We start from the raw sequence: 144,179 nt of genomic DNA, 5'->3' as shown, positions 1-144,179 counted from the left end.
TTTTCCTTCACCGTAAGAACGTCGGATAAATGTACAAATGCAAATCGGAAATCACATTAGAACATGGCGGATTAGAACCCTGGACCTGCAGATTGCAAGTCAATTGCTTGACCCCTGAGCCATCGACGCTCTTTCTTAAAAGAAGATAAATAATATCATATTGGATGGTTCCTAATTTACAACAAAGTCATACTTTGTTGAGAAGTTTATATGTAGCTTAAACTAATCAAGCCTTTTATTACATACGCTGCCCAGATTAATGGACTTTGAAACCTGACAATGTTGCATCTATGCTTTCTAAAAGTAAATAATTTTATTTAAATTATTAACAAAACATATCACTAAAGTTTAATGATAAGTTGGTTTAGTTTTTTGGCTAATTCGGATCACTGAATTTTATGTCATTCCTTAATTGTAATTTATTGTTTATGAAAGTTAAATTCATTTTTTGCTTTAAAAACCGATGAGACAAGACAAGACAATATCAGAAAGTTCGTAACTGACTTGAAGTAATACGAAAAAATAAAGTTATACTTTGCAGTACAAGTCCCAATAGGAGTTAACTTTGTTACATAACTTGAATGGGAACTAGTAGACGATTCTATTTTGTAGAATGCAATATTTTAATTTTGTATTGATACTTAAATCTTACAAATATATAAATAGTAAAGTTTGGATGGATGGATGTTTGTTAGGAGGTATCACCACAATAGCTCAACGAACCTCGATGAAATTTGGCATAGTTGTATAGCATAATCAGGAAGAACACGTAGACGACTAATTAAGTATTAATAGTAATTACATAAGCCGGGTGGAGTCGCGGGCGAAAGGTAGTGTTTCAATAAAATTACCATTTTATATGTTCGATTTCCCGTAATTGTATTTTGCAGGATTGAACTATAGGGCTACAGAATAGTTGTGGTCAGTAGTAACAGATTTGGGTGAGAAACGTGGGGTCACGCCTATGCTTTTTAGTAGGTGTAAATTGTGACAACGATATAAAGAAAGAAGTATCAAAATGAATAAAGAGATGGACGATCAAAATACACGCAAATAAATGTTCGTCAAACATCAAAATAACATTAAATTATGTTCGAAATTATAAACCGATCACTTTTCAGTGGCTGCGGTCGCCAGATGGCGCTCCTAAATCCACAGTAATCCCCAATTTATTATCAGGTTTCGTACTATATGCTTTGTGCTGCAAACTAGACGGCTTCCAGCGGCTAAATAAATGTATGCTAATTCACATACGACGTGCAGGATAAAGTATTCAATGTGAAATAGTTACTTAATACAATATTTTTGGTGCAATATATTTGCTACATTTATGTAACAAATTCATTTAAAACAAATTTAATTAATCAAATTCAATTTGTTCTTTACAATTTGCTAACACGTCATATCCATCTATATTTGGCCAAACAAAAACAAATTGCCGTATAAAATATATCGTCATGTCTGTCATTACCTTTGACAAAATTGGGGATTTGGTCTCGGAAACCCACGCTAACTGAGCCAATAAATAGCTTGCACATTTGTTCACAGAGTATAAGTATGAAGAGAACAAACTTATAACATTTAAAACGTAGATACAAACTCTGTAGACAGTTGTGTACGGAATTGTAAATATAATATTCAAAACTTGTTAAAGTTTGTCTTCTAACAACGGAGGTATAATTTATTATCATCAGTGACAACCAATTGGGAAGCGAAATGCCAGAAGCGCGACATATATTCAAAACTTCCGAAGCGAAGTTCTTCGAAGTAAACTGGGCTATCGGCACTGCAGCTTGATCCAACTAGGAGCCTCTACAAAGGAACGCTTGCAAACTTGTCTAATGAGATGAATAATTAAACAGCTCGGAGGAAAGTATGCCCTTCATAATAGCTTTGTATCAGTGTTATATTGTACTTTATTATTTAATACTACTTACTATTTAGAAAATGTAATTCTAGACGGATGTGAGAAGATTTAAATATCATTTTGATATAATTAAATTTCAAAGCGTCCAGTCTACTGGTTAAGGGTACGGATTTCCGATCACGAGATTGGGGGTACGAATCCTGCCATACGACAATCTTAAACCATATCCTAGCACAAGCATAGAGCTTAGTTGGAATGGTACCAAAAATGTTAGTTAAAGAAATTTTATATTAAATTAATAAATAAAAAAAATCAACACAAAACAAAATAAAATGTTTGTCACTAGTTGAAATATAACTTATAAGGGTTAAAAAAATTGAATTACTTTCCAGAAAAGCTTGTGATGTTTGCGGGAAAAAAAGTGGATGCATTAGCCACCCCGTATAGGGCGTTTCTCATAAGCAGGAGTGAAAGAATCTTGGCCTCTTGCACACTCATGAATATTTGAGTAACTTTCTTACGATACTGAAGATAGGAAATGTGTTCCATAGCTTCACTTTATATCTTTCTTAAAGAATCACTAAAATATTTCGGACCGAATCCTCTTTGTTTTACGAGAAATGAAATTACGTATTCATTCGAGGATTACCAATAAAAAATGGCTACGGAGATCAAAGGATACTTGATGCTATCAGTTTTGTTACGACTTTTATAAATAAGATTGTTCTCGTGCCCTAGTTTGAAATTGTGAAAGAATTTATTTTGAAATAAATAACATCTATAAATTAGAATCACTCTTTGTAAGTTTGTCTCCTATTCGTTCTCAAGTCACTAGACATAAAACTTTTTATGAAACTTTATTTCACAGTGTTCTATTTTTTTTCGTATTCTATTGCAACGGCGTCGCGTGCACGTGGCCAGCTCAACCTCCTTGGCAGCGAATAACCTTTTTCGTGCCACCAAAAAGGTTCAATGAGCAAATTATGTAGTTATGGAAAGACCCGAATTCCTCACTAACATAGCCGTGGATACAATAAATGTAACTGTTATTCTTTGATAATTTAGGTAGAGTGTCGCATGAATGTATTCATTATTATAAAATTTGTTATTATTATGCAGTGCATAATATTTTGGCTACGAATTTTGTATCGGATTATGAAAATTTCCTGTTCAACTCCATTGTGTATTAACATTGAGGTGATTTAATTCATGTGGTGGCTGAAACCACAGTTTAGCCGATATCTGGTGCAGTCCGGCGAGCGTTCCGTTTCACTTTATAATGTCCCCAGCCTGTAATAACACAAATTGAAAGCATGAGCTTTTATTATTGTATAGCTTCTGCTTTACGGATTTTAGACTGCACTCTTGCTTTTGGTCATATAAACACTGCGGTATTTTAATATACATTAGACAAAGACCGTAATAATATTTGTAGACAGTACTGAGATAACAGTATGTTTTTTTTTAATAATAAGGTGGCAAATGAGTAAGTGGTCACCTAAAAATGCGTAATGGCAATACGATTGCTGCCCATAGACAGACGCAATGACTGATGTGTTTACTTTTACTTTGAAACTCGACGTTGTAAATTCTAATTTTGAATTTCGAATAGGCATGCGTCAATTACGTGAAGCGGGATAAAATAAAACAAATAAATGTCATAGACCTATAAATCTATTAAACATGCGGGGCTTCATGCAGCACTGGAAACTAGTGCATGTGTCTGACACGGTTACAACATGTTGACGAATCTGTATTATTTTTTATACTACAGCAAATTGACATAACAAATATACTTTCGATTAGTCATTAGTACTAAAAACTGATAGGGTTTAATTACATATCGATTGTTCTAATGTAAACTTTAGTTATTGAAAAAGCCAAATTTTACAAGAGACTCCGATATTCTATCATGCGTATTATTGAAATACAGAATATTGAAGAAAATTTTTAGAGCATACAATTATAGCCGAATAAACTCTATTACCAACATAGGAATTTTTTCTATAAAATTATGAACCAATAAATCGAGCCAGAAAAAGAATGAATCCAGAGTTTACCATAGTCTGTACTATGAAGAATTCCATTCAAGCATCCTTAATTTAAAGTGGAAAACGCTTTCAATTAATACCAAACTATAACTAAAGCCACTTGATAGTCCGGAGATTCAAAAAATGTCCACAATTTAAACAACTTTTTTCAATTAAAAAAATTCAACAATCAATAGTCTCGTCCTTTGTTGCTGAAAAACGTTCCGGACTCGTGCTGGCAACTTGAAATAAAATTAAAATACGAATAAGCATTACATTCGAAATGTTTGGTAAAATCTCCTCGACGGTTGCGGAACTTGTGTTCGCTTCCAACCAATGTTTAACGGTTGTTGGAAGTTTTTGTTTACTGTAAAGAGCGACGCAATTAAACTTACCAAATGAATGCCGAAGAGGAAAATAACACAGACCGTATACCGTTTTAAACACAAGTAAAGGATTTATTAGATGAGTTTTTTTAATTTATATCAAACCCCAATTTACTTAATTTCAATTCAATTAAATTTAAGGTTTAAAAAGTAGTTCACATCTGTTAAAAGTCTATATTTACATTACCTTATTTACAAAAATATACAATATTTTATACGACATATTTTTAACAATATATCTCCTAAAAATAAACACTGTAATATTTTTCATTCCACTCGATTTTTATTAACAAAAACATGTTTTTAGCGCAATAATTTTTTTTATAACTTTTTATTGTGCTAAAAAATAACATGAAAAAAGTCACTGGCAACTTCATCCAATCACGCATCAAAGCCTGAAGTGAGCGCAGTTGCTACTAACATTCAATTTACATAGAAACTACCACTTCCATTAATTCATTGTACAAGTAAAAACTACCCACGACTGAGGGTATGCGGCGAAAGAAGTTATTTAATGAATCAATTACTATGCGTTCCAATTTACGTCGCAAAAAGGATACAGTTGTCCGGAAACGTACGACTTGACTTGTCTTTGCTTCACAAATTAGTTTGTGTATAACTTTTTCTATGCAATAAAAAGTAAATAGTGTAATCGTAAGTATTATGTTCCTTTTTTTTATATATTCGTAATACGTATGTTATTTCATTAATGAAATATTAATTAGGTTAATTAAAAACCTTAAAATATATTTTTCATCAAAAATATCTATAGACCGGTATATTTCATGCTAGCTTATTTCATACAGTTCTAAATTCAAAAAGCAAGCACAATTTGCTATCGGAACGTAAATTCCGAAATAGCGATAAGCTTGACACAGTGACACAGTCGCCAGAGGGCGCTGTGACAAACGATGTGCGAGCGCCGCGACTCCAAACGTCAAGCGCCTTATCTCATTGAGATGAAGGAAAGACGCGAATTATTCTTGAGGCTATGTTGTTTAATTTGGCAGACGTAAAGTTGTAGAAATTATTGCGATAAAGTCTTTTAGCCAGGAGGGACAAGTCTTTCGTGATAAGTAAAAATAAAATCTAATTACTTGAGTACTTAAAGCATATATAATATGAAGGTAAGTTTAAATCTAATTGAATTCGTTACTTATGTGCTTAGTATATAAAATAATGAAATTACAATCTTAAGTTTCTTAAGCTTGATTTAAATTGCAGTGAGAGAGGGACTGCGATGGCGAAGTACCGGTCCTAATCACCCTGAAGAATAGGCCTCGATAGGCTTGAAGCGAGTCGGGACCTACACCGGGCGGAGTGCAGGTAAGTGTAACCGTCTTTATTTAATTAAATAATATCCTTCCATTCATAGATCCAAATTTTCACATTTATAATATTAGTAAAATTAGTTAGATAATTTTTGACGTAATTTCAGAATTTATCTGCGCAGATTTCAACTTTGCAAACACTATTTTCAAGGTTTACGATGAAACAAAGTCTAAATTCATCCTATGGCTACAATTTACGATAAATATTTTTTACCGCACTTACTTAAACAAAGGGTGGTTTGTTTTATACGAAATTTAGTTAAGAATGTATGTAAAAATAACTTGAATGTAACTTAAAAGAAATTAAGAGTTACCACTTTTTATATCTTTCTTTAGTTTGTTTTTTTTACTTTTCTTTAGAATGTATTTAGCTTTTAAGCAATTCGATATTATCAACATTTTTCCGCAGACATTATTTTAGTCTCTTAATTTAGTTTATCATGAACTGCAAAATGCAATTCCGTGATTGCGTTTTAAGTAACGACTTTCTGATGGAACTCGTTATTTCTATATTTTTCTGCTTTAATTAAACTTTACAGTATACGTTGAAATAAAAAAATATACATATAAGTTTTCTAATTGTTTCCTCAAAATATACTGAATATAAAATCTTACTAATATTATAAATGCGAATGTTTATATAGACAGATGTTACTTTGAGTATCTCCAGAACCGGGTCTGGATCGCATAGGCTAAAAATTGGATTTTTTTAATTCCGCGCGGACGGTGTCGCTGGCGACAGCTAGCTTCTTATAAATTCAGTCATTGGACAGTAATCAAACTTTGAACATTCTACAATTTCCTCCGAGCTATATCTGTACTGGTCATCAGGTCGTTGTAAGCATTTTACTGTCAAGACGATACTGTCGCCCTCCAGTATCGTGAGCCAAGGATTTGAGTCACTATGTCGACGGAGTAAATAACTTTACAATTACACTATAGTTTTATTAAGATAGTTGTGATAAGGATACAATTTACGCATTAGACGACTTTTTATTTCCAAATAAACTACTATCATCAAGATGATTTTAATGATTTTCGTAGTTCCATCGTGATGAACGTTGATCGGAATTTTCATTGGCAATTTTGTGAAAAAATTTCCCTCGAAAAACCGTCACATCGTGAATATTTATTGGACTGTGCAAAAGTAATTAACGCAGTGGAAACTTGTATATGTGGGCATTATTTAATGGTCGATAATCGTTGAATTGCGGTTGACAACTGTCATCCCGGCTTCTACTTCGTGCTTCAATAATTTTTTCCAATGACGCGTTAAAACGCAATCAATTACGAGATAAATAACATCGTTAATTTACAATTTTAAACACAGTGTTTAATATTAGTTACTACTTAAAAAGAAGCGATATAATTCTTTAAACAATGTGTGATAGATTTTTTTTTATTTACTAAGCATAAGGTAGTACTTTGAAAACTCTCGCCGGTGCACAGGGATTGAAAGGGGATGGAAGTGCATATAAATTTGTCGTATATAGTAAGATCTTCTTACTCGACATTAAAAATAAGCTTTTGTTACCAATTGAAACGTATCTGCTATCTAAAGGTCTTTCCTAATATTAACCCAATTTGTAATCAACTTTACAAATGCGATTGCCATACTTCTAGCATTTTCCATAGTAAACACACAAAGTGCGCTAACGTAGACTTACTTTAATAGAAAATGTCCCAAATATAATGAAAGTGCAAACAGCAATATAGCCGGTGAAAGAATATAGGAGCTAATTCGGGCGCGCGTTGTATTCCTCTCACGTAGTACGTAAGTAACGGCGTCTTCGCTCCGCGCATGTGACACCTAACGTTAGGCGTCGTGAAAAATGTTCCATTTCCCGGCCAGGGGATGAATTTATCTTTCCGGGCTGCGACGGGACTAGACGAGACGCTACGCGCTATTCCACTGTTAATATTCATTGTGGAACAATACTCTGACATTTCGGTTCTTAATCGTTTTTGCTTTTGTTGCTTTGTCAATTTTCGAATTTAGCAATTACGACTTTTGGATTATCTTTCTCATTACTTTAATTAATTTTTATTGTGTTGTTTTCTTTTTGACGCCTTTACAGTTTTAAAGAAAGTACTGTTAAATATAGTTAAAGTGCTTGTAGCATTTGTTGCGTTATATTTGGCTTGTTCACGTACCGACACGTGTTGCCGGTCCAAAAGTCTGACATCAACTGACGTCCCCTCTCTCTGGCATGTACTTATGGCGTGTACGTTCGAGACAAACAAAACTACGTTTATGCATACACTACTACAGTTACTAAAGTCGTCATAATTGATTTTATTAACAAATCCGTGGCTAATGCTGGATTGCTGAAGTTTCCAGGTATACTGTTAATTACGAGTATAACTACAACTCTCGTGATGTACTTGCACCAAACGAATTTCAATCACGTAGGCTAATCACTTAATATTATTAAATTTTATAACGAAACATATCAAACCCACAAAATACTCGCACAAACTTCACACACTCCAATACAAACCTTAATTTTTTTGTATTTTTATTTCACTAGTTAATGGATTAGAAAACTTTTGCGAAATGTAAAACATTTTTATGCGAGAAATGCAAATATTATAAATAGAAATTATGATTTATGCCTTCTAAACATAATGCTTTGTATAAGTATTAACTTATTCATAGGAAACACAGAGTTAAACATATTGATTGTGTGTTCAAAGCCTATTATAGATTACGAGGGTAGCTTGCATTCTGTTGCAATGACCTGGAAATAAACTATTTTTATCAAACAACTGCTACGTTATATCAGTTATCATCGTGAATACGTAATCATGACGTATAAAAATTACGTACTCGTATAATAAATGGAGAGAAAAATACGAAATCATTGTAAAAAGAAAATGGAACTTTTTCACGATACAAAGCTGGTCCAGTTGTTTATTCAACGCTTTAACGTTTTTTTATTAAACAAAAAAAAATCGAATGGCGGATATTTAAAAGCGTTGACAAAGGCAATGCACTGAAAATGTTACATGACCGCAACGCCAAACCAATTAAGCGTATCTCTGGCAATAATTTCATCCACACAACGGGCGGGACAATGTACGGCGACGGGAAAATATGACAAAAATGCAGGCAACCAGACGACAGTAATTCAATTGTGTCCGATCAGAATTGATCAGTGTTAGGCAGATTAACGTGAAATCTGATATTTGGTGGGGACAAGGGATGTCCAATATACTTATACCACTAATGGACGACGAGGGGTGGTCAGACCAGTTATATTAGCTGTGTGAATTACATATATATTTATTAACTTATATTCACATATTAAGAATAGAACAGTCTAAATTTACAAGTATGATGTGAGGGTCTTCAAGAGTAGAGCTAATAGGCATTTAATAAGACTACCCTTTAATACTTAACATCAGGCAGGACCGTGGTCAAGCGCTAGCTTATTAAAAAAAATATGACAAGATGTACATACGACATACGGTATAAATAAAAATATTGTTACAATTTGAAACTCGTAGTGTCAGAAATTAAAAATGTTTAATAGTTTTTACTACAAATGATTCTAAACTGACTATAAGTTTTCATTTCAAGAGTCTCATCATCAGCTCAATATACATCCCCACCGAGGGGCTCGGAGCCTATCCTAAGTTAAGGGTGACTAGGCCATAGTCAACCACGCTGGCCAAGTGCAGGTTGGTTGACTTCACACATATCTTTGAATTTCATCTCAGATATGTCCAGGTTGCATCACGATGTTTTCCTTCACCGTAAGAACGTCGGATAAATGTACATATGTAAATCGGAAATCGAAAAACACATTGGTACATAGCGGGATCCGAACCCAGACCTGCAGATTGCAAGTCAAGTGCTTAACCCCTGAGCCACCGACGCTCCTTTCAAGAGTCTAAGGATAAGCAATTGTTTGATAACTAATAAATCTTGATTGAATTCGATTCGATTACAAGAAATTTAAATGTCTTCTTATTCAATTACCATTTTATGTATGATTGCGGTTTCCATGAAAAGTATGAATACAATTAGAATGAAAAGTTTTACAAGTTGCCAACACCGCACCAATAGTTCCATATTCAATTGCTTCGAAGAAAATTTATTCATTAATTTTATAGCAAATCTTAATTCATTTATAGTATTTAATTGAATAAGTTAAAATACTAAGAAAACACTTCTAGATGTTATTTGAATTGGAATGCATTTAAAGTTTAAGACTTACTTTCACTTTAAAAAAACGGAATTTATGTATTATGCCAGTATTGTTAGATATTTGATCCAAAAGTTTCTTTTAAAAACTAAGAGCAAAACAACAAACTTAACGCTTCGAAGTATTTTCAACAAAAATGTCATATGTTTCGCAATGATGAACCGAAAAGGACTGAGCCCAAGCAACAACGCGTGCTCAGAACCTACCCCCGACAGTACTTCCGTTCCTAATAATAAACTAACTTGTTTTTTCATCACCGTCGACTTATCACTTTTATGTGAAAGAATAATTAACATTCCATAGAATTCCATTCTAGTAAAGCTATATCTAAAAGAACTCACAGAGTCAGTTCAAAAAGTAAAGAGATATGATTTCAACGATTCTTCATGTCCGTCGAATCTGATTACTGTATCCATCGGAGCATCATCTGTCAGCTGCATAGTGTCGCGACAATTCGAATCCCGTCCGGACAGAACGTGTAAGTGCTGGTGACGTCACTGCGTTGCTGATACATGTCGCATGTCCCCCGACGCGTGCAAATTGAGTACTCCGTTACCGCACATCGCATTGATTTTCGACAAGTGAACAATCCCCCTACAATGGTGGTACTATTATATTTAATTAAAGAGATATTTTTATTCGTAATCCCTTTAAAAAGCGTGAATAAGGGAGAGTGTACAAATGATTTTAATATTCACTTTTGCCTATGATACGTTAGCTTTCTATCAATATACATCGTTTAAACTAGTTTTATTTAGGTAGTTATTAAAGTCGCTATTATTAAGGGGTCATATGATTGCAGAAAACGCACATCTTTTTTTTTATTTGATAAAACATACTCACGCCCAAATAAAAATGTTGTATTACTTTATCTTAATATTTAAGAAAATTAAAACATAAAATTCAATAGATCGTTACAAATACATTTTACAATAGAACAATAATATTGTTACACGTTGGAAACCTCGTGCTATAATAAAATATATTTCCTATAAAGTCCATTATTCTCCGTAAGCCCGGGGCGATATCTGCGCCGTTGTTTACTTCACCGTCGTGGACAAACAGGCTCCGCTTTGTATATCCGCTCGCCTTCCTAACCATATTGGCACAGATTTCTACGAAGCAACGTTTCCTGTAATAAACTCACTAACCTATGTTTGAACCTCGAGTGTCGTCTAGTGAATTTCAAAGCTTGATACTAGAAGGTACCATGTTTCCAACAAATTTCAAAGAGACTCCGGTTTAAAATAGTTTAGCTGTAAGTAGTAAATTTTAATACTAATTTCTTTTAATGTTTTTATTTAAGTATACTTATAATACAAATATGTTATAAATATTACGTAAAATAATTTGTTTATGAAGCATAGCAGCAAGAAGATAATTCGAAAAAACTCAGATGTCCATACATCGATCTCATTACTGAAATGGAAATTCAAAATTTTCGGTTTGGATATGTTGATGACGTTTGGCTAATGAGTGGCTTGTTAACGTAGGCTGCCAATCGTGAGGTAAGTTTGACCGAGTTCTAGTGCAAGTCCCCACTACACCCCCCCCCCACTACTACGTGAACTTTGATGGCATTGCTCTGATCAAATTATTACGTAGCGCTTCGCCAGAATTTTGATCATTAGCGTTCCCGAGTTCCGAGCACTGTTTATTTACTGTTGGAGACAACACGGTCGAGTCTTGAACGTTGTTTTACCTACAGGAGAGATGTTTCGCAACTAAACTTATAATTGCCAAAGTTTTTAAACTGATTCTCATTAGATTAATTCGAAGCGAACAAACTTATATTTTTATTATCTAAATAAATAATTTTTATTCTCGTCTTTCGTAGATACTGAGTAGGAAAACTTTTTGTTTTTAGTTTTTCCTGACTAAAATAAACTAGATTTAAATGCATTTTTTAAAGATAAAAATATAATTAAATAGCTTTTTAATTAAGATTTTAGCACTGAACACTGCCATTCTTTTCGCTACAAAATTAAAACTATTAAATCCAATGTTCTTTTACGTCGTTGATTCTTTGTTAACAAGAATCCGGTACATCCTCTAGTTAAGCAACAAATAAATAAGGCAATCGCCGCACGCCTCGTTCTATCCATTTCAGAGCTGTTAATAGTTTAAACAAGAGTAGTTGCGAGAAATAATCCAGTTAGGTAACAACCTGCGAGCGAAGGGCCCTCCCGGCAAAGTTAAGCCAATTCCCTTTACTTAAGGAGTAACTTTCGCGCCTCCGCTGACTCTCTTTATTAAAACACCGTTGATTTTAAAATGTGATGCGCTCTTTGGATACTAGAATATGTTTAATTATTTTAATACAGTACTAACAATGTATCCTTTCTAACTTTAGAACACGGTCAGAGGTTTGGATGAATTTCAACTACTGCATACCGTTGATACATTTGGGTTATTAACCAAGATTATTAATGCTAAATTAGTAGTTATTAGTATAATACGGTGTCATGCTTGTTTGTTTTCCTCTTTCATCGTGTTTCGAAACGAGTAACTATTATAAGGTTGTACGCACACCCTTTAACAAAGGCAGTGTAATAAGCCAAGCGTGAAAAGTTCTATCTAGATGTATACACCGATGGGAAATTATTACAACAATACTCCCCCAGTAGTCGACGCATCTTCACAATGTCTGGCGTGTCGACGAGACACTTCGCTCGCGCCTGCGGGCACGTCTGCCCCGGCCCCGGCTCGTTCTGAATTTGTTGAAAATATAAAAATGCAAATGTGTACGTTCCACAGAGATATTCAAATTTATAATCAACAATGTAAAGCTGGTGACATAAATAATTCACCGAAACAATGCTCAGTATTTAGACTGTGGCCTTGTAATCGGAGACGTTTTGTGAATACCTTTACACATACAATGACATGAATTTTATATTAAAATTTTAATGACAAATACAATCTAACCGTGGGTTTCCAAGATCAAAATCTCTGTGTAAAATATATCTTCACGGCTGTTATTATCTTTGACAATACAGAGTTTTAAACTGAGATTTTAATCTCAGAAACCCACATTTAGTACTTTTGTGCACAATACTACTTAACAGTAACAAAATAATAATACGACCATTCATAGAAATACGTGACACAGATTATAGTAAATTTGATATGTATCGAATACTTTAATATTGAAATCGCTTTTCTCTTTAAGTTATCTCGTGGTCTATTTCACATGTCAAACTGCTGGCCCGAATAATGCTTCTAGATGGCGATAGCCTTTATGTTAGGTGGAAATCTCTGTGGAAGGATTTTAAACTTTGGTGGTTGGGCTGGCAAAGGGCCAAAACAACCTAACCTAACAACGGTCCGGGCTTCCATCTAAATTGCAAAGGTGCGACGCCACTGGCTTCTACTAGACTTTGATGGCATAGAAAATTTATTTAACAAAATGCAGTAAGAAGTAATTTAAAACGTTTTTAATGATATAACCTACTACCTCCAATCTGCCTACATGGTTACTTTTACTGGTCTCATATTGTTATTTTTTTAAATTAAAATTGTAAAGTATTTATTATTTCAACTTAGATTATACTATAAAGGATCTAATGGATACGTGCTGCCTACAAACTTTATTGGATACCTGTCTATATGGCTTGTGTTTTCATCAGCTTACTTTGTACGAATTAAAATATTTTTAAAATGATTCGATGTTAGACGTCACTCAAACCAGTTGTTACAACATATTTCAGTGCAGTAAAACTTTTCAATTGGCATAAAGTTGCGCGTGCCGAGCGCCTGATCAAATTATTACCATGTTGCGGCTCCCGACTACTCCGTCAGAGTTATACTACGACCTCGACAGCAAATAGTCATACGTAATTATACGTGACACGCTATTGTCGACCTTATTGTGATCAATTTTAAGCTTTTGTAGGCGCAATTTGCAAGAATTTACATTGAGGCCTTGACTACATGCTAGAGGTAGTCTTCGTGCTGAGTTGACAAGAATGATTACCAACTATGTGTGGCAACTTCTTAATAAGTCTTCATAACATTTGCATCAGCAATGTCTCTCTTCTGAAATGTATACTGAATACGTCGTTGTGTTGGCTTTTGTTGTTGTCTCGGTTTATATCATCAAGACTTAGTTTAAATGTTGAAAGGGAAACTTTAATACTGTTAGATTACACATATATGTTTTAGAGCCTGATTTATGCGAACATATTTTGTTCGGGATATTTTGTAAGCGTGTATGCAAATGTAAACATTATGAATGGAAATTTGTTTTGTCTATATATGGCTGATAAAATTTTGAACATAAATCAAATCCATGAAATTAAATCGAAAAAAATATTTACTGTTTTTATTTTATAAGGTTTAACCTTAATCAAAAAATGTACCATAAAATACAAATTATTAATATTACTTTCGTTGTTGTGTTTATCCTTGCAACGAATTATTTTTTTGTTTTATTCAGGATTAAAAAAATAAAATGACCTATACACCATTCGATATCATTTTATTCGCGCGTCGGTTCGTAAAATCGTGATGAGTTTTCAACTTAAATTATAATTTGCAATGAATATTAAAAAGCGATCGTTAGAGTGATACCACACGAGCAGCGAGGCGACGGCTATCCGCGATTTCACCGTGCAAGAACGGATTGCCGCGGAAAGCACCGATTCACTGAGGCAGCATTACCCAGTCAACCAGAATATGCAAAATTCTGGGTTGTGTCACCCATGTCATTTTTACGCACTATGTTGCCGATGTTATAAAATCTGACATTTATGGTGAATAACAACTTGTGCACACTAAGTTTTTCTGAACCGGTCAAAGAAAATGGCATAAAAGTATTATAAAAAGATAACATAGCCGCTAAAGTACCAAAAGGATCTTGTTTTTTTTTTACTTTGACATTGACAGTGGCAATAGTGACCTGTGATGATTTAATTTTGCTATGCCCTCCGAGTCAGATAAGTTTGTCGTTCTATAGGCTGCTGCACGCCGCTTATGTGGCATTAACCTTATACACATAATAAAATGTTCACAAAGCACCAGTATTGCAACACTAAAGTAAAAGAACGGTTAGTAGAGTTTAATGAATTAATAGTTTTTAAAGGCAGTTGTGAAAGCGTCGTCAGGCAACGGGTCATGAGTCAAGCGGAGTGGCGGCCACTCGAGCGCGCACACAAGGGGATTGTGGCCCTCAATGCACTTTTACTTTATGAATTCGCAGTTCGCTACGTTTCCTTTTTCTCTCGCTCGTTTGTCAAGATCGACTTGTTACAAATTGGGAAAGATCAGCTTTATCATATTTGGAATTGTGTCGTGAATATTATAAATTGAACTAAATATTCTGTCCAAGTAATTTATAACACTGAAAACGTCATTCTGTTATTTATTTCTTGATAACAACTGCTTGGAACTAAAATACTGAACTGGTTACGTTAGGTAATGTCTTACTGTTTGCGTACTATATTCGATAGGATAAAACTATATTACATTAATAGTACCTGGATGACCGGTATTTTTTTTTAAATTGTGTTTTTTGGAAATTATATTTAAGTACGAATTACTAATAAATTTATGAAATATGAATAATATTTTTCGATCTTACCGATAGAAAAAGTAAAGTTTATGTTTAAGTTGATTATCGATAAAACAAGAATAAAATTATATTTTCTAAAAATGATTCCTAACTAGATCGATTTATCGCCCCCGAAACATATATATACAAGAATTGCTCATTTAAAGATATAAGATAAGATACAAGAATTGCTCATTTAAAGATATAAGATATATTTTGCACTTATAATCGTGCCAAGAAAAATAAAAACCAATTAATCAAAGGTCCATTCTAGTTGTGTGTGAGACGCTGCAGTTATTCTAGCGTTGTCCCGACCATTAAAGTGGAGCACAAACACTGCCAGTTCTATTTTATTAGTTAACTTAAATTTACGACAATAGTAATAGCGGGTGTGCATTTATATTTGTTCAAAGTTTTGTGGGCAGCGGGGCTTTGAAAGAAACATGGCCACTATTAAGTAAAGCACTGTGAGGTGGGACCTGAATTTTTCTGCATCGCTCTCGAGTCATCAGTCAGTTGAAGTGCCTCGAGCTAGAATGCACGGAAAAACGAGAAAAACGAGTTCATTTCATAACGTGGCTTTTATTTTAATAACTCGGAGAGCTATTCGATTTAATGCATTAAAATTGTTCATACACCACGTAGTGCAATTATGAAATAAATTGCATACTACTATTTATATCGTATTTATTTTGAAATAACTCATTTACGGCAATATGTGAATCTATACGTATTAATAAATTGGAGTGTCTGTGAGTAATATGGAGAATTAAAAATCATATTTCCTAGAAATGATGTGTTTGGGTTGCTGATAACGAAAAACCAATTTTTAAATTGTTTGTCTGTATGTCTGTTCGCAAGGGCGCGTTTACTCTAGGTAATTTCCTGGAAACGGCTGGATCGATTTTGAGAGGACGAAAGGTAGCATAGGAATATTATAGGCAACTTTTTTATTCTTCGCTGAGAAAGATGCGGATGACCTCTTAAGCAACTAGACCACGGCCATAGCTGATTGAAAGGAAGCCATAACATAAGTAAGAAAAGGCTATGATTGCACTACACACTACGCACTACTAAATCATCGGAGCTAAAGAAAACTAAGTTCCAATAATATGTGGTCTACGCAAAGAGAACAATTGAATCAGAGACATAACGTGCCAGGTTTCTGTCTAATAAATCTGCTTCTTTATTTGTCACGCCCGAAGATTCAAACGTGATGAATTTTGGCATAAGAGAATGTTTTACTTTTATATCTAAAAAATTTAGTCGCCCTAGATATGACAGATGGCAAGCTTGCCATACTGTACCAAACGCAATTCATTTTGTAAAAGCCTGGATAATATTAGCTGTCGGACGGCAAAGATCAGGTTCTACGGGGCATAGAGACTTGCATTCATTTTTAAGTACAACCCATTGATAGCGCCTTTTCAACCCTGAAAGCAATGTACACGAAATAAAATTGTAAGAAAATTATTTTTTAGGTCTTTAATACGAGCAATAAGTAGACGAATGAGGACATCTAGAAATTCCTTGAAAAAACCCATGTTATAATTATATTTTAGGGCATACAAATTACGAACCAACAAATATATTCTCTTTGTAAAAGCATTTAGTACAAGTTTCAATTTGATATCTGTCTGATCATTTCACAATTTCAAAAATATGAAATCGTGTACAACTAGTTCTGAATAAATATATCCGTTTTACGATAAAATAAATCGTAGGAGAGAAAAGTATTGACTAGTTTTCTTCAAAACGACGTCCCCGACAGAGGGTCCAGCTTGGACGTAGAGTGACAATAAAATTAGATAAGTGCAGGCTGGTACGCTCCGGTCCGGCTTGTGGATGGAATCAATCGCAGTAAAACATGGTACGGATAAACCAGATTTGTATTCACATTTAAAATATAGTTTCAAACAATTTTCAATCTTGTGCCAATACAATAGAAACTAGAGTCGTTTTTTATATTTACAAAGATAATTTGGTCGACGTATACATCTATCTATTATGTGTAATGACGAGAAGCGAGTGGACTTTAAACGAAAACGGGGCTATCAGTAAGGATTATAGATCTGCGATTCTACGAGACGTGGACTCGAGTTACTGATAACATGTTGAACAAGAATACAAATAACATAAAGAATGCAATTTTCTTGAAAATAAATATTTAAAAGGTAGTTTAACATTGCATAGGTTACCTACATGGTTCATCATCATCACTATACGTCCCCACCGAGGGGCTCGGAGCCTACCCTAAGTTAAGGGTGATTAGGCCATAGTCAACCACGCTGGCCAAGTGCGGGTTGGTTGACTTCACACATATCTTTAAATTTCTTCTCAGATATGTGCAGGTTGCATCACGATGTTTTCCTTCATCGTAAGAACGTCGGATAAATGTACATATTTAAATCGGAAATCGAAAAACACTTTGGTACATGGCGGGATTAGAACCCAGGACCTGAAGATTGCAAGTCAAGTGTTTGACCACTGAACCACCGACGCTCATGGTTAGAGATTCGATATTATTCCGTGATTTTAATTTTTGTATTGGATAAACAATGACCACAACTGTATTCGGCGCTAAGTTGTCATACAATTGCAAAAGGTTAATAAATAGATCATTGTTAAATTCGATAAAAGAAGATTGTGGTTTCAATCGCCGTAACATTAATGCACGTGTCGAAAAATGAAATTGATTTTGCCCCCGCATCCGACTGCGTGCCGTATCAGCGCGCCTCGAGTGGATGGGGGAGTCAGCGCTAATAACTAGCGGGGAAGAGCTGCCAGAGATGTTTATTTAATGGCGTACCCATAGACGCTCTAATGGGGATTCGCACTCCTACCTACAACGGCGCGTATCTCCGCTCCGACAACACGCTGAAAATTATTTTTCGACGCATTACTGAACGAGCCCGACAAGAGCCACTGTTGAGGGTTTTAACCCCTGTTATTACCAACAATATATGTTTATCAATGATTTTAAGTTCAAAGCAACGTAACAAAATGTATATAATGGTTATGTAAATTGCATTAACGCATTTTAAACATCCATATCTCGATCGAACTTGCGTTATTTTGACACGCAGTAATAAAACGCTTTAGGCTCCTAATCTAAGCCCATACAACAAAAACGAGCTCTGACTATTTACTAGTTTGTCCTTTATGTATAATTTTTCATATACATAGAGTTTTTAACTTTTTTTGTTTGCATGTTGTAGGCTTTATCTACTGCGTTTTTAGATTGAGAATTTGAACCTTTTGTTCGTACGACTCATGTTATCTTGGATGAAAGCCGCTTAATCATCAAACTCCACTTTATTAGCGGAGTTTGATAAATGTAGTGATAACATTGTCTTTAAGTAATTTATTCATTCGGCCGTTAGAGGGATCACTTGTCGAGTGCGGTCGTTTAACCGTCGTGATAAGCTTTGTTTCTGAGCCCTATACAGTCACGGATCAGAATACAGATTCGTCGCGTTTATAATCGTTAGTTTCCATTGTCGAAACATGTATATTTTGGACATAAGAGATGTTTTTATAGGCTTATCTCTAGTGGAAATATGCCGTATATGTTTATTTTTTAATCTTACTAATATTATTTTTGCGAATGTTTAGATGAATGGGTAGTAAGTTTTTTTTTAATTCCGCGCGGACGGAGCCGCGAGCGACAGCTAAGTAAACAAACACTTGGACTTACAATTAGCCATTTATTTCTTTTGTTTTCAACTTTTGAAAAAAAAAATCAATTGTTTGAAATTTCAATTGTGTTACAGAATAGCTCTGTGTGATATATTTTAATCGGAGTTCAAATGGGTCTCAAATGTTCACCTCTGTAATAGGGACGTCAGGTAACGCGCTTAAATCAAGCTAATGTGACATTTGTAGCGCCAGCCCGGTCTACCCGCCCGGTCCGTATAACACGAATAATTCGCAAAGCGTATGCCCGGATTATCATTTGAATGTACCCTCAGACGATTGTTGGATCTCATTGTAGTTACTTCCTTATTACACGCATCTATAGGCACATAAAGGTTAAGTGTTGGACTTTGATTGGTATATCTACGTTACCCGTTTTGATTTCTGTAACTTTGGCACATTGTGGAATCCATACTTAGACGAGTAGATTTCGATTCGGTCCTGTTGTGTGTTTAAATGCCGGCGCTCTTAATGTAAGTAGTCTTAATTTTAATTATAATAAATACGACAGTAAAAAAAGGTGTCGAATAAACTCAAAATATACAAATATAGAACATGTTTATTCATGTTATGCTATTTGCCATATCCCAGCGTGTATTTAACATATCTGATGTCCGTCGATATTCACAACCTCATGAATAATAATTTTCTCTGATTGTACATCATCCTGAGATAATATTTATAGAAGCCACTTTGGCATTTTAGCGGTAAAAGAAAATATTACAATTCTTGTACTTTAACATTAGAAAACAAACTCAAATGAAAAGAAATAACATTGTATTTAAAAATGAGTAAGATAATTACCAAATTATAAATTAAGGTACGTAAATCGGAAATCTAAAAACATTTTTGTCCGATGCATTTGCGGTGAAGAAAAACATTGTGATGCGACCTGCACGTATCTGCAAATAAATTTAAAGATATGCGTGAAGTCAACGCGCACTGGGCCAGCATCATCGACTTTGGCCTAGTCACTCCTAACTTAGGGTAGACACCGAGTACCTCGGTGGAGTCGTATAGTGAGCTAATGATGATGAAACGTAGTAGAAAAAGCTTAAGGCCTACTTCTCTGGTTAAGGCCGTGATTTATGTTGTTGTTTTAAGTTATCACACTCCCTTTTTAAGTTTTAGGCTTGATTTGATATTTATCAATTATATTCGAAATTGAAACATATCAAGGTCTCAATTTTCTACAAATTGACTTTATTTTACAATTTTTACAAGAAACAAAATATTGGGAAAATGAGAATTGCTGAAATTGATTTTACTGGTCGCCTAAGGCGTTACCTCCATTACTCATTTTATTTTAGCCAACGTCTATCTTATCTGTCACCAAACACAGATAATAGGAATTCTTTGTACATTCGCAAAGTAATAAACACAAATATAAGTACGTTTGATCTTTATGATAGAGATACGTACGGTACGAAAAATAATAATTTCATAGTTATTATTTTCCTTATATCCAAAGGAGGTTCAATTTGTGCTGACATATTGTTACAGAATTTTTATGGACCGTTGCTTCCTTTATGTGACGTGCTGTTTTATTTTGATTATAGTTACATAATAAAAATCTTATGGACGTAAAAGATTTCGGAATAGTGTAACCAGATTCAATAAAGAAGTAACTTTTTTTTATATTATAAGGCGGCAAACGAGCGAGCGGCCACCTGAAATCGCTGAAATAGCGAAGTGACCGTTGCCCATGGACATACGCAATTGCATATGCGTTGCCTTCCTTTAATCGACGGAGGAGAGGATGCACAGAAAGAAAATATCTTACCTTCCCATGCATCCTCTCATCCGAAAAGTCCACTTCCACTTCCCTTGCTTTCCTTAAGAAAAAGGGTGGGAAGGGAAAGAGGACTAAATTAGGCCTCCGGGACGCACACTCATCAGACGAAACGCGGAATTGATTCCACTTGACGCCCGTCTTCTGTGTGGTCGTGGTATTTCACCGTGCGAGCCGGGCCAATTCGTGCGAAGATGTTAAAGCCGGCTCTAACCTCTATCCCTTTGTTACTTGCCTATAATATAAACACATTATCACGAACATAAAAATTACACAGCGATTACAATAAAATACTTTGATAACTCGAGGACATTCAAAAATGCCAATGTCACGGCGACGACTCCTTTAGAATGAAATTGCATTGCAAAAATTTGTTCTCTAGGTTTTCCGCAACATGCCAAAGTATTTTATTTTCCTGGGCAAGCACCTTGACTAAAACATTAAGTAGAAATAACACAAAAATAATCAAGACCAATAAGAACCTACCTTTATAATAATGCGGCTAAAATTGGTTTCATTTCATTTTAACTAATTCAGCTTTCATTTCTACCGTTTTCTTCATTTTCCATCCATTGTACAGCTTTCAATTCCGAAGTGAAGTTGAAATATTCCCCGGTTTGTTTCCAGCCATGCAGTAAGAGAGACCAATCAATTCGGTCCGATAGTTTCATGCTATGCGAGTACGGGTTCGAGAAAAAATAACCATTTTATTATTATATACTAAGTTTGCTTCTTACCCACCTCTTACTAGCTCCTAAGCCTCGTAGGAAATTCAATATCGTCTTATGTACATAAAAAATAATTAATAAATCTTTATTGCTCTAAACAACTTTACAGTTCCTTTGGTAGGTAGGGTGTACCTATGTTGCAAGAGGTAGTGCCTTGGGCAGCGGACGAGAGCGAAAGCGTGTCCGTGGTCCCGTCCTGATGCGTTGGAGGAACAGAGAGGTTTTACGGGTATGGCTCCGCTATGGAGGAGAATCCCACATAACTACCCCCCCCCCCGGGGCGCGGAGTATGCATAAAGCATTCCTCTCTGGAGAAAAAAAAAAGAGGTAGTGCCTTTTCGTAATGTAGGCCATAATTAAATATTTATTTATGCAATATTTGTGTGTATGGATTTAGTAAGTACAGAATCCAACTTTTTTTTAAAAATTGTATGTGTTGGTTATTAAATTAGTACTTTCAAGTTATTGAATGTTTAAGTAATTATTAGACGAAGTTCAATGCAGTAAATGAACTTAAACTTTTAACAGGTGCTTAATTTTAAGCGTGATAATAATTTTTGCCCTCCTCTACGCAACCCTAGTGGTTGCGGTTTCACGCCTGTCTGGTACGGCATTGCTTTATAACAGGTGTCACCCTCAGAGAAAATAATATTATAATTGCAGCTTTGACTTTTTTAAACTAAGTATTCTTGTCTTTAACCGGGTGAATGCGAATTTCTATTAAGTGTAGACTCTTTCTTCTCTTATTGCCAAACTTCTAATACAACATCGTATATTATAACATACATTATAAATTGACCTCGTTATCTCTTTTCTGCGTTCATTATTTCAGAATGATTTGATCATTTTTATAGAAGTGTATTTTGTATTAACTAGAACAAAATAGCGTATCCGGTAATCGCTATTGATTGCAAGTTGAAATAAATGTGTAAATAAATAAAAACCGATAATTTTTTCCAACAAATAACCCAAGTATTGGTCGATTGCAATGTATATATTAGTGTGCGTTCGCGCACACACAAATATAACGCTTGTAATAATAGTTTCATGATATTCTATTCGTAAAATAACATTAACTTACTCCCCACCCCACTGATATCTCCCCGCTATGGACAAGCCAATCTTATGTTACTAATATTATAAATGCGAATGTTTGGATCCATAACACCTAAATAGATCTCGCTAAAATTTGTTATAGATGTAGGACATAGCCTGGAAATACATAGACTTGTTATTAGGTTTTTCTATACTGCGCGAACGGACTCGTAGCCGACAGCAACAACTTTATTATTGTTAATTATAATATCGACTACATATTTAAGATCTTGTATACATTAACTGCAGTATTTTTCTAGGAATTACAAAATAAACGTCTATTAAGTTTTTCACCTCGATATAATCTTAAGAAATAGGCCCATTTTCTAGTGGTGTTAAGAAAACACCTATTTCATTATATTCAGGTCGCGTGCCTGCAGTTTATTCAGGTTAACCTGACTTAGCAGGTTTCGCTTTTCGCGATTAAATCAACTCCATTTAACTTTATTTTGAACCTTATCACTTTGACATAAAGGTGTCTTAGATCTGGCAGAAATTATTCTTACATGTCCAGATAAGAAACGGTATTCGTTGATTGTTCAATGCTGATACTAAATTTGTAGATTTCAAGGGAAAATCTCTTTACAATAATTTCTTTACGATCGCATGAATATATCAAAGATATTACAATAAATTTAATCATTTTGTCAGTTATATAAAAATTAGAAAATGTGTTAAAATGGAATATTGTTATTTGTGAAACCTATTTTCAACTATTCTTAACTAAACAAAAGAATGTAATTTCTGAAAATGTTATATTTATGTAAATAAATACAAACAATTGCATTTAATATTAATTTTGCATGGTAAGGGAAAATATTTTCTTTCTGTGCATCCTCTCCTCCGTCGATTAAAGGTAGGCAACGCATATGCAATTGCGTATGTCTATGGGCAACAGTCACTTCGCTATTTCAGCGATTTTAGGTGGCCGTTCGCTCGTTTGCTACCATATGATATAAAAAAAAAATTGCAAAAGTCATGGTCGACAATAGATTTCTTATCATATTATTATATTTATTACAGTTTTTTCTGAGCATTTTACTTAATTAATATAAAATTTTAATTACAAATCCAATTCAGTTTACAAATCCAAACAAACTAGTTACTGTAATAGAAATAAGCGAAACAATTTTTTCATTTACATCTAGATGAAATACAACCACAAGACCGCACCAGTCTGCGGCTTGCGAATTCATTTTACAAAGTTCATTGCATTTCGATAATCCGTTATTTTTTCCCAAGCTGAATTGTGGCTAAATTATTGTTGCTTTTCAAACAAACCAATTTGAAGTGTTAAAACAATAAATGTAACAAATAATTACAATGCTAAAAATCACCTATTCTTGCATTTGAATAAAAGAAGTCTCCTAAATTAATTTTTAGGGTTCCGTACCTCATAGGAAAATAACGGAACCCTTATAGGATCACTTTGTTGTCCGTCCGTCTGTCTGTCAAGACCGTTTTTATGTATTTTAAACAATACACTTATTTTTAATTGTTAAATTTAAAAATAGGTAATATTCCGATTATTAGTTCAAATGACTACAAAAGACTCAGAAGTAGCAAATTAACTAATTATACTAAACGTGGTTGTCTTTAAACACTAGTTGTTCAAAACATAGCTATGTTATTCACAAAATATGGCATATCTTGTTACTTTGAAGGTGTAGAATAGAAATCAGAGCACAATATGTTATAACCGTCAGCCTACAGAATTTACTGACATGTATCATAGTCGAGTGGGTGGTTTACAATGCAAGCGAACGGCAAGGAGTTTTAAGATCGCATCGGCCACTATCTAGAATCGTACAATATAAATTAACTGGACAACGCAACAATACAAGAAGCTGACACAATATTTCAAGTTCATTTTGCAATAGCAAAATATAGTTGAACGTAGAATTTCATAGCACTGGTACTTGTATTGATACATACTGTCGTCTCTTACTTCCTCATTAGTAAAAGAGAGACTGCAATATGTAAATACCTGTGTCATAGCAGTGAAATTCTACGTTTAAATAAATGCAATACGCGTGTCCACATTCATGTGTGCAACTATTTGTCATCCTGATAAGATAATACTGAATGTTATAAATTACAGACTCCTTTAAATCGGAGGAATATTTTCTTTTACTTAATCTATGATAGTAAGCGGATCACGTCAGCTTATTTGTGTTTGTTATGAGATCAAACCCCGCGGCGTCTCGGCTCTGCAGTTGTCTTGCATTCGCCCTACCAATTGCAAACAGGACTGGTTCGCTATCAGACCTAACTAGCTACATAAATATATTGAGGGTGAACAATACTGCAATTTATTCCAATGAACTTATCGCTCCCTACAGTTAGTGTAGTAACGACTAACCTAACCTAACAGCTTTTTATATGGGCTATGTAAAAGCATCAAAATGGAACTAAGAAGAGCATATGACAATCGATTTTTTAATTAAAGAACGTTTTGATTTACAACCATAGCAATAATAAATTTGATCCAAAAAAAAACTTTGAGTAAACAATTGTTTACGGGAAATTTAAATATCCTTGAACCATGACTTATAATCAAACATTTATGAAGTTAAAAACTAAGCTAAATACGCTGTTTAGTTTTTTTTTTTAATAAAGAGAAATGAAAATTGTTGAATGGTTTTTATGTCAACCTGGTTAGCAATTGTGTAAACTATGTAAAGAAATGTCTTTGTAGTTCTTTGTTGTCTCAAGATAATTTGATGGTGCTAGTTCATATTACGAGACACGACACCTATCTCTCTACAAAATTAAAAAAAAAAACTTCTATACAAGGGTACTGAAGGAAATAATTTTATGTTTCTACTAGCTGTCACCCGAGACACCGTCCGTGCGAAATTTAAAAAAAAACTTAATAAGTAGACTATCTGTTCTTCTAGACTATGTTCTTCAGCTGTGCCAAAATTCATCAAGATGTGTTGAGCCGTTTCGGAGATACCTTCTAATAAAGATCCATCCATCTAAACTTTCGCATAATATTAGCAATCATCATCATCATTATCAGCTCACTATACGTCCCCACCGAGGGGCTCGGAGCCTACCCTAAGTTCAGGGTGATTAGGCCATAGTCAACCACGCTGGCCAAGTGCGGGTTGGTTGACTTCACACATATCTTTGAATTTCTTCTCAGATACATGCAGGTTGCATCACGATGTTTTCCTTCACCGTAAGAACGTCGGATAAATGTATATATGTAAATCGGAAATCGAAAAACACATTGGTACATGGCGAGATTCGAACCCAGGACCTGCAGATTGCAAGTCAAGTGCTTGACCACTGAGCCACCGACGCACTCTAAGCAAGATTATACTAATTTATAATTCTTGTCTCACTAAGTAACTAATAAATAGTGTCTATAATAAATGAATCGTCTTATATTCTACTTATTTTATTACTGATATTAAACAATATTTTGTACGTGAAATATTTTTAATAATACTTAAATAATATAATATTTACCGTTGTTTCTTTGATTCTAATATTATTATTAAAGATAAAAGCACATTTAGTATTCAATAGAGTGAAATAAAACCGTTTGTATTCCACCTCTTTGCTTGGTTAGGGCTTAGGCCATAAAATAGCCGTAAGAAACAATAGACTAACATTTCAATTACTTTGCTACACATCGTATTTATCGATTTTACTTTAACGCTGTGGAATACGAGCATTTAACATATTAAATGATTTCGTTTTAGCAAGCATACAAAGTAATTATATTTACTGATATTTCAGTATATAATAATTTTTGTTAAATATAATATATATAATTATAATTATAAATAGTTCAAATAACTATTGTAACGCACGAATCATGATTACACATAAAAAATTACTTACACAAAATACTTTTCTTGTAATATTATGTGTATCAATGTAGCAGATTTTATTATTTTAACTTTTGAAACATTTTTAGATTCAAAAAGAGATTTCGCCTAAGCTTACAGTACCGTCAAATACAATATTTTATTGAAATTCTTTAGCTGTTCACATCCTTGGATTTAGTCTACGCCTTAAAACGTGCAAATTGTAGTTATTGGAAATTGAAGCTCGGCAATTTTTGGATTTCGTTATCAATACTATAGTTTTATTCTTTCCTTTAATCGTAATGAAATTTAAAATTGAAACTGTACTTATAAAATGTATTTAAAAAAATCTGTTTTATTTTTTTTTATTTTATGTATGGTAATTGTACTAATTCATAGCAGATCTATGATTTATTTTTAAAGTATTACACAATTTATATTTAACCAAGAGATAAAGTTAGTAAAATGAGACATCGTATTCCAGTCTTGTATCTTTCTTTAAACTTTCCAGTTCCGTTACAGAAGACAGTTTGTTCTGCTGTTGAAATTCAATTACGAAAAAAGTATTAAGGCACTGACTTAAAACAACTCAGATATTATTGTTATTGCTCTACATAACTCTATTTTTACCGTTAAAAATGTTAAAAAATACTCCAAAATCCAATTGTGATTCTTCATTATCATTAAATGATACCTTAATATAATAATTGACAAATGTTTTAATTAATCTTTTATAATTTCATTCTAATCAGACCTCAATATGAACTCTAATAAGGTATGGACGTACAAATTCATTCAATCAAATTTGCAAATTTGTGCAAAGAACGCTTTGGTTCGTTAGCGACTAGTGTTTACGTATTAGTGACATTAAATAATGTGTACTCTACATCAATGACTAATCCACGTTTATTATTAGTTGTTCACGTATTGAAATACAGCATAAATCTGGAGCGATAGCATTTTCAGAAAATATATGTATTGTGTTAGGAAGAAAATCCGACAATCTGCCAGTGTATTGACACAACACTAGCCTTACTAAAATGTCGACGTTTATGTCCCATCACTATTCATTTTGACACTAGACTTTATAACGAAAGCGCGTCATTCGCGCCAAATGATTCTAACTAAACATGCGATATTTGAAATGTTTGTAATAATACTACTAGGTCAACTCTTGTGCTATTTTCGAACTTGACATTTTCATAATTTCGAACAGCGTGGGCGTTGTATTGCGCTGCTCTTTGTGATATAAATCCTGAATAAACAGTGTTTTCGGTGGCCACTTTCTGATTGAAAGTGTTCCATCTCGTTAATCTAGTTATATGAAAAGATTTATTTAGAAATATTTTCTTGACCACTGAAATATAAACAGAGGAGATCTTAGAAAGATCTGATGTCATTCTCTTTGTATAACTTGAGTTGTAAATTTACTATCATCTTACATATTACAGGTTAACTTAAATAAAAAAACGTTTAAAATGATTACAATTTAAGATTAAAAGTAATATATTTTTGTCAGGCCCTATTTGCGCTGTGACATGACGCAGCTAATAAGATTTATAGAAAATTTAATTTACATTCTTCCAATTTCATTCCAACACCGACGATGTCAACCGCAGAGTTTTAAAATGTTAAAATGACATAAAACCTATTTGCTTAAATGAATAATTAGTGTCGGCAAAATTAAGAGCAAATAATGCAATTTTTCAATGTGACAATTGAACAGCTTTAACTTCAATATCAGCGTGTAATTGAATTACTTCGTTAAATTCAACGATGCTTTTTATTCTTTACTACTTTAATGAAAATTAGTGGAATAAAATATTCCACGAATATTTATTAATAATTCTGTAATAGTGAATTATTAATATTCCACGTATAAATGAATTGAATAATATATTTCCTATGGTACTGAACACTCTCTGGAATTAAAGCAACGTTTTTAATAAATCTTTTAACAATAGAAATAAATTTTATGTATAATATTGAGTAAATATAGTACATAATTATAGAGGAACTAGCTGTCGCCTGCGAATCCATCCGCGCGCAGTTAAAATAAACAACTTACTAAGTAGCCTATGTTCTATATGTGCGCCAAATTTCATCAAAATACGTTGAGTCGTTCCGGAGATACCTTCAAACAAACCTTCATCCATATAAACATTCGTATTTATAATTTTATTAAGAAGCTATATTAAGAGATCGTGAACTATATTACTCAAAGAATAACTATCTAATGACACCTCGTTTTTTTTTTAAATCAATCAAGCCTGGTATTCCCCTGTCGTTTAAAATTAAAGACATTTAGTTCTACTTATATTGGATTAACTTGAAAGCACTAAGCTCTTCACCTCAAGCCTACCTGTTTTTTTAAAGATGGTTGAGAATTACCCGATTGACACTCCGTGAACTGTAAGAGGTCAATTTTATCATTTAATTTTTATATCTATTCAAAATCCAATCGTGTCTGGCAGCAGGAGACATCATTGTTTAAAGTGAAATCATCTTTCCAACGATATGGCACCAGGTGTAAGAAATGGACCATTTTAATGGAACATAAAACAAACCCATTGGTGAATTTTGTTTATAAATTTTGAATTTTTTAATAAGAACAAAACGCACCGAGAAGCTTTATAGTTTTTATATACGAGTATAGCTAGTATATCTAGAAAGCGTAAGTAAAATGTCTCGTAAAAGTGCAGTAGAAAATGGATAAGCATTTTGCACTGTTAACTTAAAGCCATTGATAACAATAAAACGGAATAACAGAGTGAGTGTTTTGCAACCTTTAAATCGACCATTCTAGTGAAATAGCTTACTGGCGAGTTTCACTATTCGGAACAACATATATACATTACGAAATAAACTGTCACGCAGATTCAATTTAACACTTACCAGGGGAGCTGCTTAGTATAGATCTATTGAGTTAAATCAACACTTAGTGACTTAAGCAACTAATTAACTATTTTGAGTTCATTAAACTACTAAGATCATTAAAATTATTAAAATCATTAAAATTATTAAAAACATTAAAATCATTAAAGTCATCAAAGTCATTAATAACTAATGAGTATAATGACTAACTATTTGTGTATGGCACTTAGTCTTCTTTCTCGTAGTTTATTTAATAAAAAATATATCAATACAACATTAATAATAAATGTTTTTACTATAGTAATATTAATTCAAATGAATCCAAGATCACAGTAGGCAATAACTATTTATTATCATTGTCAGCTCTCATCGAGGTTAGTTAGTAATAACTATTATAATTTGAGCAATCTAACGTCTACAACTAACATCACTTTGATCCGTCACGCGTACCGCACAAATCTAATTAAGAACATCGATTGTGCTATAGTTGGGAGGTCAAGATCATTTTCATATTCAAATACGTAACACGCCTTACACGTGTATAATTATTTGAGTAGGTGTACCGTGTTACTTAGGTCGGATACGGTTTGGTTATTTCTTATTGGAGTGAAATTAACGGACGATATTTTCCTTATATATGTGTTGTTGAAATAGAATCATAATATACCATGCAACGGACACACACAGAAAAATGACATATATTGAATTGTATTTTATGGCTATTTCTTTAATACAATAAAAGCATACAACAGTGGTAGAGCCCGCTTTAACATCTTCACACGAGTTGGCCCGGCTCGCCCGGTGAAATACCGCGACCACACAGAAGACAGGCGTGAAGTGGAAGCAATTCCGCGTTTCGTCAGATGAGTGTGTGTCCCGGAGGCCTAATTTAGTCCTCTTTCCCTTCCCACCCTTTTGCTTATAAGGGAAGGATGGGAAGTGGAAATGAACTTTCCGGATGAGAGGATGCATGGGAAGGGAAAATATTTTCTTTCTGTGCATCCTCTCCTCCGTCGACTAAAGGTAGGCAATGCATATGCAATTGCGTATGTCTATGAGCAACGGTCACTTCGCTATTTCAGCGATTTCAGGTGGCTGCTCGCTCGTTTGTCACCTTACGTTATAAAAAAAATCATACTTTTTAAATTACAAAAAGTTATCTAATAAATAATAAATATATATTTTAAAATACACTAGAAATCGCAAAAAAAATTTAATGTGTACGTAACCTATGTATTTATTTAATCAGTGCATCTGTAATACCAAAGAACAATATAAAGTCTATATGCTCGAAACCACAATTATCAGTAAGTCGGAGTAACAATTAATAAGATCATTGATAATCAGTTTTATGGTAGTAAATTAAGTAATTGCAAACCTCAATCAATTAGCGGTTGACAGCCCTGGATGTTGGTAACGCGTAAACACAAGTCGCTAACGAACCGAAGCAGCCCCTGCAAATTTGCAATTTCGATTGGCGCTGTTTGCGTGTGCCGCTTGCATTGTGTATCTCCCCTTTATAATATTGTTACTGCTATGTAAAAATGGCGATAACTCAACTAACACAATAAAACTCTACTATCTTTTTTGTCGAAAATTGAGTAATTTTTTCCATGTCCGCGTATATCTATGAAATAGATGAAAACCAATGTTTTTATTGTTGACAGTGTAAGATTTACATTTGTGTTAGTAGAATAGAAACTGAAATGATATTAGGAAACAACTATTTAATTTATAGGACAATGAACAGATTTACTTCATAACAAAAAAAATTATGCATTTTTTTCAATTTACTTCTCACATATTTATAACAATATTTGGTAATTACACACACTAAAATTGTTAATAGAAACTAAAACTTAATTGTTATTTTTTATTATTTAAAAGAAAATCATTCATGAGGCAGATTAAGAAATTTAAAAGCGCTAACTTCTAATATCAAATTTAGAAAGTAACAATTTAAAAATTATGAAATTAGAAAAAATATCGTGTACTTATAATTCACGAAATATTATTTTATCTCTATATTTTCTTTTAAAATGAAAAGTTTACGATCATTCTTCTATTACCAATAAAAATCTAGATAAAACTTTACACTGACAAAGGCACTTTGAATAATCTTATAAGTTTCTTGAACTTCAAGAACCACAAATATTAAACTAAAACAATGCAGATAGTATGTAAATTGTTTTGAATTTGTAAGACATCGACTAAATTGTTTCGTTGTAAAATTATACACACGAGCAGCTGTGTGCAACATTTGTGGTCTCGGCGCGTGATTTACAAACCGCCCAGTGCAGACATATTGACATTGGAGTGCTTATTTGATACAATACGCCTTTAATAGAAAATTTATTCTTGTAAACTTGTTTGGTTAAGCTTAGAAATTTAGAAAATTAATTGTACTTATTTTTATTGACTACTAGCTGTCGCCCTCGACTCCGTCCGCGCAGGATTAAAAATAGATGTTGACCGATTCTCAGACCTACTAAATATGCTTACAAAATTTCATGAGAATCGGTCAAGCCGTTTCGGAGAGTATGGGAACGAAAATTGTGACACGAGAATTTTATATATAAGATTTATTACAATCCTTTGGCGCGAATAACGTGCTTCCATTGCAAAGTCTAGTGACAGAATGAATGTGGAGGGGACAGAAACGTCGACATTTTAGTAAGGCTAGTGTTAAGTCAATACACTGGCTCATTTCCGGATTTTCTTCCTAACATTATAGAGATGTAAATAATTTATAAATACATATCTATTACATTAAGTATTTCATCCTCTTGTTTAATCGAAATATCACGAGACTAGCTGTCGCCCGCGATTCTGATGCAAGAAACTCAAAAAAATAGTAGGCTATACCTTCCAGTCTATGTTCTACGTCTATAATACATTTCAGCGAGATTCGTTCAGCGTTTCCGGAGAAACCTACTAACAAAACATTCATCTAAACATTCACATTTATGTATTAAGTAAGAATAATGTTAATTTGATACAATTGATTAAATATAATATTAAATTAGTATCAAAAACACGCTGGCCCCTTCCCATCTACATGGAACCAACAACAGAGCGGGTGCGGTTTGTGAAGCGGCTGAAAATGCAAAAGCATGCAAATACAGGGGTCTAGGCTCCGAATATCATTTTGTCCCATTCGGCGTCGAGACCCTTGGTCCGTGGGGTCCTAGCGCTTTAAGACTTTTTAAGGACATTTCCAAAAAATTAATCGACATCACAGGGGACCGAAGAGCTGGCACCTCGGTCAAAGAATTAGTTTAGCTGTACAGAGGGGGAACGCTGCCAGTATCTTCGGGACCTTGCCTAAAGGGGCCTTTTAATAACATATTTTAGTGAATTATTCGGTTTTTTTTTAATAATTTATTTTATATCATAGATTTAAGACTTTATGTAATTATATAAATAAGGATGTATAATCAATAAGTATCAAATATATTTGAAGTCCGTATGAAATTGTACACTAAAAAGTTTTTTATGTAAATAAAACTATAAAATATAATTAAATGTAAATGCTATCGTTACGTTGTCAAATCGCGATCACGATCGTGGGTAGCAATAACTTACAATAAGTTCCATTTACAAACTTTATTTCTTGACTATTTCAAGTGTGGTTACGCCTACAAAATAGTATCATAAATGCGTTTTTTTATTATTATTACTTTATTATTAAAATATATAATGTTTGACACATCCCACGTTAAATTGTTAGATAAAACTCCATTTATAGTATGTCTACGTCTTTACAAGGTAATCAGCGATAGCAGTAGACAACTAAACAACTCAATGTAAATAATAGAGTGTAGATAACACGAACGTATCTATATATTAATGTAGAAGCAAGATTCTTTTCAACATCATAGCTTAAAAAGAGTACCACCCAAATTTTTTAAACTGGTAATTTAGGATATAACCCTGCATAAAACATAAGATATTGAAAGGTCCTTCCAGTCGTCCCATTAGTTGTCTGATATGCGCTTGTTGCTAACCACGAGCCGCCATTCAAGTTATTGCAAAAAAGTTTCCTAAATGTAGTCAAGCATGTTACATGGAAAACAGATTATCATTGTCAAACAACACTTTACATTAAATTATTCAAACTTTCGTGAGACATTATACTAAACTGATATATAAACACGGCAATACACTCACATATATTCGTCCAGTGGCGGCACCGACTAGTTACCAGTACCACTCATCCTGATGAAGGGCCCCCAATGGGCTCGAAACTAGTCGGTGCCGCCACCGGACGAATATACGTGAGTGTTTAGCCGTGTTTATATATCAACACTTAACATTGTTATACATTTTTTATTATCGCCAACAACGAAAATTGGGCAAATTGAATTTTTTACGATGTAAAATTTTTATTATTCTAGCAAAGCATAATTTCGCCATAAATTATTCACAATCACTTTTATGTGCATTTTATTCATAAACAACAGCTTTCGATCTACGCGGTGTGACAGAATCGTAAAATCATCTTTATGTAATCTGTGGAACGTCTCTGCTCCCAAAGGATTTTTGTCACAATGTTGTTTTACGAGCCGAATGTAAAATAGACTGCAGGTGCGACAGGGTTATTTCCCCGCTTACCTATACGGCTATAACTACGGTGATTGAGACGGTTTGATTTATGAACGGATAAGCAGTTGAGTATTTTCAGACTGTTCTTGCAAATTCATTTTTTACACATTAAGTTCGAATTATAAAGAGTGAAGTTAGTTTTACATAATGATAAAATTTATGATAAATAAAGAAATTATTAAACTTAATTTTTATCAATAAGTCATTCGTTTTATTCATGTATGTACTCGGTGTTGTAAGTGATTGCTCTAGGTCTAAAGACAACATTTTTATTCAGAGGAAAACACTCCAAATGATACTCCAGTACGCTATTGATTGTGTTGAAAGATTGCAGGAAGATACAGTATATAAATGGTCGCTATAAAATTGGCAGTTTCGCTTTGCAGGACGCTAACCACTCAGTCGCTTTGCAAGTTTAACAATATTTCAGTCCGCCATCACACGAACAAACCCGTTTCGTTTTATAGCCGGTGCACGATGGACCCGAGTCGTTTTATTTCCCATAACGCCATTTCGAACGTTCGAACATTTTAAATAAAAGATTTTTGTTAAATCAGTAAAATATTCACGCGTCAGTTTCGAAAACATTTGCAATAGAGTGAACAAAAACACATCACAAACTGTAATAAAAGTCAACGATTACTACATAACAGTTTTGTTGTATATAACACGAAAAAACACCCTTATGTACTGTATAGAGTTTATGATATTAAATTTTAATTCATTAGGATAACTTTCTCTTTCGGTATCATATCCCCTGAGTATACGATCGTCCCAAATGAGTGCAAACTGCTAACATGTATTACATATGTAGTCTTAAGTTTAGGTAAAACTTTGTTAGAATATCTTGTACTTGACTTGTTTATTAGGTTATTGGAATATTTTATTATGTTAAATACATATAGTCGATTTTAAAATTCAACAATTAGTTAACATTGAATTATAAAAAAAATATGTTTTAGTTATAATTTAGGCAACATCAAATTGAACAGTATTTCAAAATGCATAATCAGATGGTATATGGCCACGATAATTACATTTGGACTGCTATTAATTGTACCTAATTATTCATAAATTAATATCGAATGTTATAAACCAAACTAACCGCCAAACCGACGTCAACGGTGCGCAGTCCATCGATTAGTCGACGAAGCTCCTACTGCGATACACTTAATTAAAATCCAATATTGTCTAACCAAAATTGATTACTAGGAACCACACTCGCTCGTCGACGAGTTTAATCTGCCTTCACGGCACCAAAGACTTTAGAGCCACTTGTTTATTAAATTGTTACTTGTTGTTACATATTGCAAATTACTTACTCAAGCGACTTACTAAAACCTTCACGTATATCGATCAAATCTTAATGATTCATTCATCTCGGAATAAAGTAAGGGAAAACAACAACGAGATTGTAGTTTTGTTTTTTTGCAACAATGACTGATTTATTATCAGACCTTGAGAAGGGACGTTGCGTCTATTTGTACGTTCTCTTCGATATGCAGGGTACATTTTTTGATAAATAACTAAAATTTATATATACATATTTTAAGTACATCTATATGGCATAAAATGCAGTGAATCTGAAATATTTAATACCTTACTTACACTATTTTAAAATAATTTAAAAACGACATATGTTTGCTACGACCTCTATTAACTCGTAAAAACCAAGTAAGTACTTCGTTAATACGTTCGTTTATTTTATAGCAATATACCCTTTTCATAACTTAATTATAACGCATAGAATGGTCACTTTGAGTTGGCATTTATAATGAATAACGATCAATGAAATCCAATGAAATGCGAGCATTGCTACTGCCAGGGCTAGGTTTAATAATAACGCTCGGCCGACATGACATGATTCCATTTTGTTTTCTTTGATAAATATTACTCCGCGTGAGTTATACGTGTGTTTGATCTCGGTTATTTAGTCCCCTTGACTTGAAATAATATTTAGCGAAATGGTCTCGTGCAGAAGAGGGGACAGTAATTAATTAAATTAAGATGGGAATACGTTAGAAACAAAGTTGGACGGCGGCTAACGCGGACTTGTTAATAGTGTAGGGAGATGATCCCAGTATCAGCGGCCGTGTGTCCCGTTCCCTAGGGACACTACAACTCCTCCGACGTGAATGCTAATAACCAATCATATTCTGTTTACATTCCATCATGGAGTATGAATAATTTGTTATTGTGTGCAAACATGGCGCGGCCCTGTGTCACGGTCAGCATTGTCTCCCGGATTAATTTGCGTCCGGCGCGGGCACGCAATCGGTACAGATATTCAATAGCAGAGAAATCAAAGAACCATTCCCGGGGCCCTCTGTTAGTAAAAGATTAATACAAAATTGGAAATTGAATTTCGTCATTATATTCCGGTCTTTCATAATTCGAAAAAGATTTTTTTGCAACAACACAAAGGTATATTAAATTAAATCAGTAACTTTTTGTACTTTTTATCTTTTATTATGGACCTTTTACATGCGTATATTTTCAACTCAAAATTAGCAACCTTAAGAAGAAAAGCTACAACTAAAGTACTATAAATTATGTAATCAGAATAAAACGAAAAGGAAGAGATCTTGTAAGAGCCTTAATTCTGTCTGTATGAATATTGATAAGCCCTATTCAAAAGTCAATTCGATGCGTTTTAGTTGCTCCGTGTAATTTAGTTAATACAATTACGTTAACGAACCAATGTTGCACAAATTTGCAATTTTGATTACAGAACCATTAACATTTATGTTAAAAATGTCTGTTTGTTTGTTGAAGTATAAACTAATTATCAACTAATTAATATTGAAGTGTATTTAAATGATCTGAAAACACAAAAAAAATCAATTTTAATTTTTAATGGAGTTAATATTTTATAATCAGCACGATCTTTTAACCAGACTTTAACGAATATACTGAGGGTTGGTTTTCTAATTTGAACCATGGAACTTACAAGTCATAGGACAGGGGTGTTAGGCAAAGTGCATTCGCTTCGAAGCGATTCCATAATAAATTTCAAAACTGTATGGAAAATCACGTGACTTTTCTAAATCTATTACTAGTTCTATACATTTTAGAAGTTCGTTATGGAATCGCTTAGTAGCGAATGCACTTTGTCTAACCTCATATCGTTCGTTACGTCCAAGCTAAATTTTTGAATTCCTCCTGGACGGAGGATTGGTAAATGGTGCGGTGACAAAAGACCCTTTGCTTCCACAGTCAAGATGGAATAACAGACATATGTGACAGGAGTAATGCTCTTTAGGTGACTGTATTGATAGAATGGTTAGTTCACATCTTTTGGTTGAATTCCCATTCGGCCATGCTTTCTCAGATGCAATTGTGTTCCTTTGAAAGCTTTACTCTCTTATTCATGTTATATATATGTCTTCTTTGACGCCAACTAAAGGTGACTAGACCATAGATAACCACGCTGGCTCCCTGTAGGTTCGAGATTATATATTAACATCCAATTATAAAGAATGAATGAATGTTTAGAAAAAAACATTTGCTTAACCAGGTCAATTGACACCGGCGTATTGTGGTATTTGTATTCAGTTCGATTTATTTTATTGCTCGTAAACAAGCCAGTAACTTCTGTCGCTCTCATTCGAAGCTTTATGGTAAATAAGTTTTTACAGAAAGGTGAACACGAAAGAGCTTTATTATTTTTGAAATACTTATTTTAAATGTAAATGTTGGATTCCTTACATCTGTCTTTTATATAATACATGAAAAACAACAGATATATTTACGAACAAGACGTAAGTATTATTATAGTAATCTACCTTTATAAATATAATTATTCGTACCAATAAGAATTATATTACTTCTATCGTTTTCAATAAAACCTAAAAATACTTCTTACGAGTTGAAATTTTAAAAACAAATTTTTAACTACGAACTTCGGATTTTTTAATAACCATGTTGGGCCGATGTTCAAATTCTAATCGAGTTTTAAATTGCAGCTATTCTTGTCTACTGCGCCCGCTCCTCCGAAGTCAGGATAAACTTTCATCTCTCGTCTATGGTCCCATTCCTCGTTAGTTTCTCCTTTAAACTTCGCCAGCGACTTCGATCAAAAAGTTTTTTAACTTCAGCACGGCTCGATTCTCGTGATTAATTAATTCGATTTTATGTAAAGTTATTTGCGGCCGCGATCGGTCGCCATGCTGTCCATTATTCCATGATTTGGGTCGAGGGGCGCTTCTATATTAGGGGTCGTTTTTGCTCGGTCACTGCACGAAACGGTCTTGTTACATTCCAGCTTTTATAATAATTTTCGTCTTTTTATTTCTAACAGTTCAAAGGCGGTCTGCTTTTTATTGAGAAACTCAATTTGGATGGACTTTTTCTGGCGAAATATTATTTCTCCCATTTTCCTTGTTTGCGTGACAAATTTTAATCTGATAATCACTGCTTAAGAAGTTAAAAGCAAAAGGAATATTTTTTATCGCGGCAATATATCACTGTTAGCTTAATAAACGTCAACAGTCGTTGCTTATTATAAAAAATGATGGATAGAACTAGAGAAATATTTAAATAAGGCAAATTACTTTGTACCTGATTAGAAAATAAATATGTTCATTAAACACGGAAGTGGAAATGCCAATATTTAAAATGCAAATGAGAGAAGTACTCTGACCCAAGAAAAGGTTATAGCTATATGACTGTGTTAGCCAAAACCTTTTTAATTTCCACTAATTTATTACAGAATACTGCTAAATTATAGTTTTTTTTTTTCATTCTTAAAAGCTCTAAATTTAAACGTAACGTTTTAGTTGATGCATCTCAACATCACTTATAAGTTTAATTAGTATTTTCTTACTTACTATTAATAATTAGCAATCATTTACATCGAAACTATATAATAATACAAAGCTCAAGAACCATCAATAACTATGAAAATGTAAAAATTAAACAGCCCAAACCAGCGCCTTTACTTAAAACCATAACATTAATCACTTAATCAATACACTTACCAACACAAAGAACGCAAAAATATACACGACAACGTTGAATATTCATAATGTGCTTAAAACCGGCAATGGAACATAAGTACAGTAACACGGGCCTTGAACAAGCTGCGGTTTTCGTAGCACGCGAACTAATTTAATTTAAGCGCGATATAAAACATCGTAGGTGCTACGCCGAAGCTACGTCGCTAAGACGGCTTTAATTCACCGAGCTCTTGATGAACTTCGCGGGATCATTAATGGGAACATTATTCGGATAACGACGCGCGGGTTAATCATTGAGGCTTCACTCCGTCTTCATTTAAATGTTCTTTAATAATTTAATTTTTTCCTACGATATTTGTACTGAGACTGAGTTGTAAATAATATGCTTCATTGTTTTCTGTTTCTACTTAAACCTCTAGTAACCTTGAAGGGTGATGTATCATTTAGTTCGTATGATTCCTGGGAGAATTTAATTCTATATTCTATAATTGCAATGTCATATTTTTGTGGATATTATCTGTTGCTTTTTATAAAACCAGTCGTAACATGATCATATATACTGTTCTATTAAATGTAGAAAGTAATATAAAATAAGTGTCACCGCATAAAGTTGGTATATAATAACAAAAAAATACACACAAAACCTGAATTAAGAAAACAGACTGACTCCATTAAACTGACACACATAAAAACAAATTTACATATGAAAACAGTACCATCTTTTTCATTCGGGTAATAAGAAGTATACTTCTTTTGAATTTCAGTTCAAGTTAGTTTATAATAATTTACGTATCTTTTCGCTCAAGAGTCTCATAAAATAGAAAGGGTAGTTATAGTGTTATTGTAAGCAAAGAGTTTTAATTACACTTGAGCAGTAAATTGCACAACCATTGCTTTCCTACGATGTGCTTTAAACGATTTCTAATTCAAAATGTTCGCTGCGAAGGGTAACATGCCCACTCTTTCATTATACGAACTCAGACAAAAAGTACTTAATGGACTCTTCAAAATATTTTTGTGAATACACATCCCTCAATAACATTCATCTTTTTAAAAAAATGTGGCTGCACACCTGAGTTCTTTGGCATTTTATTGAATAGACCTCTTTCGAAAACAACCCCTATCTTTTCTTGAAAAGCCTTATTTAAAATGGCATTTGAATGAGAATTTATTACTTTGTGAAACGTTGATTGAATACAACCAATTTACGTTGCTTGATTTAATTAATAACGTTTTTAATGCAGGATTAAATTGAAATTTAAATTGATGATTTATATATATTTATATATATGTATCAGCTCTTCAAGGAATAAATTCGAAAAAAAAGAATAAATAGTTTCCTACGTCCGTCTCCTGGCTCTAAGCTACCTCCTCACCAATTTTCAGCGATATATACGAGTATATAGGTAGCTTAGAGCCAGGAGGCGGACTTAGGATACTATAACATATATTCTTTTTTTTCGAATTTATTCCATGAAGAGCTGCTTTTTATTTAACTCACTAATATTATAAATGCGAATGTTTAGATGGAAGTTATTTGGATGGATGGATGGGTGGGCTACACTAATTAGGTTTTTTATATATCCACGCGTACGGAGTCGCGGGCGACAGCTACTATAGAATAATTCCTATAACAGTATCACCTCCTGAACAACCGAATGATTGAAAAGAAAAATAAAATATCGCAACAAAGTCGAATATGAACCTATTTAGAAGAAAAGGTTGTGATAAACTTGAACCATTGAATATAGAAGTCATGATGTCTGGCGTGTCAATTTTTTTTTTTTTTAGTTACATATCTTTCCATCTCAATCAATTCAGAATGTTTTATTTTATTATAGCCTGTCAAATACATAAAGTCATATCTAAATATTATAACAATAGCTTAAAAGGACAATGCTAACTTTAAAATAACAATTATCGTAAATATGATAATCTTATCGCATTATCTTGTACTAGCAGTAAAAACCTTAGTTGTGAATGTGCCCCGGGCGAGGACACGCTGATATTATCTATTCATGCGTTATTATTCTGACCGCAATAGCAATATATATTTTTGATGTACATATAAATGAACGTAGCGTTTAATAAATGAAAATACAAAAAAGATTGCCAAATACTCTGGATTATATACGTCATTAATTCGTAACCCATTGTTCAATTATCTATATAAAATTGTTGTACCAATGTTCCACTTTAGAACTGAGACGTCTATTAGATGATAGAAAAGAAATGAACATCAAAATTAATGATAGTTTTAAACAAGTTGACAGATCGTGTATCTGTAACCATTACTTTGTCGCCTCTTCCCAAGCGTGAGGTGTCGCTTGGCGTTCTGCCAGTGCTACACCCAAATAGATATCTTTTATTCAGTAAACTCAAACTTTTCTCCGCATAAATCCACAACTATAGGGTTCCTTCATGAAAATGTAACGAGGAAGAACTATTTATTGCTAATCCTTTCAAAATAAACTGCTCGCAGGGTCCGTCTGAGTTTCTACGCATGACTACAAGATTGTAAAGTAGTTGTGGCAAAAAGTGATCACGTTAGAAAGAGAAGGGTTAACAGAAAATGTTACTAGTGCGAAAGAGATGAACATATTATAATAGATAGAGGAATAAGATATACGATGTAGTAGAATTTTGAATTGCAAATGGGGAAATGAAACTGCCGCCGCCTTGGTCGGTTCCGCCCCAGCCCCGAACCTCTTCCGGCGTCATAATCATCCTTAATAATACGGGAGTGCTTTAATGAATTTATGTTGAGATCAAAGCAAGAAGCTTACTCGATGAAAGAATGTGTTCTTTGGCTTAAACGATTAAGCTTTTCCCAGTTTAATTAATTTTGATTTGAAATGACATTTGTAAATCGTTTCTTCCGATTATTTTTGGTGACAGCAATAATTCAAAATGGCTTCTACTATGATAATTTGAATTTAAATATGAGCAAAATTATTACTTTGATTGCATGTTATTTTAAATTATACGACGATAGACCACTAATAATGTAAATATTTTAGTGATAAACGTTTTCATTTTATTTTTACGGCACGATCTTTTTCTAGTGTCTTCAGAAAGTTCTTCCAAAAGTTCATTGTAACAACCCCGTTGTTTAAAAACACTTGAAAACAAACATAAATTTTTATTAATATAAATTTAAAGTTTCACGGCATCATTATTTCATATCCTTTTTTATTTTTACGACGCCACAAACAATTTCATCACGTTGGATCTGTTGCGGCGTGCATTTAGATGGGCAAAACTTAATTCGAATATGGAGCATTCCGTTCCAGATTGCATTCCTTTGCGGGCTCAGTGTGAAGGGGCGCGGCCTCAAGCTCGGCGCTGATGGAAACTGAAGAGTTCTAACTGAAATTTGCCGGAGCTTATCCAAACATGTGTTCACAATTTTTTATTTTCATACTGTCTGAAACGATTTTCCTTCTATGAAATAAACATATTTCGATACTATGTTTTTACACATTATTAATTAGAATCCTTTGGCGCGAATGGCGCGCTTTCATTATAAACGTCGACATTTTAGTAAGGCTAGTGTTGCGCCAGTACACCGGCATAATGTCGGATTGTCCCTAACATACTTAATTTGGTAAAAATGCTTAACATATTTCATACCATTCTGTAAATAATATAGAAAGATTAAGTAAAATGCATATAGGTATTTTAGAATTTAAATCTTATTCGCACGATTTCAATTTTATTTAATACTCGTACAACGTTCTAAACAACACTAAACAATAAATAAAATAACAGTATAAATGACATGTTTCAATAAACATTTCATAAAAGAACAGAAATATTATTAAGATAGAAGTAATTTAAATGACAAAGCGACAACTATTTTAATGGAGTAAACATACGTATAAATAATGTGCTATCAGTTTTGGATGAACGCCAAACGAACAGGTGATGATTCCGTTATTTCACGGACGTGGCCCTTGTCTGCTTTCGAGTTCTCTCCCAGCTCAGCTCTCCGCACATCTGCTCCGTTCAAATGATTTTTGGAATTTCACGATAGAAATGTACAAAGATTTAAATCATTAGAATTATCTGAGATTACATTAGTTAAGTAATAAGTCGTTGAATTTAAAATGAAGCGTTAGGATTTATTGTTGTTAGAAAGTATGTTCAGGACTGCTTTACGGATCTCGGTGAAATTTGGCATAGTTGTAGAACATAGTCTAAAAGAACACATAGTCTACTAAGTTTTTATTAATTCCGCCCGTCCAGAGTCTGGGGCGACAGCTAGTATTTTATATTCGTATAAATCTTTATACACAATTTTAACGAACATTCTCCCTCATAAAGCCGTGGCTTTTGTCGCGATGGTGGAGGGGTATCAATTTGCGTGCACTCCATTGAAGTGTGCCCGGAGTGTTGTCCCTTTGAAACAATCGCTTTGCCTCTTGACGTTACGTAGTTATTGTATATTTGTTGACAAATTGATGTTTTGGTTGTTTTGAAGTCTGTTATTTTATAATAAACGATAACATAATTTTAACCTATGAATGTCTAGAAATTATATTAATAAAAATTATGTATTAGAAATACAATTTGTAACGCATACTTGTATTTTTTTTAATACTCTGACATCGTAAGATAATAAGGTTCAAAGGTTTTGTGTCCGACTAAGAGATTTTCTAGAATATTGTTTAATTCTTATTATGAAATTTACCTATAGGGCTTTAAACATCATGTAAAAAGCGTTAATTAAAATCTAAAGTAAATTAAAATCTATCAGCCAAGCTTACATTTAGCTGGTCAGTATTCCTATTTAGGTAGTATTTTGAACACGTAATGCTTGAAACGATTTCCACGCGGGAATTTAATGTTCACACGAACTAAACATTCAGGCGATCATCAGGCGTGAATATTCGGCGTCAAAACATTCAGATCGTTGCAATGCCCATATCCGGATATGCAAATGGAATCGGAATGGGTGGTAATTACATCGTAACGGTAAATACCGATTTATTAGTACCGCCTCCTTTACAGATTTTTTCCTTTGATGCTTATCAACGTTATATTTCGATTTTATTTACAATTCATGTGATTTATTTAAACATTTTTTAACGTTAACAGATATATTGTGACAACGACTTTGCTTTCATCACCAGCTCATTATACGTCCCCACCAAGGGTCTCGGAGCCTACCTCTAGGTAGGGGTGATTAGGCCATAGTCAACCACGCTGGCCCGGTGCAAGTTGGTTAACTTCACACATATCTTTGAATTTTCGTTCACCGAAAGAACGTCGGATATATGTACATATGTAAATCGGAAATCGAAAAATACATTGGTACATGGCAGGATTCGAACCCAGGACCTGCAGATTATAAGTCAAGTGCTTGACCCCTGAGCCACCGACGCTCGACTTTGCTTTATTATATTTAAATTATTTACCTCTATTTTCCTTATAAGCATTTGTTCTAAATATATGAAGACTGCTTGCGCAAAAAAGGTTTCATATGTATATGTATATAATATATTATATACAAAATTATTCTATATGTATAAAATTAGTAAATACGGATAAAAACACGTTGCGCTTCTTTGCTTAACATTGGGTAATTAAGTGGTGAGATCCAATATTAACTAACTACATTTAATTAAAAACAAACAATATTTAAAGGCACTAGTATCTCTAAAAGGTAATTAACATTCAAAGTTATTTCACTTGCTTTTAAGATCTAATTCTGAAACTCCGAAGATCTTTAATTTAGCACAACTTCTACTTAACGCCGCAACCTTCAAAAAGTATTGTCTGAAACTGAGTTTCTGCTCGAAACAAATTAACGAAATACGCGTCCGTGCGAATTGTATAAAGGGATAGTTACCAAAGGTTCACAAAACAAGGTTAGTTCCATTAATTCTTAATGATTGTATTGAAGTTTTTCTTACGAAATAGTAAATTAAATTGAACTTTGTTAAAACATTAACATTGATACATGGAGATCATACACACTTTCAACCCCAATTTACAACTTTAGAGGACGATTAAAAATTATCATCACTTGCTTATGAGGTAACGAAGTTATATAAAAACGGCTAAACACTCAAGTACATATATTTCGAGCCCATCGGGGGCCCTTCATCTGGGTGCCACCGGACGAATATACGTGAGTGTTTAGTCGTTTTTTATACAAGTTTATTATAATGTCTCACGAAAGTTTGAATAATTTAAAAAGTAACGAAAATTAAATTATGTAAGAATCCTTTTAATAATGTTTTGTTTTCAAAGAATCTTTCAAAATCTCTAAAATATTAATTAATATAATACCCTATGATAACATCGTAACATCAAACTATAATATAATTAATTAATTGCTAATTATAAATTATGATATGTATAACAAAAACGAACAAGTTTAGAATATATGGGCACACGTAACACCGGTTAACTCATAACGAAAGGTCGCCTCGGGCGTAGTGGAAAATTAGAGCGAGCTTATTATTTTAGCATAATGCTGATGGAATTTCGTTGTCACAGCCCCTGTCCGCATACAACGTCCTAGCGGAGCCGACACGTGTGAACTTCTGTATTACCATAACAAAATGTAAAGTCACCCAAGATCTAATGTTACACGACTTCACACATACGTTACTTGACAGTATTATTAAGCTTAAAGTCTTATAATTATAAAGGTCAGTTTAAAATCTCGTCCCTTTATGTTGTAAAACATATGTAATACTAGCTGTCGCCGCGACACAGTCCGCGCGGAACTAAAAAAAAATAATTAGTAGCCTATGTTTTCTTCTGGACTATGTTCTACATCAATGCTAAATTTAATCGAGATCCGATCAGCTGTTCTGGAGATACCTTCAAACAAACATCCATCCATCCATATTCGCAAATACAATATAAGTAAGATTTGGATAATTAGATTTCAAATAAATCCATTTTTTTTACTTGCCACAAAATCCGAGATCTAAATGGAAAAAAAAACTTTACGTAAAACAAAAAATCATCTTACATATAAAATATATTATAGAATTTGGAACAGACTTTAAAATATAAGAATCAATGAGAAGAAATTTCTCTAATAAAATTTTAAAAATATCGAACATAGAAAGGACTGGAGCTGTGTAGATAAATTAAAAACATGAACTAGCTAGTCGTACAAGCAATAAAGTTATTAAGTCGCGGTACAGTCGGCAAAAAAGGCAACGTTATTGCGTTGCACAGAACTTTGTAAATGCCGGCCAAAAAACATTAGCGAAATATATCGTCGGTCCGGCAGTGTTGCTTCGTGAAATCGTTTCGTTGCACAGAAGTTAAATTGTATCTCATTGTTGGTGGACGTTAACTACAGATTGTAAATCTTCCCCGCTGTCCTCCATTCCGACTTCTATATTGGCAAAGTACTATCCCGCTGTAACCGAGCACAATTTTACTCACATGCTAAATAACAACTCACATAATTGGGATTACTTTTTAGAGAAAAGCAAACCGCAGACGCATTTAAGTACATTAAAATTAGAATTTGCTTATGTACTCATTTTCTTGTTTAAAATTCTCGGTACTCAATCACGTAAGTATTTACGAAACAATATTCATTTATATATCAACTTGCTGTCGCCCGCGACTCCGTCCGCACGGTATTTACAACTTAATAAGTACCCATATGTGTTCTCCTAGACTATGTTATACATCTATGCCAAATAGCGAGATCCGTTTTTGAGATATCTTCAAACAAACATCAATCAATCCATCCAAACATTTGCATTTAAATTATTATTAAAATATAAAAAAAAGAGTTTTGTAACATTAAAATGAACTCTTATATGAATAACTTATATACTTTAAATATAAGTTCGTTGATTCGATAAATATACGACAGTAATATGATGCCAAGTGTAATCTTATTATACGTCTCCTCGAGAGAATTAAAGCTGCTTAAATGGAGTCGGGACGAGACGATTTAAAATGCATTTCGAATTGTCTAGTTAGTCTCCACGCAGATCTAATGTCAAATGCAATAATGCAGAAAGTTTCCTAATGGGTTTCACCTCGGTTGAGACCACAAATTGGTTTATAATGTTAATATGATTCCAGTTCGCTAGCACAGCGGGGAACAATTTCGGTTCTTCTTTAGGCGTCTGGGCGTCTATTATTCTCATTTCAATAAGAAATAAATTACGATTTCTTATTACGTTTTTCATTTCGGGGGAGATTCAGCTGGAGCCGTTTAGAAAATAAACAGCGCGCTGAGAATATCCTAATAGAAATTTGCATTGTGAAACTCTCATGTCTCGAGATTAACTAAACAAAATATTATTTTTGTAAACTTGCGACTTCATTTTATTTTTATCTCGGAATAAAGATTAAATAAATATGTCTGAACATAAGCATTCAGTTTTATGAGTTAAATAAACAAGACTTTCGTTACTTATTGATATGCAGTAGACAGTATCAGCAGATTTTTAAAGTAGTTAAGGCAACAAATGTGTCGACACAGCAAATAAATGTTAGATAACCTAAAGTTTAGATGGATGGATGGATGTTTGTTAGGTGTCTCCGGAACGGCTCAACGAAGCTTGATGAATGGCACAAATCTAAAAAACAGTCAAGAAGAACACATAGGCTACTTATTTATTTATTCCGGGCACACGGAGTCACAAGCGACTGCTAGTTATAAATACATGTACTTTATTTACCTAAAATATATTTGTCATTATCTTAAACATAACGTTCTGCACAAAGCTGTCGAAAGTCAAAAATCATTAATTAGTCTTTGAATAATGTAATGACGTTTCGCGTTTGTCTAATTTAAGCGAGTGCATAATTAATTCGTTCTAATGTCAATAGAACTGATGTGCTTTTGTTATCGGCCGTTAGATTAGTACAATAATTAGTTACGTCAATTTATCCAGCAATTACTGTTTAACAAAAGACAACAAGCGACTAGCTTACTTAACAAGCATTTGCGAACGCTCGCACTGAACCCTGTTTTATAATTCAAATATTGAAAGTTTAATGAAGATTTTAATTAATGTTTCTTCACTTCGTTTTGTATTTTCTTATCAATAGAAATATTAACAATATTTATTCTACGATATTAAAAGTTTTATTGTATTTTAATATATTTATATTCCGATTACAAATAATGATAATTAATATTAAAACAAAAATTTCACAAAAAAAATTTAAAATAGGTATTTTAAGATATATTTCTGCTGTAACTTAAATTGTGTAAATCTGTGCAAATCTGGAAAGAATGAAAACACGTAATTCTTATAATTTTTTCGTCACAGTAAGTGGATTACGATGTTAATTTTATTGATGCGCCCATCGGCCACCCCTGGGCACAGACGCTCCGAGGGCTGCCACCATTAGTATGCTGATGGTAAAAAAAGATAAATTCGTTGTAGGAGCATTTAATTTATGCCATTTTTGGGAGAGTCTACCGTTTTTTATCAGTTGCATATTCGTATGTATAACACGTAAGAATTATTTTTGATAAGTTACTCTATTTAAATTCATTGCACGGATTTTAACTATTTGAATACAATGCTGGCAGCAAAAGATAGATTTTTTTGTTGGTGGATTTAAAAAAAATCTTAGAGGGTTAATTTACTTTATCTTATTCGATTTACAAACAATAGCGCGGCATATTGAATATTAAATTAAAAATATATAAAAATACCAAATAGTTATCTATCACGTAAATATTGCTCTCAAAATTATTTTAATAATCTTATGATTTATTTGTGAGCAAAAAAGGTTGCGAAGCCGTAACAAAGACTAGCTGTCTTTTTAGTAAAGTTAATATTTTGGCATTTTTTTATTGACTAAAGTCAATTTTATCTAAACGAAGTAACTATTGTTAGAATGTACGAAAATAGAAAATAAAGATTTCTGAATTATTTATAATACTTAATATTCCATAAACATTGATTTTACCTAATACCTTAATCAGGTCATCGTCTGAGTTCTGAGCGCTTCCAAAACTTCTTAACTTACAGAACGTTACAATGTTTACTTAATTTCATAGCAGTAAAATCTTTTTACATAAAAATGTATATAACTCACAACCAAGGTAAATAGAGATTATTCCTATATTGATATAAAGTATATTTTATATTTAGAGAACAACCAATAACATTGATTTATTTAAAAATCGAATCGTAGACCAATTAAAGGTTAACTTAACTTCACAGTTTTTGAACTTAGCACAAAATGTATCCAAAATTGTAACGATTGTTCCTTGATTATTTAAACGTGAATTCTTCCAAGGAAATTATGTAGTTTATAAGAAAAGGGCTCGTAGTTAAACAATCCTTGCTCTCGTTTAATCCGCCGTTTATAGTAATGTGAAACAGTAAACTTAGAGAAAATCATAATAAAACTTTATGTTGCATTCTTTTTTATTCGCGATACACTTAAAACCCGAAGGTCTACGTTTATGGCGATGTTTCTCTTAATATTACGGTCAGTTTCGTTATATGAGATTATTTAAAGGCACTTAAACAAACAATACGCAAGACGTAATAAACGTAAGCATAAAGAAACGATTTCCTCCAATATTTTATACGGGTACATATTTTTTATAAGATTAGGGAGCAAACGAGCAGCGGGAACACCGAGCTGTTCATCGACGCCCAACGACATCTGCAAGCTCAGAGGACCGCAGATGCGTTGCCGGCCTTTGAGGTGGCATTATGCTCTCTCCTTGAAGGACCCTAAGTCGTAGCGGTTTGGAAATACCGCCGAGGGCAGTCCCATTCATCATATTTCTTAAGGGAACAATTTTAATAGTAATTTAATCGGATAATATTATGCAGCAAGGGGATTCCCCGCATACATGCTAACATCAAATAAAAATGGTCAGTCAATGTAAAATAAATGTCGTGTTGACAAGTACAATACGCGGTAAAACGGATCTCGCCTCACTCTCGCCTCTCGCTTCACACCTGATGGCTTAATGCACCTACTATACAAAAATAAATGAAGGGTTCCTTTTGAGATATACAGCGCGGTATTAAATTATCCTTAGGTGCGGCGGTGTACTCTCGTAGGATAGCACGGCTTAACAATCTATCCTTTTCTCGAAGTATCCTTTTAAAAGAATGATGTGATGCTCGTAGTTTGAAACAAGTAAGAGTTGACCTTAATGAGATACAGGTGAAGGACTCTTGGATCTCGACCACGTCTCGATATTGTCTGTGTGTAGATATTTCTTGTCAGGTTTACACTGGAAACAACTTGTTTTGAAATTTTATACATTTTTCATTTTAAATATTAAAATCCAACGTCTTAAAGTCGGAACTACATAAGACATTGTGATCGTGACATTTACATTTTTTGTGTCTCTGTTATTCAAATAGTTGACAATTCTTTATACCTTACTAATATTGTAAATGCGAATGTTTGAATGGATGGATGTATAGATGGATGGATGGATGTTTGTTTGAAGGTATCTCCAGAACGGTTGTACTGATCGCGATGAAATTTGGCATAGATGTAGAACATAGTCTGGAAGAACACATAGGCTACTAATTAAGTTTTTTTTTGTTCCGCGCGGACGGAGTATCGGGCGACAGCTAGTCCTTATATATGTTTTTGACTACTACGTATATTTTATATTTTTTATGTATTTTTAATATATCAAATAAACGTCAGTAACATAGTCCGCTCCCTCTGCATAACACTCGTTAGGGGACTGCCACTCGTAAAGCATTGGTAATGGGTTTTATCTTGGACTATAAAATTTATTTACACTCCTACTATTGCATTATCGGAACCTCATTTCCTAATGTGACTGTGCAACTTAGTATAGAATCATCAACGCATTTTTACGCAATTTTCACACATCTATGTATACTTTAATTCGCCTGGCGAGTCCTTTTGATACGAATATATTATAGCGTTCCATACGATACCATTTCTGAAGTGAAAATTTGTTGCTATAGAAACAAGACGTATTACTTTTTATTATATAATAAAGTACTAATTACAAGCGGCCTATTAAATTATCAGTCTTCTTCATTATTATTTCTATAAGATTTTATGTTCAAGGTTTTGACATTTTGGGAGCAAAACAAAGAAACTAATTAATGAAGACGCTAACATTATAATGCTATTAATTTCTAAGTATCGGGTGATTATGTTTTCTTAAATAAATGAAAAACAATACAAACAAAAGAACAAATTGTAAACGACTTTATATTATTTTGTTACAATCTTTAATATCATTTTACTAATTTGTTTCGAGTATAATTTACTAATAAATATTTTATATCATAATAACATTATAAATGTGAATGTTTGGATGGATGGATGTTTATTTGAAAGTATCTCCAGAACGGCTGAACGGATTCCGATGAAATTTGGCATACATGTAGAACAAAGTCTGGAAGAACAAATAGGCTACTAATTTTGTTTTTTTTTCAATGCCTCGCGTACCGAGACACGGGCGACAGCTATATGCAAAATAAGTATAAACAATGAGATTCAACATAAAAATTAAAAAAATGTAATTCCATAATAATCACAGTTTTTAACAAGTCTTCTTCGTGTTGACAATATTTTTCATCAGCGCTACTAATCCCAATTCCCTCGCACAATCACAAAGAAAATGAGTCGGTCGACTGATCTGCGGTTACACAACGGGAAATAACTTCTCTCCCCCTCGGCCCTGCTCGCTGCAGGCTGCATTCCTGTCCCTTCGGTACTATAACGAGTCCTGTCGTGAAATAAATCTTGCCACCCCAGCTGAAACGCCGTCGCAGCCTCTTTCAGGGCACGGGATAAAAGGTCTTTATTTTTTCACGTTAAAGCCTTTTTATGTGATGTACTTTCATTGCGAAGTTTTATAGGCAGTTGATTGCTACTGAAGGCTCACTTCTGATATCTTACTTTTAGCTTGGATAGAGTTAGATACGGACTCGTAGATTAAAGTCATTTTTAGAAAATATATGAACTCTTATGATATAAACCTAAAAGGTCGTTCTAGTAATAAAGTTTTATAGTGTTTGTAATTATTTTCTTAGTGTTATAAAGGTAAAAAAGTTGTTTAAATTAACCAATGTTTTTGTGCAAATAAATTAAAGTCTGTGTCAGATAAAAGCGTGTTTCCAAAAATTGGAAAGGCCTCTAAAATGTATGCATCAGGTCTGTTCCTTTACAGTGACCATTAAAACTGTCCGTCCATCCGTTTGCAGATTTAAACCGAACGATAGGCCGTCACGGCTGTAAAAAACATTTATCACTCTCGATTTTCCGCCCATAGCCGTAGGCTGGGGTAGTATATTATTCTTCGATATACCATTAAAGAGGGTTACTATTGGCATCTTTATGTCCCGAACGAGATTTGTAAGTTAGGCTTTTGATATTTTATGATTGGAGAATAATAAGAGTAAGAAAAAATAGGACTAGTAAGGATTTAAAATTGATTAAACTTTCGTATACATTATAATAAACTAGCTGTAGCCTCGGAATTAAAAAAAATAATAATTAGTGGCCGGTTTTTCCAGACTATGTTCTACATGTGTGCCAAATTTCAGCGAGTTCCATGCAGTCGTTTTCAAGATACCTTCAAACAAACATCCATCCATGCAAACATTCGCATTTATAATATTAGTAAGGTTAGGAACGACTGAACTGACGTGTGAACATTCGCCCTTAAGATGGACCCCCGACCCGGGTCCGAAAATAGTTGGTAACGTCACCGGAGGATCATATGTGAGTTCAGCTTAATTAAGTTATTATTAATTCTTATAAAACAATGGAAAATTAACAAAACTTTAAAATCACCGAATTGTTTTAACAGTTAATTTGAACAAATGAAAGTATCCCTTTAAACAAGAACTAATTGTTAAATAAATGCCTTACACGTTTACTCCATTATGCGGGAATTACTCGTAAAATTTTACTTTTGGTCCGCGCCGGCAGCACGGCGAGTGTGGTACTGACAATCATTTATCTCAATTTTAGTTCTACATAGATAAAGCTGTCCCTATAGACAACCCTACATCATATAGAGTAAGCTGATGAGATTATGTTTTATACTTAAGCATAAACATTGAACCCCTTGGTATGAATATTTGAGGCTATTTATTTTTCTCTGCGTTAGTTTCGTATAGAAAAAGTTTTTAAAAGGAAAGTTTTTGTTTATAATTAAAGCTGTACTAGAATAATAAATTTGTACATGAATAGTATAAAACAGTGACATTTTGTGTTGTAATTATTTAACATCATATATTATTGGTTCAAATTAAATTGAACTTTATCAAACAGCTTATCAATGAGCTTTTTAGGAACTATTTTTGTATCGGATTATTTTAGCTCAAAGTCGTATCTAGGTTTGTAATTACTTTAAAAATATTATAAAACTAACTGTCGCCCGACACGCCGTCCTCGTGAAATGGAAAAAAAACTTAATTAGTAGCTTATGTGTTCAACCAAACTATGCTCTACATCTATAATAAATTATAGCGAGATCCGTTGAGGCGTTCTGAATATATCTTCAAACAAACATCCATCCATCCAAACATTCACATTTATTATATTAGTAAGATATATATTTTAATCACTTATTAGATTCAAAGTATTGAATTTTCACTTATCGGGCATAGTTGAAAGAGGCTTTAAATTTTTCATTCACGCTTCCATTGCGCGTCCAATGCCTATCGTCGCCCGATGGCGGCTGGACAAATCAATTTAACGTAATCAACTTGTTGCAGCGCCGAATTGGAAATAATTAGCATGTATTCATTTACATACAGGGTGTGAAAAAGATTGTATCTGTATTATGTATGCTTGATTACATTGCTTGTTTAAAGATAAAAGATAAAGTCCTGCCTATTAATGCCATCTTTTCTTGTGTTTATGCCAATCTCTATTAATCTTATAAAGTTTAGCATGCGTTAAACTCAAAAAACATCGTCCTGTATACATTTTAGTTTCCGTTTTCTCAAGTGTATTAGGTTGAGATGCGATTATTTAATTAATGTAATAAATAAAATTACAATAAATGTTTAAATTGTTTATTTGTTGTTCGTTTTAATGTATTATATATTTAAATAAGTTTCATAACAAAAGTTTTAAAGTAGTATGTATAAATATTCTTACATTACATTATGCCTGTAGGTATTATCGACTTAATATGTTTAAATGCGGTTGGCTATGTAATACATAAGTATATATGTTTAAGAAATCTATGTAATACAATATAAAATTAGCATATTGCAAGGTTAAATTCATTCAGCTAGATTAATTGTTTGAAAGTAACTGGGCAAAGTTTATATAGTAAACATAAATTTAATGATTGTTTTATTCTTTTAATAAGTACAAAGGTTACTATTTAACTAAACTGTTTAGTTTACGTTCGTATTCTTAATGACACTCAACCCAGTAACTTTATAATCACAAAATTGTCATATTGTACATATTCACTAAGTATAAAAATATTAATTTCAGAATATCATCTCAACGTAACACCACAAAACGATCGCAATGAAATCAATTTATAAAAATAGCTGATAAATAATATATCATCTCATTTGTACCCCTTCTCATCAGAGCAGCTGGATAACATATAAACCTTTTATGTATACATATACAGTGCTATGTACTGTCTACCGTTCTAATCGAATAGCACGTATTGTACGTACGCATGTTTTAGCCCCATCGTACATAAGACAACGTAAATCTTTGAAACTAACATCCTTGCGTAGCGAGTATTTTGATGGGCGAGCTCCGTACACTCAACTTCGTATAGACAACGAGTTGTCTATTCTGTACAAGCATGCTGCTGTACAGATTCGGTCAGCCATCTTGAAAATCATGGCGACTTTTTCGCGATGATCTCAACAGATTGCCAGCAACTGGCTTTGGTGAGTCAATGTCAAGTCAAGAACATAATGTCAGCGATGCGAGCTTGGATGGGATCTTTAAGTCATTGTTATCTGTCAGTCTTAGCGACTTTAATTACCGGGTTTAGAAGATTTACATTGTTTTGTATACGAAGGACCTTAGTGTCATCAGGTTCATTCTAAATACCTTTACCTTCTATAACAACGCATCAAATAAAACTAAAATATTTCAATTTAGTATCTATATTGCTCATATTTGTACAATGTTTTCGTCATTTATTGGTGTTATATTTAAAAATTATATAATATTTAACTATTATGTAATTACATGAGTATTATTTTGTAACATTAAATTATTTTTAAAGGTTTATAAGTAATTTACAATATCGGATTACCCATACTATTTGAGGAACTATAAAATAAACAATATGAAAACCAATCTACACAATTTACATTGCAAAGGTTTAGGATCGTCTATAGTGAAGCTATCATTCGCAGCGTTGTACAATGTCTACGAACAACAAAACATATAATTAATAATGGACCTTCAATATTACAAGATAAAAGTATAAATACAATTAACAACTACAACAAGATGAAATTTATACATAGGTTAAAAGTAAAATTTATGCATAAATGTAATGTCTTTATCTGCAAAAATTATGTACAAATCTATATACAAAGCTATCACATATTACAAATTTAATCGTATCACTATATACATTATTGCATTATTACGTCCGTCTCTAGATAACTATCAAAGAACGAAGCCAAATATATCGTTGCAATTGTCTTTTGTTTTAAAACCTTTGTTAAACGTACACTATGTGGGGCTTCTCCGGAGTTCGGTGGTGAGGTATAGTTTCATAAGCAAATTGTTGGTAAATATGTTCCTCACTATCTTCCTGGTAATAAGGATTTTTATCAACACTGTGCCAGGGAGGATTCAACGAATGGAAATTATTCGTTACGGAAGACCCTATCATCAAATATCGATCGACTTCTCTCTTATTCTCTTGTTCTCTACTTCTTGTCGAATAACCTAATCCGTTGCCCAATTTCGATACATCGCTATTTAACATTACACTTGTCATAACCTGTTTAGATTTATCACCTTTACATTTCTTTAAAGGTCCCATAAAATATAATACACCGCCAACAAGACTGATTATAATACTTACAGTCATAACAACGACTGCTACTATGACCCAACCATTCGAACATCCGAATTCCGATTCAGGAATTGGAACTAATAAAACGTCTTTTAAATGGTCCGGTGCAGCACATTTTACTTCTTCGTAGTCTATCTTTAGTATGTTACTTGCGTTATCAGATCTCTTTATATTCATTTCACATTCTCTTCCCAATTTCCAAAGCCACAGTAATGAACAATTGCATACGAATGGATTACCAGATATTTCCAATTCTTGCAGTCTATCAATAGGAAAGTGTGCCGCTTCTAGTGTTTCTAATGCATTATTTTTCATATAAATATGTGTCAGTTTTGGATTTCCATGGAATAATCTTGGTGGCACTTCTCTTACTTTAATGTTTTCATTCATCCAAATCTTTTGCAAATTGATATTGTCAACGAAAGCTCTAGAATCAATCTTTTCAAGTTCGAAAAGTCGACTCAAATGCAAATGTCTTAAATGGAATAAACTTTGGAAAGACAGTGCCGTTACGTTTTGAAAAAAGTTTCCACTTAAGTATAAATGAGATAAGTTTGATAGTTTCGAAAGAGCAGAGGTGGGAATTGAAGTCATGTTATTGTCACTGAGATCTAAATGGCGCAGCGAAGGCAGGTTTTGAAATCCAAGTTGATCAATACTCTCAATGATATTATTATTAAGATCTATATGTTTGAGTTCTTTTAAGTATGGAACGCCTTGTTTCGAAACTTGTTGAATCAAATTCTCAGATAGATCCAAAAATTCCAGATGAATTAGATATATAAGATTAGAAGACGGTATATCCAGAATAGAATTATTTTTCAGTGACAATATTTTCAGAGATGATAAAGGCTCGAACGTTTCTACTTCAAAGCTCACTAATTTATTGCTTGATAAATCGAGCCTTTCTAAAACTGCTAAGTCTTTAAAGCTCTGCACGTGAATGTCAGTTATCTGATTGTTAGATAAATCTAAATCAACGAGTCTCTTTAGTCCAACGAATGTACCGATATCCAATTTTTTCAAGAAATTATGACTTAAATTAAGGTGAGTCATTTCAATGTTATTTTCAAAATTCTTACTACCTAAATCTTGAATCTTGTTGTGAGAGATGTCGAGAACTGTCAATTGCGTGTAAAATGGGAAAGTGTAAAGAAGATTGCTGATTGAATTCTGTGTAAGGTTGATGTGAGTAGCTTCCGGATTTAGCTGGATGGGCACAATTTCGAGGCTGGCGTTGGCACAGGAGGCGGCGCGAAGGGCGTCGTCGCATGAACAGCGGGCTGGGCACAGCGTGCGCGCCGCCGCGCCACACCACCATGCTGCCACCACAAACCACAAGCGCCATTTTGCTACGCTTTGTGAACCCATACCATCTCATGTATACGCCACCAGTGATCTGCAAAGAAGAAAAAACAAGCATTAAATAATTTAGAAGAAATAAATAAAAAAGTTAAATGCAGACATGCACATTTGGCACATAAAATTTCTAGCAAGATGTTTACTATTAACGTAAGATAAAATCTTATTGCCGCAGATGGAATTCAGTTTGTTTTACTGCTAACTTATTTTTGCAATAAAGTGCCGACGCTCCCTGTGGCTACGCCCTCTACGATAGCAGAAAACAAAAATATACAACATTATCACGACAAGATCTTAATATAATTTCTACCGAAAACTGCAGATAACAAATGAGCCCTCCGTAATTCGTGGGGTGCGAGACGGGGAACGGAATTGTTTGATTCAAATTAACCTGATAAGCAAAGCAGCGTGATATTAAGGTAGCATCAACGAAAAAGAATTTCTGTTTTATCAATAAATAATAAAATGTAATTTAACACTAAGACAAACAAATGATATCAATATGATATGTTTTTTTATCGTGTATTATAATAATAATAAAGCCATTTTCTATATTGGATTAATTTTGATAAATTATATAAATAAAATTTTATTATATTATAGTCGGAGAAAATTATTTGTGTGTTGACAGTGTCAAACGTTGCCATGGTTTGGAGATAAAGCCATTTATTTCCATACAGATAAGTACATGGTAGAAATAAAATGTACAAGGTAACTACTAATTGCAAACATGCTTATAATAATCCTAAGATACTCTTTCTCATTAAACTATTCATCAATTTAATTTATTTCTTTTTTTTCAAAGACGCCCAATTCTCTCTATCTTGAGCCACGTGTGCCCAGGCAGTGTCGGCTACTTTCTTTATTTCATCTTCCCATCGTGTAATCGGTCTTCCTATTCTTCTTCTTCCTTGTGGTTATCGTGTATTAAGACATTTTAATGTTAAATTTCTTCCAAGATAGCCAGTTTTCGCATAACACTGCCATTTCTAATTTTTCTTATCATTTGATTCTCGGAGGACTAAACCGTTTAACAAAGACGGCATTGGTACTTTAAATTAAATGTTGGGCTTTACAATTCGACGGAATGTATAATGAATAGCACCGTAACATCTGTTAACGAAGGCGAATGATCTCGAAAGTTTTCACGCGCGGGAATAACTAATTGCGAAGGTTCGGAATTCAATTTATGGCTTCTAGTACGCCTCCTGGGATATCACGTTATGCTAAAGTATTAATAATGCAAAACAGTGTCACGGAAAGTTTTTGATTCCAAATGATAATTGAATTAGTAAACGAAGTCTGTTGGCTTTGTCCCTTACATAATATTACCATATTGTTAAACAGTTTACAGTAATTTTATTGTTGATTTAATAGAATAATGAGTAAAAAGTACATTAATAATGGATACGGGTTTCGTAACAATATTTGAATGTCGTGAGAAGTATTTCGTGTTTCCGTCTCAGACACGAGAAGTCAGGGCGCGCCTCCCCAAGCAATTCGATATCACCCTACACGAATGGATTACACAAGCCCGCCTGAATTACGGAAACCATACGTACACGCACATTCGATACTCATTAGATATACCCGTATTAGACTGGATTAATGCTGATATACTCCAAATGTATTCTAGATCACGTAAATTGTATCAAAATCTTATAAGACGTTTTAAACTCGACATTAATATTCATAGAAGCGATACATATTCAACATAATTTTGATAATTAAGCTTTTGATAATTGAAGGTTGTTTTTTTAATAAAGGTCTGATAAAATGTTAAGATTGTTGTTGCAATTTCTGGTAGTTCTCGTTCTGCTTATAAGATTAAGGTTTAAGTAACCGTATGTTAATTAATTGAAGTTTCAGAGTACATAAGAATATAATCATTAATTAGCGTAAGTTAACATAAAGTGAAGGTGGCCGCGGCTTCGCGTCTGCAATGAAAATAAGCGAAAGGGGCGCGCCCTCCATTTCCGAGCCTAAACTGCTCGGGCCGGCACTCTTTTGTCTTTTAATTTCCTGTCCGCCAGAGCGCGCTGCTATCGTGAATTTCGCTTTCGTGAGCTTCGTTAACTTGTATCGGCCTTTGTTGTTGCCTATTGAACTTTTCCATTACCGACTTCATCGATTGAAACCGCTAAATTTGTTGGAAAATTCATGTCGCCGAAATCGACTTGGCCTCACTCTACAAATTAAGCATTGGATCTTATTTTAATTCTCCCGTTAAATTCGATTGTCTTTGTTTATACTATGACTTAACCATATAGAATATAATTTACAAAAATAAATTATAAATAATAATGATAATTGTAAGTGAAATATTTTTTTTATATCATAAGGTGGCAAACGTGAGCGGCCACTTCAAATCGCTGAAATAGCGAAGTGACCGTTGCCCATAGACATACGCAATTGCATATGCGTTGCCTACCTTTAATCGACGGAGGATGCACAGAAAGAAAATATTTTCCCTTTCCATGTATTCTCTCATCCGGAAAGTCCATTTCCACTTCCCATCCTTTCCTAATAAGAAAAAGGGTGGGAAGGGAAAGAGGACTAAATTAGGCCTGCGGTACGCACACTCATCAGACGAAACGCGGAATTGCTTCCACTTGACGCCTGTCTTCTGCGTGGTCGTGCTATTTCACCGGGCGAGCCGGGCCAATTCGTGCGAAGATGTTAAAGCGGGCTCTACCACTGTTAAAATAAATTATTAATATTTAACTTCTACAACAATCAATTTAATGTAGTGCTTCAACTCTTGGGTGTTTAACAATAATTTACCGTTCCAAAGTTTCGAAACGCATTTAGCCAATTTAATTTCAAAGGGTGTCTCTAATAGCCATATTATTAATAACGGCAAGCAACATCGGACCATTTAAATTATCGAAACTATCCGCTTAGATCGGTTTAATTGCGGCCGTCGAAGTAATCAGGCACGGGCTGAACAGTTCCCACTAAACTTATCACTGTGTTAATACAACTTAAGACATTACTAACACAAAGGGAACTTTACGAGGGTCCTCGGGACAATAAAACTAGTGTCAATGTCGGGCAACCGCTCTCTATCTCCCTCTTTGAGTCTCTATTGCATTTAAATCTTGTGCCTACGATCTCATTTTGTTTGGTTACAGCATACGCTTTGCTATTCAATTAAAATTTAAAGCGAATGTTCCCATTGTACATAAATTTTGGGTATAATTTACAATCTAAGAAAATGATTAGTACGAAGAAAAAGGAATTACGTAACAAATAATAAAAAAAGTAATTATAAATAAGTGTAAAGAGTTTTGGCATTTAAATTTCTACGCCGAGCAATTTTGTTCTTGGCTTATCTTATCTAACTAATATTATATGCGAAAGTTTAGATGAATGGATGGATGTTTGTTTGAAGGTATATTCGGAACAGCTCAATGGATTTTTATGAAACTGGCACACATGTAGAACATAGTCTTGAAGAACACATAGGCTTTTTCAGTTTTTTTTTAATTTCGCGCGTCGCAGGCGACAGCTAGTTTTCGATAAACCGTCGCGTCTAATGTCAAATATCTTTTACTTAAATTTAACGTATTTATAACATACAAAATATTTTCTACTTCATAAGCATGAAACTTCATCAAGGTCTATACACACGCTAATGTATTTTACTTTATAAAGGAAGCACGTGAAGTAACTTGGCGTCCGTCAAAGTGCGTACGTGCTCCATGGTTTGACGATCGCAAGTAATAGTTTGAATGGCGTCGGGCACTAACGGGCGTAATGAGAAAACTTGGCCGGCAAGCGGAGGAGCCTTCAATGGTCGTGGGGCGAGGCTCATGTTGATCTAACTGCACTTCTAAACTCCCCTTAACTTTTAATTTCGTAGATTACGTTTTATCATCCTCAATAAGATTTGCATAATATTCTTTAAAATACTTTAGATAAGGATAACATCAAAGAGTTCGTCTTAAAGACTTTGACAATCGTAGAACAGATAACCTTTTAGACTAAAAAGATTCAATATATATGGACAATAGACTAAGCGATCAAAATAAGACCAGTTTAAATTGACAAAATTTCTCTGCTCATATCAAATAAACTTAAAATGTTTAACAGTGGTAGAGCCCGCTTTAACATATTCGCACGAATTGGCCTGGCTCGCCCGGTGAAATACCACGACCACACAGAAGACAGGCGTGAAGTGGAAGCAATTCCGCGTATCGTCTGATAATTGTGCGTCCCGGAGGCCTAATTAAGTCCTCTTTCCCTTCCCAACCTTTTCCTTATAAGGAAAGGATGGGTAGTGGAAGTGGACATTCCGGATGAGAGGATGCATGGAAAGGGAAAATGTTTTTTCTTTCTGTGCATCCTCTCCTCCGACCATTACAGGTAGGCAACGCATATGCAATTACGTATGTCTATGGGCAACGGGCACTTCGCTATCTCGGCGATTTCAGGTGGCCGCCCGCTTGTTTGCCACCTTATGATATAAAAAATAGAATAACAATCGTATTTATTGGAACAATCAATGTATTACAAATTTAGATAAAATTGTCTCTCTACAATAATAATATCATAGCTTCAATAATAATCCAATAAACGTTGTGACATATTAATTCCTCGTAGGCCATTAACAGATATATTTTAATAATGGATCTGATTCAAATGAGAATAAACGATGATAAAGTGTCCGCACCCTAATCCAAGGTGGCCGACCAATTTTAATATAACGGCAGCGCACCTGCTGATAGTTACGCGCGGCTGCTATTGATTTTGCAATCAATGCCAGATTAGAGACCTCCACCGTCTAACGGTGTTATAGCTAATAGATTTATTAATTTCTAAAGTGAAATCCGTTTTAGTCAAATACGACTCGCAGAACTTTGACCACAACCAAACTGAATGAAGAAAGATTATTGAATGTAACATTTTGTTTGGGCATTTAAGATTTTAGTTGAACTATTTTATATTATTTTTATATACTAGTATAATACATATCGCGTAAATAATGCTTTAGGTACCTATAATAAATAATTTATTATATTTATAAACTGATCGTAAAATATCCTTATATTCGTAACTAAACTGAAGTTTAGATTGAGATAATGAGCAAACAAACAAAATGAGTACACCTAAACATAGTTGCTTAATTGAAATGGTCTGCAACAACGAAAAGAAAATTAAATTCTTAACAGAGAACCTTGTACAAAGTATCTCCAGTTACCACCCCACAACACGAGCTCTAAGCTTTAAGAATAAAAAGAACTTTATGGCGAACAAACCGTCTACACAATTCCATTTTCTCTTTCATGGTAACGGAGCGAGTCTTAGTGAATCAACTCGCTCTATGGGCGCCTTTATAAACGCAATAATGAGGAGTGGCAAGCCGGCATTCAACCGTGTGCCCTAACGAGTGCCGTCGTTGAATCGACCATGAAACGGTCGCAAAACTTGACACGCGTTTCGATTATAGGGGTCCGAATACGCATTTTTCACCACGTTTTTTCATGGCTTTCAATGATTTTAAAAATAAATATACAACCATTTTTAGTACAATAAATCCAATAAAGAAACTAATATTAGCCTTGTAAATCAAATTTAACGTTCTAAAAATATTAAATTATAACATACGATAACAAACAATATCCAATAAGAATGGATATATTTTTGAAAAGAATAGCCAACCGTAAACTATCCCTGCGAGGCGGAGGCACAACGCCAAGGGGCTTTCAATGTACACAAACTTGCTTTCGCTTTGACTTTCATCACGGCCGTGGATTAGGCTCACCTCACCTCGATTGAATACGGCCTATGGGTGAATAGTCAATGAACGAATCTAGACTAAACGTACGGTGCATTTCAAAAGCCTGCAAAATCTATTTATAAAGCTTTCTACTCGTGAATGCTTCGTTTAGATTGGTGTGAATAACAGTTGTGACGATTAAAGTTCACAGTTTATAGATTGTGCTTTTTGTTTGCATTTTCTCTTTTTTTTTGCTACACGGATCGTAATAAATTTTTACTCATATCTCACTTGTAAACCATTTTACAGGCTTTTATGCATGGGAATAAAATTGGTTATTCGATAGCAGTTCTTTTGCGCTAAGAAGTGTTCTTTATAACGTATATTTTACTACATGTTTTATATTTACGAATGAGAATAATACTAAATGAAAATTCTTTTCCTTGTTCAGTCGGAATCAAAATAACTTTTGCAACAAGTTTACGTTAGACATTTTCGATCTTACTTTTCCATCGTTGCGAACTTAGTTCATTACTCGAGCGTAACAACAACAACTGCCATGAATTATTTTTCAGTTATTAAGTACGTCGCTCACCGAAATGAGATCTGTAATAAAATTAAAAGTTATCGTTTATATTATCATAAGTCGCCGGCATTATTACGCGGTAAGAGGCCGACCTATTTAAAGGTGTCGTCTCAGGTAAGTTAAAACGATTCGCTTGCGTACCTGATATCGAGCGGATCTCGCACTAAGCCCGCGAAATGGTCTCGGGGCCAAATGAAGACGCCGCGTAACGCCCATCTCACGGTATACTGCAAAATTAGTCAATCCTATCGCGAATATCTTGAACGAACTCGTCGGGGCTGAATAATGAAATAGCTCATTGAGTCGCGCTCTATCGGGTGCTGCCGCGATCGAACCCAAGCGAAAATCCCAAGGATTCCATGTGAGATATTGAGCTCCTTTGGCCATATTAAATGGAGTGGTTTTAGGCAAATGGGCTGAATCGCATTTATATCTTTAAGGGCGAAAATCCGTGTTTTTCGATAAATAAAGTACATCCATAAAATAAATTAGCTCCGTGTTCTATCTTCATTGTAGTTAGGTACCGTTCATTCGAACGCTTTTACTGATAGAAATCAGCAAGCGGACTATTGGAGAGAAAAGATTTTCTAAGAAATATTTCTCGTAAGTTATTGGAAGTTTAGGATTGGAGTTTAAGTGTAAGCTAAATTAAATAATTTTTAAAAGTACTAGTATTATCTTTGAATCTAATGGATTAGAATTTACAATATTTGAATAGAAATATTTTATAAATTATAATTAGGTTAATTGATACACCTATAAATTTTAATAAAAAAATAGTTTCACAGTAAGTTAAAAAGGGAGCATCGTGCACTACTCAGCGTAATTAAAGTAAAATATAATTTTTAATTTTACTTAAAAGCAATGGAAACTACTGCGCTAGTAAAATGTCTAGAGTAGTTGAAAAAGGAAAAGCTTTTATACAGCACGTATGCGCTACGAATTAGACACCGGAAGCGAAACGTTTCTGCACCTGTTATTTCTAATTTTCATTTTCAACGCTGTCGGTTTAATAACAAATTTTCAATTATAACTTCTGTGTCGTATATTCGTTAATATATTCTAGATTTTTATAAAATTTTATATGCATTTTCAATAAGTCTGAAAATCAGCTACTGTCTATTTTTTAATCTAGCGCGGACGGAATCGCTGGCGACAGATAGTGTTTTATTAAATTGTAAGATAAAGGTGTAAGATAATCAATTTGAATATGTTCCTTAATAGAGCAAGATTTAACTGTAACAAACTTTTCAAGCAACACGAAAGTAAATAAAAAATAGTTTTCCCATAAATTATAAATGGATATCATTCATTCACAATACAAATATATATTGATCTTATTTAAAGTCATATATTTTTATAAAGATTTTCAGTATTAAATATTATCTGCAATATCCAATAAAATTGCCAGCTAATACATTTCTTTCAATTTAAGTTTTCAGGTTCACGAATCGGTACCCGGCGATTCAAAGCTCACACGCCCTCATGGGGCTTAGTTCACTACCTACTCTGTAAGCGTAACTTGCAACAAAATCCGACGTTTACGTTTCTATTCCATATTGCAGTATACGAGAGATTGCCCGTAACGTATTCCGAGTTTGCATCCGAGACGTGGGGTTGTAGGGTGCGCGCTGGCGACAGTAATGCCTTTTATGAATGAATGAACGAATGAATGGAAGGATTTCAATTCCAACTAACCATGGGTCTGAGCAAAAGCGCAACTCGGCGCGCCGTAATTCTATGAGATTTCGCGCAGACTTTTTAAAACGGAAAAGGGTTTGGTTTACCGACGATAAATTTAGACTAGCAGTTTGCTCATTTTATATTCTTATTGCTGAGAAACAAATTGCTCTTACTTGAAAAGTTCTGTCGTAAGTTTGTTAACTGAATTATTTTTACCGCATTTTAGGATTTAAAAATAGTTTAGATGACTTAAGGCTATATTCCGCGATAATATCTACTCGTAACTTAGTATTATAATTGTAAATACATTTCAAACCTTTCCTTTATTGAAATAAAGAACCTTATTTTTTTATCATTCCCAAGCAATATTTTTACATGCAGTAAATTTAAGCGTTGTAACCTTGAACAACTGTAGAAAAAGTATTCCACGTTCTTAGTAATTTCGTTGAGTACCGTTACTTCAAGAAAAGGATCACGTAATGACGTATTGAAATAGGTTAAACGGAGGTCACGTTCATTGAAATTCTTTATACAAAGATATTAACATCCAATTTAATATTTTATAGATACTCATCCGGAAACCAAACAAACGGGTGGAATATTTTATTGATGATTGATATACTTCAATTAATTATAGGAAAATGATTAAGCAATCGTAATTTTTTCGATATCAGTTTATAATAATCGTTAAGACTTTTGCATAATAAGAACTTGTTACGTACTAAACGTTAAAGAAATATTAAGAGCGTTAGTGGCTCAGGGCTTAAACGCTTGACTTGTAATCTGCAAGTCCTGGGTTCGAATCCCGCAATCAACCAATGTGTTTTTTGATTCACATAAATACAATTATCGGCCGTTCTTACGGCGAAGGAAAACGTAATGCAAACGAAATGAGAAGAAATTCAAAAATATGTGTGAAATCAACCAAACCGCACTGGGCCAGCGTGGTCGAAGATGACCGAGTCACCTCTATCTTAGGGTACGCTCCGAGCCCTAAGTGGAGACGTATAGTGAGCTGATGAAGAAAGCAAAAAAAAAAATAGTTGTATAATGATTTGATTTACTTTAGTTTCAGCATTATTCATCATCTTCAGCTCACTATACGTCCCCACCGATGGGCTCGGAGCCTACCCTAAGATAGGGGTGACTAGGCCATAGTCAACAACGCTGCCAAGTGCGGGTTTGGTTGACTTCACACAGATCTTTGAATTTCTTCTCAGATATGTGCAGGTTGCATCACCGTAAGAACGTAGGATAAATGTACATATGTAAAAAAACATTGGTACATGGCTGGAATTGAACCCAGGACCTGCAGATTGCAAGTCAAGTGCTTGACCCCTGAGCCACTAGCGCTTTCAGCATAATTTATTGTTATAGTTATTATAGTAATTTCGCATTACAGCTCACAGAAATATCAAATTCTAACTGTAATTAATTAAACGAATAAATGGAATAGCTATGTAACTAATAGTTACCTTTCACTTTCAATAAAGAGTTTCATAATTGTCAATTACGATCTGTATTATATGTCACGGGCTATCCAATTTCGTGGCGAACGATTAATATTTTAAGCCCATTACGATAATTAAATAGTCTACTTCTGAACTGAAAAAGTCCGTAATACCTGTGGGAGTTTTTCTAATCATTCAATTTACGAAGAGCTCCAGACCTTCCTAGTGTATTTATTAATCAATATGTCTCCAAATTGTTGGCAACGCTCAAAGGCCATATCGAGCTGATTAATTCGATTTACCCTTTGGACGCTGATTGCGATATCGAGACCCCAAACAGCTTTCCACTTACGTAACGTGTTAATCAAACCGTTTGCTATCACCTTGGGAAAAGAAAATACGAAGTGAAGATCGAATATCTTGTATTTTTAGCTAGAAAAAAGGTAACAAGAAAAGTTAATTTGCTAGATAGTTTGTGACTAGTCAGATAAGTTATGAAAACATTATTATTGTCTTCAATGTAAAATATTAAAGAGCTATTTGCTTGAAGCTTCAATCAAAATTAGTGAGCTTGAAACAAAAAACAAATTATAACACAATTTCTAGCTATCCACGACAAATCCTCGAATTTGCCCCATTAAGCTCGGAAATCTGTGATGCTTTTAAAACTTTACTTCATTAATCACACAATTAAATACCACTAAGAAATCAACAAAGGTTTAGGTCAAGAACATAAATTTGTATTTTAATTATTACGTAATTATGTTTTTATTACTATACATTTCTTATTATATTCATATCACAATAAACAAACGTACAAATAAAACGCAATGGAAATGCACAAAGTTCAATTCACGCAACTCGGTATCGCTGGAACGATGTAAAGCAAAACAAAAAAAGAAAACTGTAACATGTCTTTGAAATTCTATAGCAGGTACGCATCCTGCCTTCCATTGCCCATTGGAGTAGAAATGATTGTAAAAACGTGAATGCGTCGTAAGTACCGTAACCAAGTCGCTTACGCTTGCATGCAACCTGTCTTCGAAGCACATCAGCTGCTTCCTTTCATAGGGAACGGCCAATAAAGACAATGCAAGCTGTGATTTTATACGGATTTTTAATCCACTTTTAATGAACGTTTATGTAAGGGATTTTGTTAATCTTATATATAAAATTCTCGTGTCACAATTTTCGTTCCCATACCCCTCCGAAACCGCTTGACCGATTCTCATGAAATTTTGTGAGCATATTGAGTAGGTCTGAGAATCGGCCAACATCTATTTTTAACCCACGCGGACGGAATCGCGGGCGACAGCTAGTAAGATTTTATGTTTCTCATATTTCAGGTTCTATTATGCGGAGATATAGACATTCCTTTTTCGATCTCTTAACTGTCTGTGACGTTGAAATCTTCATAATTTTACATATCTTTCGTTCAGTTGAATCTAACCTATATGAAGATATTAATCTACAATATTCTGTATTTAAATATTGTCTTAATATCATAACTTTCAATACAAATATTAAACATTTGATAAAAGCTTTTGAAGCAATTATTTACTTTATTTTGAAAAAATTTAAAAAGTTTTTAATTTACGAGGACCAGGATATTCAACCCGTTGTAAAAATCTAGAATTTCAGAAGAAAACGTTCAGAAAATTAAATATAATTTATCACAATATATTAATCTTTATTGGTATTTAATTGACATGCTTCGAATGGATATTGACTGTATTATAAAATAGAAAGCGAGACATAAAGACAATTTAAACACGGCAAATTATATGAAGCGTATCCAAAGATCTCCCACGAGGCTTACCCAGCTACCACAATAACAGCAGCCCCGTTATCCGATGATGATACTATGTTATACGAGTCGACATCCCTGTATCGAATGTCGGACGACGCTTGCTTCGTCTCGTTTTATATAAAAAGTCTACGCTTTTATTCTAAAACGTTGCGTACTTTACTGCGTGAGAATACATAAATGTATATAAAAATTTTTAGTATTATAATTTTTCTAAAAGAAAAATATTTCTTCGCGCAAACTTTCATCTTCCTACTTTAGACATATTCTGTAGTACGGAGTTATGTCGCATCAACACAAAACTACTGCTATAGCCTGTTTATGTTTAAAAATAAACTATATAATGTGGTTAAATAATAAACTTTAGTACGTATACAATATAAAACAATGTATTTAATTTATCTGTTTTTTAAGAACTCGCTCGTTAGTAAATGTTATTAGAGTTTCTCACAAATAATTTTCATTCCTAATTTAAGCGCAATTTTTCAACGTAATAAAAACAATACTAAGATTATGGAAACCGACCAGAAAAAAAGTGATGTGTAATGTGGTTAAAAAAACCATCGAGAAATCCGTTCGGATCAAATGTAGATTAAACGAAATTTATAACGTTCCCACCGTTTCGCTTCAACGCCCGTTACAAAACTTCCACAATAATCTATCTCGACAACTAATACAACAATTATTTCATTCGTCACGACCTCTCCGGCGATTCAGTCCAGTAAAGTAACATGCAGCGATATTATTTATAACATTGTTACGAATTAGACTCGCAATCTTAAAGAATCAAAATAAAACATTTAAATCAAGTTACGTAATATTTAAAACACCAAATAAAAAAACCCTGTTTTGAGAACAAGATTTAAAAAAGAAGTAATGAATAACATCTGAAATCTACTAATGCGCATCTATCAAGATTCAACATGATAACTTTTATATATTTTATAATGAGCGCTGTATCTAACTTCCGCAAGATTCTTAGGAACGCTATTGTCACGACGTACCGTACCTTTTGTTTGTTTCTCATTTATAAATTCAAAGAACAGGATACAACGTACATAGTACATTCGCCCGGGCTCTGTTCTCTTTAGACTAACATATTCTGGTGTACTTTATGCGGTACCGTTATACCGCTTGGTGAACAGTAAACAACAAAACATTATTCGTTCGGAGCTCAACAACGCAAAACATTCTCATGCCACGTTCGAGTAGACCCTATAATAGAGTTGAACAGCGCAAATGTTAGCCGCGAGTTCGTCTACACATGATGTAACGATATAACAAAGAAACTATATCGTACGCGAGACCAAGGTACAAATAGTCCGCCCCATTCGAATTCACGACGAGTCAACGTATTTGTAATTCAACACGGAGTCCCCGTGCGGCTACGTATTGTTTCATCTACGACCGCTTAAGGGGAAACTCTTTGTTCTTCGAAACATTTATAAGTCGCGAATCATTTGTTAGTATCGCGTGGCGCTTAAAATTAGTAGACCGCGATATTGCACGTCGATATTCCACGTTTACCCTTCGCCCTTCTTGAACAGGTATTTTGGTGTTAAAATTTCTTGTTCACTTCGCGCAGGCGCTTTTGACAACACAGCTCATATGTATGCAGCCCTCGCCTCAGACTAGTTAAAGTGAATGCACGTTATTTGCATTCCAACAATCGCGAAACAAAGACGAATAATGAGAATAAAACTGGAAGTGGCACCGATCGCCGTTTAACTTTAAATTGAAGTCGCAACCGTAGTCTAGACGCGAACACAATTCTGCATCAAATATACTCAATTTGTTACTTTTTATTTTTTTTAGGTGTCGACTACACGTTATCCCTTGTTGGATAATCCAATAAAGCGAATTAGAAAATGTTAAAATTGTAGACGTTCAAGTAGTTCATTATTTATGTACGATATTTAATAAATAATTTACTTAGGTTAAAATAAATACTGTAAATGTAGTTACTTTGGCCGTAGGGATTCAGAGTATGTCGTACGTAAACCAATTTAGGAGGAGTGTAATTCCAAGCAGTACGGGACAGTAAACCGCTGTTGAGATGACGTACGTGGGCTCTGGACGAGGAGATGCTCTTCATTAGGGCACCGGGGCGGTGAGGCGAGGGGGTGAAGCGGGCGAGGCTGAGCGATGGCTTTATGGGACAATTTGCATTTACACGAGCCGGAGCACAGATTACGCCCGCACTTATCCGCCTGCCGAAATGACGCGCTCACCTCCCCGCGGCGAATGCGACCGAACAAGCCTTTGTTTATATTTCCGACGAATTTTTCACCCGCCATTTATTTTGACGGGCCATTTCTAAAACATGATGGCTCTTAAAATGGAAACCCACTGTGTTTTATTTTATATTCGTTTGAGAATTTTATCTGACCGGTTGCCTAATAGCTTAGAGGTTTGGCTTGAGAGCATGTAAAGCGATTGGTCTACTGCTGCCAAATTGTTGGAAACTGGAAATTTTGTGAATGTGTTCTTTAAAGATATTTACATTACATTTCAAAATTAGATTTAACTACACTCAATAACAGTTATAACTTAAGAAAATAAAAGCAGTTCCATTTTACGCAAAGAACAATAATTTGTCACTGGAATTAAAAAAGATATTGATAACATTTACGAATGACAAATTGTTTTAATACATAGAAGTAAATGTCACAAAAATAAAACACCTCATTCACATCAACAAAAAAGATGAAAGGGTTGAATGAAGTAATACATACAAGGTATCCACGTATAACTGAATGGGCCATTTATAAATCCCTGCTGACCCACTTTTAGATAACCACCTTTGAATCGCCCTGACAAAAGCATGTCGATCGAGGAACATAATGTCTGACCGACCATCGGAGCCTCAATTTAGAGCCCGCATGAGCCTATCGAAATCAGAACATCGAGCAATGAAAGAATCTTGATATGACTGAATATTTTTTTTATTACTAAAAGAATAGGTAAACAAGTATGAATTAAAAATTTTAATTTCTTACTTATATGACATCCATACCTATCATTTAAAGATAGTATAATATGTACAAAATGCATGTAAAACAATTAAAGAACAATTAAATTAATTATTCATTTAAAAGTGTTATACTAATTCCTTTTTTTAAAATTTAATTATTAACTTTTTTGCCAAATAAAAAATAATTTAATGCCATATTCGATATTTTGTAACGTCATGTATGAATTCATTGTTGAGTCCAGGATCGGCTATTTGCCGCGCTGTCGCCATTCAATATAGGTGCATGATACGGTACACTTAATCAGGGAAACTGCTACGTGATACAAACTTAAATTTGTATTATAATGAAGTCGTGCTTAGTTTATGTAAACTACTATTCGGTTAAATATAATGTTAAGTAATTGGAAAATAAAAGCACGCTTAACACAATCTTAATGTAATTTCTTTTGTGCACTATTCTTGGAAGCAATGATAGCAAATTAAAAATAATATTCAATGCTCATGCGCAGTATATTACAATGAATAAAGTAACATATGTTTTAATATTGTTATGATTACGAATTAATTACAAGCATGTTTTAACAATGTTATTTAACATATTACACATCTACTGCATACATTATATCTAAAAGCGACTATAATTAAAAATAAACAAGCTTAAGAGATGAAGAAAGAATTTAGTTTCAAAATAACATAATGACTAAAAAAAATAAAAAAGGACGCAGGCACATTGCTCTCAACATTGTTAAACACACATCGTTCAAATATGTCCCTTTAAATACGTAGGGGAGATGCTGTGAGGAATGATCGGTCATATATCGTCTTTAAAACGAGTTGACAATACGAGCGGTGTAGCAAGAACAATCAAACGAGATCCATCTTAAATGGGGCCTATTTATTTCCTTAAAACCTTTAATAAATTACGTTTAACATCCATCGATCACAATAATAGTTTTGTTAACAAAAAGATAAGCTCTTGTGTACGGTATTTGGATTTATTTGAATTCAAAATATTGTGTTGAGTTTTTGAACATCAGTTTAAGGGCGTACATCTTAAGTTTTATTGTATGCGAGCATACGGCAATTTGAAAAGGTGATTTACAATGTGAGAGACCGTGAAATACGATGTAACAAAGTATATTCAATGTACGATACTAAACATCTGTGGATTTGATATTTACAACTAAACTTTAGTAGAGTCATAAAATTCTTGGTAATCTCTAATCGCACTCAGAGTCCTGTAACCACTTAAGCTGTTTATTAATATTCGTATTAAATCTAAACTAAACAATAATTGGCAATTAACGACGGTAAATGCATCAAAGTTTGTTGCTGAAACACTAACACACAATTAATAACAAAACATTGAAGTTAAAGGAACCCTAGATTTGTTACCTAAAATATTCAATTTACAAAATCAATGAAATACAAATAAAAAAGTTATTTTTAATTTAAAAAAGCTACGCCCATTTCAAGTCAGTTCTGGAAGTGACATACCATCGCCACATTTTTATCTTCGGGGGCGTAATATGTGTCAAAGTTAATACCAGACCGCTCAAAATGTACACGCGTAACAAATTCGACGAAGTGGATTTACAGAGGGCAAGCTAAATATGGCTGCAAAAACGAAAAAGAACATTAAGAACTTTGTCACAGTTCTTGTGAAAAGCTTAAGAATCGTAAATGTTTTCATATGTGTCGAATGCAATAAATAACCTATTAGCAAACACATTAAAGATTTGTCCATTCGCTTAGCGTTACATTAACTTAACGTTTATTAATTATCAAAACTCATTTTATAATTGTTATTTTTATTATTAGAAACCTAACCAAATATAATCTCTAGTGTAAATATTTCAAAGAGCAGTATCTAAATAAATTTAACAATTTATTCTAAAATGATTTTCTTGTACACTTAGTAACATGCGCACGAGTGTTCAACGGTTACAAAACGATAAGAAACGCAACTGGTAAAGGCTAAACAACCTGCAACTGTCCACCGTAATTACGTTGAAGGTATTGACGTGTTGAGAATGTGGTCGCGCAATCTACCAAGATTGGTTACGCTTACCATCTCAGTCTATACAGATGCCGAGTCCTTTACAAATCGGATACATGTAATAGTGTTATCCAAGCATTATGTATAACCAGTTATACATAATACCTATGTTCAATTGTCGACAAAACGGTAAATAACATTATACCAATTAGGGTGCTGTTTCATTTGTCGAAAATTCGGTTACATTGTGAGTGCGAGAGATGTCTTGTTTCCGCACAAAGCTTGCTTTACATCGACCAATCATTTTCATTAGTCATTAGTCCGTATGAGGGAATTCGAACGAGTTATTGAACAATGATGTTCTGCCGTCATAAAATCTGGTCTACGCATGGTATATTGAATTGTTAGTATCTGTCAGCTTTAAATTGATTCATTTAATAAAAACTACACGTAAACAAAAGGAAAAAGAGTACACAATAACAAAGGTGGTAAAAAAATAAAATAAGTAGAGAAAGCGTGCAACCAAATAGTTGGTAGTTGTTGTGCGGAACAGTTTTTCAATCTGGCAACAAATGGTTGTACGTTTACAGAGGTTACGGCGCACAGAACGTTGTACAAATGACTGGAGCGCAGGTGTTGCTTTATTGAAAAAACAGATACAAATTACTGCTTCTTCTACCACCTTAGATAGATACGATTACTTATTTAATGTAGGCGGTAAGAAAACAAGATAGCATAATACTTGAGAATTAAATAATTGTTTTGATTAAAGACCCAAAAAAAAATAATTAAAATATTAGCGGATTTTTGTGTATTTACTGATATTTCTTTTACCATTCCAACTAAGCTCTACGCTTGTGCTAGGATATGGTTTACGACAATAGTCGAATGGCGGGATTCGAACTCTCGGCCGTGTGATTGGGAATCCGTATCCTTAAACATTAATTGACGATTGGCTGTCAAAAATTTGGTTGATATGCAGTAAAAAATATGAAACATTTCTGTTAGATCATAGAATCTTTAAGCCATTTACTATTGTTATGTATGCGTACTAAAAACTTAGATATACTTTATAATCATATTTATTCTATACTTCTAGAGCTAACCTAAAACTAGATCGTATATTTCTAGAGGACGGTCACTGTGTATCGTACAAATATTGGCAGCTTTGAACCAATTTCGGTACACGAGTCCTATGAGCTGGGGGTAGTGCCCACACTGCGGGCGTTATATGCAAACTTAATTTCACTCACCTAAGATGTGGCCAGTTATTCGATGTTATAACATTCCGCAACGCAATATCATAAACTTCACACAGCTTTCATGTCCTGAAACAAATTGAAACGAATTAAGCAATGTCTTACTTTTGAAAGACCTATAATTATAATACATTAAACAATGTGACATCAATCTTTATAACTGCGTAAAAATACTGCTTTATTTGTAATGGACTTAACCCATCTTTATTACCTCTTTGGATAACCGTTACCACCATTATTCAGTGCCGATAAAGACAATCTACCCTTAAATACCTATAAAAATAGACCTTCATAAACAAGCAATATCTTTTTTATACATCATAATAAATGAATATGCTTTATCATTTCATAAAAAATAAAACGCCCGAATGTTTTCCCGTTAGACAATTCTCGTAATGTCAAATATTTTGAAATGAAAACTGAATGCACCAGCTGTGCGGAAGGAAATAAAATATTTTATATTAAAATACAATTCCGATTTCAATGAGGTAAAGTCAAACGGCGCCCGCATCGCTCGGATGTTTCGCGATAAAACTTCGCCGACGGATCGGGTCGAATTGTGAAACAAAGCGCCGAGGGAAGTCGAAGTGAGGCGAGGCGAGGGCTGCACAGGTGTGCCGGACGATTCGCGCCTCCTCTAATCAACCGGAAATGTTTGCTCGGACGACCCGACGGTCCTAACACATACTCCTAACAACACAGACCGGTCTGCACACCGACACCCGTCCATTCAACCGAATGTCACCCGCGACGGAATTTAAACGACATCGCAATCGGTCAATAGCTACAGGACTGCGACAGACCTGTCTATTTATCCGCTTGACTCCCCACACAAAAGGCTTTCCATCTTGACTTTAGCATTGACTCTTTTATAATGTCAAAGCTCGCCTCGTCTCACGATAACACGAAAAAGAAACAACGGGCCGCGATAAAACGACAATGAATAAGTACTCCCGCATTCAATTTAACAATCTCCAAAGTTACATCACGGGCTTGAGTTAATGTAGTCGGTCAAACAAAGCGTCGGGTCTTTAAGCTTATCTAGGAGAGAGCGAGTCGTGTTGCGTGCGACGCCGCGTCGGCGGCGGCGGGCGAGGTGCAAAACACGCGCCGATGTGCAGATAGCGCACTCAGCATTCTTTTGTTTCGCTGAGGGATGAGCGCCGCTCGTTAGTGCTCAGATCTGTGTAAACCTTTTGACACTTCGCTAAAGGGTTCATTTCGTCTGATTAATGTTGTAATTCCTTCAGTTGTGCGAACAAAAAAGACACTCGGAGCATTTATACTGTGACGGCTTGTGAGCGGAAGAAAAATGAGGAGAATTTATCTTAGCCGTATATCGTAACCGAGCGGACGACTGGTTGCTGTTAGGTTAAACGAAACGTAGTTAAAGTTGAGAATAAATGTAGACTAGAATAATCCTTAGATTCCACATTTCTATTTTTCCACTCGTTCGAACGTAAGCAACACGTTTTAGTGAGATAACATATAATACTTATCACTCTTCGTAGCTGATGGAGATAGGTAACACGAAAGATCGCGTGAAACGTTGCCACGGGAGGATCCTAAATGCAACGCCCGACAGGCAACAACACGCTTACTCATTAAATGATAATAAAATTTCCTAACTATAGTTATATAGGTTTCTTAATTCAACAAAACCGATTGTATCATTTAATGTAATAAAGATAAAATATAAGGACAAAAAATGTTGTTGGTAAATCGATAACAGACATAAAAAGATATAAAACACATATGAGGCACAAACTTAATATAATAGAGTGCCAAAAGGATGCCAGCTCAGGGAACCAGTAAACAGACTAAACTGTTCCTACGCTGATTTACAGATGGAACGTTTAAAAACAAACAAAGAAACAAAAAACATATGCGCACTTTATAGCATTTATTCATTCAAGTTAATGTGTAAATATAACGAAACAATTTTATTAAAATAACAAAATATAAAATTATTAACACCCAATGTTTGTAATATAAAAATATATAAAAAATATATTTCTGTATTCAACTTGTTATTCGTCAAGTAACCACTCGGCGGTGTTTCAAGTGGGTATACTTGTTAAAATATACATTTAATATTAATGAAAATGACTGCGACACTTGCCACAAAGGCGGCCGTCAGCTCTAACAATCTGGCTCATTACTGAGACTACCTTTGCGTAATTAGAAAAAAAAATCCGGGTATGGCTAAGTAAATGCGATAACGAGGTAACTCTTCAGATGAATATAACAAAGTTATAAGCAACTAGTTTAGGTAAAGCGCTGTCTCCGGCTTCTTAATTTTCTTTGCAAGCTCTTTTAAATTTTCCATCGCTTTTAAGATTCGCTACTTCAAAACGTTCCGCCCGTAACGAATTATGAAGTTGCTATGCAGTTTTCTTTGTAGGGAACTTTCTATCACTTAATGAAAGAAATTTTTTAAATGACATACATTTTAAAGGTGAAGTGGAAGACTTTGTTAATTATAAGATTATAGAGCACGACCTCGTGCCCTGTTACCCTGATATATATCTAGAAGACATGTCTTATGTCATCAAATTATTAAAAAAAAGAAGCAAAACATAATGGAATAAAGAATAAAATCTGGATGACCGGTATTTTTTTTAAATTGTGTTTTTTGGAAGTTATATTTAAATACGAATTACTAATAAAATGATGAAATATGTATAATATTTTTCGATCTAACCGATAGAACTTAGACATAAACTTAACTTAAGTTTATGTTTAAGTCGATTATCGATAACACACGAATAAAATGACATTTTCTTAAAATAATTCCTAGCTAGATCGATTTATCGCCCCCGAAACCCACTATATACTAAATTTTATGAAAATCGTTTGAGCCGATTCCGAGATTCCAATTATGTTATACAAAAATATTATTGCTCATTTAAAGATATAAGATAATATGTATTAACCCTTAATTCGATGGTATCCAGTGTGACGATCTAATTAAAAAAATCTACTGAACTAGTCTAGAGAAAATTACGTAAGTATGACTTTACTAAAAGAAAAACAGTTTTTTTGCTACAAAAAATTTCGTCGAATTAAGGGTTAAGCGGCTTTACTTGGAGATCAGATAACAACAAAATATGATAGTAATAATGTTTAAAATCCTTATAAAATTTAACAACAATAGGCCATTGAAATGATTATCGCTTCGGTCTGCTTATGTTAATATTTGTATCGGTCTTGTGGTTTACTTTTATAGCGCTATATTTTCAACGATTTGTCCTTACCAAAGTTATAAGTATAATAACGTAGGCAACTAAACGTAGGCGGTTTTATTTACAAAGGGAAATATCCAATGCACTTGTAAAGAAACTGGTTTTAGTGTATCGAGCGGATCGTTTCAAAGATATATAAATAGTTTAGTCGTCGTGTTCTTTAGTGAATCGGCAGGTTAATATGTAAATGAGATAAGCTTCGTATCTATCAATTCATTTTACGTTTGTATTGCAGTCATTCGCAACGGATTGGATATTATTATCTCTTATGCTTTATGACTTAGGTGGGGACAATTTATCATTATCGATATGTGAGATAAAACAGACATTTCCTGAATCATTATGTCCGCGTGGCTTGTAAGATAATGATGTAATTTCCTTGTTAAGTTGTTTAATTAAGTATCTAATAGTTGCTACACGTTCAGACATCTCGGGTTCGAATGCTATTGCTATCAGTAATGTTTCAAATTATCTACATAATTCATTGCGGAGATAAAACAGATGTATTTCTGTCGACGAACTCGTTGCGTGTCTATTTAATTACATATCCATTCGTTTTATTTAAGTTTACTTAGTACTCAAATGATCATATTACAAAATTAGTTTATTAGTATAGGAAATTGTTAAAAAATCATTCATAAATTGTCACTTTTCGCTTCAAAAGCTTGCATTCCAATTAGACAGGATTTTGTAAAATTGTATCTGCAATTGCGATCGCAATTAAAAAGTTTTTTTTTTTCAGTAAGGTGCATCTTTCAAATTTAAAACTGGCTATTAGTATCTTATACTATTAATTATTAGAGAGATAAAGTATAAAAAGTTTTTATAATTATTTTTACATTGTAATTACCTATTAACGATGTTTTCCACTTAACACTGTCATTGTAACCCTCGTCGAGTACAACGTCATTCTAGTTTATTTAAAAAAAGTCGAGTTGTACTTTTAGAATAAGTCAAACTGTCAAAACATCAGAATTAATTCTAAGAAAATGCTCGTACACGCTGTATGTTAATTACTAGTCGTGAAACTTCAACGTAATATAATTATAGGTGCGTACTTAATATAAAGAGTTGCGGACCACAGTATACAATTAATAAAGTAACATTCAACTGCATTTTTTAATTATCATAATTAGGTGATATTTTTTTTCATAAGTTACGAATTTATCAAAATATAAAAACTAACATTGATTCTACACAATGCTTTTTCTAAACAAGACAATGTAAAATGAGTGCTGTTTACTGACGTTATTATCAATGACAAAAACGCGTTGTATTTATTTTTTTCTCTAACAATTTCTACTTTGCCAGTTGCTTAGTACCATTATCACAATATCAAGGTAAATTTTGAATAAGTGAAGGTACAACTTATCTCTTGACGCACAATATGCACAGTAGAGTAGTAATAACGATGTAATGTGATGTAGACAAGTGATAAAGCGCGTCGCGACGCGGCCGGCCCACCCCGCGCCGACACGCGAAGGGTGACGTCCTGTAATATCACGTAGACAAGTCCTAACATATTCTTGGAATTACATTTTTAAATTGGCCGTCAAATTTTACTATTCACAGTTATCCAACAAAGTAAAGTTAGCTATTGTTACAAAATTGTTTTAAAAATGTCTGAGTCATTGCACTTCAAAATAATCTTTTCGGTAGATTTACGAACGTACTAAACTACTGTCATAGAACTAAGAAGAGTACGTAGTAAATTTTATCATACGACATTTTATAAAATACAAATTAATTCTCGTAATCCAGTTCTACCATTCACTTAATAAGATTTTCCAAATTTAATTTTGATATTTCCTTTTAAATTGGTGTATTCGATGTTACCCAAACAATTGTACGTATATTATATTATTAATTATAACAGCCGGACGACGGCATGCGATGTGAACTGCGGGTGAAAAAATGCAAAATACACATTTAATTTCAACCCCTGTATATGGGTGGGGGAACCCTATTAATTAATTAGATAGCCACCTGCCCGGTAACACCCTGCTCTGGTCTGTCTGTGAAAAAACTTGTTATAATTTGCGAACATAACAGGGTTATAGGGGCGTATTGTGATCAATGTTTTAAAGCAAAGGGTTATAAATGTTCATTTAATTTTAATTCTTAGGGTAATTTTTTGAACAAGCAATGAATTGTACAGTTTATGATTTAAGCGGGTAAACGAAGTGGCAATATTAAATTAAACAAGTAATATTTATTTTTAGTCTAATGTGAATAGAAATACTGTCAAAATTTGTCTTAGCTCTGGCTCAGTACATGCCTAACCCATAACGACTATAAATTCGATTTTGAGATAAGTCTGAGCAAAGCCTGATATAAGATTGGCGTAAGGTAAGTCTAAGCAAAGTCAGAGCAACGTTTATTAATTTCAGCATAAATATCTAAAATTAAAATTTATTATTATAGCTTTTTTTACAATTATGTTACTTAAATTCACAAAGGAGTGAAGGTAAACAATTATTGTACCAAGGAATGGTTCACGAAAATAGTGAAAGAAGGAGTCGAACTACCGAGTTTTTATATAACAATGCATTTTCTATTTCATTTATTAGATTGTACTTAAGTTACCAAATAAAAGTTAGATGTCGCTAGTTCACAATAAAGCTTATTTGCACCGAAGCTTCCACTTCGCTGCTCTCGAGGTTTATTTTGAAGAAAAATTACCGCAGCGCCACCGCGCCGTCAGCCGGCGAATTTGTAAGTAATATTTATGAGAGCGCAAGCCCGAATAATGATATGTATATTATTTGGGTCTCGGATCTGAGAAGTAGAGTGCCTCGGGAGCCGAGTGTAGCGTTTGTCAATGCCCAAGCAGGTGGGCGACCGATTCAATACTATTATTAGTTTACTTTTTTATTTGAATATTTAGTGTGTTTGGAATTTAGTGGGCAGTGTAGCGCATTCATTTGGGTATTTTTATTATTATTATCCGTTTGTTTTGTAAACGTTGCATGAATTTATATGTTGCTTTGGTTCTATATATTCTTAAAATCGGTAATAATTTCAAAATTTTCTTACCTGTAAAAATAAAATTTTGTGAAACTGTTTAAGTTATTAGTATGTTTCAAAACAGTACCAATTTGTACGAAACTTATTACTACAAATATTAAATGAACTTCTATATAATATCAGGAACAAATGAGGCAATAAACACGTAAAATATTATCCCCATGACAATATTAAAAGCATTGCATCTGTTTTATAATCCCTGGCAGTCATTGACCGGATCATAACCTAAAATCTTCAGTAAGTCAGAGCAGCGCCAAGTGAAAAATGACCTCCATTAAGGAAGTGAATACATTTAAAATAATCGGCTTAGTCGGCCGACGTTGACGTATATTCGTACTTATCTCACGGAGATACCGGCACAGATATCCACCGACTAATCCCTAACACAAACATCTGAAAAAGATCCAACGTGCCTCGTAAGGTCCGTCCGAGTAATTGAATGGCCGGCGAGCATCGCCGCGTATTGAACAAAAGTAACTAATAATTTATGCCTATAATCTGACGCCGACGCCCTCGGTCCAGCTTTATTCGTTTTTTGGAATCGGTACAAACGTCCCTCCTTTGTTGGATACAGATATTAACTTGACAATGGCGGCGACAGTCACAATAACCATACGAGTTCTTTATACAATTCTTTATTCGCTGTTGAGGCCGCGGGCGATATTTATACAGCGCTGGATTAACGCGCCACATAAACCGGAATACTCCAGACATTCAAAATGTAAAGTTATGAAGATTAAATCGTAAACTTGTCTCGGAATATAAAAATAGGCGCATGTCACATACAGAGTAGCGGTGTCGGGGAATGTACCTAATCAGGAAGTTCTCATTAATTTTTTTAAGGGCTAACTTTGAAGCGAGGCATCGCCGTGTTTACTTTAACAACAGAGACAAGTTTTAATGGATTTACAATTCGATGAGCATAAAAATAAAACATGAAATGTTGTTGGCGGACGATCGGTTTTTAGAGCTTAGATAAGATGAAGTTTTGATTAAAGGAAGCCTTCATTAATGTTAAAATAAACTCGGTTATTTGAAAAGAGGCTTCATTTAATCTTAACTATCGGGAAGATTATTGGTTTTTCATTCTACTATATCTCGTTGAAATAATATTAGAATGTAAAAAATTACTTATATGTCTTAGCGAAATTTACAAATTTTCACAAATTAAAAAAATAATAATAAATAGATTATATTTTAATTTCTAATAAGGTTAATGATATTCTTCATTTAAGTTTATGTTTTAGTACGAGTGATTTGTATATAATTATAATTATAAAGAAATAAAATAACAAATCTATATCGTGTAGTAAATCAAAATGCTACATTTAATATGTGCACTTTAGATGTTATATTTATATTGATAATTTGGTACACATCATCACTGTACCAAAGACAATACCTCAAAACCTTTATAGAGAATAATTGCCATAATGTATCGCTTGGCCTCCTTAATATAAAAGTTTCCTCAAAAGCATATTGTTGCTTATTCTTCACGTAATTTATTTCCTCATTCTTCCCACAAGACCCTCAAGGGGCAGGCTGGGGTGATGGAATTATTACACCCTAACCATACATTGCACGATACGTAAAAATACTTAGTGGTTGTAAGTAATTATTAATCAGCAAATGTGTTGAAAATAAATTAAAAACCAGCAGTGTTGTCTATGATATTTAAAAACCTTTAAAACAATGATTTCTTTTCTTAATGATGACAATCTGACAAAATAACCTTAAATTTGAGATACAATTTTTCTCTCGCACCGACCACCTTATGTTGACAGCAAACGTACAAACGTTCTTTCGATGTCCCTAATAACTTACAGTGTTTACTTAATTATGTAGTAGATTTAATCAACATTATTTAATTACCAATGTATCATAGATCAACGTTTAACATCGGTAATAAATCTACTAGAATAAAAAAACGCGTTAATTTTAAGCCCTTTAATTAACAACACCGTAAGCACTCTGGAATTCCTGGAATCCACGGCGCACTGAATAGGAGATTCGCTGAGTATTTCCTAGTTGTTTAATCAAACAAGACTTATCGATAGAGATTACGGTGAAAATTTAAATTGAAAACAATTAACACTCACAACTATATTACACGGATATGTTATAAGAAACTTGGCAGGAACATTTCTTTTTTTATTATAGTGTTTGGTTATTAAAATAATATAAAGGTAAGCTCTAGTGACACTTACAAGCATAGAGTGGCTTCAACATGGAAGCCCTGCGCTGTGAATTATTATGGGAGAAACATAAAGTTTTGAAGTAGCGCTTTAAAGCATTGGACGCTGAGAGCGTTAAAGATAGGAGTGTTCAGATAAATACAATGACGTTACTCAAGATGATGACAAGCATTCGTGGGAATTAAAATATGGACAGGAGTTTTAGCGAGAACTTGATTACTCATCGTAACCTTTATGTTTCGAACTTCGAATTGTTCAAGTGATAGTAAGGTTAGAAATTTACAGTTTGTATAATCGTGATAAATAATAATAAATGTATACATTAACCTTACTAACATTGTAAATGCGAATGTTTAGACAGATGAATGGATGGGTATTTGTTGGAAGATATCTCCAGAATGGCTGCATGGATCTCACTAAAATTTGGCATAGTCGTAGATCATAATATGGAAAAACACATGGGCTACTAATGTATGTAACCGAGTTTTTTTTATTCCGCGCGGACTCTTCCGCGGGTGACAGCTAGTTTTAACATAAAAGAGTTAACAATTTTAAAACCTATTGTTCTTAGGATAGGAATTAAAATATAATACCTATATTATAGGGAGAGTTGAACACGTTATGTTCTTAAAACCTTCTTATAAAAACAACTCAACGGTATTCTTAGTTCATAGTTAATTTGGAAACGACAGCTTAGTGACACTCCCGCACATTAACCGTTACGTTTGGTCGGCGTGTGCACATGCCGCGGCGTTAGAAGCCCTCTTCCGCGCCGACTCTGACGAATTAAGTTATTAACGCTTTAGAACAGCTGTTTGAAACAAATCAAAGTATCGCCGAGCACTCAGAACTCACGCTCCCTGCGACTCATTTACTGCCGTTTTATGAGTCCCTTTCATATTCAACTCACTTTTCAGTTCGGGACGATTGTTACTAGTGTACAAAATAAATTAATGCAGGCGACTCGTAAACGTGTTTATTTTACGCCGCCGAGTCCTGGCCGTGTCCACGGTTATTGCTCTTTGATGCGAGGAAACGTTATGGTTTTACGAACCTTTGATGTATCCTCGTCCTTAAGCAGTGACGCGTTATGAATGCATTTATATAATTGCCCGCTTAAACTAAAATTATTTCATTGAGTACTTCCTTAAAATGTTTTTGGTTCATTTTGTTTACACTAAAATTTATTTAAAAAAGCTAAAGTTAGTGGTTGGGGATTATATTTGATAATCCTTTTGAATAGTGAGTTATCAACCTCAATCTTATCTTTGGTACACTGCATACTAATTAAGCTATTGACGCTTGAATCGATAATAATAGCCTGATTGCCGCAATCTCGTATTAATTGGTTATCAGGAAGCGTATCGCTCTAATAGTTAGCTTATTCACTTAAAACCTAACGAGAAACATATCACACATACGCTGTTATTATTTTGCGTACATTTATATTCATATGTATTATTTTGCGTACATATAAATTTACTTCTTCAAACTTCCTTTCGAATAAAATTTTGAATAAAAGGAAGTTTGAAGAAGTTAATTTAAGCCTCTAAAAATCTTACTACTATTAAAAATGTGAATGTTTAGATAGATGGATGTTTGTTCATCTCCGGATCATAGTCTGGAAAACGCATAAGCTACTCACAATTTTTTTTCTAAATTCCGCGCGGAAAAAGTCTCGAGCGACAGCTAGTTTCTCTATATAGAGCAATGAACCCACTGAACGTTATATTTCGGCAAGTAATATCATTTGCCTACGACCCTGCGGCCCGACCGACTTGTCATCGCGCAGTGTTAAACACAGTAAAACGGACGGTTATAAATTATTTACAGTTAACACGTGAACGCCGAGTATTTGTCACCCGGGGACCAAGGTGGGGTATTAAGATATTGCTGTGTATTCCTACGGGTCTCATTACAGGGAGGGGCTAGCACCCGATTCCTGTAATATTTCATCTTAACCTTGGAACAAGAATCCACTTTACGAAATAAGTTTGATAAAAATAGACTCAATGCTTTTTATAAAAAATACCTTGAAGCTTTTTAGCAAACTCATCAAGGATTAATGTTTTCACTCTTAATTTCATTAGAAGTAACGCACCGTGGGAAAGTCTTGAAGAGTCATTCGCTAAAAAGGTTGTTTTGATGGTACTTACATTAAGGTAATTGGTGTACTGCTGCGAAACATTTTTATGGCCCATCGGGTCGGCCGTTTGAGGCAGCTCTAGGCCAATCATCGTCAGTCTTAGCCACGGCCCGAAATTAATATGGGTTGTTGTTAATGGAACGAATCTTACTACCCACGAGTAAAATTGTATCAAAGATTTATGACACTAAAATACGTCGGATTTTGACACTTATTTCATTTACTTCCATTATATAAAATTAAATATATTTTATATTGATAATATGTGTTCGATAAAATAAAAAAAATAAAGACTATACCAAATCACTACTAGACTTTAATAGGTTCCGAAGAATTGATTATCCAAACCAAATTAATACAGTTGAAAAGATGTACAAATACATTGTTCTTCTAATTAACGTCCTAAATAAATCTTTATATTTTAATTAAACTATAGAATTGGTAAAGATTCCTTGAATATTTTGTTCATTAAAAAACATTATAAAATGTGGGAATGGCGCCATATCATATTAATGAACACTGTATGAGATACTTTAGTTAATAATAACTTATTACAGTCGCTTCGCTTCGATTATCAAACTAACTTTAGCTTGTAACAAAAAATTGAATCGTCATCGTACCCCAGCGCGCAGCATTCGCGCCCGCACCCGACGTGGAGCAATACAATTTATTCTCACAATGCTCTTTAATATAATAAAGTCATCACAGTCTACTGGATGGGGGCAATAATTTTCATTATATAAGTATTAAAGAATTCAGTTGATGCTATCTCGAGTATGAGTCGCGAACGCAGGAGGAAATGGAGATGCGACATTATTAAAAAAGCACATGTGGCCCGAGATGAGTATCGCAGCGTGCGTTAATTACTTTTGACACGCAGCATATGATTCAATTATCGTATGATTTATACGGAGCGATGGGTCTGACAGGGAGGCTGTAGTCTCGACGGTTTATTTAAGCGTTAACTAGCGCATTAATTTCAACGCCGTTTCGCTTCACCGGCATGTGGCGGGCAAATTCTCACAACGACGGTTGTCCAAAGTTTCATCTGATCGTCTTTTACGTCAGCGATATGTGTGGCCCGACTTTTTTTAGACCATTTTAAACGTTCAGAATGACTCTTATTGTTTGATATAATTATCTCATAGTAAGTAGCGTACAGACTTGTTTGTAGTTATTAAAATAAAAAGGCGGTTTCAATGAAATGAATAATGGCAATAAGTCTGTCTTCACGTACTTCACTATTCAAACTGCGGCCAAATCTTGTCGACCATTGTCTATTATCCTTTTGATTATACCAATGTACAAAATTTATTGAGTCATAAAAACCGCCGTCCTTTGAACTCTATTTTCGTAGAAATATTAAACCATAAATTTATACGCTATCGCTAACCGCATCTAAGGAGCCGGCATTATTTACATAGAAAAAGAAAAACATTTTTAATTGCTCAACTCGACTATCCTGAAGTAACATAATTCACGAGTCCGCTTTCACACTAACTCCGGCCTGTTTCATATTCGTCGGACGCGGAGAACTAGTTGGTAATAAATATCAATTACAAGTAAAATTGTAATGATAACATCGCGACAAAAATTCCATCCATTAAGAAGCTGCTTCGACGAGCGTCGCCGCTTACATGTAAAAACGGTCTTTACCATACACGGTAAATCTTCTGTGACGCGCAACGCTCTTAAAGGTTTATTTATCGCCGCTCGTTTCGAGTGAACCGTTTAATAAATATTATCACACTTTAAGTCGTCAACAAACGTGAGAAGATAGCCGTTGACCCGGTTCGTGATATTTGTCTCATTTCGGGGATTAAAAGTTATTGATGTCGACGTCGATGTCTTCTGTTTGTTGAATCTGTTCTTATTGTAAATAGGGAGGCCGATTCAATGATCTCGCGCCTTACACGCCACGCCATCTTATGATAATTAAATCGCTCCTCGCTTCACGACGACTTCAAGTATGCTCGTACGACAATGGAGGTTTTAATGCCCACGTAAAATGGAACACAATTTTTCTTTATATACGAGTATGTAAGTAGTATTAACGATTTACAATTCACAAAAGTGTAGGTTTATGTAGCACAAACACTTTCGTTGTCACATTTTTATCTTTTGACATATTTTTCATACTTCTTACCAATTTTTAATAGGTATTTAATGTAATATATCAGTAACCATATAAATATAATCAGACTCGCTTTTTTACAACTCGAAACCTCGTATAGTTTAAAGTTTCTTATATCATTGTGGTTTAAAGTTTAATGTTTTTTATTCTGTAAATTGACCCTTGTAACTTTAAAGTACTTAGCGTTTATTCCTTTTTTTCTCCATTCCGTAATACGAGATAGGAATCGTGCTCTCATAAAAGCCAAGCTTTATAAAGAGATTTAAATGGAATACGAACATTGTAGCTACACAACAATGAAGTAACAAAGTCATTTGGTAGGGCAACATCTTGGCGGGGTTCCCACATTTGCCACCACATGGCTTGCATTTGAACACATCTATACAGAAGTCTACTTTCAATAAATCCGGATTACTTCGTCACTGATATATCATGTACGGATAGAAAAATATAAACAAGATTTTTAAATTCAAATATATTCTTTAAGTTAATTTAAATAAGGTATAGAGTGGTGTGGAGTGTGTTTGCGATAGGATAATACCGTTCATAAGCTTGGAGGAAGTGCGTGTTGTTGCAGCTTATATTTCGACGTAGCCCGCTGCGACATTCGAGGCACCCGTCCGCTTTTTTTGTGACAGACCAAGCGAGTGCCATAAATAATAGCTAGGGGTGCCTGAACTATGCGAGCATTGTAATAAATTTGATGCTCTTTCTCGTACGAAAGAATCGGGCCATCCTCGATTGAATTATGGGGATGCATTAAGCCACCGAACGCGATCGGAATCCTCATTTTTTTTGGCTGTTTACTGTAAGTTAGCTCACTTAGCTGTACCATAACTCTGTACAATGTAGTCTAAATAGATATTAATTGTAAAGACATAATACTTTACAGCCGATCTCAAGTAATTTTTACAATATATAAATAAATAAATATATTAAGTAAAACGAGACAAATTTCCAGTCAAATAAAATTTGTACTGGAAACTTCAGTAACGCTTCATTAATTTATTAAAAGTTGAATAAAATGAATAAACAAGTAAATGATTTACTGCAACACTCATTTCCTGCGAGCATTTATTATTTAAACATTTCTATTAAAATTTGTATACAAAACAATTAATTCCATTTCCTCGTTACAAACGTTCATCCTGCACAGAGTAGCGTATCATGTTACACAGTGCATTCCGTCCATTCGTCAGAGATAACATACAGATGGTACATCCGTATTGCTTTTCTCTTAAAACAGACTACTTTTAAAACACAAAAGAACGTCGATATATCCTTCCTTTGTTAAACAAAAGAGTCTATCCTGTTAGGTTCTGTTGGAAAGCTGAAGTAAGATCGATTAGCGGCCGCTGTGGACGACGCGCCAGAAACGAGTTTGCGTACAACGTTAAAAAGAAATTCCTTTTTCGAGAACAAGAACGTAGACTCATTCAACGGACAATTTTAAAGTACTTGATTAAAAACATACAGCATAATATTAAACAGAAAACTAATTTTATACAACATCCTGTTTACTAAACTTTTTGGCCAATTTTGAATTTCGAGATGTCATTTGATTTATATTCTTTTTTCGAAGTGGGTAGATTTTATATACTATAGTCTTTAAACACACATCATGTAAAGAAAAAAAGACTATGTAATAATTTGATTCCACAGTTACATGTTATCCGAACAGGAACTAACTCTTGTTTATCGTAATTTTAAATCTGTGGAGAATTTCTAAATCAAGAAAACAAGTTTCGTCGAAACTTTAAAGGTCCTTTATTTTTCCACCTGTCACCGTCCGGAACGACACGGCAAGCAGTATAAGATTACCTTAGGAGGAGACTCGTAGCTGCCTTGCTGCAGAGCGGCCGCTCACGTCATGAGTACCTCTCAAATTACCCCCGGATAAGTCAATCATTGGACACGTCCACGTTTACCCGAAATAAACCAGTGTTCGAATGTTGCGTGTGGCGCTCCCGACATAATGCGTTGCGACAGCCGACATGTTTTGTGCGAGAAAATAAAATTGATGGCACACACAGGGACCGCTTCATACTTAAATAGCTCGCTATTCCGTGTTGCAGCTAAACGCTTATGTCTATTTTATAACTGGCATCACTCCCCACAAGAGCGCCTCTTTTGTTTTCGTTTCAATTTTAGTCGTAACGTATTAGTTTTTGCGACGGGAATTCATGTCAGTCGGAAAGAGCCCTGTCACAAACGGGCGACGTTTAAACGGTTGCCCTTTATTAAAAGGATTGTCGCTTCGAATTGTTTAACAGTTAAACTGTCGAAAAGGAAGTAATTGGACAAGTGTTGGCGCAGTCGAAACCGGCGGCGGGCTCCAATTTCCTGCTCCGACTTCGGTCTTCGACGAGCAAATAGCTCTTTGCAAATCAAACAAGGGACCGTCTGGCGAGTCCACATATCAACTTCGTATTGTTTCCCTCTCATCATTCGGAGCTAACCAGAGGCGTTTTCGATTATCCGACCTCCGTAGAACAAAGCCTGTGACCGCAGAACCGAGTCAATTACATAGTTCAACAACTCAGACCTTATAACTTTCATGAGCCACCGCTGGAATACAGAGAAGGGTATTCGTTTTCAATACAGTGCGAGTGCGATACGATTGACCCTTTCGAGTGTCCGCATTGACTTTTAAATTACTAATCCCGCGGGAGCAAACAAAAAGAGAGGCTTCGGGCGCGTGTGTTTACTCGGTCGAGTGCACTCGCGCATGTTCATTAGCTGCTGTAGCTAGTGGGGCGCGGGTGGCGACTGCTTGTTCAGCTCTCGTGTGGCCATTTCGAACAAGGGGTTAATAGTTGAGCTATCTGGAACTACTTGACACATTTCCTTTCCTGCCTCGACGTGATTAATTGCTCTCTTTCATGCATTGTTTCTATGTAATTTCAATTCTAATGGAATCTGTCTTAGAAAATTTTACACAAAACAACACTTCACGTTTATAGGATGATTATTTACAAAATTGAAATGAATTTATGTACCATTGTAATTGAACACCCTGTACTTACATGGGAGTATACAAAAGCTCATGTTTAATTAATTAAACTAACAATGAAACTCCCGAAGCATAAAATCCGGAAACATTCGTAGCCGAACGTTATTGTTGAAGCATATTAGATAAGGGCAGTTTATCTAAACATCTGAATAAGAATGCGTCGGACAGGGCAGAGTGAACGTAGCAAAATTGAGGGGGACGCAACCGAGCATGGCTATTTCGACTGATGGCTTTATACCGAAGCTTTTTTCTATGTCAGATACAAACAATCCACCCTTTCGGACCGAATGAATTGCTTAATTTTTCTATGTTACGCCCAGACACAAGACCGGAAAATGAAAGATATTAATCGTTGAAATGAATACATTTGGCTGAATTGTTTTAATTTTGTGTTACGACTGACATTAGCAAATCCCATCTTCATTCAAAAATTATAATATATTGCACTACTCAGTTAAAGATAAAATTCTTAAGTTATTCAAGTGTATTATTATAGAAATCTGTTAAGCTAATTTTTAATTAACTATAGATACATTTAAAAAAAAACTTAACACAATCGTAAAAATCCTGTTAGCGTTGTTATAAAACTGTATCTTTCCATTTAAAAATAGAATCATTTAAGTGTGTTAATGGACGTCGGAATAGTTTCGTATTTTATTTACTACTTAAGATATTGAAAGTATTTATTGTATGTGATAATGGCTGAATATAATTTTATAATATTTTCAATTAAAATAAAAAATGTATTTTGTAAGGCTAACTTTTTAAATAAGCACGCTGTGAAGCTATGCTTTTATTAAGCCTCAGATGTCACCAATCCAAAGTACAAATTTAAAAATTACATTTACTTTTTCCGTTCCCATAAATTTTCATATAGCAATAATATGCATATATTATACAACTAAAACAAGATCCAAATACAAATAAAAATAAATAGTTTATTCTAATTTTATACACGATATGTCGATTAAATCGAAATCACAGTCGGAGCGGTGTTATCCGCTTGTTCGTACTTTAGAAATAAATACGTTTAACTTTATTAAGGCGGATGTTGCTATTCAAAATGACGCTGGACAACATTTTATTCGTACTTAAAAGCATTCCCTTTCGCTCTACTGATTATTAATGAGATGATATTAACGACTACGGATGCACAGATTAAAAATACCTATTAGGAATGTTAAACTGCCGTAACCGATTGAAACCCGGTGCGGGTTCGGGTCTTCTATTGCGATAATAATAAAAGTGTTTGTTTGGGTTGAGGATTTTTTTTCACCATTGTAGAGAAATATAATAATTTAACGTTTACCTGCGCGAATCATCCATCATGCGTCATAACGAGAAATTATTATTCTTCTTTATTGCTACTTTAGAATAGCTATTCCAATATAAAATAGAGGCTGACGTCTTTATTTGCAAACATTGTGAGCATAGAATTAATGACAGTCATAAATAGACGTGATTTTAACTGTCAAAATCACAAAAGGTTCGTCCGAACCCTAATACATTTTTATAAATGTTAAGAACTTAATAATCAAAACTAAAATACATCTCAAAGTTATATATAACTCTACTTTTGAGTTCAATGGAAATAAATTTACAGCTGTCATTTTTTTTTTTAAGAAAACAAGCAAGCATATTATTGTTAACCATCTTACTTCTTACTAATATTATAAATGCGAATGTTTAGATGGATGTTTGTAAGAAGGTATCTCCAGAACGGCTTAATGTATGTCGATGAAATTTGGCGTATATATAGAACATTGTCTGGAAGAACACATAAGCTACTAATGTAGTTTTTTCTTTTATATCCGCGCGGACAGAGTCGCAGGCGACAGCTATTTTCTTCTAAAAGTACAAACGTATTACGTGTTGTCATTTGACCATTCTCCGTTTTCTAGTAATATTCAATTTGTTTTGTTAAGTATTGAAATTATAAAATAAAAATAAAGGTCACTTTTAAAAACTTTGTTAAATTATTTTCCCGATGGTGTTCGTTCTTAATAATATGCAGAATAGGTATTGTTAGCTTGTAGCTTGTAGACTGCATAGTGCAAAGACAAAGTAAATGCACGTAGTGACCGAGACATCGGAAATATTTTGCATTAAAACAATACATATTATTTTCTTGCGAATATTAAGTAGGAATGACTGTTCAAAGAAAAAAAAATAACATTGGCTATATGAGATTTAAATTTATTCTTCTAATGATTTTTAGATTTTCATCTCTCATGTCCACTATATCTGTTTTGTGGCAATGTAATATAATCTAAGATACTTCAAAGAAGTATACTACACTACGAATCGAATAACACCTCACTAGTCAAAATCGATTCAGTCATTTAGACTATAGGTTTTTTGACTGAGTAATCACTGTTTGCCTTGAAGAGGCATTTACAGCTTCGCCGAGCTGGAGGTGGCCGAGCGCAGATGGCACTTAGCCTGAACCTCGTTTAAGAGTAACAAGACTCGAGGGCTCCCTCAGGTACCTCGGCTCGGGCTGTTACTTCGTTAGTTAGACTATAGGAAGTCACAACCGAATTTAAATATGTCCAAACCCACTTAAAAACAAACTTACATACGCGCATAACCATTACGCCATTTGTCAGTCGGGTAAATAATTAATCTTAAAATAAATTTACATCTATGTCGATAATACGGTATAACTATGTTATAAAAAAGCTTGAGAGCAAGTAAAAAAAGTTAACACCTATTTTAAAACAAGAAAACAAAGCTTGTTGTGTATTACTTACCTAATAAAATAAAAGACTTAATCTACTTTTAACATAAAATTACGCGTAGTAATAAAATATTAGTGGTATTTACTTATACGAGTATTAAGCTCAAGAACACGCTAAAGTTCCGTAGCTTTTCATGAAAAATGTAGACGATATAATCTTCAAAAGTAGAAACACGATCCCCGTAGGCAATGCGCCAAGATATATTATAATTTAGGTAAAATTTCCTTCTCTGATAATTTAAATTATTCAATTCGATGCACACATGTACGTAGATTAGTGTAGCCGATGCTTCAAGTATCGAAATAAATGTGCATATCATTAGCCACACAAAAGGGGCCAGGCGAGCGGGTGTGTGGTCCCAATCCGATTCAACGGATATTTCTTTTTTCAACCAACAAACACTTTTTATTCCGAACAATTAATGACTTACAATCCAAATGCTTGTAAAACGTTTGAACCATTTTGATCATTAGTGGAGTCCTCAAGTTTTTCAACGAAGCATGTAATTAATTATAAACAATTAACTAAATTACAGTCAATGTCTTATACATCATTATTAGAAAACAGCGCACGTGTGGTAGGATGCGGACAAATAGCGTACAGCATAAATCCGTTTATAACGCCTTTAATTCTAATATAGTATCCCACCCGATTAAATTATAATAATAGAAAATAACTGTCGCCCGCGACTTCATCCACGCGGAATTTAAAAAAAAAATTAAGCTATACGTTTTTTCTAGGCAATGTTCTACATTTATACTAAATTTTAGCAAGATCCATGCACCTGTTCTGGAGATAAATTGAAACAAACATCCATCTATCCATCCAAACATTCGCATTTATAATATTAGTGAGATTGCGTTAAACGAAACGTTCTTTAAGGAAAATACATCGGAGTTTTATGGAAATGTACCTAGGCTTAGCAAGCCCGACGGCCTAAGAGAGTTCATTTTTATATTTAGATATAAAATGTACTCATACGAATAACTTCATCATTGTTACAAGATGAACAATAGAAAGGCTGTACGTATAAAATACCTATTGTTTGTTCATTCTGACAATACATACACGTATTTGATATAACGGAACATGGTCATTATCATAATAATGGTCAGTAAAAGCCTTGTTGTTTTTATAATGTGATGAGAAATTGAAATTAAAATTCAATGTTTTCCTAATTAGATGATTACATAACAAACTCAATGTTTCACTGCGTTATGATTAAACATTATAAACAAATATTAATATGGGACTAAATATATCCCCCTGTATTTAACGCGTGATTCCAGAGTTCATATAAATGAGCACACCTCTTCCGGTCTTTCCTAGAACTAAAAAGTATATATAGGTTAAAATAATATAGGGCATGTTCTTTTATAATTTGAATCAAATAAAAATAATATACAAGTACAACAGTATAAAATTACTCTCAATAAAGATAATAAAATATGTGTGTATTTTTACTATGTTTTAGTTCAAAACATTTGAAATAGTTCAAGCTAATGTCTTATTGAATAGCATTCCACTAACCTTTACACGTAACGACCATTTAAAATGTACTCATTATGCAAAACCATCAACCAAACTATTGGAAAGTTTTCAACGTTCGAGCGCACACGACTGGAAACATACGGTATCTTTAAACAACTCAACAACGGACTTACCATTACAAGCAACAAAGTATGCTAATGCTGGTATAATGTACGAAGAAACAATACACTTAGTGATAGGTAATAGAATTCATAAGTAATATTATGCGGGGCACATCAATCAAGCGTATAGAATATGATCTTATCTGAAATGAAACTCATCATTTATAGATCTGTCTGAGGCCGAATATTATTAATAGATTTCTATCTGATCATCAAGTGAATCTGTTAACGGTATCACTCGTTTTGTAAGTCCGACCGTATCGGTAGCTCGACAAATTATACATTTCAATGCTCCAATGATACATGTTGAGAAAGAAATGCCTCTAGCTACATTTGGACAAAAAATAGATTACGATAGCGACCTTCTGCAGTCAATTAATCTTGTACAGATTGAAATCGTATGAATACATTTTTCTATTTTATTAAACACTAGCTGTCGCTCGCGACTTCGTCTAAGCAGAGTTAAAAATATACTTAGTAGCCTATGTGTTCTTCCAGACTATGTTCTACGTCTAAGCCAAATTTCAACGAAATCCGTTCTGGACATACCTTCTAACAAACATCCATCTATCCAAATCAGTAAGATTAGATATACAGAGTGCCCTGTAACGAAACATTCATTCATCCAAACATTTACATTTTTATAATTTATTAGTAAGAAGTAAAGAAAGATGGTTTTACTGAACCAATTTCCTTACCCCTTTTCGTATGAATTACCGATAAACATTTAAATTCAAAAACTCGTTTCAAACTGCTTCGAATTTAAACGGGCTAATAAGTCGTAATAAATGAATTGAATGGAAATTTCTTAGTTAAACTTAATTGCTTTCCAATAATGACTTACAGATTTCGACATAATTAATTCACAGTAGCTTCTGAATCGCCTTTTAAAATAAGAAACATGAGTGCGAAAATCTTAAGAAAACGCCGAGAGAATTCGCGTTAAACAAGTTAAAACTTTAAAATACAATATCTTAACAATTAATTATTTCTAACTTTTCACAAAATTACCAAACATTAAATAATTAAATTTACTAAAGCATCATAATCTTTTATAAGTATTAAAATTTTTAAGTAATTGAAATTTTAAAAACTTAGACCAAGTATACGCAATTTTTTTTAATCCATTAACATGTTCAGATTTATATATATATATATACTTATACTTTACATCCAATTGGATACGACAACCTTGTAATATAAGCTAGAAGAATATCATTTTTAAAAACAAAATCACTCAAACTTTAACGTCTCATTAACGGCTAATAATTTCTTGAGTGACGATTTCGAAATATCAACCTCTGTACATTTGTATATACAATCTGGTAGATGTAAGATTAGTACTGACAGCGACGATAACTTAAAAACTTTTTTCTTGTCGAACGATAATCGTACTGGCGAGTGGACGACCGACAGATACGATCCGACGATAATAAAAACCTAGCCAGCATCATTATAGTAATACTGACTTGAGTTACTCTTACTTAACAAGATTGTGGGCTTCATTGCTAGATAATGATTGTATTTTATTACAGGAGTATGTTGAACAAAAATGTTTCGTGTTTCTTTTTGTCTACAACGGCCTACAAACACATACAAAGAAATCTTTGTTGATTTAACGGCGTGAAGCGAAAGCTTTGTTAATTGTGTTTAGTCATTATTTGCTATTGTGTATCAACAAACATTAATTTTACAGGCATTGTCGTAATTAATGAACTCTCGAATAAACTTTGCGAATTTCGTGAATAAGTTATTATTATGTATAAGCGGTGTTTACATCTAGTTAAAATCTTAATTTCTAAGAAGTTGTATAAGTGATGACATACTATAATGACGGTTGTTATCTTACTAATATTATAAATGCGAATGTTTAGATAAATGGATCGACGTTTATTTGAAGGTATCTTGAGAACGGCTAAAAAGATCTCGATGAAATTGTAATACATAGAGACCATAATCTGAAAGAACACATAGGCATTTAGATTTGTTTTTTTTTTAATTACAGAGTCGCCGGTGACAGCTACTTGGGTACTAATTCAGTTAGTTTCTCTCTGCTCAATATAAACTATTTTTGTATTTAGTTGAATTTCGTATTTATACGTGTTTATGTATACTGACAGCAAAGTTAGTCGATCCGTATTGCAGCTGGGGAGCGAGCAAGAAGAACTCATGTGTCTCTCGAGAATGCTCAGGTCATGCGTGCCATGTTTAACTTTTCTTAACTTGGCTCGCGCGCGCAATCGTCAATACAACTGGGACTTGTGTTAGTGAATGTACTGTTCTATATGTAATTCAACGCTTTGAAAATTTTTGTGATAGAAATTGCCTCAATATTGTAACGTTTATGAATTCAAATGTATGTGATTAAAAAATAGATGGACAGTTCAGAAAAGATTCTTTGTTAATTTTACTGCAGTATGATAAAATCAAATACTACGCAAAATTGTCGTCAAAAAGACCTTTATTTTATTTATTTTTTTTAAATAACATTACGCACTTTCCCACATTAACCCAAATAGAATCAAATAATATATATTTACTTAAAAAGTCGTTTAATATTTTCGCTTCACATATTAATATAATAATTAATTAATAAAGGTCACATGAGCAATTGCTTCAGGCAAATAATTACATTCCGTAAGCTGGTACTCTAGATATGTTTAAAGTAACTCGAGAGGGAATAAGGCAAAAACTAGAGTAGATTAACAAACCTCAACAACGCAAACAAGGGGACTTTCTATTTACCTATTGTAAAGAACCCTACTGTGAAATATGGATACCCTTATTCGTGGAATACAATTAATTTGAAAACCAAATTGTAATTTTTTTATTTGTAACTAGCTTCGCCCGCAATTCCGCGTGGAATGAAAAAATAACTTAATAAGTTCCCTACAATTTATAAATCGTTTACATTTAAGAACAGCGTGTTTACAATTGCCTCTACTAATCTCTACTTTAGGAAGTAACTCTTTTAAGTCGTACTCAAATAATGAGGTATGTTTAATCATTGATTAACATAACACCTCGGCCCATCATTCAGGTGCGTTCATATTAATAGGTTTACATAGTCAAGTGCCCTCGAGCGTTCTCAAACACGTCTGGTGGACTAACGCGTACACAAATATATGCAGCAGGTGTCCAAGTATTTACATACAATTTCCAGAGGCATACACGATAACTCCCGCTTTAGTATTAGTATCCGGTGTGATTGCTTTCATAAACACTCTCTATACAAAGCTAGCGGTGTTAATGTTAAATTTATTTAAATTCACTACAATATTTAAATATGATTTAAAGACGTATAAGCGTTTCTTAATAACTAATTATTTTATAATAAAACGGACCGTTCGTTAAACATTTAACGGAATATTTTACATAGAAACAAGCTTTTTAATTTGACGTTAAATAGGTGTAGATATAAAAACAACGATTTCTTTTTAAATTAACATAATTTTACAAATTATATATAAATCGTAGCATACAAATAATTAAATATTCAGTTTGTTAACAGACATTTATTTCGAAGTAACGAGTTGTTTTCTTAGTAAAGTTTATCTGGAAAAGCCCACAGCAACATCCATCTGAACATCATCATCATCAGCTCACTATACGTCCCCACCGAAGGCTCGGAGCCTACCCTAAGTTAAACGTGACAGTGAAGGCGGTACATATAAACAATTTAAACTAATTCCTAAATATCTTAAAGAAGATTCTAATATGCACTAGACTTAAGGCATCTTAAACAAGAGAAGCTAAAAGCCGCTTTAACTGGCCACCTCATAATTTATGTACAATTTTGATATTTGCACTGTGGTATTAACCTTTCAAAACGGACTTCGCGAAACAGGAAATGTTGTGCAAACAAAGCGCATTAGCGAATTGTAGGCCACCCTCAGGCTGTGGGGCTGTGCCGCCCACACTCGTGACGATCACTGCTTACTGCATTGACACGGTTATGATACACGCGCGAGAGGAAGCGGACGCGAGTTTTTGAATTAAAAAATAATCGTGTATCTGCTATTATCGTACTAACATTATAAATGTATGGATGAATGGATGTTTGTTTGTTTGAAGGTATATCTGGAATGGCTGCGTGAATCTCTATAAAATTTAGCATAAACGGAGAACATAGTCTGGAAGCACACGAACGCTACTATTTAACATTTTTTTTTAATTCCGCGCCAACGGTGTCACAGGCGACAGTTAGTTTAATCTCTAAACAAAAAAAAATATTTAATTATTAAAGCGATTCTTCAAATTTTATTGTGTGTATTTTCTCGATTAACATCTAGATGTTATTAATTCTTAAATGCTAATTGTAACTAAAATATATTTAAAACTATTTATAATCTTATAAAGTTTGTTTTTACATTTTATGTTAAAATTCTAAAACCAAATGTTTATTAAATTAGCAATGTCCTAATGGGATTAATAATATTATTAACGATGTGATAAGAGCTTATGCTTTTATTACTATGTTCACAACCTTACCTTACTTAATTTTATAGTCGCCGATACCTCGCGCGATGCGCTGAGAATGTCAATGGAAGGCCGAATGACAAATGAAATTTACTGGCAATAAAGGCGAAGCTATTTTTTTTTATTTGAAAATTGTCTTATAATTTACGTTATTCGCGAATAAACTATATCAAAAATTCTTACATTAATGAAATATCGTAGAGTAAAAAATGTAACTTAACTGTAATTAAAAATTAAATACATAATTGTGTCGTCATCAGCTCACTATATTTCCCCACCGAGGGGCTCGGAGCCTACCCTAAGTTAGTGGTGACTAGGCCATAGTCAAGCACGCCGGCCCGGTGCGTGTTGGTCATATTTGTGTACTCGAAAATATTACTACAAATATCTTTATAAAAAAAAAATATATACATAAATTAAATGCAATTATTATCTTTATGAAATATATTCTTACTTGCATCGTTCATTGTATTATCTGTATAAAACATTTTTGTACTTATTCTTAGTTCTTGTAACTTATCAGAACAGAGATTAATTGAATTTCAATGTGATATTTATTGTTGATGCAATTATACAAACAAATCTTCGTACATTACGTATGTATCGTTACTTAGTGCTTTTATACGGCTTAATCGTGATTTACGAGTTTGCTTTGTACTTATCTAAGATAAATTGGCAACACAGAGATACTAGAATATCTGGAATTACCAGTACATGTCTTGTTTATTGCATATTGATAATTGATAATTGAATTTCTAAGGCGTAATTTACAATGATTAATGCTTAAATCTTAACCATGACGATGTTTTTTTTTGTTTGAACTCATTCGTTTCGGAATTCAATTATAGTATGGATTAATATTATGTTTTATTAGTTACTGAATACTCAAATTACAATTCAAACAGCATCTCAGTGTATACTTACTCGGCATGTATACATACACGAACATATACGATATCGGCATGCAATTTACCTGTCGATAAAAAATAGCAAAATTAGTTTTCACACACAACTGAACGAATCAATATTTTTCCTTAGAAAAGATAGACCATTTCGTAATGTTATCACAACGCTGTCAAAAGATTTCATTACCGTGTTATAAGGTGTATTTGTTAAGGGAACGACTTTTATTGTGCTGTAAATATTTTAGACGGCGATAAGCAGCCCTTCACAGATAAAGCAAATTGATCGGGACGTAGAGTGGAGTTCGGAAAGGTTTATGCGTTACGTGGGTGGGTTTAATTGAAACGACGAGATTGCGACACCGATCCTGTATTCATATTTAAAACCTCTATTAAGAAGTACACTGTGATAAGTGATCGTAAATCATTTCACGCGTACACAAATCTTCGAAGCTCCATTATAAATATTAACTTTCACTGTAACACGATCTTGTATGATGGATTTATGTAAGAAATAATTTAGTATCTGTACTAGTTATCGTACAATAGTGTTTGTATGCAACTAAATATAGTATTTAATTTACATGTTATGATGACAAAGTATTTTGAATTTTATACAAAAGTTGACTGATATTTTAGAGCTTTAAATTTATCGTTATCACTTCGTACCTTTGAATTTAATTTATCTATATTACATGTATACTCAATTTAAAAATATTGGTTCATTTTATAAAGTGTGTAATTATTAATTTAGTAATTCGGATTTACAACATATAATATTTTGATATTATATGACATACCTATCGTATCGTACCGTATGACGCAATGCCCTCATTAATATGTAGATATAACGATACTTGGATAATATGTATGTTGACATATGATCCGTCTAAACATCTAAAAGCAAACAGCGTCAAGTATGTAATATTGTATTAAACATATTATACAAGCGTAAAGCTGCAAGATCAATATAATTTTACACACGAGTAAGTGAAACGGAACGTAATTTCGTTGGATTTGCGTCCCCGTCGGTCTTATTGGAACGTAGCCGAAAGCTATGCCCTCCAAATACTCCTTACATCGTGTATAGCCCCGGCTTTTGTTTTAATCTATGTTATCAAAATAGAGACATTTAACATTTAAAATTAATTTGCTGCATTATCATTTAATGAGGAAGAGACTACGCCTTAAAATATTAAAGTCAAATTTATAAACGGAATAAATGATTGTTGTAAATTAAAGTGACAATTTTAACTGTCGAGTATAGATTTTCTATGGTTTTACTTGAAGTCTTTTTTACGTTTAGAAACATAAAGGGTGTTTTCATTTTATATTAAACAAATGTATACCATAAAATCATATTCAATTCGTTTGATGGTAGAATGTAATAAAAGATAAACATTATGAATCCCCCTTTTCATGATCGCGTAGGGTTGTGCTATGTACGTCTTTTTATTAGGATTTAATTAAGTGTTTGTCGGAAGCTCGGAGCATTAGGCGCGCGTGCAGCGAGGGGGTTAAGTAATCGCGGGAACCTGCACGTATTATTCCATCATGGAAGACAGTATTAAATACGCCTTAACCTTTATAATATCAATATCTTATGTATTATTCAGTTTAAAGATGAACAATGGGCTCCTAACCCGTGCTGGGACTTTTCTTAATATTTATAATAATAACTCATTTGCATCGAAATCATCATATTTCATAACAATAATCATATTTCATAATAGTATGTATGTATTATATCTTACTAATATTAATGGATGGATAGATGGATGGATGTTTATTTGAAGGTATCTCCGGAAGAGCTCAACGGATCTGGATGAAATTTGGCACTAATGTAGAACATAGTCTGGAAGAACACATAGGCTACTTGCTACGTTTTTTAATAAATCCCGCGCGGACGGAGTCGCGGGCGACAGATAGTTTGTACAATAAAAACGAATACATACTAAATTCGTCAACGGACTTCCTGTTGCTATGAGTACTAAGTGCTATAATGGCTTCTTCATTGAATAAGCTATAAAACAAGAATAGTAAACAAGAGTAAATCCAAGAAATAACATAAACATCAATAGCTAAAATGTAAGTGTGAATTATTTGTAACTAGCTGTCGCCCGCGAATCCGTCCGCGCGTAATTAAAAAACTAATTAGTAGCCTGTGTGTTCTTCCAGACTATGCTCTACACCTATGCCAAATGTCATCGAGATCCATGCAGCCGTTTTGAAGATACTTTCAAACAATCCATCCATCCATCTATCCATCGATTTATCCATCCATCTAAACATTCGCATTTATAATATTATAGTAAGAATAGATGAATTATGATTCCTTCATAAACTAATGAGAAAGCTTTTTAACGTAAACTTTTATTATCAAGAATATTTTTATATTTCGTTATCATAAATAAATAGGTAATCAAATGTTCATAAAATTATTATGAAATCTACATTTTTTCACTTTGAAAGCTAATTAGATTACCCTTAAAAAATCAATATGTCGTTAACTTTAATATTAATATTACCTTGATATCCATTACTACTTGTACTTATTTCTAATAACTTGTTCCTATACAGCGCAGCGAAGCACGAATTAAAAATAATGACTGTCGGTTAACATTTTTCTGGAAGTGGGCTCTACAAAAAGGCGAGTGTGAACGGTGCGGCGGGCACGAATCGATGGCCGTTTGACGGGCAGCTGCAGAATAAAGTTATGAGCATTTTTATTCCACGACTCGATGGCCCCGATCGACCGTGTGCACCTGCCCTCGCCGGCCACAGCGATTGACACCTTTCCCATTATGAACAAACCTTCGTGGATATGCTGCACAAAAAAATACAACAATGGAATGCACGCAGCCCTTATTATTGGCCCTTTTACAATATGAACCTTTCATCTTAACATCTTCATACAATCCCTGCCATTAGCCGAGGCGTGTGGGCAGTGGGCTCGAAGCTAAATAAAACTATTGTTAGATTTAACAAAACATCCAAGTGAACATCTTCATGAAATGACATCTCAGTCCCGGACCCATTGTTATGTGCTTCGTGTACTTCGCCGGAACAATATTTCCGAACGAAATTTATTGCCAATTCCATATAATGTTTACCGAAAAGTGAGCGAATGGTAGGCGAGTGGAGTGAATCACTTATTGTAATAATATAAAGGAGGCCAGATTGAAAGCGTCCGATGAAAGCCGACTCGGCTAGAAGGAGCACCGTTTGATGGTAATGATTTATGGCAACGGAACGATGTAATTTTAGCGCGTTAATGTTAGAAAGATAAATGCGAGGGTCGTTTTTGTCAATTGTGCGAAACAAAAAAATAACGTTTTTCAAACAAGATAAACAGCGGCAATCTAAATATTTCTTGATTGACCAGAAATAATAAGGTTCGAAAAAAAAGTTACGTGCGTTTCCAGTTCCATAACTGGTGTTGACCGCAGGCGCGAATAAAAACCGTCAACCGCAGAAATACCGAGCGCACCGCACGCCCGTCGGAGACGTAGTCATCTCGCTACATTTTATTCTATATTTAGTCAAACCAAACAGGATTAGCAATCGTGCAAGGTGCAAGTTGTCCATCGGCGAGCCACGAGCCTGCGACACTTTACACTACTTATTGGAACTATAAAAAGTTGAACAATGTTTGAGCGACTTCGCCGTAAAATTGTTGCTAACGTATTCTAAATTCGTGTTATTTGTTAACCGATTTACGTGTACGATGGAATCGTTAGTTGAAAGTCCGTTATTAAATGTAACCACCGAATCTTATTTTTGTTAACGAGAGAACGTTAATGATAGCCGGCTATATTCGGAGGCGAAACTGAGCCTCCCAGTTATGAGACTCGTCTGGAAAGCCTACTTCGTTAACCGCTCCTGTAATGACTCGCTTAATTCGAGATAATTACGCTCCCAGGGAAAGCAAACGTAGGCCACAGGAATTTATTGAATCTCGTCAAGCGAAAGGTTCTAAAACACGCTAAAGCTTTTTGAACCGTCTTCATTTTCGAAAGTTACAAAGTGTATACGATTACATTTAATAAGTTGTGGGTAAATAAATTTGAAGCCATAAATACATACGTTTCATTCGTATTTAAATGTATGCCCTAATTTGTATGCGGCGTGTGTGCGGTCCCTTCCCATCACGAACTTACAATATCCGTCCGAATTAATAAATAACAACTTTATTATACTGTATCACGTGCGCGTTACTGGTCTTATCTAAAATCGTTTAGTTTTAATCAAGAATGAGTCAAGTTAATATTCGCGATCCCCGATGCGGTCCGACTTTGGAAACATTCTCAGAGCCATTTAAATATTCAACGGCGAACAAAGGCCACTTTTTTATTCGGAGCTTCCTCTTCAGATGCTTACTTATTGTTTTTTCGGAGTGTCGCTTAGACATTCCGTCAGTTGGTTTGAAATAATTCAAATTAAATATACCTCCCGCGCGGTACTCCCGGGGCTTCGTGAATGTTAAGAGGCGCCCGTCGCTGCACACTCCCTCGCCGGAATTGGAAATGAGTGCGGTTGATGTTTTGTTTTAATAAACCCACATATTTGCCTTCAAAGTAAAAAGCTTTTTATTTGATTTGTTCCCGGGCAAACGAGTTCCCTTTAAGCGACCATTAGGGTTGTGACTTTGATACGTATGTCTAGGGAAATGGCTACAATATTTGGTTTATTCCACGAAGAATATGTCCCATCCTTTGATATTTTTGTACGTGAAAATTCGTAACTAACAAAGTTAAGTAAATTCTGCTTTGAACTTCCACATTACATCATGATACGAGGAAAAAGTAAACTTTATTCAATTGTATGTTGCATAAAACTCATTTATCTACAAACTAGACCCAGAATGGAAAACAGGAATAGTTTTCTTAATTCTTCTCCTACACATCTATATCTTACATTAGTTTTAAAGACTGACGTATGTACAGATATTTCATGTCCAACATAAATCCTTGTAGCAATAGCAGCTAATAAAATATAATTAAGCTACGCAATATATTAACATGCAAACACGCGACAATCACATAATACACGGTACAGGAATTGAAAATTATGTACATTGTCTGTTGCTATTATAGTACCTGTTAAAATTATTACGTCTAGACGAGCAGGAACGTCGCTAAAACAAAACGATAGCAAACCTCTAAGATGCCACTGAGCTCGCTGTCCAGCCTATTGTTGGAATCTTTCACACTAAACCTTTGATGTGTTTACTATCGTGTGGAAGTGGTAAAGCAAACTAGTACATTTCGTTCGATGTGACAAACTGTCACTTCTAGTTCAATTTAACACTTGAAAATCGCATTGGCTCCTAAAGTGTCAAAGAACTTAGTAATATTAGGAAGATCACCACCATTTAAGAAAAAAATTAAAAAAATGTATTGCTTACAAAGCGCAGAAATATTTAAAAATTCATAAGCTTCGTTTAATTTGAAAGCATATCGTTTTAAATATTGTTTTATCAAAGTTTAAAATTGCAAGTATCACGGTGTCGACCACGCTTGTTCGTGACAGAAGAGAATTATTTTTTTGCTACAACCGCACAATCATACGCTTTGCCAGCGGAAAATCCACAGCCGCCTCTTTGCTAACATTTATTTTAATCTAATACACTTTCCCGACAATAGATAGCCTTCAAAAGGCTTTATTAAATTAAAGCATATTACTTTTGATGTGATTTAGTTAATTCGTTGTTTTAGTCTTACTTTGCAACTGTCGTCAATACGATACGTGACTATAGTAAAAATGGTAAATTTTATTTAAATTATTTTGTAACTATTCTCCATCTTTTCGTTTTTTCTGGTGTTGGTAGGTGTGGTTGTTTATTACTCATTATGAAACAAAGGCTAGTTTTCGATATCAGTTGGGTATCTTGAGGTGTGGCCCTAATATTGATCAAACTTTCAAGTCTTGCGGCGAGGTTCGTAATTAAATAATTATATGGAATTTATGCCGCTATGTGTCTGACGGAGAGGGGTTTTAATTAAGACGTATTGTTCAACGAGCCGTGGCGTGACTTCTAAAAACTTCGCCTTCACCGTTTCGAATCCTTCCATTACGGATGTAGATTGAAGTTCCTGTTTAAATCGTGCGGCAAGATTTTAATAAAAAAAAAATAGTAAGTCACTTTTGTCGACTATTTAAAACTCTTTCATCGGTTCCTTTAATTTTTTATATCTACAAACAGGACAGTATTTTTTCTTTATCACAAGAAATTAAAATTAAAAATAAATCAACTCAAAAACCTTACCTACCGATGCTGTAAACATAGTTTTAATGTTAAATAAAATAGTATATCCGAAGACGTAACCAGTAAGCTATCATTGACTTTTCATCAACTACCGAAGTGAAATAACAAAATCCAAAGTACACTACTAAGTAAACGAGCGACGTCTCAAGACGGCAATAGACAGAAAAATAAACTCGGGAGTTTTATTAACAGAATACTGCGCTCGTGAAATATCAAACTCTTTTTTTAAAAAAATGTCATGGGAAAAAGTTAAAAACACACCTGTCCGAACACAAAGCTGGGATATTGTTTTAAATATCCCTCGCGGGTGATTACAGCTAACCCAGACTTTAAATTCCGATACGTTTTTGCGTTGATAAAAACTGATATTCCATTCGACCGCGCTCCGTATATTGAGTTAATGTCGGTCGTGATTGTGCTTCTATCTCTTTCGTTTGCTAGTATTAAAAAGAGATAGAGTTATGCTCGGGGTAGGTTGGAATCGCATTTTATGGTAAGTCGGGTCGGCAGGTGCAGCGCGCACCTGCGTCTCGGTCGGACACCGCGAGATGCGAGGCGGGATTGTCAGGACAACGAACCTGTACCGCAACCACTATCTAGGAATAATATTATCACTATCACGATACACGATAAAGTACTTAATTGAATTTCAAGATTCACGAACTAGAATAATGAAAAAACCTAATCATTGATATATACTCTGGGTTTCTTTTAAAAACAAGAAGATGAAACATATGACAATCAAATGAGATTTGGCTCTATTAACAGTCCCGTCTGTAATCAACATTTAAAAAAAAACTTTAATTTCTTAAATTATTGTGGATTTTTTTCGAAAAGAAACATAAATCAATTATACTACCAACAGAAATACGCATTTCCCAAATTACGATCCATTACCAGGAGAAAATTGCAAGCTTACACCTTATTAAAATTGAAATTAAATTTTCATATTAATGAATCAATCAAGGACATAATCCCTTTAAATCCGTCAGTAAAAGGGATTAAGTAGCAATTCGCTTTGGTTATAGTGTGAGAGCCATCAGTAACCTTTCCTTAAATTACAAAAGCTATTCAGTACAACCGTTATTTATGTAGTAAAATAACAATTAATTTTAGCATAGAATTCAAGTTTAGAGTTTACTTACTGTATGTCTCTGAGACCAAAATACTTTTATAAAACATATCGTCACCTCTTTGACAAAACAGAGATAGCAAAACGGGGATTTTGGTCTCAGAAACTCACGTCTAAACATCTTGACTCACAACAGACTTAGCCCACTTTTCCACTAGCGGGACTACTCGCGCGATCGCTATATTTCTATTATATAAGCTAGTAGGAATATCTCTAAGTATAATTACCACCAGAGCAGTTAAAACTGTCATAGAAATAGAAGTCATATAACTATTCGCTTAGTGAAAACGGGTCTTAACAGAGACAGCGCATCAACGTAATTAAGTTCCAAATGCAAGATAAATTAGCTAATGATGTGTGCGGCGGAGTGCTTGAGAAGCAGTTTGTCTTAACTGTTACTAGTTCTGGAACGTTGATCGAAGTAATGAAATCACAGTACTCAAGCGAGTGCTCACGGAGTAAACTAACACGTGAATATTTTAATTGATTAAGTACTAAAACATATGAAAAAGTAGTTTATGATAGAAATGTTTATAATAAACATTATATGGCGTTTATTTAATGTCAATAAAACCTTTATGCTGAATCAGCTGTTCATCTTACTAATATTATAAATGCGAATGTTTAGATGGATCGATGGATATTTGTATGATGGTATCTCCAGAACGGCTGAACGGATCTAGACGAAATTTGGCATACATATATAGACTGGAAGAATACATAAGCTACTTTTAATTTTATTTGAATCCGTGCGAACAAAGTGGAGGGCGTCATCAAGTTTACTGATAAAAAAATAATGTCATTAAGTCAAATAAGAACAAATTAAATAGTGATATTGAGGAGCCTGAACCCATCAACGATAAAAAGATCTAGCCGTAGTCTTACGTCATTCTCAATACGTTATAGTTAAACATTCTTTAAGCAACGCATTCCATATCAGGCATCTAGCAATTGAGGGTCAAAGGGATTGTTTAAATACCCGGATCATAGAACTGGTTTTCTTATAGATACGGCTATTAAATATATTATGTAACTAATAAAGGATGAATTACTAAGTAAATTATCTTTATGTAATCGTCTGTTAAATTGCTACCTAGTAATTAAAGTGTAAATAATCAGATACATACGTATATTTTGCACTCGTCGTCGCCCGTGACTTCGTGAGCGCAGAATTAAAAAAAACTTAATTAGTAGCCTTTGTTTCTTCCAGACTATGTTCTACATCTATGGTAAATTTTAGAGTAACCCATACAGCTGTACTGGAGATACCTTCAAACAAACATCCATTCATTTAAATATTCGCATTTATAATATTAGTAAGATTGAGTCACTTGTAAATAGCATCAATATTGTTAACGCAAAATATAAAACAATATATGACGGCTGATTTATATCCTTATGTTAAAATAATTTGATTTTTGCAAATAAAAACTCAGTTTGTACACTTAGTAATAGCCTTTATTTTGTAATTAAATTAATTTAAACAAACAATTGTTGTAGTTCGGTGTTTGAGGTTACGTGAACAACCATTGGCACACTCCGTGCATGTAATTTATTTAGGTTCGCAATAAATGCTACAGTAAATCTTTAGTTAAAGCGGATTTACGTTCTATGTGTGTACTATTAAACAAATAGTTTGAATTTATCACAATTATTTAATAAAGAATAAATAACAGACGAATCCGGATTATGAAGTAGTCCGGAATATCCGGCGATCGGAAGAGGCGAATTCTGTTCGGATATTGAATATTGATCGCACACCCTTAACCCTGATGTATCAGCGGTCGTTACCGGCTTTCTAGGGACGATAAAGGGATGTTTGCCGATTATTCAATTGTTCTCGCCCAAAACACACCACCGCTACGTCAGGAAAAATCTAAAGAACTGACGCTATATTTGAATTGTCTCTATGCCTATGTTACATAGTGTTTTTTTGACATAACATCTCTGTTTTTACAAACTAGCCGTAGCCCGCGACTCCGGTCGCACCGAATTAAAAAAAATAGTAACATGTATATTTATACAGACTATGTTCCACAACTAAGACAAATTTTAGCGAGATCCGTTGAGCCGTTCTGGTAATATCTTCTATTGAACACCCATCCATAACATTCGCATTTATATAATAATATTATAGTAAGATTAATATTTGTATTTTATAAAATTTGGTAACTTCCATGTGAACATTCTAAACGTAGCGTTGAGATTTCGGAATATATGTTTCAAAGCAACGAATAATTAATATCATTTAGTAAATGATATTGTTGTATTTGCTATGCTAAGACGAAGGTGTATCTTAAAATAAACACGATTTTACAACTACATTATGAACAAGGTTTCCTTTGATTCAACGCTAATGAGCTTTAAATAAACTTGTGGTGTACGTGCGAAATTTTCATTATTAAATGATAAGTTGGATACTTAATAGCTCTTATATTTACGACAATAAATATTCATTTAAGTAGCATTTAACTTTAAAGTAGCTTACATACTTGCTTATTAGTTTTTACATAAGTACTTATTTAACTTAAACTATATAAAGTTTTCAACATAAATGAATTCATTGTCTTATATATATCAAACTGTATTTGGTTAATAAAATAAACCATTTTTAAATTTTGAAACCGAACAAGATTAACACGACAAAATTTGATTTGCTTAAGCTAATTTCATGGCATTGTTACGTGCGCCCGTTCTTTTTAAAACTGCTACATTTTAAATGAATCATTTAATTCTATTCAGTGCGCTGTTAACGAATAATACATGCACGTAGTGAACGTCGATTAAAGTGCAGTGTACTAATTCGTTAACGTTTTGTCTAAAGATCAGTGGAAAAAATCTAATTTCTACCGTGGGAACTTTTGTTGTGAACACCGGCAACGCTTTGTGTGGTTTGGATGCAGACTAAATTATTATAACACGTATAGACAGCTTACAACTACGAAGCCCGTGAAGCGAATATACGTGAGCTAGGGTCACCTCTAGATCTGACATCTTTGTGTCAAGACTGATGCCATGATCTGATGACGTGATGGTGTCTTTATGCTACAGTGATTGATGGTCTGAAAGTATACTTTTAAATAAATTATATGACTTATTAAACATAGATTTCCACTGTCAGAATATTCTACCCTGGATTTCTGAAACCAAAATCCTCGTTAACAAGGTATTGTTATCTCTGTTTTGTCAAAGTTGTTGAAAGAGATGACGATATGTTTTATACAGAGAAGTTGGTCTCAGAAACCCACGGTTAATCGTCTTTATTAGTGTAGCGACCTACTTATTAATTATAATCTTGTCTTCATAATAACGACAAGTTAAGTAGCGTGTTACTTACACAAAAATTGTTTTGCCTAAGACTAAACTTACAAAAACTTGAAATATACGGAATAAATAATTAATTTAGCATTATCATATTTATGAAATATACCAAACGTATGGGAACAAATAAAAATAATTAATATAAAACTCTATAAAAATGATATTTGTAAAAGTAACAATGGCAGCCCTGTGGCGGCAGTGTGCAAATAACTTATTCATACGATCCGTACCCACGTCCGTATGAACGCACATTCATTATATGCCAATATAATAGACGTACTAAGTTTTTCTTTCACCCCATATATTTACAACGAGCGGTAGCAATATTTATAATTCAATCCTCAATTTCGCTGGCTACTAATTTCATTCTTCTTTAATATGTTCTGTGTAGCGAAAAATTATAGTCTTATTATGCATATTATTGTAGTGGGTGACTCATTTGTTTTGATTTTTTACAAATATTATTACATTAGGAATGTGTACTCTTTAAAGTACACAGTGGATTAACTTTGGTTCGAGATACAAATATTTCTTGATTAACATAAATATTAGTTTAATTCCAACCCAATGAAAAAGCGCAGCCCTTCTTTATTTTTTTAAATATGTCAAACTTAACACATCTTAACGAATACGATTCTGAGTAAAGACTTGACTCAACTTAATTATTCCAGTGCTTTGTAAGCGAGAATTAAAAAACAAAAGTATCACAGAGCTTGCGAGTGCGAGTGATGGCTACAAAAAAACTACACCGGTCATGTATCTTAATGTCCAGTTAATGTGCTGCAAATGTAATTAGTAACAGTAGAAATAATCTCAAAAGAAAATTTTATCCGTCTTTATCCAACATAATGTAGTAAAAGTAATTGGTCTTATTATAATTATTTATCTTTGCGTACGGTTATGGCAAATACGAAGTGGTTGATTACAGATTCTTCGACGTTCATACGGCGAAGGAAAACATCGTGATGCAACCTACACATATCTGAGAAGAAATTCAAAAGATATGTGTGTGGTTGACTATGCCTACTCACCCCTAAGTTAGGGAAGGCCCCGAGCCCCACGGTGGTGACGTATAGTGAGCGAGGATAATGATTACAGATTAACAATTCGGCAACTTAACTTTTTTGGTTCGCTTAGGCGTGGTGAAACATTTTCTGAATGGTGATTTTTTTACGTTATAGTCTTATCGACATGTCTAAGATCTCGTTTGAAAACTGACGCTTAGGGTCTTTACAATCTTCCACTCTTACATCTTTGATTGTATCGATGTGAAATAAATATAAATATTAATTCGATCGTATTTTGATCGTAACACGTTTAGTGGACATAAACATGGGATATAATATTGAAGCGTCAAGAGGTTACAACTGGCTATTAAGTTTTAATTTGCTCACTAATTATATGAAAAAGCTTTTTCGTGTTCTTTAAGTGGTTACAAAATACCTATCCGTTTTATAAAATCGATATTACTTTTTTAATATCGATTTTATCGATTGCTTTCTAATGACGTACATATAATGTTACTAAATACGCAATCAATCGATAATTAATAGATCTTCAAATAGTCTATGGATAAGCAATTATACAACACAACTAACTGTAACCCAGAGGGGTAGGCAGAGACCACGGACCTCTATTTAAAGTGGCTTAACGAACCAACCTTCCGCTCACGAGTGGCAAGCTGCGTCGCCACCTTTATCTCCCAGAAATTCACAGATATGTTTGAATTTTTTTTGCTCATATGTGCAGGTTACATCTCGATGTTTACCTTCGCCTTTAGAACGTCGAATAAATGTACATATGTGAATCGAAAAACACATTGGTACATGGCGGGATTCGAACCCAGGACTTGCATGTTACTAGTCATGTGTTAAGCAATTAGCAACACTTTAATGTATCTTCATTTTAATATTATTTTTTTTTCAATGAGATGACTTTTTAGCAACATCTTAATTTCCATAAATCTCACGGAATACATTCAGTAACTTCAAAATGGAATATTTGTATAATGTAAAAAGAAAGTTTTGAGTTGCGCGGTGAACTTCTAACGGCTTTTGTCGAATGAGGATTACACGGGAACTGCGTTAGGTCAGCCGCTGGCAGCTACCGATAATGGAATAAAATCGTGATTCTTTCTTCATCTTGAACATTATAAGGTATTAAGTTTGCCAATAAGCTCTTGACTGTTCTATATATAAGAATTTCTTGACTTTTAGGTTGCGAGGTTAACTGTTTATATACATAAATCCTTTGATACATTCAATAATAGTTTTAATTTGCAATAAATAAACGTGTTTAAATATTTTTATCTTAGAAAACATTAGCCTGCAGTAGCCGAATGTACAATTAAGTCGAATGAGAGATTCGTACCCACGATCTCATATTTCGCGATCCTTATCTTTAACCATAGAGCGACTAAATGAGTACAAAACGATCTATTCCCTAGACTTTTGTTGCAGAATTGTTTATAAAATTTATAACATTAAATTCGAAGACCATACTAATCACTAAATACAATAAAGTTTTCTTATGGTAGACATCGTTGTACAATTTTACTTACTTATTATATATTTTTAAATCATAAGAAATATACAAATATTAATGTTAAATTGTCAACATGATCGGTTACAATTAATTAATAGTAAATAAACTTTGTCGATCTAAGATATTACGAACGGTCACACAAATCAATCTAGATGCGGTCAGATCAGATGGGCCGTACTCGGGTCTCGGGGCGGTTCGGTTGGATCAATTTTCTGTTTACAGCCGCCGGCTATCAAAGAACACCGCTCTGATTCGACTAATTGGTGGTAATAGTAGACCGGACCAGCAACAACCAACTATTAAATTTAAGGCGAAATCTTCTACAAAATTTCTATAACTGATTGTTTCATAAATTTTATACATCCCGTGGGAAACGTTAAGGCATGAATTAAGGTTAGAAATATTTTTTTTCTGCTTTTTTGGGTTATGTTATAACATAACCCAAAAAATTATATTTTTTCTATAGAAAAAATATAGCTTTAAAAGTGTATTTTAAACAACCTTTGATTGAAAAGTGCACGTACCTTTGTAGCATTTAAAGACATTTACCAATTTTTGAATTAATATTACGAGAAATTAAAAGTAATTTTTCTACCAACTAACAACAAAAATCGTACGTTCAATACGATAACATAAAATAGATGAAGTGTCTTAAGTATTATATAGGGCACGTGTTCGTAAAAAAGAGATAATACGGAGCACTTCTAACGATTTTTTGCTCGAAAAACTCTTGTGAAAGAAACTCGACACAGTAATTTATAAAACAAGACGTCGCCCAGAGTACAAGATGATTGTTCCAACACGGTTCAATGGACGCGTTACTCGTTAACGTATTACGAAAAATGATACACTGAAAATAAATTACATACTAAGTTTTTTACGTGACCTTCGTGAGCTTTACTTAAGAGCTTAAGTTTTACTTTAACTTTAGTCCGCAATTCAATTAATGCTACAGATTTGTTTGTATAACTTAATTAAGTAAACTATCATTGTAAACATTATTCTAATTCGGTACTGAAACAAATATAAACTTTGAACTACCAAAATGTAAGACACTTAAATTAAATACATAATATTTTATATTAATCATAATACAATAATAACATTTTCAATCACAATTAATTACATAAATCGCAAAAAGCATCAATAATAAATAACATATACACAGGAAATATAGTTACGTACATTAATAAAAGAACAATATATTTTTATTTCTCTAAAAAAAAAAATAGGTTACTGCCGAGTTGTTAGCAAAATAGAAAAATGATCCAGTAAAATAGAAATTCCAATGCGTTTTTATTTTCTCGTTAGGATTCCAGCGCATAGGATATTACGGCCCAGATTGCTCTTCAAGGTTCCTTAACGTCATATCGTCGTATAAAGACGAATTCTCATGCCGAGCAATGTCCGTAAAGTGGAAATTCCATACGCAACACTTCACCGGACACGCTCACTGACCGGGAATCTAATGTTTCAACGTAAAAACGATACGCCAATAAACATTTCACCCGTCAAACAACCCGGTATGTCGGGCTCTATAATGTCAGATAAATCAAACGCCTCGCATCTAACATTTTCTATTTGAATAATAATAACTAAGCTTTCCCAATATCGGGTGTCGTGGCATCTATACTAATTTATGAATAAGCGGACTGAATTCTTAAACAGCCGGATACAGCAGCACGTAAAGTTTTCCCTCGAACTCCGTTACAAACGGTAAAGACAAATACCACTTAGCGACAACCAGGAAAGTGACTTGTCAAGTCAAATAAAAAAAACGGAGAGTCTTTCTAACATCTTTTAAAATTCATGAACGATACCCGTTCCAATGTTTATTGCATTATTATTGTTTATTTTCGAACACGTGATACTTTATCGAAGGAAGAGAGTAGCGATAACATTAATATACTGACCTTTACCACACAAACAAAAGATAGTATAGTCTTCTTGTCTTACATACTACAAGACGGATTTGATTCATTTTAGGGATTTATTTTATTTATCACATTACGTACCTTTTAAGCTCGTAGAAATAACGGCAGTTTTCTAAGGTCCATCAACTTAAATAAAAAGTAAATATATTGTAAATTGTAATCAATCAGTCACATAAAACAGGCGATTAGTTCAACATATTACGTCCACACTACAGCACAGGCACAGTCAGATCCAGTTCATAGCACTCAACACGCGTGTAGTCCCGTATTAATTATTTTCTATTTATGATAATCACGTGATCGGACGTAAGATACGATCCGGGACCGGGCGACGGGACACATGCGCTCCGCTCGCGCACCAGGCGTATACTGACGATCTCCAGCGTTAAGCTTTTCTAAATATACACCCCCCGACATTTTCCCGCGCACCCTTCAAGCGCAACGCGTGTTCCATGCAATTTTCTATAAATTTTCGCATAAGCTCCAAAGCCATCCTGTCAAAAGCTGTTTTTGCCTGAGCTCATTCGGGAGCTGCTTTGGGTGCATTGTTGTTATTGAATTAAGCGACCTTAACCGAAACTCGTTAAACTTTTTGGTAACACAATATTTTGATAATAATTTATAAACTGTTTTTTATTTATTTTGTCTTAAAATTATTTGCTTTTTATGTTTGTTTCCACAAACGAAGTTTATGAAACCTTACAATAATATTATTCAATCATATTAAATATGTTTTAAAATAGTGATAATAATATAAATATTGTCATAATATGAGCTCGAGAGATAAGCAATATTGAATGATTCGTTTTTAAGTTTTTTTTTTCAAAACTAATTTCTGTTTTTGTGGTTTTTGTTTATTAGGTACCTAATTTCATGATTATTTCCTAAATTATGCGACAGCTAAAAAGATTGCAGATGATTCTATCCCTTTCCTAAAAATGTGGCTACGATAGAAATTCGGCTTCCTAATATCTTTCAACAAGGATAAAGCTGAACGAAATATACTTACTTTAGCTGACATTTCTTTCTTATTACGATTAGTTTTATCGTAAATTTCAGTATACATAAGGCTGTTCACAATATAATTATCTATAGTCATTTTGAAAAGCTGATTTTTTCGATATAAATAAAAGACACTCGAATTTTTATGTTTACATTGTGACGTACGTATAAATATTGACATCTTATTTAACAGCATAACTAAATAAGTATCTTGCAGTACAAAATAGTTGATGACAATCACTGAGTTTTCCGAACAATACGGACAGTGATTTAGTATTTGACAGAGGCAATTTATTGTAAAGCATTTGCCTGTTGCCTCACTTAAAGTTTACACCTGGTGTCAGACGGGCACATAAATAACTCTTCTGAGCTGTATTACAACTAACACAAAAGTTAGTTTCCTTTGTACCCGTTTAGAATTTTTTTCGTAAGTCCAAAGACTTCGTTGTAAATCAAATTATGCAGCACGAAATTTTAGTATATTCATAAAAACATGCAACAATTTAAATTTTAAAATACTGGCCTTTACCAGTTAGCTAGCCATACCTATCGCCCATACATTTGTTTTTTTTTTAATATTAACAGATTTTTTTTCGTAAATTTACTAATATTTCTTTTACCATTCCAACTATGCTTGTGCTAGGATATGGGTCTCGACAATAGTCGAATGTCGGCATTCGAACCCACGGCGCCGTGATCGGAAATCCGTACCCATTAGGCTATTAACGCTTAATTTAAATAGAACTTACTCTTGTTATCACCAAAATTGCCTTAAACATAACGATGAGATGTAAGACGTCTACATTATTAGAACTTGGAAATAATGTAAAACGAAACTTATAAATCAGTCAATTATTACATAAAAAATCTTTTTTTTTTTACAGGAGAAGGGAGCAAACGAGCAACGAATCGCCTAATATTATTTGATCCGGAGCCCATTGACATCCGCAACGCCAGAGGAACCGCAGATGCGTTGCCGGCCTTTAAGGAAGGTGTACGCTCATTTCTTGAAGGCCCCTAAGTCGTAACTGTTTGGAAATACCGCTGAGGACAGGGTGTTCCACAACGCGGCTGTGCGAGGTAAAAAGTTACGCGAAAATCTCGTCGATGTGGAATGCCAGCCATCGAAATGGAAAGGATGAAATTTGGCGCAAATCTGTAATGATTAATCTTTATATCGAACAATACTTCTATCATAATAAGTATAAAAACACATAACACAATGAACTTATTCTTATGTCAGCATTCTTAATGAAATCCCGAAACGGGCTATCCACAGTCAATGTAACGTATTTCCGCAGATATCGAGTGGCCTGCAATAAATTACCTGGCGGCCACGGTAAATCAGGAATAGTAGACGATACGAGATTTCTTAGCTTACGTCGGACCCACATAAATAAAAAACGATCACCACGCCGCAACTACTTAGGGCTCTTTACTACAATCATTTTATTTATGTAAGAACATAAATAAAATATCCCTTTGCATTGTTATCGTTTTTGGGTTAGATTTATTATTTACTAGCGATGCCCGCGACTTCGTCCGCGTGAAATACTGTCTTCGGGTAGCAATTTAACAAAATATTCAAATTAAAAAACATTCGCACAAACGTCACATATTGTAAAATACAAACTTTGATCCCTTATTCCGTAATGCTATTTTGCACCCCTGACATTAAAAAAAATCAAGCTTCTAACTGTAAAAATGACGATATCTCTATACAAATTTCCACCCCCACTTTCAACCCCTACCAACCCATTTTTCGCGTTAAAAAACTACCCTATGTCCTTTATCAAACTCTAAATTATTTGTGTACCAAGTTTCTTTTAAATCGGTTCAGTAGTTTTAGCCTGAAAGCGAGACAGACAGGTAGACTGACAGACATAGTTACTTTGGCATTTATGATATTAGTAAGGATTTTTGAACCTGTATTCTTTCTATCAAACATTATTTGTAAAGGAAAAACACATTAAAAGAATATAGAGAAATGTATAAATATTTCACCGACTAAACGTAACTCTTTGTTTCAATCTTGTGTTGTCAATCTCGTATTCGCTTAAATGGCGGAGCTTTCGAATGTAAATAAAGCGTATTTCATCTATCACCTGCCAAACCGCGCAATATATGGCCCAATATTTTATCCACGGCGCGGACACTTTGAGCGACTGACAAACTGTAACACTTTGCAATAACTATGCAAATTTAATCTACGTACTAGCATCAGCATAATGGTGACACTCGTTCTAACAACCTCGGAGGTAAATTCTCTCGACAGATACTTCGTTGGATAGTGTAGTGTAATTTTCCTTCAACATTGGTTCTTGAAAAGTGCAATGTCATTGTTTATTTTTGGAAAATAAAAGAGTAAAAAACTAAGGTACAAAGGTATTTGTAATTTGATATGAGAATCTACCTTTTTCAAAACAAGTAATTTTTTTTTCGTGCTTTGAATTTACTATACCTATGTTATTGAAAATCTTTTCTTTTTGCCTCTTTCTCTTTTTAAGTTCCAGAATAATATATACCTATGTTAAAGAACATACAAATAGACATTCAGTTATTTTAAATATTAGTTATAGTCACCCTTATTTCCTAACTAGACAACCTATAGTCTGAGGCAATAATTTCGTTACAATATTAGGGCGCACCCACACAAAATCTAACAATAAGGACCTAGCACAGCGAAGTTTCACCGGGAATGGTAAAGACATCTTTGTTGTTCCAGGTGTGCTGTCACAATCGAGTTTGATGTAAGCTTACACTTCGGATAAAGCATTGTAAAACGTATATAAACGTAATAAGGTATAAATTATCACAAATATAGATCATAACATTCGAAACTTTATAGTATTTTAAAGTAATCCCCACATATAATAACGAGTAAGAACATTTCTAAGTTGATTAAACTTAAAGACTAGTTAATTGAGTTGTAATAATATTTAATTTTAAGTTAACCTATAACATAAACCAGTTTGATTATTTTCCTTTCTTTTACCTTCGACTTTTTAATACAAAGTCCAGCGTATTATATGGGAATTGTCTAATAACTCAATGAACTAGTTAGCAGTCGTCTTTATCAACAGTTGCAAAATAAATATTGTTTTGGACAATACGTTCTTCAACGATGAACACCACATATAAAATCGTTCAAATATACATCGATTACATTATTTTCAGTCCAGTAAGAGTTTTTTTTCGTAGACAAACGAGCATCGAATTGCCTAATGTTAATTGATAATGCCTATGGATATACGACCAGAGGAACCGCAAATACGTTGCCGACCTTTGAAGGAGTTGTTCTTTCCTTGAAAGCACCTAAGTCGTAATTGTTTGGAAATACCACCGAGGACAGAGTATTACAAAGTTCTAAAAGCACTTTGAGAAATTAAATTTGTATTTCCCGTATTGGGATAACAGCAACAATGTGCGAGTACGGCAGCTTTAGTATGTAAGTCTCGCTCCGTGTAACTCGAGAGCGTTATTGAGTTGGTACTTCTGTGACAGCACCGGTGCAGGAATGTCTTCGAGAATTCCACTAGAGACATGCTCTTGCACTAACAATGATAACAGAATTAACTCAGTGTTGTTTGAACAACTTATTGTTTACTTTATTTCTTTCCTAGCAGCAGCCGACACACGTAATGGTATTGACAAAATAACATTAAAAGTTTGTAGTCAAAATAATACGTACTGTCTTCATAATATTCCATCAAAGATCAAATAAAATCTTTCAAGTATAGTTCAGGATCACCTACAGAACTAACAAACAATGAAGTCAAAATTATTGTTAAACTTGTAAAATATTATACGCTTATTTCCAAAGCAATACGACTTAGGGTCCTTCAAGAAGCGAGCATACCATTTCCTTAAAGGCCGGCAACGCATCTGCAGTTCCTCTGGTGTTGCAGATGTCCATGGGTGTCGTTGACTATCTGCCGTTTGCTCCCTGATAAAAAAAAACATTTTTTTTTTCTCTGTTCAAAATTCATAAAACGTATAAAATTTTATCCATATTGGTTCAATACCACAAAATTAAAAAGAGAAAAAGAATATATGTGAACATATAACAGTTGTTCGAAAGTACAACATATTTTTGTTCGATATTAAAAATATTTAAGTGCGCTTTCTATTGATAAAATATAGTATCTATTACAAGTCATTGTAGTCATTTATGAATTGTAGTACGACAGCTGTCAACTAGATGGCGCTTAAAAATAAAAATGAAATCCTCAAAACTAGACCCAATTAACACAATTATACTTCACAAATTGGCCATTAGATAGTTACGAATTATCTTTTTATTGGAAGCCGTGTAAATTAATTTGGGAACCAATTAGAATCAGTTCTATAATTTTGAAGTGTTAAAAAAGCAAGTAGCAATTTTAAAATAGAGTATCCATTGCCGAACCACGTGGAAAAAAACATAATATTGCTATCTCTTTTTCGCTTTAAACAGATAGAGAAAACAATGTTATTGTATAAGAATGTCGGAATTAGAACCACGCGGTAATACATACTACAACATACGTATGCAATTATTTGCAAAGTTAATATTAGTTAAATCAAAATTAAATTAAATTATAGATGAATATTGTTTTAACATTATAAAAATATATATATAAATTTTTTTTGAATATTGCATGTTAAAAAAAATGAAATTTATATCTATAAACCTTGAAATAATAATTTATCAAATATGATTTTTATTATTACTCACTAATCATCAAACAGTCAAATTCATGAATTTATAAGTAAAGGTCGTTTTCAAGGTGTCTCTTAACGTATAATTCAGGAAATCTTATGAAGAAATCTTTTGAATGATCTTGTATTTACAATGCGATCAGCTAAGGCAGATCAAATATTAAGTACTCGTAACATTCGGCAAAATTAAATAAAATCTTTATTTAATTTTTACGAACTATTATACCAGGGCAGTAACGGCTGTATCCAGATATAACTTTTAAATATAATTTCTTAACCTAAAAATGTGTGATAAATTTTGTTCATCAACAAATTTGGATGAAAATAAATTTATATCAAAAATTAAGATTTTCATATTTCCCTATGTATTAACGTGGATTACCACTACTAAAACATCTGTAACAATACATTGTTTTATCTATTAAAAAAGATAATTTAAAGAACGATAATCTAATAACATAAATATGGAAACAATGAGTTAATTATTTAGAGAAATCAACGTACAATTAAAGTATATTTAGAGCCTGTATTAGTATAAATCTAAGTGATCAAATCATTTGATAGAAGCACATTTTAAATTATCACTATCATAATCTGCTTAAATATCGATGTCCAGTGAGTGGCCTTTATCAATTTTAATCGCTGATCAAGAACTACAGTTTTCCTTTAGTTATAATTGATTGGCGGTGTAGTGCAGTCGATATTGTGTTTGTGTTTTTCGTATTTAAAGTTTCAGTTATGTGTGTATACATCTAATAAACATGGTATGTAGTATATATACATATATGTATACATAAGATTCGATTCCTCGAAATTCATTACGATTATATGATAAGATTTCAATTTATTAATCATTGTTAATTATTACATATATAGAATTTTTATGTGTTATATTCTAATTTTAGGGAGTTATTGTTAAATTTATACATATTTAACAATAACTCCCTAAACGAATCTCTAACTAATTCTATTCGAATTTGAAATACACGCTTATTTTTTTAATCAAAAAACATGGTACCAATTAAGATTTAAGTATGAGTCACACTGTTTTGGTATATAACGTGTAAATCATTTTATATGAGTTCTTAAAACAATTTAAATCATAACCAAATAATTTATTTGTTTAAACATTATATATTTTGCATCTAAGCATTGTCAAATGATTACGTAGTAATAAATCCATAAAGCAACTTGAATTATATTTCTCAAAGTGTTAACATTTTTTATTAATAAATAAAACAAGTACTAATTATGTTATCAGTGAAATAATTTTACAAGTAATCATTAGAATAATTGGTAGTAGATATATTCGACATGTTCATACAATGATTTATCAATAAGATAGTATTTTCGCCATTTCCTTGCATATTGTAATATTTAACAGTACTCTTAAGTTCACTCTTAAAGTCTCTTTCAATATTTTGTACGCTTTATGTAACATTAGCAACTTAATTTTGAGTTGTCTAGAGGTCATAAGAAAGGCATGTTCATTAACACCGTGTATCTTCAGAACCATAAATACAATAAAACGTAGGTTTTCATTGCCGAAACACTTTTATAATGTCTTTATCTTTCTATCATCATATGGCTTGCAATAATCTTACCCAGATCAGGGACAACAAAACACTTGGCCCTGTAACTTAAACGCACTTACGCTGATTAGTATTTGTTGTGTATAGAGATTAAGAAGCATAAGGTTAGCGTGGTTTAGACATATTATGTAGAGAGATGATGATCCCATTAACAAAAAAGTAATGAGATGGAATGTGGTTATAAAGGTAGAGAAAGAAAGGATGGATTGTGTGAAGGAGGATATGCGTAAGGAGGTGGTGAATTTAGGTGTGACGGCTGATAGTAGTACATACTGTGCCAACCCTACGTAGGGATAAGGGCATGTTAATGATGATGATAATTAGTATTTTGTCGTATCAAACCGTTTGTTTTATTTAACAGGATGACAGGTCGCTATCACGGACCACTGGGTCCGTGGTGCTACAAGTGGGTGCTCTGGAATTATTAGCCAGATATTCGATGAACTCAAACAGGGCAACGAGCATGCTATCATCTTTACATGAATTCAGAACTCAAGAAGTCGAACAATCCGGAGGCAAACAATGGAATTGGAAATATTTAAGGGTAATAACTATTCGAGACATCTTTGTAAATTATTGCAAAGAACCAAGTAGATATAATTCTTCAAAAAATTTGGACTCATATTAATTTACAGAATTGTTCAATAACCAACCAACCACAAAAATCATTTTTGTTGCTTTAGCATAGTGTAGCTTTAAAAAATTGATTTAATATTGTCTAGTCATTATCAGCAGTGAACCTGCCACGATTAACACGGGTGAAACAATGTTTTCTATAATACATGGCTCAGGACATTTTTGGAACCTAGTTTTTTCATAAATGAAAGTTAAGTCAATTAAATCAAAATTATTATTACTTTCTAACAGTAATGTGTACCAATTTACAGGATCAATTCTTTCAAAAAGATCTGGAAGGTCTTTATCGCAAATATGATGACAAACTACGAGAATCCTTAATATACATTTACGTTACTCTGCTTACCCTATTCTCGACGGCTCACATAGTTCTTGTTATTGTATATACATACAATGAGGTTAGTAATTTATTAGTCACTTACACTCAAATAATAGTAGTTTCCAAAAGACATAACTATATACATCTTCCTTAAGATGATAAGAATTGAAATCTACTCAAAGAGATTTAAATAATTTTTATTTTTTTACAATTACTACTTTAAGATTAACTCAACGATTGGCATGATACTTATGTTCTACACGACAGATAAAGAGTTGATAACGAAAAAGTCCCCGATTCATTGTTAGGGATAAAGTGTAATTCTTTGATCTGAAGTCATTTATAGTGCGCAATTAAATCAGCCTCACAATTCACAATTTAAATTCCTGAACGGTTCTCTTTTGCTTTCACTATTCCTCATCTACTGATGTAAAAAGAGAGAAATAAGAAGAAGAAGAAAAGAGAGGAGACTATGTACAAAAAATTAATGTAATTTAGAAACTGTTAGGCCAATTCACACGACTATACCATGTGGCCGTGATACTACAGTCTCCAAGTTCCAAGTCTCGTTACTTGCCATTTTACTTTTACTAGCGAATTCATATTGTTCTTTTATCGTAGCAAATACAGTGGAAGTCGACATACTTATCAATGGCTATGTACATACTAAGAATAGCGGTTCCTGTACTATCGCTATGGAAATGTTTCTATCATCCATTGAAGAGGAAATGGTTTTGGATGCCAATATTCATTACATTCATAATAACCGCAGATCTTGTTGTTTCTGGTTTGTATTTTAAATATTATTACTATTAAAAAATTATAATCGTAGACCTCACATATTTATTCTAATAAAATCACATACTGCTGATTCTACCGAATCAGAGGTAAAAATGTTAATATAAAAATAATTTGTAATTAATGATAAGAAAGAATAAGAACAACTGTAACATCAAAACATTTAATTTAACTGCTACCTCATTAATTGTGAGTTTCTGAGACCAAAATATCCGTTTGAAACCTATTGTTATTTCTGTTTTGTCAAAGATAATGACAGTGATGACATGTTTTATGCAGAGATTTTAGTTTCTGAAACCTACGGTAAACGAATTAATGATAATCATTAATTCGTTTACCGTTTTTACGTGTCGTACGCATTTGCGTTTACAGCTGTACTAAAATATGATAATTCAAACATTAATTTTATTGTTTCAGACATATCAGTAGCAATATACAGTTATCATGAAGGTATATCGCTAAGACCGGCGTACGATTCAATGGCACTTCTATCAATTTATATATTTCTACCGATGAGGAATAATATTTTAGTCATCGCGCTCGGTCTATTAGTTAGTGTTGTCTACATTCTTGTGTTCACTTTCTTCACTTATTATGGCGATACGCATATTGAAATCGTGGTAAGTTATAGTTAACCAGTTTCCAATGTAAATACACATCTAACAGTGGTAGAGCCCGCTTTAACATCTTCGCGCGGATCGGTCTGGCTCGCCCGGTGAAATACCACGACCACACAGAAGACAGGCGTCAAGTGGAAGGAATTCCGCGGTTCGTCTGATAAATGTGCGTCCCGGAGGCCTAATTTAGTCCTCTTTCCCCTTTTTCTCATGAGGAAGGATTGGGAAGTGGAAGTGAACTTTCCGGATGATAGGATGCATGGAAAGAGAAAATATTTTCTTTCTGTGCATCCTCTCCATCGATTAAAGGTAGGCAACGCATATGCAATTGCGTATGTCTATGGGCGACGGTCACTTCGCTATTTCAGCGATTTCAGGTGGCCGCTCGCTCGTTTGCCACCTTATGATATAAAAAAAATCTACAAAAACAAAACATTAATCACCGTGGGTTTCTAAGACCAAAATATTCGTTTAAAACATATTGTTATGTCTGTTTTATCAAAGATAATGACAGGGATAATGAGATGTTAAATACAGTTTTTGGTTGCAGAAACTAACGGTAAGAGAAATGACAATGTTTTTGTGTGTTGTGTTTTGTTTTTTATGATTTTGTAAATATATTATGTTTTGTTTAATTTTGCATTTTTTAATTCAAGGTGGCTTCAGACACAATTTTTCTGATAGGCGTCAACTTAATGGGGATATACTTTAGACTGATGAACGAAATAGTAACAAGGAGGTCCTTCTTGGACAGGAGAGCTTGCGTTGAAAGTACACTGCGACTTAAGTTTGTGAAAGATCAGGAGGTAAGATAAAATATTCATTTTATTATTAATAAATAGGTCAAGAATTATGTTATGATCTTTAATATGATTATATGTAATGATATATAAAGCTATATATTACTCAGTGCTTGAAAGGGTACTTAATAAAGAAAAGATCATGGTGGAATTTGAATTCAAAATTTCTTTAATGTCGATTTTTATATCGTGAATTTTCACTGCCTATATGGAAAAAAACATCTATTTTAATTTCTATAATTATAAAATAAATTTTAACAATTAATAACTTAGAAGTTCGGCTCAAAAATCTTAAAAGAAAAAAAAGGTATTATTTTTTTTCATTTCCTTTCGATTTTTCAATTTACGTCATCTTAATGAATTAATAATATTGTTAAAACTTTAAATTTTTAGTATATCCATCAATATTTTTGACTAAAGATCTAGATAATCATAGTTGATAAGCCTTCATTGATTTTATCTTTTTATAAACATGTGTTACATTCATGTAACATGTTTGGTTTGGACAATTTATTGTGTTAGGACAAGTAAATTGATTAGGTAACAATTTTACAACAATAATTACATATCTAATCGTTGGTTTCTGAGACCAAAATCCCTGTATAAAACTTATCGCCATCCCTCTCATTATCTTTAACAAAATAGAGATAACAATATATTCAATTCAAGGATTTTGGTGTCAGAAACCTACTAGAAATTATTCAAATTTTATAAATTGCGTTTTATTTTTTGATATCAATATGAACAAGGACAATATCGAGAAGCAAATTTTTAATTTACCTTGCCTAAAGGGACTCCTTTTAATAATATATTTTAGTAAATTATTCGTTTTTTAATATTTTATTTTATATCCATAGATTTAAGACTATTCATTAGATTCTTTGTTAGTTTATTGTTAAAAATTGCATTAGTTATATTTAAAAATAAATTGAAACCTAGAGAAAAGTTATATATAAGAATTTATTCCGAAATATAAAATAAATCCATGCACACAATTTTCGACCTTCAATTTTTTTAAACGGCATTTTATAGAACTTCTGAGAAAATATTATTTTATTTCTTTATATATGTCATAAAATTGTAAAATTTCTACTTTACAGGAACGTCTTATGTTAAGTATATTACCAGAGCACATCGTATCCAAAGTCAGACAAGACATTCGGACAATGTTTTTGGACATACAATCTCAGAGTCATACACACAACATGAAATCATTCAAGTACGTCACAATTAACAATTATTTCTGTTCATTTTCATATAAATAATGTTTATCAGATTAAAATAGTTTAATCCTTTACTCATCGATCATTGTTTTTTGTATTTTCTATTATCAAATATTCTAAATGTTGCCATGTTTGTACTTTGTTAATTCCACGATTACTTGTACTAATCATTTAAGGTACATAAAACATTATCTTGGTATCATTGTAAAATTGTTTAGAAATAGAAATTTTGCTGATTTTATATTTATTATATATAATCTTGTATGTAATCATCAATTAAGTAGTACATGGATACTTATAAGTAATAATATTTTACAGCCAATTATATGTAGAAGAACATAAAAACGTGAGCATCTTGTACGCCGATGTTGTTAACTACACCAAGATATCAACAACTTTGTCACCAATGCGGATGGTGGAACTACTAAATGAACTTTTTGGACGATTTGATGAAGCATCTGAGGTACGAATTTTATTAGGTATCGGACTTTGCCGGCGCAGAATTAAAAAAAAACTTAATAGGTAGCCTACGTCTTAAATTTTATCAATATCCTTTGAGCTGTTCCGGAGATACCTTCTTACATCTATTCATAAATTTAATTACTATTTTATAAAATAATTATCACTTAAATATAATGTTTTTTCTTATAGGAGTACGATGTTCTAAGGATTAAATTCTTAGGCGATTGCTACTATTGTGTCAGCGGTGTTCCAAAACCGAGTGTGTTACATGCGAAAAATTGTGTTGATCTTGGATTAGAAATGATCAATATTATCAAAGATGTTAGGTAAGTAATTTTTATACATACTGGTAGTATAGAAATTTAGAAATAAGCTAAATTTATATATCAATGTCTGCAAATTGTCTATGTTTAACTATTCTGGTCCTTGATTGTGTAATAAAACCAAATATTATTTTAAACTGTTTACCTTTTAGAGAGAAGCGTGCATTGAATATAGACATGAGAATTGGTGTACATTCTGGAAAAATCTTAAGTGGCCTTATTGGTATTCGGAAGTGGCAATATGATATATGGTCACGAGACGTAACAATCGCTAGTAAAATGGAATCCACTGGAAAAGCTGGGTGAGTGCATGCTTTGAATTCTATATAAATTTAAATTAAAAATGGTGATTAAAAAAAGGTTGAAGGATTTTGCATGGATTTATTACCAACTGAGTGTATAATTAAACAAGTGGTCGTGTGGTTTTTTTTAACTATTTATTGAATAGTTATTAGATTATGAAAATAGCGTGCCTTCCCGTTGCACACTTATATCCAATGAACGTCTAATGAACCATTGTTGCCAGCATAGGAAAAAAGTTTATAATAATTTGAATGTTTCCAATACAAAAATAAATTAATAAGAATGAAACAAAAACAATAAATAATTTATGTGAATTAATTGAACACTGAGGATATTTCAAATTTAGGGACATAATAAAAACAATAAAAGAATGGGAATTAATATAGAATAAATCCTGATTTTCTAAATACATCATTAAAAGCTAGTAACATGTTTTGTTCAACAATTTATCTTTCCAGAAAAGTTCACATAACGAAGCAAACTCTTGAACTAATCTTAGACTTCGCTCGGGACTACATAATTGAGCCAAATTTTGAATCTCAAAATCACCCATTCATGATTAAAAACAAATTAGAAACCTATTTATTATCCAGACCCCAAAGAGTAAGTGTAATTCATTTTAATATATGATCAACATCAAAGTTTACACCTTAACACAATTTACTAAAAAACTTTACCGATGTTTATCAATTGGAATTATAAAATTTGAAATATAAAATTTATGGTTTGATTTTCAAAAAAATATTTAGTGTATAAACTTTAAATTATTTTCTTTCCAGCCCTTTTCCGAATATAAACCATTCAGAAGAGCTTCAGTTGGATTCAATAAAATAATAAATTCGAGATCACGTACTAGAGTAAGTTTATATTTGAATGAAATAAGAAAATACATATCAGTGATATGTAAAATGCACGATTCTGTGATGCATTCTCTGTTTCTAGTAGCGATCGGAAAATAGGAATTCTTCAAATTTCCGCCGAACAACTTTCATGGACGAAAACTTAGTGGAGTATCAGCAAATGCTAAAAGCAGCAGACGCGCAAATGGCCAAAGAAATTGAGGATATGACAAACGGGAAGTAAGTGTAAATTTTATTGAGCATTGGTCGGCGGAGGAGGGGACTTTAAACAATTTTGAAAGTCACCAGAATATTTGACAAACTCTTAATATTTACAATATCATAGCATTGTTTTAATTCAATAAATACTTAAACAAATAAACATGGATTAGCAACGAGACTTAGGCTTAAGATTATTTGAAAAATCACTCAAATTCACAAAAAAAGGCAGCTTGTTTATCTGTATTTAACTTAAGAGATTTGATTATTTAGTTTGTTATTATTTTATTTCAGGGAACATTTCAGAAAGGAATCGAGCTTAAACAGGATTACTTTAATGTACAAAAATTTCAGTTTAGAAAAATCTTTCCTTCAGCTACCCGACCCTTTGTTCAAATATTACATAACTTGCTGTCTCTTTATCTTAATTCTGATCCTTCTTATTACTGGATTCACGACCAACTGGTAAGTTAATATTATCATTACTGAATTACATATTTCTTATTGTAAAGATACAATGGAACCCAGTGAGGTTTCCTTGTTTGATGGAACACATTCCTTAAAAGTCTACTATTAGTTTTCACGTTTTGTATCTTTAATAATTAAAATTATTTTTTAGGTTCCGTGGATTTCAGTGGTTCACATGCGGTATTTTTGGCATATTGATAATTACTTTACTGATTCTCCAACCACTGACTTGGTTTCAATTTCTATGGACTAAATATAAAGGAATTAACGAGCCAAGAAATAAATGTCTGCGTTTTGTTTATGATTTATCAGTGAAAATCATAAAATCTGCTAATATACGAACTGGTGTATATTTATTGATAAGTGTTGGTCTCGCAGCTACTTCAATGGTTAATGTGATTGCTTGCTCCGAAGTCGACGTGGAGCCGTCAACAGAAACCGTTCTATCGAATTGTGTTTCGTCGTGGGTAATCATATTTTTTATAATTTAATTCGTAATTTTAATTCCATTGATCATTTTCATATTGAATTCCTTGTTGCAGCACGTAACACAATGTTGGAGTTTAGCTTTGCTACTAAATTTCTTGTTCAGCAGAGTATTTTTTATATTTAAGTGGATAGTAGCAGGCGCGATGACCACGTTTTACCTATGGGTTGTGTGGGACTTAAAGTCATCTCTTTTCTCAATCGATCTAACTTGGAATGTTGGATTAGATTCGAGAATTTCTCATACACTCTCTGTTGTATTTATTACTGTTACATTGTATTGGATCGACCGTACGACTGAATATAGAAATCGACTGGATCATCTGTGGCAGATACAACTGAGCGATGAACAAACTGAAGCCGAAACAATGTTAAGAGTTAATAATATGCTTTTAGAAAATATATTGCCAGCACACGTTGGTAAGTATACTTATGTACACGCTAAATAATCTCAAGGATTCAATATTTAATATCTGATGCTTATCTGTTATTGTATTGATAACTGTCAAATTCTGCATAATGTGTTGCAAAATTTATTAAGTAACCGATACTAATGCAATGGCATATTTAATAACTTATTGCTAAATATAATTGCCTTTTTGTTTTAGTTCAAGTATATTTGGACCTTAATAGACCAATAGATGAATTATACTATGAGAAATATGAAAACGTTGCCGTTATGTTCGCGTCGTAAACTGATTACAAGCTTGGAGTCGAAGACGACAGCGATTTAAGCGACAAGTTTGTTTTACGAATATTGGATGAAGTTATTTCTGACTTTGACAGGGTAATTGTTTATTCTATTAATAATATTACTCAGAGTAGTCAACTTTTTTGATAATGTATAGTTAAACATAACATAGACTGATTTTGTTTTATATAATATTACTTGTGTGTTTTAAATAGTAGTCATCTTTTTAGCTGCTACTTACCGGTGCGTCGATCTACAAAGTAGAAAAAATTAAAATGGCCGATTGGACATACATGGCCGCATGTGGCTTAGATCCAAATCGACGGGAGTCAATGGATTCTTCAACATTCGAGTCTTCTGCTGATAGAAGACAAAATAGTCCTTATAACCGGGCATTAGTTTTGACAATGGTCGAATTTGCGGCAGCAATGATGAAACAACTCAAAAATTTCAACCGTGGATCATTTCAAAGTTTTGAGGGACTCAATTTAAGGATCGGTACGTATTAAGCCTGTATCTCTCGACAAAAAATTGCGTGATTTCAACAAACATACTTATCAGGACTTATTTAAATCTTCAGGTATTTCTAATGGCGAAGTAGCGGCTGGTGTTGTTGGTTCCCTTAAGCCGTTATACGATATTTGGGGCAACGCTGTTAATATGGCCTCTAGGATGGACTCCACTGGCGAAGCGGGAAGAATTCAAGTAAATATTGTTACTCAAAACATCTTATTTTTAATTGTTACTCCAGATTTACTAGAATAGAACATGTATCAATAGAAATGGTAATTTTAAGATAACTGTAAAGTAATATGTTGCTTTGTTTGTAGGTGACTGAGAATACTGCGCTTTTGTTGGATTCATGTGGTGTTCTAACATTATATCGAGGTGAAACATTTGTAAAAGGCCCCGGTTACATTAAAACTTATTTTGTACCATTGGATGAAAACTTTAACTTGATTAAAAAGGAACAGAGCTCCGAATACTACAATAGTTTGGCAGACAGAAAACGTTATTACAGCGTACGAGATGATTCCAGTGACGTGTCTTACGAAACAGCGCCAAAATCGACACAATTTACAGCTCATGATAGAAATTACTTTGTACCAAAATCGACATATAATGTATATCACAATGATAGATATTCTGATGGATCCGATGATGAAAGAGAAGTTCATGAAGCACAGGATGATGACACCCGTAGTAATGATCGCAGTGTTTTAGATGAAGAAGTGTTTGAAGAAGATTGTGATTTATCCGATGATTGTAGTTTAAGTACTATCACGTCTGGTTCCACAAACTCATCTGATACGATATCTGAACCAATAGTGCTTGAAACAAAATGTTAAGAATAGCTAGAAATATATAAATTGATGATAGACGTAATACTCATAGCACAGACTGCTGTCTTCACATAAATATTATACAATTTATAAGTGAATATATTATAAAAGAAAATTTGTGACTTTCTAAAATAGAATACAAAAATCCATATTTTGGATCTCGTAAATCTCTCCTTGATTTTTCAAATTATTTGATATTATTGAATGTTATTTGAATGTGGATATAAAGAAATTCTAACTTTAAAATATATAATGTATTCGAATGTTTAGTAAATAAGTAATAGACGTTATCAATTTATACTTTTAGATATTATTTAATGTAATAATATGTAATTGCATTTATTGCAATGCAAGTTGTTTGTCAGGAATGAATAGTTAATATTCTGTATTTCCCTGTCTTTTATTGGATAAGTATAAATTAAACTTCAATATGAAAGAAACATTATGACTTAAAGCAATTTTCTTAGGAAAGTAATGGAAAAGTTTATAAGAATTAAGTCCTTAATCTTCTGGGACTTGATAAGTTAACAATAAGCTGATGGATTTGCGTCAGGCGCTTGATCTGAAAATGTATATTATGTTATCTTTGTTCGAAATTTTATATAATCAATGTTAATTAAAGTTGAATCAAAATCATATTGTACTTGGTTAATTAATAATCTGTTGCATTAGTAGAAAAAAGCATACTATTTACTTTCTACATTCATAATATAATCATCATCAGCTCGCTATACGTCGCCACCGAGGGGCTCGGAGCCTTTAGTTAGGAGTGATTAGGCCATAGTCAACCACGCTGTCCAAATACAATACATAATAATAATAATAGACTTCACACATATCTTTGAATTTCTTCTCAGATATGTGCCGGTTGCATCACGACGTTTTCCTTCACCCTAAGAATGTTGGATAAATGTACATACGTAAATCGCAAATCGAAAAACACATTGGTACATGGCGGGTTTCGAACCCAGGACCTGCAGACTGCAAGTCAAGTGCTTGGCCCCTGAGCCACCGACGCTCTTTACTTACTACATTCATAATATAAATATAGCTTTATTGCTTCAAATGTATTTTTTTTAATTAAATAATTAAATAATATAGAAGTGACAAGTCCTAATAAATAATTGTTTTCCCTTTAATTATGTTTTTCCGATTAAATAATTGCAGTGCTTAAAAAAAACTAAAGTAACAAGCTAGTACTATAAATGTCATTATAATAATTTGCTGTCAATAGGATTAATTGTCGTATCTTGTATAATTACAAACTGGTTTTGAAGTAATAGTAGCATTAAACAATCCTTCGCAGATTTGCATTATCTGTACCTATTTTGTACCGGACCAGTACTTAGAATCAATTATATGCGCTCTTTTCAATATTTAATTAATGTATTTTCATAAAAAAATGTAATAAAATAATATAAAACAGAAAAACTAAAATATAATTAAAACAAAAGGTTCGTGGTCATTGTTGTTGTTGAATACTAATAATTGTGGGTCAGCACCTTAATGCTGTGTAATTACTTCTGCTTTAAGATCTCTCGATAACAAGGAAAACAACAAAATTATAATAACATAACCATTTATTAACAAAACCTTTATAACATTGATCTAGAAACTACTGTTTAAACAAACAACCAATTATAACAGTGGTACTGAACATTTGGTTAAGTTTTAATCCAATTTCACTTCCAGTAGTACTGGAGTTTTGTCAAAGAAACAAAGAATAACTTTATACATAGTTTCCAATGGATTCTTCTCAGCTATTTTGTCACATGCATCAACAGCGGCTTTAATCTCCTCTTTCTTGTCACTCTTTTCATACAAAGCTAAGATCTTATCCTTGTGGAAATGTCCGGTGTCGTCACTGAAGCCGGCTTTCTTGAAGAGACAGAAGGAGAACTTTTTGCTCGTCTTATTATTATCGAACTGCCAATTGAAGATACGCTGTAGGATGTTAACATCAGCTCCTGTTTCGGCGATACATTCTACGGACTTTTCCGTTATAAGGCCAACAATGTCAGATGGAACTCCAATCGTTGCCTATAAAGAAAACAATTTGCCTATTTATACAAAGAAATATATAACTTATATCTTACTAATATTATAAATGCAAATGTTTTGATGGATGTTTGTTAAAAGGTATCTGCGGAAAGGCTCAATGGATCTAGATGAAATTTGGCACAGATATAAAATATAGTCTGGAAGAGCAAATAGTCTAATAAGTATTTATTAAGTTCGAGAAGGAAGTCGCGGGCGACAGCTTATAATATAATGAACTATCAAACACATTTGTTATTTAATTATTTAAGATTTCACACACAAAGAAAGAATCCATTTCCACAGTTATTATGCTACTAATTAATTTGTTAATTAAGGACGCTATTATTAAAAAAAAACAATAGTTAGTAATTATGAACTATTATAATTAAATCTTTCATTAAGCCCCCATAATTATAATAATATTTTAAATTTACTATCAGACCGTACGATTCACCAAATTTCAATGAAAATCAATTTGGGAAAAATAACTTTTTGTTCTATATTTTTTGTTCTTTCAATAATATATTGACCAATATAATTTTATACTCGTTTGGTTTATTAACAAGCTTTGAAACCTAATGACAGAATTAGACTAAGACATATAAGTAAGACTCTGTATGAACATGAATGTCTCTTGATTTATCTATACCATCTTACTAATATTATAATGCGAATGTTTGGATGTATAGATAGATGTATGTTTGTTCGAAAGTATCTCCAGAACAGCTGCATGGATTTCAATGAAATTCGGTAAAGATGTCAAATACAGTCTGGAAAAACACGTAGGCTACCTTTGATCCCGGAAATGTAAGATAAGTTTGATTTAAATATTTAATTGATAACTCCGCAACAGTTCAACACATCTCACTGTAATTTGGTACATATATAGAACAAAGCCTCAACACATAATATACTATTAAACCTTGTTTTAATTTTACGTAGACGATGCCGCGGGTACAACTTAGTTGTAAATAACACTGTCATTTATGACTTCCCGACTGACATTCATGATTTACTGACTTCTATCGTAGTCCACATATTAGTAACTTAATATAAAATTTAGAAAAAAATTACCTTTCTAGCAGTGGTGATTCCAACCAAAACAGTGCACAAGAATAATAAAGTAGTTGTTTTGACCATCATTTTGATTTACAAATAATTATTTTACTATGATGTGTTCTCGTACAATGCTGGTTACTGAATACTGACCAATACTGCCATCCACTTTTATATACATACCTTGTTCATTGCACCGTCATATATTACTTATAAATTACACTATGAAGGTTTATTATAATAATCACGTTTTATCAATTTTCGTGAAATTTTAACTCCCGACCTTGTATAATTATGAATAATTTCTATTCATTCTTTACAATCTTACTAATATAAATGCGAAAGTTTAGATGGATGTTTGTTAGCTGGTAATTCCAAAACGGCTACGCGGAAATTGACACATAGATATTATACTCGTTTTTTTTTTTAATTCCGCGCGGATGAAGCCAGTCTCTATCTCATCCAGATTAGTTTGACGCTCTCTACTCCGTGATTGTTCAAGTTACTGTCACTGGATTTCCTTTGTCGAAAAACTTGTATAAAAATGTATTGTCATCAATCTCATGCCATTAAAAAAAACTGAGACTTTTTTTTAAAACCCCACCATATGCCAGTACTGCCGCAAAATTTTACGGTACAATAAATCAAACATAAAACAACAATTTTGACCCAATGTCTTCGTTTCCGAACAACGAACACAGGCTGCTTATTAAGTTTTTTTTTAATTCCGTGCGATCGGAGAAGCAGGCAACAGCTAGTTAATCATACTAATATTATAAATGCGAAAGTTTAGATGGATGGATGGATGTTTGTATGAAGGTATCTCCGCAACGGATGTATGAATCTAGCTGGAATTTGGCATAGATGTAGAACATAGTTTGAAAGAACACATAGGATACTTATTAAATTTGATCGTAACTACTTGCGGACGGAATCGCGGGCGACAGCTAGTAATATTATATTAACACTTAATTAACTACTACTAGGACGTTTAGCTAACACTAATTTATAAGAGCATGTATTGATTATTGTGCTTTGATTAGCTTACCCTAATAAGTGATAAAATAAGTAGCAAGCTGGCAGCACGTTGCCCGCATTTTCATTAGAATTTTATTAGGAAAACTGTATATTCTACCAAAAACAACTATTAATGTAAGAAGTACGTTCCATACACATTTAGATAAAAGAATTGTTTCATTTACACCAATTTTTACGGGAAGGTATCTGAAGGATATGGGAATATTATAGATTATTCTAATTCTGCGCAGACGAAGACGCGGGAAAGCGCTAGTTACTTAATATTGCTAGATGCGTACTTTTCCTCGCCGTCGTAACAAAGATGTCCTTACTAATGACGTAAGAATTGTCTTTACAATATTCAAGGCCAATATTTTGAGTCTATCCCAATGTAAAATTTTAACGATCGCGTATACATTGTTACAAATTGTTTTTACAATATATACATACACAAACCACGTACCTATTTCTCAGTAAAAAACTCGTTTACCTTGTATGCTTTTCCTTATTTCATCTACATTAACTCATAGTATAAAAAAACAAAGCCCTAACTGTCGCCCGCGACTCCGTCCGCGCCTTAAAAAAACTTAATGATTAGCCTATGTGTTCTTTCAGAGTATGTTCTATATCTATGCCAAATTGCAGCAGGATCCGTTCAATCGTGCTGAAGAACATCCTTGAAAAAACATCCATCCATCCAAACCTTCATATTTATAATATAACTAAGATTAAATAAACTCAGTGCTGTATGATTCATACTAATCTTAAGATTATCAGAGCCAAGAGTTGGTTGCGACAAGCTCAAATAGACCGGTGTAGAGAATTTCTTTGCTCAGGCACAAACGCGGCTCAGCTGATGATTAAATATACTCAAACCACAGTACTACGATATGCTATCGTAATTATGTATATACAGGGTGTCCGGGAAAGAGGTGTACAACATACTGCCATAGATTCCTTGATCGAAAACGACGATTTAACCCAACTAATTATTTATTATGTAATGGTATCGCATAATACCAATTACAAACTATATTATTTTTCTTACTGACTGACCTTACGATGCCAGTTAATAATTCTCTTTCCTGTCTACCCCTTCAAGTCTCGTCCTCTCCTTATATCTATTAGAAAAGGATGGATAAGGATACACAACTGTAATACGCTTGAGATTTTTTAAGTAGCTGTCGTCCGCGACTCCCTCTGCGCGATATTAAAAATAAACTTATTGAGTAGCCTATGTGTTCTTCCAGTCTATGTTTTACATCTGTGCCAAATTTCATGAAGATCCGATGAGACGTTCTGGAGTTACCTTCAAACAAACATCCCTCCAACCATCCATCTAAATATTCACATTTATCATATTAGTATGATATGGAAATAAGTTCTAAGAACAGTGCCATCTATGTAAAAATATGGAAATCGCAGACAAGAATAGATTTTAAAACTAATGGTTGTATTCTCGCTAAAGATGTAGATGACAGTCTTTTCTAAATTATGTACAGATTTTATAAAGGTTCTTATAGCTCTAGTAATTTCTATATATACGACTATCTTAAAATTCTGTTGCCACAATATTTATACAGAAGTTAACCATATACCATTTATACACTTTTTTACTTATAGTTAGTAACTATTAATAGTAACTTTTCCGTAAGTTATTTCTGTATTTCCTGGTTTAAATTCCAAAGTCTATAGATCAGTTACGCTATGATGTAAAATATGAATACTAGCTGTTGCCCGCGAGTCCGTCCGCCCGGAATTTTAAAAAAAACTTAATGAGTAACTTATGTGTTCTTTCAGAGTATGTTCTACATGTATATTAAATTCCATCAAGATTCGTTCAACCATTCTGAAGATACCTTCAAACAAACATCCATCTAAACATTCGCATTTATAATATTAGTAAGATTAAACGTCATGCTATGAAGTAGGCTTCCATGGACATTGTTTTGAGAAATTAAAAATAAACCAAATTTTACAAATTATATTTATTTGCCACTGAAATTCTTCATCTTAATATAAATTTAAACATATGAGTGATTTTAAAATACGAATACAAATAAGCATTTTCACAAATCAATTAAGTATTTATGACCAGTGTATTTATTTATTATTTCTCAGAATAACTTTTTTTATAACTTAACTTGTAACAAAACAGGGGTATTTTTGAAAAAGCATTGAATCCCTTCATGCATTTTGTTTAAAGGCTTTTTGATGTCTTTACTATTACATTCCTTAGCGATCTTTGCTATCTCCTCCTTTTTATTACTATTCCTGTACAATGAACTAATAATTTGACTTTCATCGAATTTACCAGTATCGTCAATTAGACCGACATTTTTGAAAAGGCAAAATGAGAACTTTTTGCTTGTTTTATCATTGTCGAATTGCCATTGAAAGACGCGCTGCAGAATGTTGATATCCGCACCAGTTTCAGCTATACAACCCACCGACTTCTCAGTAAGTAAACCGACAACGTCCGAAGGCAAGTCAATATAAGTCTGGAATAAAAATGCGTTAATAAAATTATCTTATCTTATACAAAAACAAGTAATGCTATAAATTAACAAATGAATTAAGGAAAACTTCAGTTGCTGATAATAAAACTGAATTGCGTAAGGTAATGGTCTTCAGTTAATGTTTATAATATATAAATCAGTGTTGGAATGTGTATAAGCAAAATAAGAGCTTCATTAATTTTGCACAAGGCCCGTGCCCTGGTTATCATAGCGAGTGAAATATGAACATAAAATTTTGTACAGCGACGGTTATCATACTAATTAATAATGACGATACGAAGATGCTTGTCGCAAATACTCGTACTAGGTCCACTGATTCTAAAATGAAAACCATGCAACTATGGATTTGTTAAGTTTATGATTAATAGATATTACGTAAAGAGTTTAACTATGAAGACAAATTATTTTGGTATTTGGTGTACGTTAAACCAAAGGCGACTTGTGCAACTAGAAATATTTAAGTATGATGAGATAGATTAATGTAAGAATAATTCTTATTTACTTAATATTATAAGTATTAAGATAAAAATTGTTACCTGTTTAGCGCTACTTAAGGTCAAGGCTGACAGAGCACAAAATAAAACAAAATACATTTTGTAAAGCAAAAAGTAACGAAGATGTTTCAATGTCCAACAGAAGTTTGTTATGTGGATTTAAATTTTAAACGATGCTTGCTTTTATACTTGCTACGTTTTTTATTAATTCCGGATCATACTTTGAATAAATATTACTTGCAGGTTTTACGTATAAAAGATTTAAATTTTCAATTTCTAACCTAACGTTCTTTAATTTTCTTGTAGTCTGGATGTAAATAAGAATCTGTGTTTAAGTTTCAAATCCTAAAGTTTAAAAGTAACAAGAAAAATCTGTAATTTAAAATAGCCAAATATTTGGTAGTCTCATGTATTTGGCACAACGACAGTGTTAAAATTAAACTTCACAGTAATAGTAAAAATAACTTTGTAACATTTATTGTTTTGAGGTCAGTAAACTTTTAAAATTCATACCTAAGAGTACAAAGGGATGTCATTTTTTTTCTCATGTCAACGTGCGCACTTTTTTAATGTACTCGATGTTATTTTTCAACTTTAACAATACAAAATAAAAAAAACTTTTACATTAAAAGTAATGTTTGAAATCGGAGTTATTAATTCAAATTACATCAGTTTAAATGAATAATTACACTTTATAACAAATGCTTTTTTATTCATTTATATAAATTATAATTAAATTAGCTGTCGCCCGCGACTCCGTCCGCGCGGACTAAAAAAACAAACTTAATTAGTAGCCTATGTGTTCTTCCAGACTATGTTTTATATGTGTGCCAAATTTCATTGAGATCCGTTCAGCCGTTATGGAGATACCTTCAAACAAACATACATCCATCCATCTATCGATCTAAACATTCGCATTTATAACATTAGTAAGAAGTAAGATATACAGAGAGCCCTGTTATGAATGGCTATCTCGTCACGAGAAGCTATATCTAGCTACAAAATGACGATTGTCCTACACATTAAACTATTACTAATACCAATACCAGTAACAATAATCTGAGATTAATGGTAAGAAACAACTACAACGTCACTGATTTTGATATTTGTAGCGATATAAAAACAAACATACAGGAGTGTTGGTCGCAGAAAGAATTCCCGGTTGCGCAAAATCCGAGAGTGGACCGGGGTTGCGAGTGCCGCCCAACTATTTCGCCTTGCAAGAGATAAGAGAAAATATAGAGAAGTGATCGCCTACCTTCGTTAGTCGGAGTGGAATCTCAAGAAGAAGAAGAAAAACAAACAAGTACCTAATGCGGATTAGTCGACAAAATTAACATTCGTAACGAACGCTACACGCATAAAGCTCTTAATACAAACATCAAAGAGAAAACTTTTGTTTCCTACATTACAATTATTTTAATAGAATATTTTCATTTAGGTTGGTAACATTGTAACATTCAAATCATCTTACAATCCGGCAACACAATAACGTGACTCCAACGTAATCTATACATATCAATAAAATTGCAGTATCTGTTTGTAACATCCAGAAAAAAAATATTTTGAACAATTTTTGTCTGGCTGTATGTCTGCAAGGCCATGGTTATTCCGGGTAATCTCGGCTAGACCGATATGACTGGTCTTGGCCGTTAAAGTAGACGATGTACGCAAGCATGTTATTGGCTATTTTTTTAAACAAACATCAACGTCTTTGAGACACACATACTCTTTAGAATGTAGAGTAGTCTGAAGACATACGTCTTGTTTCTCGAAACAAAACAATAAGTTTTATCGCAATCTGAATAATGATTTAAGCACGTGTAAAGAATAAATGTACAAACTAAAAAGTAAAAAAAAAAATATGTAGAGATATGTAAAAACACGAAATAAACGAGTTCATTAAGTGTCTACTGTGAAAAACATTGTTGGCAAACAGGTTTTGTTGTGTCCGTTTTGTTGGCAAAAGGCTTAAATAGACCTCGTGACCAGACTTCTAGTAGCATTGCCTTAACTATTTAATAACTTTACACACGTAAACTAAAAATTAAATTTAATAAAGACGCGCATCATAAACATATAAAATCGTGTATCTTTATATTACAAAAATCAAAGTTTGTTCTTTACGCGTTCCTAAAACATTAGACACATAAATTTACGTGAATCTTTGGTAGAAATGATTCACAGAAATACTACCGGAGTCTTGCTGATTGGCTTGACTCACTGCCCCTGGGAAAGAATTCCCTTGTATTTTTATCCTGCCACTAAGTATTCACTTCAAGGGAAGAGTGTACATCAACTCGAGAGTTCCTTTGGGCGTCGAATCAACTAATATTTGGTGACCTGCTGCTTGTTTGCCTCCTTATATTTTATATAGATGACTATATAAAATATATACATTCTTTTTGTACTGACACTGGCAGGGGGGCGCTAGTGGACTATTGTAATTTTGTGTCCCTTATAAGGACACTGAGCGATAGCAATAATAATTAATAATACATAGCGACATCTATACGGACATTACGTGAAAAATCGGATTGCTTGCGCAGTTTGAACCGTGGTCATTAAATAAACTAGAATGCGTGAATTCCAATTTAATCAAACATTTTTGAAATCATAAAATACCAAAACTGTTAGGGTCTTTATGTGTGTTTTAAAATCGTTATTACTTTCGGGATTACACAAAAAATAACTAAAAAATATGAAGTTTACTTTCCTTAAGTTACCATTACATAGAACGTGGTAATGAAATTTTACTAATCACCTTTTCTAACACATTTGATCCGATATTGCTGATTATAGCTAATTTATATTTTTTTTTATTTTCCACCATACAAAACAATTATTTTTGAGTACTTAATTAAAATACTGAAGTTGTAACGAATCGTAAATAAATTTAAACGTAATAAATGTATCAACGCCTGGTATTTTTTATTAGCAAAACGCGTAACTGCCAATTGGCTACATATTTATTGAAGAGATTTGAAATTATAATATGACCAAATCTACGACACATTGCCTGCATCATGTAAGCCTTCATATACTTGTAGGTTTCAAAGACCATGTAAATGGCAAATATCTCAACCAGGTTACCAACAAACAAAGCATAGCTTTGTGCAACTCTGTATATTCCGAACAAGAACAACTTTACGATATCAATGTCTCCTTTACTAATGCGATTTAGAACGCCTTACTACCTTTGCACAGTTTAAATCAGAACCTATTTTGATGAATAGAAGTTACGTAAGGTAATATTACAACACCATCATCGTCATCAACCTGCCCTTATCCATACAGAAGGTCGGCTTAGTTACTCCTCCATACATCTCTATCAACCCTCATCCAATATTTCACACCTTCTTACGCATAATTATTAATATTAATTAACAATATTAAATAACAATTTTGGTTGAGAGATGTAACATTAAAAAAATAGTTTCAACCTATTTCAACCAAATGCTTGTCAGAAACTTTGTTTGACAACTGCCATTATGTCTTGACTTCACAAAAGTGAAATTGGACAATGATTGATTGATACTTGGAAATGTTACAACATTCAAATACAAATTATACTTTGGACCGTGACACAGTAAAGATTACAATCACGGAGCAGATAATGTATCTCGCTTACAAACATCTTTGGATAAAAGCCTATTTCCAATACGCCATCAATCTCGCTTAAAACAAGCAATAAATTAAAAAAAAATTATACCTGTTTGACCGTATCATGTAAAATATGCTTGTTCCTCAAAGGAAAGAATACTATAATAATTATTATATAAGACATTTCAATTTCCGAAACATTTTATAATGAATTTTCATTTCGCATAAAAGTCTTCGTATCTTTTTTTTATATCGTAAGGTGGCAAATAAGCGAGCGGCCATCTGAGATCGCTGAAATAACGAAGTGACCGTTGCCCTTGGATATACGCAATTGCATATGCGTTGCCTACCTTTAATCGACGGAGGAGAGGATGCACAGAAAGAAAATATTTTCCCTTTCCATGCATCCTCTCATCCGGAAAGTCCACTTCGTATCCTTTCCTTATAAGAAAAAGGGTGGGAAGGGAAAGAGGACTAAATTAGGCCTCCGGGACGCACACTCATCAGACGAAACGCGGAATTGCATCCACTTCAAGCCTGTCTCCTGTGTGGTCGTGGTATTTCACCGGGCGAGCCGGGCCAATTCGTGCGAAGATGTTAAAGCGGGCTCTACCACTGTTAAAGCATTTTCTTTTTAATATGTATACTCGGCGAACCGTTATCCCAAAACTTGTGATAGAGTCCAAGGAAAAAAAACTACTACTCTCATCACTTTAGGGTTTCTCAAACCAAAAACCCTGTTTGAAACATATTGTTTTTTTTTGTTTTGCCAAAGATAATGAGAGGGATGTCGTTAATATAATAAACACGAAAGTTTATAGATGGATTTATAGATGGATGTATGAATTTTTGTTTGAATTTATCTCCAGAACAGCTGCATGGATGGGATTGAAATTCGCATAGATGTAGAACGGAATCTAGAAGAACACACTGGCTACTTATTTTTACTTTTTATTTCTTCCGCGCGGATGGAGTCGCGGGTGACAGCTAGTGATTTTCGACAGAGATTTTGCTTTCAGAAACCATCGGTCTGAATGCAAGAATATTTTCCAAATTGACAAACTAAACAAACAAACGTTGTATTATCTTTGTCGTGAGT

The 144,179-nt window shown here is 33.4% G+C and overlaps 4 protein-coding genes across 4 annotated transcripts; 1 reads left to right on the top strand and 3 right to left on the bottom strand.

The window, feature by feature from the left end:
* Positions 1 to 53,968: 53,968 nt before the first annotated feature.
* Positions 53,969 to 115,882, bottom strand: LOC106124815 (leucine-rich repeat-containing protein 4B). Its single transcript, XM_013321793.1, has 3 exons — positions 115,611 to 115,882; positions 74,791 to 74,865; positions 53,969 to 57,352 (listed from the first exon to the last, which is right to left on the bottom strand). The coding sequence occupies exon 3, from the start codon at positions 57,322 to 57,324 to the stop codon at positions 55,594 to 55,596; it is 1,731 nt and encodes a 576-aa protein (XP_013177247.1). The 5' UTR covers positions 57,325 to 57,352; positions 74,791 to 74,865; positions 115,611 to 115,882; the 3' UTR covers positions 53,969 to 55,593.
* Positions 115,883 to 121,898: 6,016 nt separating this feature from the next.
* On the top strand, positions 121,899 to 132,514 carry LOC106124996 (adenylate cyclase type 7). Its single transcript, XM_013322078.1, is given in 20 exon segments — positions 121,899 to 121,996; positions 123,186 to 123,368; positions 123,712 to 123,858; positions 124,401 to 124,566; positions 124,995 to 125,197; positions 125,851 to 126,000; positions 127,095 to 127,213; positions 127,536 to 127,680; positions 127,869 to 128,005; positions 128,155 to 128,304; positions 128,764 to 128,908; positions 129,085 to 129,162; positions 129,251 to 129,384; positions 129,658 to 129,828; positions 129,983 to 130,298; positions 130,374 to 130,737; positions 130,926 to 131,104; positions 131,239 to 131,506; positions 131,589 to 131,713; positions 131,839 to 132,514. Coding segments are annotated over 20 exon segments (3,702 nt in total). The 5' UTR covers positions 121,899 to 121,993; the 3' UTR covers positions 132,358 to 132,514.
* A 1,399-nt stretch (positions 132,515 to 133,913) lies between these two features.
* Positions 133,914 to 135,604, bottom strand: LOC106124119 (uncharacterized). Its single transcript, XM_013320584.1, has 2 exons — positions 135,466 to 135,604; positions 133,914 to 134,391 (listed from the first exon to the last, which is right to left on the bottom strand). Exons 1-2 carry the CDS (start codon positions 135,532 to 135,534, stop codon positions 134,023 to 134,025), a joined length of 438 nt encoding a protein of 145 aa, XP_013176038.1. The 5' UTR covers positions 135,535 to 135,604; the 3' UTR covers positions 133,914 to 134,022.
* Positions 135,605 to 138,462: 2,858 nt separating this feature from the next.
* Positions 138,463 to 139,626, bottom strand: LOC106124144 (uncharacterized). Its single transcript, XM_013320613.1, has 2 exons — positions 139,520 to 139,626; positions 138,463 to 138,965 (listed from the first exon to the last, which is right to left on the bottom strand). The coding sequence occupies exons 1-2, from the start codon at positions 139,574 to 139,576 to the stop codon at positions 138,597 to 138,599; spliced, it is 426 nt and encodes a 141-aa protein (XP_013176067.1). The 5' UTR covers positions 139,577 to 139,626; the 3' UTR covers positions 138,463 to 138,596.
* Positions 139,627 to 144,179: the final 4,553 nt, after the last annotated feature.

This window comes from Papilio xuthus, unplaced genomic scaffold (assembly GCF_000836235.2).
Source record: "Papilio xuthus unplaced genomic scaffold, Pxut_1.1 DF825946.1, whole genome shotgun sequence".
Classification (NCBI taxonomy): domain Eukaryota; kingdom Metazoa; phylum Arthropoda; class Insecta; order Lepidoptera; family Papilionidae; genus Papilio; species Papilio xuthus.
Note: the sequence above shows the minus strand (reverse complement) of the source record. Positions and strands in the feature narration are given on the sequence as shown.

What these genes read in the sequence shown, in the direction of transcription:
- LOC106124119 (XM_013320584.1), bottom strand. Translation starts at nt 135,534, where the DNA reads ATGATGGTCAAAACAACTACTTTATTATTCTTGTGCACTGTTTTGGTT. An exon ending in GAATCACCACTGCTAGAAAG is followed by an intron (nt 134,392 to 135,465) that starts GTAATTTTTTTC and finishes TTTTCTTTATAG; the next exon opens with GCAACGATTGGAGTTCCATC.
- LOC106124815 (XM_013321793.1), bottom strand. Translation starts at nt 57,324, where the DNA reads ATGGGTTCACAAAGCGTAGCAAAATGGCGCTTGTGGTTTGTGGTGGCA.
- LOC106124144 (XM_013320613.1), bottom strand. Translation starts at nt 139,576, where the DNA reads ATGTATTTTGTTTTATTTTGTGCTCTGTCAGCCTTGACCTTAAGTAGC. An exon ending in CCTTAAGTAGCGCTAAACAG is followed by an intron (nt 138,966 to 139,519) that starts GTAACAATTTTT and finishes TTTTTATTCCAG; the next exon opens with ACTTATATTGACTTGCCTTC.